At 42.3% G+C, this 144179-nt stretch overlaps 1 protein-coding gene across 4 annotated transcripts; it reads right to left on the bottom strand.

The window, feature by feature from the left end:
• Positions 1–48280: 48280 nt before the first annotated feature.
• Positions 48281–107815, bottom strand: LOC122539753 (uncharacterized). 4 transcript variants are annotated; one of them, XM_087977733.1, is made up of 17 exons: positions 107703–107810; positions 107538–107584; positions 106506–106611; positions 103974–104163; positions 95469–95568; positions 93903–94072; positions 87493–87648; positions 84436–84585; positions 82154–82302; positions 80548–80617; positions 79525–79695; positions 78117–78332; positions 60136–60231; positions 59551–59704; positions 52181–52239; positions 49795–49835; positions 48281–49655 (listed from the first exon to the last, which is right to left on the bottom strand). In XM_087977733.1, the coding sequence occupies exons 4-17, from the start codon at positions 104151–104153 to the stop codon at positions 49481–49483; spliced, it is 1887 nt and encodes a 628-aa protein (XP_087833859.1). In that variant the 5' UTR covers positions 104154–104163; positions 106506–106611; positions 107538–107584; positions 107703–107810; the 3' UTR covers positions 48281–49480. The 4 variants fall into 4 exon arrangements, with proteins under 4 accessions (XP_087833859.1, XP_087833858.1, XP_087833861.1 ...); XM_087977732.1 differs by lacking the exon at positions 106506–106611 and having other exon boundaries at positions 107703–107815; XM_087977735.1 differs by lacking the exons at positions 106506–106611; positions 107703–107810 and adding an exon at positions 107682–107700.
• Between the last annotated feature and the right edge of the window lie 36364 nt (positions 107816–144179).

The following is a 144179-nucleotide window of genomic DNA, read 5'->3' as shown; positions in this document are numbered from 1 at the left end:
CTCTAGTTCTGGACTCCCCTGGCCACTATCACATTGCTGTGTGTGGAAGCTTGATTAATGCTGCCTTTACTACTACTTCTTAGACGTCCCTTCAGACCAAGAATGACTTACTTCAAATGGACTGGTGAGTCATTTTGATGAGGTTGAAGCTGAGGATACTTCTAGTATGGAGTGGCTGTTCCACACTGCCTAGTACACTGTCATGGTGGAACAAGGTCATTGTCCAGCGACAGCAATAACTGAGATTGGAGTCCAGGCTGTGCTGTGCAGACAGGGATAACATGTCCCAACCCAACTGCATTACTGTCTTTACAACAGAAACTACATTTCAGAAGTATTTTCTTGGATGTAAACATTTTGGACATCCTGAGTTCATTTAAAGGAGGCAACAACAAGGCAAGCTATTTTTTCTTCCTTTTCAAGGTGAGGCTGTTAACAGGAAGTTTTGTTCTCTAAAAAAAATGCAAATCACAAGAGGTAGAGGAGAATGAGAATTTCTGGGTTTGTGACTTGTGAGAAATGGTAAAAGAGCTAATTTGATTGATCTCTGGACAATGAGCAATGGACCAGTATGAGACAAAGGCCCACACTTGATTGTCAGCCCCAGTCATCCTAACCCGAGTGCTTGCTCATGCATTTAGATGAAAGAATTGTTAAAGTTGCAGGAAGCAATATACGTACCTAAAGGAGCCTTGATTTCCCAGAATGCAGGAGCAATGCTCAGTCTGAACTCTGCACTGACTTAAAATCACTTCCGGTGTAGTTCCTGACCTAACCAGAAGATGCCATATGTGCTCTGTTCATGTAAAAGCCACTCAGTTAAAATGCAGGTCAGGAAAACCAATAAGGCAAGGTCAGGCATGAGCAATGCTGAGTAAAAAGGAGCTGCACAATTATAGAAATACACTGGGGTGGGAGTAATGTTTCTTTCAGTATTCCCTTTCAATCTGGTCCTTTTGTGCATCTACTAATTATGAAAACGTTGGTGTCGCCCAGGTATCTCAGCACGAATTCCCCAGGAAGCTATCACCAAATCTAATTGTGGCTGATTGCTATGTTCCTGTGCCCCTTGTTATTTCCCAGTCACTCTTCTGCTGTTATACTCTGGGACAACATGAATTATTTCACTTACAGTGAGCAATATTAAGAAACAAAAATAATTTATAAATTGTATTGTATAAATTCTGCTTTTCATAAAGTAGGTTGATGTCCTTCAAGCTCCATGTGAATTCTTCACAAGCCTGTCTCTGATCTTGATTGACCACCACCTTATAGCTCCCTAAGCGAGCAATATAACTGGGTTCCACATTGAATCATCAGAGAGAGCTTTATATTGATAACATTGCTGGAGCTATTTTAACATTACAATGCTCTTACTGTGACTGATTGCAGGAACAATTTGTCCACTGAATACCAAAGCATGGTACACCAAAGGTTATTGTTGGCTTTGTCGTACAACAGGAAGCAGGATTAAAGTCGTGTCATGGAATTAAGCTCAGTACAATGCAATAAAATGACCACTAGAATGAGAGGCTTTCCAGGTTAAATAGACCAAAAAAGTACATTTAATTCCAGCATATGTCTGCTATGATATTAGAAGAATTTGAAAATATGAATAGCCATTTAGTCCCTTGAGCCTATTCCATCATCCAATTGGCTTACAGCCAATCTGTATAATAACTCCATGAACCTCCCTTTTGTATTTCTTAATACCCTTCCTTAATAAAAAAACATTAACATTTCCAGTGAAGTCCTATGGGGAGAAGGTTCCAGATTTTCAATCACCTTATTGTGAAGATGTGCTTCCTGATAACTTGACTCTCATTTTAAAGATATAAGCCCATGTACTGGACTTCCTCCACCAGAGGAAGTATCAAGCTTACAAATAAATGATTCTAACAAATAACCCTTAATGGTCCATTACTCCAGATAAGTTGAGTGTGAAACCTGTCTTCCTTGTTTAATAGTAGTTATCTCACATTCAGACCATCTATAGGACCAGAAGACAGGGAGTTGAGGTTAAAAATCCAGAGGAATTCCATCGGAAAAATTGTTAAATGTCAGCCATTTTGGACTGTGATGAGGGAAATTTTCTCACTCAGAGGGTTGTGACGCTTTGAAATGTTGTATCCCCCAGAAGGTTCTGGATCCTCTGTTGTATCCCCTTAATTTTAATTTCAAGATCTTATTGAATAGCAAAGCAGGCCTTTAGAAGTGATTTGGATACAATTTTAAATTTGTTTTCTTTATTTTTGTTATAATTTTATTTTATAAATATCTTGCTTATGTCTCACAAACCTGCTCTGGACAATCCACATGTGCTTCCTTAGAGTACAGTGAGTATTCTCCCTCGATGTGGGATTGACAATCGGCCAAAGCTTTTTATAGTGGCTGTAACAAGCTCAACCAAGTGGTCCTCTTACAGTATAAATTCCCTGATTGGGGCTGTTAATCTGGTTGTCCTGTGAGCGTAGGGGAATGAAGGTGAGGCCTCTGCTGAGGACTGATCTTTCATCCGCAGAGATAATCTGGTCCAATCAGGGAGCCCTGGCTGACAGACATAAACAAGGATGTCAGAGGTTCTGTTCACTCTCGGAGCTGGCTCTGAGGGAGCTGGATCAGTGTCATGGACTCTCCATGTGTAAATAAAGGGTGACTTGGTGACAGGATGCTGGCCTCTGTGGGGTTATCACTGCAATTGGAGGACCCTATAGGCTACAATCCACTACTGAGCAGCCATCACAATGAGTGAGAAGCTAAGGCATCCCATAATTATGTGACCTTTTCCCCACCTTACCGCATTTGGCTCTGGATTTTAAAATATTTTCTTTTAAAAGTTATGAATCAATTTAATTTCAAACATAGTTAACATCCCATGGGACTGGACTGTTGGACACCGTGGGACCCTCTTTCTGATTGACTATCAGGATGCCTCAGTTCTGTAATCTCCCCAATTTATGTCACATCTGTTTCAAATACATCTCAGTTAAATCTGATGTGGTCTGTTTATCGATTTTACCAAAGCCAGGAGGAACCACGATGGGCTTTCATGGTATTTAACAACTATTTCCTCCCAATGTTATATATGGATTATTAGTGATGAAATGTTGAGGTATACCTTTTAAAACAAAGAAAACATGTTCCTTCAGGAATGCATTTGCCTACATATTTCTCTGTGTATTCTCTGGCATTATTTAATATCGCTTCTTCTGGCAAAAATTAAGCTCATACAGAAACTGCTGGCAGTTATAAAGCTTATGTTAACAAGCATCTGGTTTCCATTGTAACTCCCCGACAATTTAGTTCCAGAATATCTCCATAGTGCAAGACAAAATGTTCACAGAATATACATGGAAATGACACAGAACATTCAGACAGAAACAGATTGTTTCCAACACGTTGGCATCAGCGATTTTGCTCCATGCAAACCTGGTCCTACCCCTTTTTAATAACAGCCTCCCCTCACCATGAAGATGAAGATTTGGTCCTGAGATTCAGTTATAGAGTCATACAGCATGGAAACAGACCCTTCGGTCCAACCAGTCCATGCCAAACATAATCCCAAACTAAACTAATCTCTCCTGCCCCTGCCAGTTGCTCAGATGCTTCTGAACCCTTGCTACAGCTGGTGTAGCTGGTGGCAAGGTGTGTGGCAGAATCAGACAAGAAGTCAGGTGAGGTCTATCTCAACATCAGGAGCATCTTGCTCCATTTTATACACATTTCAAAGCAATGCAGCAGATTCCTCTTGAAGCAAGGACAAGTTACCAATTAAGAGGGATCGGTGTGTGCAATAAAGCTTGTCAAATGCCTTAATAATTGCACGATGCACCGTATTAATATTCTACTTCTTATCTCACCAAATGCCATAAACAAGTTATCTCAAAGTGGAAATTAGAGCAGGCATCTGATGGCTTCAGCTCATTGGTTGGTCCAAACAGCTTCCATTTTTGATATGTATCTAAAGCATGCTCCACAGACAGCAGCCAAATATAACTCCTGCCCGTGAACATTGGCATCCGAACTCTGTCAGCATCCAAGAACCCTCATGGCACATCTCTGATCCATGTATAGGATGCTCCATGTATCACAGGCTGTATTGTTAACTCTCATTGTAATGCTACAGCAAGAACACTGCCTTCAGAGACAGACCCCAGTTCATGAATCGCTCTGGGCTGTACATTCAGACAGATTGTTTGTTATCATGCAACTGTGCCTGGAGGTGCAACAGCCGATCCAAGCTCCTTCAAGACAGATGGAGGAAATGGAAGAGGAGGGAACAAAAGAGGCAGAGGATTGGATTACTGTAAAAAGCAGGAAGAGGAAACCTCACTGGGCCCGCAAAGCCAACCAGCAAAGGGGGAAGCGATACCTACACGACGAGGATACAGGCAGCTCTTCCGATGGTGAGGAAGGGCGCAAGGTGGGTCGTCACCAGAGGAAGAGACAGAGCGCCGTGGGGAAAAAGGAGGGCAGCACCGCCCAAGCAGGAAAAGATGATCCCTCTGAGGGGATGGGCAAAGGCCTTCCCCCACCCGGTGAGAACCAAGAGGTACCCACTGTCCCACAGCTCCAGGTAACTGGGAGCAGCGGTCCTGTGACAGCCCTGCCGTCAGATGGAGAACTGGACTGTGCGGACCCTGGGCCCAACCCGAAAACACCAGAGTGGACAGCTATCTCAGCCCTGGGAGGGTCCAGCAGTTTGCCGTCACCGCGGGGATGCACACAGCTACCCCAGAGAGGCAAGACCAGCAGCAAATGGACACTGGTAACCTCGTAAACTGTTAAAATAGGGATAAGAATTGCCAGCATCAATGTGCGAAGCACCAAATCGGCTACGCGATGTGTTTCTACCATGGCCTTCCTGGCCAACGTTAAAGCCGACGTCCTGTTCCTGCAGGAGTGTGGGATACCGCACCTCAGCAGCTACAGGAGATGGTCGAGCTTGTGGGCCCATGGGCCGTCAGTTTGGTCGGGGGGGCAACAATAGCCGCGCCTCCGGCCTGGGTATCCTGTTGGGAGGAGGCAACTTCACCATCTCTGAGGTTAAGGAGGTGGTGGGCGAGCGCCTCCTCGTCACTGATGTCATGTACAGGAATGCTCCCCTGAGACTAATCAACGTGTTCGCCCCAGTGGGTAAGAGTGAACAGTTGGCCGTCCTGCAGCAGCTTCCACTGTTGCTGGCTACGTCCAGGCCGGTCATTCTGGCCGGAGACTTCAACTGTATCGTTGATGCAGATGGATGATCCGGCGGGGGGACAGTAAACTGGACGCCACATCCAGAGTCCTGATGGACACGGTAAAAGATGCTAAGCTGCATGACGTCTTCAGCACCCCTGCAGACGGAGCACAGCGTAGATACATCTGGTCACGGGCTGACGGGTCTATCCGCTCAAGGATAGATTACCTGTTTGCGTCCCGAACGCTCTCAGTCAGATCCACCGACGTCAAGCCGGTGTTCTTCTCTGACCACTGCCTCCTGCTGGCCGACTGTCACCTACAGGACGAGCAGCGGGCTGGTAAGGGAACGTGGAAGCTGAACACAAAGCTGTTGACCCCAGGAAACATTGAGGAGCTCAAGAGGGACTACGCAGGTTGGAGAACCGTGAGCCCCTCTTTGAGTCCCTAGCGGACTGGTGGGAAACATTAAAAGGGAACATTAAGAGGTTCTTCATCCTCAAAAGTGTTCAGGAGGCGAGAGAGAGGCGGGGAAAACTGTCCCAGCTCCAGGATAGTATGCAGAACCAGCTCCTGCTGCAGACAATGGGGGTGGATGTCATGGAGGACCTCAAGGAGGTGAAGGGCCAGCAAGCCTCGCTCTTTGCCTCGGAGGTCTCCAAGATAATCTTCTGGTCCAGGGTCCGCTCGGTGGAGCAGGACGAGACATACTCACGTTTCTTCTTCCAGAAGGTGCACAAAGAGAGCTCTGTGCTCAGCAGCCTAAAGGAAGAAGATGGCTCGATAACGTCATCTCAGGCTGACGTCATGAGGATCAGTAAATCCTTCTATGCCAGTCTGTATGACGCGAAGCCAACCGACAGCGCGGCCTCCCAGTCGTTCCTGTCCTCTATCACGGAGGTCTTAGACGACAGAACACGGGAGAGGCTGGACCAGCTGCTATCTCTGGACGAGCTGACCAAGGCCCTTGAGTTCTTCGAAAAGAATAAAACTCCCGGAAGCGATGGCTTACCGGTCGAGCTCTATTCTGTGGGACTTGATTGGCCAGGACCTGCTGGAGGTGTATGTCAGTATGCTTCAGGCAGGTACCATGAGTGAATCCATGAGGAAAGGCATCATCACCCTCGTCTACAAGCGGAAGGGGGAGAGGGAGGAACTCAAAAATTGAAGACCAATCTCACTGTTGAATGCGGATTACAAAATTCTGTCAAAGGTTATTGCCAACCGGGTCAGGTCTGCTCTGGGATCGGTGATTCACCCTGACCAAACCTGTGCTGTGCCGGGCAGGAAGATCGCTGAGATCGCACTCCTCAGGGATACGATCGCCTACGTGCAGGACAGGGGGTTGGACACCTGCCTGATCAGCCTGGACCAGGAGAAAGCCTTTGACAGGATATCACACAGGTATATGAGAGATGTTCTCTCCAAAATGAGCTTTGGGGAGGGAATCTGCAATTGGATCAGACTGCTCTACACCAACATTGTCAGTGCAGTCTCAATCAATGGGTGGAATCAGATAGCTTCCCAGTCAGATCTGGAGTCAGGCAGGGCTGCCCTCTTTCTCCTGCCTTGTTTGTGTGCTGGATAGAGCCATTTGCCGAGTCCATCAGGAAGGATGCGAGCCTGAGAGGGGTGACTATTCCTGGCAGCGGGGACCTGCAGGTTAGGGCCTCCCTGTACATGGATGACGTAGCCGTTTTCTGCTCAGATCCGCTGTTCGTGCGCAGACTCATGTGCATATGTGACCAGTTCAAACGGGCCTCGGGGGCCAAGGTAAACCAAGGCAAGAGCGAGGCCATGCTCTTCGGGAACTGGGCCGACCAATCCTCAATCCCCTTCACCGTCAGGACCGACCACTTGAAGGTGCTGGGTATTTGGTTTGGGGGGGCTGGGGCATACGCCAAATCTTGGGGGGAGCGTATCAGCAAAGTGAAGCAGAAACTGGGCAGATGGAAGCTACGGTCGCTCTCCATCGCGGGAAAAAACCTGGTCATCAGGTGTGAGGCACTGTCATTGCTATTATAAGTGGCACAGGTCTGGCCTATTCCCAGAACCTGTGCCACTGCAGTCACCCGGGCCATCTTCCAATTTATATGGAGGTCAAAGATGGACCGGGTCCGAAGGGACTCGCTGTACAAAGATCTGGGCAACGGGGGGAGAAAATACACCCAATGCCACCCTCACCCTGATGACCACCTTTGTGTGTGGCTGCATCAAGCTGTGCGTGGATCCCCGGTACGCAAACACCAAGTGTCACTATGTACTGAGGTTCTACCTGTCCCCGGTGTTGCGAAGGATGGGCCTGGCCTCGCTGCCGCGGAACGCTCCGAGTGGTTGGACCGTTCCGTATCACCTGTCTTTCGAGGAGAAGTTTATGAAGAAAAACACCTTTGACCACAAGTCTATCAGGAAGTGGTCAGCACGTAGTGTCCTTGAGACCCTTCAGGAAAAGGAGAGGGCGGATCCTATCGAGCGGTTCCCCGAGCAGACTGTCAAAGCCATTTGGCAGAATGCCTCATCGCCAGAACTTTCCAACAAGCACCAAGACATGGCTTGCCTGGTGGTGAGAAGAGCTCTGCTTGTGAGATCCTTTATGCATGCCCGGACTCTCAGCCACACCACATGCTGCCCTCGAAGTGGCTGCGGGGGGGAACGAGACTGTCACACACCTCCTTTTGGAATGTGCCTACACAGAAGATGTCGGGAGAGGAATGCAGTGGTGTTTGTCGAGGTTCGTCCCGAGCAGCGCCCGTGACGCGGGACTCCGTGCTCTACGGCCTGTTCCCCGGGACGCACACCGAGATGAACATCAACTGTGCCTGGAGGATCATCAACTCGGTGAAGGACGCTCTCTGGGTGGTCCGAAACCTGTTGATCTTCCAGTTGAAGTAGTTGACCCCGACTGAGTGTTGCAGACTGGCACACTCCAAGGTCCAGGACTACGTGTTGAGGGACCTGCTGAAGCTCGGGGCAGCTGCCGCCAAGGCACGGTGGGAAAAGACCACCGTGTAACATCTGCCTGCCTAAAGAAGAAAAGGGGCCCAGGCAGTCATTTGGGCTCTGCTGACGCCTCAGCTAAATATGTAATCGTACAGACCTGTATATATGAATGATTACTCTGTCTCTGTATTCCAAGAAATGGAATGTTTACAGATGTATGGCATGACCAATTGTACAGATCAAAATATTTTATGAATAAAGTATATTTTTGAAATAAAAAAAATCATAATGCTCACTCGCTCAGAGCCCATCTGCCTTGCAATACATTGCCTTTTTGAGCTTTACATCTCAGTCACCAGACTCATCTCACTATTACACTATTTAACACAGATGCAAATACAGGGAGCTTGTTGTGGTTGTCAGCAGGTCTCAGTCGTCCCCAGAGGCTCCCAGCACAGTAAGTCAAGGACAACCTCTGAAACCAATCCTGGAGTTTGGATATCATCAGGCAGCCACCTTGGTGCAGTCAGTGTCAGGATCCTCTCCGTATAAGGGACGAGGAGCCAGATGTTAAGCAGCCCATCATCCAACTTGATTCTGTATGACTCGGGGGGCAGGAGGGTGCTACTTCCCTCCTGGAGAAGCAAGTATGAAGGCAGATGAAAGTGTGTGGTACAACTGGCATTTATGTAGACAGGATGATGTATCAATCACGGAGTGAGTAGAAGGCACAGAGGGAATAGTGTCAGGAGTTGGAGTGGATGACAGTGAAGGACAATGTTGCAAGCAATAGTGAGGGTGATAGAGCATTAGTCTTAGTGAGAAGTGGATACAATGGCAAAGTTAGACTGAGTGATGCATTGGAGAGAAGATGGTGGCACTTGCTCTGGCGGAGTAGAGACAGTCATTGATCTTCTTCTAACATTGCTGGGCACTCCTGATGACTGAGACTGGGCTCACCTGGGTGGTAAGCTCAGCACAGGCTGATGCTGTGGCCTCCAACTGCTGGTCCCAGTGGAGGAAGGAGTCCCACATTTGCACCACCCCATCCAACAAGACCTCCAGAAATTGTAGGGGGAAATATCAGCAATTATGTAGGGCAGCTCTGGGCTCATTTGGGTGTTCAATGGGCTTTTAAAGATGGCAGGGTGCCAAGGATGCTGGTCTCTCAGCGGATATCTGGTGAGTGGCGAGTTGAGTTGTTTTGGGAATGGTGCATGGTACAATGGGGTAAGAATTGTATGTGAGGGATGCCAGGGGGCAGGGTAGGTTGTTTGGTAAAATACCATGATCAATCTTACTGAGCCTGGCAGCAGGCAACTCTTCACAAAACTGAATGCAATGTGCACATTAGTCAAAAAAGTAAGACTCTGCCTACTGTTAATGTTTCCATCCAATCTGTCTCTTGTTCTAAAATGGTGCTAACCTGAGTTTCTTTTTCATTTACTCTCTCAAAACCCTCATAATTTAGAAGACCTGGTAAACCTCCCCTTCTCAACCTTCCCTGTTGTAAGATGCTACTGTCCTTACCTGGTCTACCTGTGACTCCAGATCCACAGCAATGTGGTTGATTCTTAACTGCCCTCTGGGCAATAAATGCTGACCCAGTCAGTGATGCTCATATCCTGTGAATGATTTTTAAAAAAATATTAACCCAGCCTCTCCATTTAATTTTGTCCTGAAGTTTCAAAAGCATCAAAGTTTAACAAAATTCATTGGCAATTCTCTGTGCCCTACTGTGCAAAATGTTGAACAAAACAATCCAGTAATTCCTCAATGCAAAGAAGGTCTTGAAACACATGGCAGGAATTTGAACAGGGAGTTCAGTGTACGAAGGGAACACAAATCAGGAATCTGGGCAAAGTCTGCACACCCTTCATGAATTTCCTGTTATTCACTCCCTCGCTCCCTCTGTCAATATAGAACCTTGTCGATTAATACATTGCAAGTACTAGCAAAGACCATTTGGTTTAATCAGTCTGTCTCCTTTCGGTCAATCTCAACCCTAACTTCCGGCGCCTCACCAATCCCCTCTCTCTCTGGAAGTGCATGGAGCAGTCTTATGAACCTATTTATAATAATTACCTTAAGTGACCTTCGCTCTTTCCCTGGTAACTTAATCCACATGTTTAGTTGTGCGAACCACTTCCACCTAAGTTCCCCGTTCATTCCTAATTTTAAAAGGATACGTTTTAATGTCCGAATCCCTCACCGATATGTATTTGTCTGGATCACATTTTCAAACACCTTACTAATTTTGAAAGCTTGTTCCACAATTCTCCCTCCCTTTTGCTCAAGTTAACGTTTCTCAGCAATTTCATTTCTGTGTTATTTATTCTTGTGATGTGGACGCAGACAGCAACCACTGCCTGTCTTTAGTTGCCTTGGTTTGATAAAACTGAAAGGTTTGTTGGTGTACCTCATTGGCGTAACACTGGAGTCACGCATAATGAACCAGTTGGGATTTATGGCCATCTGATAGCCTCACTTCTTTTTAACTCATACCAGATTTACTTTTATTAAAACAGAATTCGAGCTCTGTTTCATTCTGCAGAGAGTCTATGATCTCAAACCTCCTGGATTAGTAGCCCTGTCATACAATGACTACATTAGCTTATCAGTTCCTTTATTGAGAGCAGCCTCATGTCACTGTTCTTCATGTTTAAGCATGGGCTTCTTCTGAATTTTTAATTTATTTTTAATCAAGGAGAGCCAATCTGTCATGGATTCTGTTATGGTCAACATCTAGCAGAAGTTGGCCTGGGGGTGGAGGGAGGATGGAGTCTGTCTGACATAGCCCAGGGCTCTGAGGCTATTAATGTGGCATTTTTGTGAATTGCACAGATCAGTGTGACACAGACTGGTATCCGTGAAGTCGTAGGCATTTGTTGATGTTCTGTAGGGAATGAGGTAGGGAATGGGTGATGTTACTGTGTTGGTTTGGATTGGGTCAGTGTTGTGGGGCATCACAGTTACCAATGGTATCAAATGGCAGAAAGGCCATACTCAGTGGGAGGGAGGTGGAAACCTACACATCTGAAACATTATCAGTGTTTTTTTTTATTTCAAAAATATACTTTATTCATAAAATAATTTGATGGTCTGTATAATTGGGCATGCCATACATATGTAAACATGTACATACAGGGATCAAAACTTATCATTTTTATACAGGTCTATACATTTTTTGATCATATACCCATGTAATTAGCTGAGGCGTCAGCAGAGCCCAAAAGACTGCATGGGCCCCCTGTTCTTCGTTAGGCAGGCAGACTTTACACAGTGGTCTTTCCCCACCGCGCCTTGGCAGCAGCTGCCCCAAGCTTCAGCGCGTCCCTCAACACGTAGTCCTGGACCATGGAATGTGCCAGTCTGCAACACTCAGTCGGGGTCAACTCCTTCAGCTGGAAGATCAGCAGGTTTCGGACCACCCAGAGAGCGTCCTTCACCGAGTTGATGATCCTCCAGGCACAGTTGATGTTCGTCTCGGTGTGCGTCCCGGGGAACAGACCGTAAAGCATGGAGTCCCGAGTCACGGCGCTGCTCGGGACGAACCTCGACAAACACCACTGCATTCCTCTCCAGACTTCCTCTGCATAGGCACATTCCAGAAGGAGGTGTGTGACAGTCTCGTCCCCCCCGCAGCCGCTTCGAGGGCAGCGTGCGGTGCGGCTGAGAGTCCGGGCGTGCATAAAGGATCTCACAGGCAGAGCCCTTCTCACCACCAGCCAAGCCATGTCTTGGTGCTTGTTGGAAAGTTCTGGCGATGAGGCATTCTGCCAAATGGCTTTGACAGTCTGCTCAGGGAACCGCTCGATAGGATCCGCCCTCTCCTTTTCCCGAAGGGTCTCAAGGACACTACGTGCTGACCACTTCCTAATGGACTTGTGGTCAAAGGTGTTTTTCTTCATAAATTTCTCCACGAAGGACAGGTGATACGGAACGGTCCAACTACTCGGAGCGTTCCGCGGCAGCGAGGCCAGGCCCATCCTTCGCAACACCGGGGACAAGTAGAACCTCAGTACGTAGTGACACTTGGTGTTTGCGTACCGGGGATCCACGCACAGCTTAATGCAGCCACACACAAAGGTGGCCATCAGGGTGAGGGTGGCATTGGGTGTATTTTTTCCCCCGTTGCCCAGATCTTTATACAGTGAGTCCCTTCGCACCCGGTCCATCTTTGACCTCCATATAAACTGGAAGATGGCCTGGGTGACTGCAGTGGCACAGGTTCTGGGAATAGGCCAGACCTGTGCCACGTATAATAGTAATGACAGTGCCTCACACCTGATGACCAGGTTTTTTCCCGCGATGGAGAGCGACCGTAGCTTCCATCTGCCCAGTTTCTGCTTCACTTTGCTGATACGCTCCTCCCAAGACTTGGTGCACGCCCCAGCCCCTCCGAACCAAATACCCAGCACCTTCAAGTGGTCGGTCCAGACGGTGAAGGGGATCGAGGATTGGTCGGCCCAGTTCCCGAAGAGCATGACCTCGCTCTTGCCTCGGTTTACCTTGGCCCCCGAGGCCCGTTCGAACTGGTCACAAATGCACATGAGTCTGCGTATGGACAGCGGATCCGAGCAGAAAACGGCGACGTCATCCATGTACAGGGAGGCCTTAACCTGCAGGCCCCCGCTGCCAGGAATAGTCACCCCTCTCAGGCTCGCATCCTTCCTGATGGACTCGGCAAATGGCTCTATGCAGCACACAAACAAGGCAGGAGAGAGGGGGCAGCCCTGCCTGACTCCAGATCTGACTGGGAAGCTATCTGATTCCCACCCGTTGATTGAGACTGCACTGACAATGTTGGTGTAGAGCAGTCTGATCCAATTGCAGATTCCCTCCCCAAAGCCCATTTTGGAGAGAACATCTCTCATATACCTGTGTGATATCCTGTCAAAGGCTTTCTCCTGGTCCAGGCTGATCAGGCAGGTGTCCAACCCTCTGTCCTGCACGTAGGCGATCGTATCCCGGAGGAGTGCGAGACTCTCAGCGATCTTCCTGCCCGGCACAGCACAGGTTTGGTCAGTGTGAATCACCGACCCCAGAGCAGAACTGACCCGGTTGGCGATTACCTTTGACAGAATTTTGTAATCCGCATTCAACAGTGAGATTGGTCTCCAATTTCTGAGTTCCTCCCTCTCCCCCTTCCGCTTGTCGATGAGGGTGATGATGCCTTTCCTCATGGATTCACTCATGGTACCTGCCCGAAGCATACTGACATACACCTCCAGCAGGCCCTGGCCAATCAAGTCCCACAGAGCGGAATAGAGCTCGACCGGTAAGCCGTTGCTTCCGGGAGTTTTATTCTTTTCGAAGGACTCGAGGGCCTTGGTCAGCTTGTCCAGAGATAGCGGCTGGTCCAGCCTCTCCCGTGTTCTGTCGTCTAAGACCTCCGTGATAGAGGACATGAATGACTGGGAGGCCGCGCTGTCGGTCGGCTTCGCGTCATACAGACTGGCATAGAAGGATTTACTGATCCTCATGACGTCAGCCTGAGATGACGTTAGCGAGCCATCTTCTTCCTTCAGGCTGCTGAGCACGGAGCTCTCTTTGAGCACCTTCTGGAAGAAGAAACGTGAGCACGTCTCGTCCTGCTCCACCGAGCGGACCCTGGACCGGAAGATTATCTTGGAGGCCTCCGAAGCAAAGAGCGAGGCTTGCTGGCCCTTCACCTCCTTGAGGTCCTCCGTGACGTCCACCCCCATCGTCTGCAGCAGGAGCAGGTTCTGCATACTTTCCTGGAGCTGGGACAGTTTTCCCCACCTCTCTTTCGCCTCCTGAACACCTTTGGGGATGAAGAACCTCTTGATGTTCCCTTTTACTGTTTCCCACCAGTCCACTGGGGACTCAAAGAGGGGCTTCACGGTTCTCCAACCTGCGTAGTCCCTCTTGAGCTCCTCAATGTTTCCCGGGGTCAACAGCTTGGTGTTCAGCTTCCATGTTCCCTTACCAGCCCGCTGCTCGTCCTGTAGGTGACAGTCGGCCAGCAGGAGGCAGTGGTCGTAGAAGAACACCGGCTTGACGTCGGTGGATCTGACCGAGAGCGTTCGGGACGCAAACAGGTAATCTATCCTTGAGCGGATAGACCCGTCTGCCCGTGACCAGGTGTATCTACGCTGCGCTCCGTCTGCAGGGGTGCTGAAGACGTCGTGCAGCTTGGCATCTTTTACCGTATCCATCAGGGCTCTGGACGTGGTGTCCAGTTTACTGTCCCCCCTGCCGGATCGTCCATCTGCATCAATGATACAGTTGAAGTCTCCGGCCAGAATGACCGGCCTGGACGTAGCCAGCAACAGTGTAAGCTGCTGCAGGACGGCCAACCGATCACTCTTACCCACTGGGGCGTACACATTAATCAGTCTCAGGGGAGCATTCCTGTACATTATGTCGGCGACGAGGAGGTGCCTGCCCACCACCTCCTTAACCTCGGAGATGGTGAAGTTGCCTCCTCCCAACAGGATACCCAGGCCGGAGGCGCGGCTATCGTTGCCCCCCGACCAAACTGACGGCCCATGGGCCCATAAGCTCGACCATCTCCTGTAGCTGCTGAGGTGCGGTGTCCCACACTCCTGCAGGAACAGGACGTCGGCTTTAACGTTGGCCAGGAAGGCCATCGTAGAAACACATCGCGTAGCCGATTTGGTGCTACGCACATTGATGCTGGCAACTCAACATTATCAGTGTTGCCTACTGGAGACACTGAGCATGATTCCACCCTGCAAGAGCAGGGAGTTGTCCTGTGGTGAAATCGCTGCCAAGTACATTGCTGAACATTTATGAGCAAGTTACTGTAGATGCTGGAATCTATACTGAAAACAACAAATGCTGGAGATCACAGTCGGTCATAGAGAGAGAGCAAGCTAACATTCTGAATCAAGATTAACTCTTCATCAGAGCTGGTGTGGAGTGTGGAGGGGGCAGCATTTATGCTAAAGTTGGGGGTGAGGGGACCAGAGTGCTGGGAGAGAAAGGATGTTGATGGTTCAGATTATGTGATCGGAATGTGACAATGTGATCAATTGCCTCCTGCCTCAAAGGAATAATCACATCATTGCATTGGACATTCCTTAGACATCAATGATCACGATATTAGACAGTTTTGGACATCAATGGTCATTATACCAGACAGTACTCAGACGTTAATGGTCATTACGTTGCACAGTCCTTGGCAAAATTCCATGCAAATTCCTTTAACATAGCAATGAGAAACTTCACAGTTAGGAATGTAAATGTGCAAGAACTTTACTGCACTATAATTTCAGTGAAGGGTGGAGGGAATTCTGTGATTATTTCATTTGTAAAGAATTTCTCCAAATAGAAAAAACTGAGGACCACAACATAGCTTAGTGACATCATTCATTTCCCACCCAAGCCGATGAGAAGCTAGCAGTTTCTGTCAATCATCTTGAGGACTTTGGGATAATTTGAATTTTGGACAAGAGGGAAAAAGAGGCAACATTCACTCATCTGTCTGCTGTCATTTTGTTAGGGAGAATTCGGCATTAGCCATTTTGCTAACAGCTAAAGTCAAGCAGCTGGAAAACGATAGAATTTACCCAAATGTGGATCACAACAGGTCACTGCGTCAAAAAATACTTTAAAACAATTTGGTAATGGGAAGAACTGAGAGCCGAAATCATCCTATTGTGTAGTGATTGGAACAAGGTTGGCCAGGTAAATCTCATTGAGTATGAGATCCTGGATTGAGCCCTGGCTAACAGATATGAACAGGAATCTCGTGTTGGTCAATTAGCTCCAATGGTTAGAGCATGGTGCTAGTAATGCCCAGATCATGGATTCAATCCCCATACTGATCAAGTCTGCAGGCTTCCAACCGTGGATTTAATGTTGCACAGTATCATTAAATGGCTCTTGTGGTGAAGTGGTAGTGTCCCTGCCTGTGAGCCAGGATGCCCAAGCTTGAGGCCCAGGTTCAAATCCCATCAGCTCTGGATTTGTGTGTGATAACATTTCTGAACAGGTTTATTAGGAGTATCTATAAACAGGACTCTCCGAGGGTTTCCTCGACCTAGTGACTGGCTCTGAGCTAGTTGGTCAGAGCCCATGTATTGTGCTCATGTAAATAAAGAATGAGTTGGTGACAGGATACTGTCCTCTGTGCAGTTAGTTCACATTGGATAAGAAAGTGTCTGTTTGCTTCCTGATTGGGAAGGCAGGGTATTGAGGGGATAGAGATGGTGGACAGCATCGGGGACACTGGCATGAATGGGTCACAAGATGAAACCTTCAGGAAAACACGCAGCCAGAGTTGGCAGCTCGACCTTCAGCAGGAACCTTCTGGATAAGATTCAGAGTAGGAACAGCAGCTGATTTTTCCCAATCACAGTGTGGGAGAACTGAAAACGTTCTGTTTGTCCACTGGATTCCACAGCTGGGATGAGAAAAGTTCATGAATGAAACCTAAACCTTTGCTGGGCACGAAGAATGTTATGTTACGACAGGCCATTCAAACTGAACAACCGAGCCACTGCAGGAGTATATCATTGTGTATTTCTGCAAATTTAGCTCTTTAACAGAGGGGTTCTACTGGCCCATATAACTAATAGAGAACATCTGTGCATTTAAAAAAGAATGCTAGACACTCGCAGTATAAAAATAAATCAAAGAGCTTTTAAAACGGTGAAGGCGCAATGATTTTAGCTTCTTAGTCTGGGAAGCCAATAAAACTAAAAAGCCCTTGGAGGATGAAATGGAGAGTGTTAATTTGGAGGTAATGCTGACGTGAAATATTGATTGGAAGCAGCAGGTACATTCAAAAGAAAGTTGAGTATTACTTCACCACTGGTGGCAGGAGGAATATACACAATAAACAAATCAAATATTCAATAATTGGAAATGGAAAATGACTTTGCTCACTAAATAATAGAAGAGGTTACATTTATATTTCACAATCTCAGCATGTCCCAAAGTGCTAATGAAGTGTTGTCACTGTTGTAATGTTGGAGCAGCCAATTTATACACAGCAAACTCTCTCAAACAGCAGTGTGATAACATCCAGAAATACCCTTTTTCTGTAGTGACTGTGGAATAGATATTGGCCCAGGGCAGGGGAGAAATCACCTATATTTCTTCAGAATAGTGATAAGGGATCTTTTATGTTCACCTGACAGTGCAGCACTTCATCAGTACTGCACAGGTATTGTTAGCCTGGATTTTATGCTGGAGTGACCCTGAAACACAAACCTCCCAACTCTGAGGCAAAGGTGTACCTCACTTCAAAAGTCTACTCAAAAACATTCCTGATCAAGGTTTACTGACAAGGTCCCTTTAAATAATTAAAAGAAAACAGAATTTTATTTCTCAGCATTTTTAATGGTCTTATTCTCTGATCTTTGCCTTTTATATTGTGCTGAAAATGTGTTGCTGGAAAAGCGCAGCAGGTCAGGCAGCATCCACGGAGCAGGAGAATCGACATTTCGGGCATAAGCCCTTCTTCAGGAAATTGCAGGAAACGTCGATGCCCGAAACGTCGATTCTCCTGCTCCTTGGATGCTGCCTGACCTGCTGCGCTTTTCCAGCAACACATTTTCAGCTCTGATCTCCAGCATCTGCAGTCCTCACTTTTTCCTTTTATATTGTGCATTCACAATGCTTGACCCCTGAAGCTGTTGTCACTTATTAGTTCAGTGCTGAGAGGCTAAAACAAAAAACGGAAATGCTAGAACAGCTCAGTAGGTTTGGCAGCATCTCTGGAGAGAAATCAGAGTTAACAGTTCTGAGGAAGGGACACTGGACCCGAAATGATAACTCTGATTTCTCTGCACAGATACTGTTAGACCTGCTGAGCTTTTCCTGCAATTTCTAGTTTTGTTTCTGATTTACATCATCCGCAGTCCTTTTGGTTTTTATTTAGTGTTGAGAGGCTATTCAACTGAGGATATGACAGCAGACCTTTGTCTCAGGTGCTGTGTGTGCTGACCCAGGGAGAGAGAAAGCTTGGAGGAGTTACAGGACAGCATTTGGTACAGGCATATCAATTATTAGAGAAGAGAGGACAGAACTGGAAGACAAAAATTGCTTCCCCTTTTGTCTAATCTGTTGCACTCATCTTCCACTTTCAAACTTTTGCTGCATAATTTAAAACCAATTAAATTTACCCTAAGCATTCATTTGTAAACACTTAATATAACATTGAATCGATAAGTTAATTGATGACAATAATCCTGAGACTGTAAGCACTTATTGGAGACAGACCAGTACAAGAATGCACATAGGTTATCTTTATATGCCAACTTTAACATAACAGCACACTATAAAGCAAAATTTGGCACCAAGCCACATAAGAAGATTTTAGGACAATTGACCAGAAATATTATCAAAGAGATAGGTTTAAAGGAATGTCTTCAGGAGGGAAGAGAGGCAGAGAGGATTAGAAATGGAATTCCCATGGGTTAGGGTCCTGTATCTTAGCAGCCCTATGAAGAAGCCTCACAAAGACTCAGTTCAAGGTGGTCCATAAAAATAGACAATAGGTGCAGGAGTAGGTCATTCTGCCCTTCGAGCCTGCACCACCATCCATTATGATCATGGCTGATCATCCTTGCCACTGACACCCATTTCCCACAAAAGGGCGAAGTTAAAAAAAGCTACTCCTTGTGGTAGTGAGTTCCATATTCCTCCCATTCTCTGTGGAGGATTTCTCTCAAATTCCCTTCTGGACTTATTAGTGACCATCACTAATGAGCCTTGGCTTGGAACTCCTCCCCAAGTGGAAATGTCTCTATATTTAAATTTCTATAATTTCAAAGTTTTCTGTTTGGTCTCCTCTTTTCAAGGGATAGCAGCTCCATCCTGTCCAATATTTCCTGGTTGCTACAACCTCTCAGCTTTGTTTGTCAGCTTGTAAATCATTTGGTGCACTTTGTCAAGTGCGTCTATACTCTTGTGGTAAATGCACATGCTGATAGACGGACACCCAGTTGAACACCTTTGGTCAAATGAAAAATAAAATCAGAAACGACATCCACATATTTGCTCTGTCATTATAATTCAATAGAAGGAAATGGTTTCTGTTTCCTGTCCTGGATGTCAATCAGCACAACATCAACATTAAAAAAACCCAGCCTGACTTTATGGGCTCTAGTGTCGGCTTGGCAGTTTATTGGCCTGTATTTAAAGGGGCATTGCACCCCTATAAAGTTCCCAGGAAAGGCTTGTTCCTCTTGGTGGTTATCACCCTGTCATTTGCAGTGGGAAAATATTACTGTGTTATTGAAGTTGCTTTTCTTCCCAATAACAAATTTACTGGATTTGGAATTATTTCCTAAAATTAAATATTGGAAACAGTTCCTTCATTCTAGCTCACAGGGCTGTTTGACACATCTACTCCATCCTTTCAAAGATCAGCAAGCTTCCTCTCCCCCAGCCTTCGCACCCCACCCCGCAATCAGCTTGAGTGATTTCAGAATTTGGCGACTGTTTGATAAAAATAGCAACAGGAGGAGACCACTTGGCCCATCAAACCTGCTGTGCCACCCAATCAGATCATGACTATACTTATACTTCTTCCACTCTCCAGTCATAGAGATGTACAGCACGGAAACAGATCCTTCAGTCCAACACGTCCATGCCAACCAGATATCCCAACCCAATCTAGTCCCACCTGCCAGCACCTGGCCCATATCTCTCCAAACCCTTCCTATTCATATACTCATCCAGATTCCTTTTAAATGTTGCAATTGTACTAGCCTCCACCACTTCCCCTGGCAGCTCATTCCATTCCTGAAGAAGGCCTTATGCCCGAAATGTCGATTCTTCTGCTCCTTGGATGCTGCCTGACCTGCTGCGCTTTTCCAGCAACATATTTTTCAGCTCTGATCTCCAGCATCTGCAGTCCTCGCTTCCCCCTCACCTCCTTCCAAAGCCCCAAAGGAAACTTCCATATCTGCCACAGATTCACCTGCACCTCCACACACATCATCTATTGCATCCTCTGCACCCGATGTGGCCTCCTCTATATTGGGGAGACAGGCCGGCTACTTGCGGAGTGTTTCAGAGAACACCTCTGGGACACCCGGACCAACCAACCCAACCACCCTGTGGATCAACATTTCAATTCCCCCTCCCACTCCACCAAGGATATGCAGGTCTTTGGACTCCTCCATCGCCAGACCACAACAAAACGACGGTTGGAGGAAGAACGCCTCATCTTCCGCCTAGGAACCCTCCAACCACAAGGGATGAACTCGGATTTCACCAGTTTCCTCATTTCCCCTCCCCCCACCTTGTCTCAGTCTAATCCATCGAATTCAGCACCGCCTTCCTAACCTGCAATCTTCTTCCCGACCTCTCCGCCCCCACCCCAGTCTGACCTATCACCCTCACCTTGTCCTCTTTCCACCTATCACATTTCCGACGCCCCTCCCCCAAGTCCCTCCTCCCTACCTTTTATCTTAGCCTGCTTGGCACACTTTCCTCATTCCTGAAGAAGGGCTTATGCCCGAAACGTCGATTCTCCTGTTCCCTGGATGCTGCCTGACCTGCTGCGCTTTTCCAGCAACACATTTTCAGCTCTGATCTCCAGCATGTGCAGACCTCACTTTCTCCTCGCTTTCTCCTAACCAATGTGCGCCGCACAATTCCTGTACTCAATATTTTGACCAATAAAGGAAAACATACCACCTTCTTCACTACCCTATCTACCTGCGACTGCACTTTCGAGGAGCTATGAACCTGCACTTACCTTTAAGTGGATTAGTGGTGCTGGAAGAGCACAGCAGTTCAGGCAGCATCCGAGGACAGGCCAAATCGACGTTTCAGGCAAAAGACCTTACCTTTAAGTGTATCAGTCCTGCTAAGATTTGCTTTCCCAAAATACAGAACCTCACATTTATCTACATTAAACTCCATCTGCCACTTCTCAGCCCTTTGGCCCATCTGATCAAGATCCCATTGTAATCTGAGGTAACCTTCCTTGCTCTCCATTGCACCTCCAAGTTTGGTGTCATCTGCAAACTTACTCTCAAGTCCATTTCACATTTCCATTAATTCTGTCAATAGCAAAAACCTGTCAATCTCAGTCTCAAAAATGCTCACAACCAAGAATTCACAGCAGTGTCAGAAGGAATTCCAAAGAATCACAACACTGTTGAGTGAAGAAATTTCTCCCCATTTCTGTCTGAAATGACAAACTCTTTATTCTGGGACTGTGAACCCCAATTTATGACTTTCTAGCCAGAGCAAACAACCTCTTCGTGACCAGCTGCCCTATCATAGTCTCAGAGAATCCCTACTGGGTGCAAAGAGACCATTTTGCCCACCAAGTCCACGCTGACCCTCCAAAGAGCATCCCACCCAGGCTGGTCCACGTAGCCTGCACATCCCTGTACACAATGGGGGATTTACCATGATCAATCCCCCCTAATTTACACACCATTGCACTGCTTTCTATTTCTATAATTCCAAGGTCTGCCCTTACTTGGCTCCTTCCAGGGATGAAGAACTCCCCCACCCTTTCTTCATAATTCAATCCCATAACATCACGATTGGGATTTTGGACTTTATATTCAGTCGAAGGCTTGGATTCACCCTCTGTTTCTGGGATTGTTCTCCGAAGTGCCCACATAGCTGCCTGCTTTCAGTACTAGGGCAAAACAGAGAATCCCTCCAGTGTGGAAACAGGCCCTTCAATCCAATAAGTCCACACCAAACCTCCAAAGAGTAACCCACCCAGACCCATTCTCCCACCCTATTATGCTCCATTTACCTCTGACTAATCCACCTAACCTACACATCCCTGAACACTATGGACAGTATAGCATGGCTAATCCACCTAACCTGCACATCTTTGGGTTGTGGGAGGAAACCAGAGCACCCAGAAGAAAGCCACGCAGATAAAACCCATACAGACATAGGGAGAATGTGTAACCTCCACACAGTCAGTTGCCCAAGGCTAGAATTGAACCCGGGTCCCTTGCACTATGAGGCAGCAATGCTAACCTACAAGCAACTGTGCCACCCCAAAGTCATTGAGGGAGCACCCAGATTTGAATCAGGGACCTCATGATCTGTAGTCAAATGCTCTATCACTGAGCTATACTCCCTGAGTTATACTCCCTCTGCTAAGTGCACAGCTCTTCACACATCCACAGGAATGATAACTTAAGAAACAATTTGTACATATATGACAACATGCATTGGTTTGTTGCTATGCATGTTCATAAAGGTATGTGTGTATGATTGAAATTGTGTGTGTACAGTACTGCCATATTTATGTACATATCTGTTGTTTAATATGTTTACGGTACATGGATATTTCTGACAAGACCAGCATTTAGTGCCCATCCCTGATTACTGTTGAGAAAATTATTGCTCTGTGTCTGAGGTCTGTTAAGAAGCCAGACTGGATAAGGATGGCAGATTTTCTAACCTAAGAACAAACAAAGAACAAGGAAATTACAGCACAGGAACAGACACTTCGGCCCTCGAAGCCTGCGTCAATCCAGATCCTCTATCTAAACCTGTCACCCTTTTTCTAAGGATCTGTATCCCTCTGCTCCCTGCCCATTCATGTATCTGTCTAGTACATCTTAAGTGATGCTATTGTGTCCACCTCTACCACCTCTGATGGCAATGTGTTCCAGGCACCCACCACCCTCTGCGTAAAGGACTTTCCACGCATATCTCCCTTAAACTTTTTCCCTTAACTTGAACTTGTGACCCCTAGTAATTGAATCCTCCACTCTGGGAAAAAGCTTCTTGCTATCCACCCTGTCATTAGTGAACTGGATGAGGTTTTACAACAATATGGTCATTTGTGACATTTTATTGAAGATTTATTGAATAAAGTGAATTGTAATTCTGAACTGCTGTACCAGGATTTGAACTCATTGTTTATAAATCATTAGTCCCCTCCCCTGCATTACTAGGCTGGGACTATAATCATTATGATTCTTGTACTCTACAATGTTCCTTTATCTGGATTGATGCCTTATAATTTGTTTCATTTTGATTGTAAGCACCTTACAGAATTTTGCCAAAAGATGCTATTTAAATTAAAGTTGTTTTTTTTTTAATATTCCCCTGACCATGGCTGTCTCAGGTCACACATGAGGAGTTTGTACTGGGTTAAATTATCAAAGATCTGACACAAAGATAGTCACAATTGTCCGGGTTCACATTGTGTCAGTAGATGGAAAATTGCCCTCGCTGGCCTGCGATTTTAATGGATCGAACATCACAAGTAACCAATGTACAATTTCATGATATGCTAAGCTGCGCTGTGTCTGGATAATCGAAAATCTTCCTACATCACTCAGCATGGACAATACCAAGAGGAGATGAGGGCAGTACAGAGCAGAAACCTGCTTCAGAATCTTCAATATTCTCATAATGTAGGGAAATTACAGCAAGTGACAATCCCCCATAGTTACAGGTTGTCGTCTGAATTTATTCCATTGAACGATAAATATAGGAAGACAAAATGGTCAACACAGAAAGAATATTCGAGAAATGTGTTTTATTTTACTTAAAAAACACATTCTGTGTCGTAACTTCTCTTATAGGTCTTCAAAGACTTTTTATCGAAATCTCGACTGGAAATGAGCATCACAATTATCAAAGATTAATGCCAGGAACTTGTTATAAACACAGAGACAAAATGAGCATATTGTTCTGCCACAGAACACACTCTTAGATCACTCTTAGTGTCCCTTCCAGAAACCTCTTCCTCCCTTTCATCTGGTGCCTATACACTGAATAAATGAGCATCACTGATACTTTGTCTCACTATAGGGCAGGAAGTTTGGACTGACAGCAAGTGTGGATGAGACAGGAAAATGAGATAAGGTGAAGCAGACTTCAAATTGTCAAGAATAATAGGCTCAATTCCCTCTCGTTCAGCATTAATGGAGTTGCCCCAAAGCCAGTTCCTTGACGTTGGATGAGAGATAAATCACTGAAGAGAACTCTTTTGCTCTTCTCTGAACAGTGCCATGACATTTTTTTACATCCACCTGAGAGGGCAGACAGACTCTCAGTTTAACATTGCATCCAATAGTCCAGCTAGGCAGTTACCCGAGGATGGAATGCAAATCCAGGACCCTAGGTCTGTGAGACAGCAGTACTAACCACTGAGCCACTGTGTTGTTAGTGATGCCAGCAAATGAACAAACTGACTCTTCAACTGGTCCAGTCCGCTCCATGTCTCATTCTGCATACACAGTGTGCTCCAATCTCTAACTCACAAATCCCTCCCAATAACCGTTTAACAAGGTTCCTTTTTACTTCTTGGATCTATTTGCTCTTTAAATGATCTCACCTCATCCTCAATTTTATGAACAACCCTCTCCAGCCTATTTCCTGATGTCTAGACTGATCGGCTATTCTCTTTGATTTACTCTACATGGTGGGAGAACCAAAGAATACATCCATAACAATCCAACACTGGGCTGAGGCAATTCAGCACCTGAAATGTTTTCCACATTTCAATGTCTAATCTGTATCTTACCTCCCATGTACCTGCTTGGTCTGTAACTCTGCATCGATTGACCTCAATTTTGAAATTTGGCTCAACAGCTTTTTGAGAGGAAGGTTACCATAATATTAAAATAAATCTCTGTCAAATGCCTCAGCTCTGCTCCTCTGACAGTGCCTCACACGCTTGGTACTGACCTTCTGATAATAGAGCACTCTCCACACTATCCTTCCTTTGTGCAGTGCCCCTCCACAATATCACCAGAACCTTCCAACAAGCACCAAGACATCACTTGGCTGGTGCTGAGCAGGTCATTACCTGTGAGATCCTTAACATACGCCCGGGCTCTCTGTGCCACCACATGCTAACCTCAAAGTGACTGTGAGGAAGTTCAGATTGTCACACATCTCCTTCTGGAATGTGCCTTTACAAAGGAAGTCTGGAGGAATAAGTGATGGCTTTTGTCGAGGTTCATCCCAAGCAGCTCTGTGACGTGAGTCTGTACCCTACGGTCTGCTCCTTGGGATGCACACCAAGACAGACACTGACTGTGCCTGGAGGACCATCAACGCAGTGAAAGATGCTCTTTGGTCTGCCGGAAACTTGTTGGTCTTCCAGAACAAGGTGTTGGCCCTTACCAAGTGTTGCAGACTGGCACATTCCAAGGTCTAGGTTTATGTGCTGAGGGATGCGCTAAAGTTTGGGGCAGCTGCTGTCAAGACACAGTAGGGAGAGAGAGCAGTCTGAGGTCTTCCTGCTGAAGGTGGTCCGTTCAGTTATTGGACCATCCTGGTGCCTCAAATGTATATAAAGAAAGCCTGCACAAATAATAAATGCCTTGGGTTTGTTTGCTGGATAGAGTCATACTCCAATGTTTGTTTGTTTCTTCATATGCTACTGCACAGAACCAAACTGCTTCAGTGACTATGTAAACATGTTTTTATGAATATAGTATAAATTTGAAATTTAAAAAGTCTCTCCGAAAGTGTAGTGTTCCCTGATCACATCCTTGTGATAGTGCAGGGATCCCTCAGTATTGATCCCCTGACAGTGCTGCACTCCCTCAGCACTGACCCTCCGACAACGCAGCACTCCCTCAATACTGACTCTCTGATAGTGCAGCGCTCCCTCAGCACTGATCCTCTAATAATGCGGCACTCCCACAGCACTGACCCTCTGACAGTGTGGCACTCCCTCAGCACTGAACCTCCAACAATGCAGCACTCCCACAGCACTGACCCTCCAACAGTGTGGCACTCCCTCAGTACTGACGCTCTGACAGTGTGGCACTCCCTCGACACTGACCCTCCAACAATGCTGCACTCCCACAGTACTAACCATCCGACAATGCAGCCCTCCCTCAGTACTGACCCTCTGACAGTGTGGCACTCCCTCAGCACTGACCCTTTAACAGCAGCATTCCCTCAGTACTGACTCTCTGACAATATGGCACTCCCTCAGCACTGACTGTCTCACAGTGTGACTCTCCCTCAGTACTGACCCTCTGACAGTGCGGCACTCCCTCAGCTATGATCCACTGACAATGCAGCATTCGTATAGTACTGACCCTCCAACAGTGCAGCACAGTGCTGCTTTGGGAGTATCAGTCTACATTTGATGTTAAAACCTGTGGAGAGGGTTGTGAACACCCAATTCTCTGAGCAGAGAGGCTTTCCACTGAGTCCCCACTAGTGCAACATGTCCTCCACATCAATATGAGTAAGACACAGGAGTACTGTACCACCTTGAGATATTTAGTCCATCAGTTAGTTGGGGTTGTGTGCAGTGGGCCATAGGGCTGCCAATACTCCAGGACCATACTGGAGTCTCCATGAAGATTAATGTCTAGGATACTGCAGGTTCTGAGCTGCAGAAAATACCACCGGGCAATTCAGAAAAAATCTTTCAATGTTCTGCTTGTAATGGAAGTATTGAGTGTGGAGAAAATTAAAAATATAAGGCTCTTCAAAGATGATGATGCATCCATTCACTTTCTGTTTGGTCAAGGGAGTCAGAAACTAGAAAGATGGACGCGTTTGGTGAGAATGTGAGGAAAGGGTCGGGGGGACTGGGGGAGTGGTGATGGCATGTCATGTATCTCCAGAAAAATGTGCCAGAGGAGTTGGGAACCAGGGGAGGAGATCTCTCCACTGCTAAATGAAAAAAAAACTACTTTTAAAATAAAAATGTTTGACAAAATCCTAGCTCATCACTTCTAACAGGTTAGCTTTGCAGTCCTGACACGTTCAACGATTATAAATCATGTACCTAGCTGCCATGTGAACAACACATTAGCGGGTAATGCTGAGGAGAGACGGGGGCTGATTTTAATTAAAGTCCCTGCCTCCTGGTTTAATTACCTTTGTGCCCTCTCCAGCACAGGCCACATCAGTCATAACCACCTGAGTTGCTGTCTGCACATCAGCACTCACCCACTAGAACACACTTCCCCTCGTTTATCCGGGCTCGTACATTATCCACCAACATTGATTGAGCTACGGCTGAATGTCAGCCTCTGTCTCCATTGCATCCCAACACTAACATTCTATATTTCATTCTGCAGACAAAGGGGAAAAGAAACAGAAGTAGATATGTTTCTAATTTATTAATTTATTGCGGGGCAGATTCCTGGCCCTAAGCTTCCTCGCCCATTAAGACAAACTGCTGTCTGCCTCTGTTCATTCAGATCTTTTATTATAGCTTTTTACTGCTTTTCCCTGCCACCTCCAGCAGTTATAGTCATCTTTTTTCTGTTGTTAGTAATCAGATTTATAGCTAATAAACTTTTGGCTGTGAAGGATGAGAGCACTGACCTATCAGATGTTGCGGTAGGGTTGGTGATACTCACTGGAAAGCACTCTTCCCTCTAAGTTACAGGTTGCTGGTTCAAGACTCACTCCAGAGACCTGAGTGCAAAAGGCTAGGCCAATATTCCAAAGCAGCCTGAGGATCTGCTGCGTTGTCAGATGTGTCATCATTTGAATGAGACATTAAATGGAAGTTCAGCCTAACTTCTTAAAGACTCCAAGGACCTTTGTCAAAGAAAAGCACTTGCATTCTTCCTAGCGTCTGGCCAAAATCTATTCTCAACCAACATAACCAAAACAAAAAATCCAGATTAACCAATCATGATCACACGGCTGCTTGTGGGACCTTGCTATGCATGCAATGGCTGCAGCATTTTTATGGAGAAAGTGAGGGCTGCAGATGCTGGAGATCAGAGTCGAGAGTGTGATGCCGGAAAAGCACAGCAGGTCAAGCAGCATCCGGGGAGCATGAGAATCGACGTTTTGGGCATAAACCTTTCATCAGGAAGTAGTCAATCCCGATGAAGGGCTTTTGCCTGAAACGTCGACTCTCCTGCTCCTTGGATGGTGCCTGACCTGCTGTGCTTTTCCAGCACCATATTCTAGACTCTGCAGCATTTTTATGTTCTACTAGAATGACAACAAGTTCAAAATTCTTCATGTTTTTATAAGGTGGGCTTTGCTGGCTGCCTATCCCTAGTTGCCCCTTGAGAAGATGGGGGTGAGCTGCTTTCATGAATTGCTGAGGTCCCTTTGCTGTGGGTAGACTCACAATGCCCTTAGGGAGCGAATTCCAGGAGTTTGACCCAGCGACAGTGAAAGAATGGTGATATATTTCCAAGTCAGGACGGCGATGGAGGAAAATTTGCAGGTCACGGTGTTCCTGGATAACTGCTGCTCTTGTCCTTCTGGATAGTAAGTGACTTGGAAGCTGCTGTCTAGGTAGACATTCTATAGAGTACATGATACTGCTATTGAAGATCAGTGGTGGAGAGCATGAACGAATATTTGTGAATGCGGTGCCAGTCACGTGGGCTGATTCTTCCTGGATGGTTTCAAGCTTCTTGAGTGTTGTTGGAGCTGCACTCATCCAGGGCAAGTGAGGAGTAATCCATCACACTCCTGACTCATGCCTTGCAGATGGTGGACAGGCTTTGGAAAGTCAGGAATTGGAGATTGTGGAATTAGGATTCCCAGGACCTAGTTTCTCACCTTCTCTTGTAACCACAGTACTTACATAGCTAACCCAGTTCAGTTTCTAGTCAATGGTAACCTCCAGGATGTTAATTGTGGGGGAATTCAGTGACGACAATGCCATTAAATGTCAGAAGGTAATTGTTACATTGTTAAAATCCCTAGAGTGTGGATGCAGGCCATTTGGTCCATCAAGTCCACACTGACCTTCAGAAGGGCAGCCTACCTAAACCCTCTCCCCTACCTTTTTCCTGTAACCCTGTATTTCCCATGGCTAATCCACCTAGCCAGCACATCCCTGGACACTATGGGCAATTTATCATGGCCAGTTCACCTAACCTGCATATCTGTGGACTGTGGGAGAAAAAAACAGAGCACCCAGAGGAAATCCACGTAGACATGAGAAGCATGTACAAGCTCCACACAGACAGTTGCCTGAGGATGGAATTGAACCCAAGCCCCTGGTGCCTTGAGGCAACAGTGCTAACTGCTGAGCCACTGGTTAGGTTGCTAGCTGGGGGTAGTCATTACTTAATAGTTAGGTCCTAGGGAGTGTTGCTGAACAAAAAGACCTTGGAGTGCAGATTCATAGTTCCTTGAAAGTGGAATCACAGGTAGATAGAATATGAAGGCAGCGTTTGGTATGCTTTCCTTTATTGGTCAGAGCACTGAGTATAGAAGCTGAGAGGTTATATTGTGGCTGTATAGGATGTTGGTTAGACCACTTTTGGAATATTGCATGTAATTCTGGTCTCCTTGCAATATGAAGGATGTTGTAAAACTTAAAAGGGTTCAGAAAAGATTTACTAATCTCTTGCCAGGTTGAAGGGTTTGAGCTATAGGGAGTGGCTCAATAGGCAGGGGCTGTTTCCCCTGGAGTGTTGGACGCTGAGGGGTGACCTTATAGAGGTTTATAAAATTTTGAGGGGCTTGGATAGGATGAATAACCAAGATCTTTTCCCTGTGGTGGGGGGTCCAAAACTAGAGGCATATGTTTAAGGTGGAAGTGGAAAGACTTCAAAGGGATCTAAGGGGCAATATTTTCATGCAGAGGTGCACGTATGGAATGAGCTGCCAAAAGGAAGTGGTAAAGGCTGGTGCAATTACAACATTTAAAAGTCATCTGGATGGGTATATGAATAGGAAAGGTTTAGAGGGATATGGCCACAAGCTGGCAAATGGGGCTAGATTAATTTAGGATATCTGGTTGGCATGGAAGAGTCTGTTTCTATGCTGTACATCTCTATGACTCTATGACTCTATTACCTGGTGATTATGTGGCTCAAATATTACTTGGCACATGCCAGCGCAAGCCTTGATTGAGTGAGGTCTTACTGCACGTGGACACAGATGCTTTAGTATCTGAAGAGTCGTGAACATTGCTGAACATTGTACAGTCATTGGCGAACATCCCCACTTCTGACCTTAGGATGGAGGGAAGGCATTGATGTAGCAGCTGAAGATGGTTGGGCCAAGGACACTCCCCCTGAGGAACTCCTGCAGAGATGTTCTGGAGCTGAGATGATGGTTGTCCAACAACCATCTTCTTTTGTACTAGGTGTCACTCTAACCAGTCAAGAATTTTGTTCCTTAATGCCACACTTGCTCAAATGTTGTCTTGATGACAAGGACAGTCACTCTCATCTCACCTCATTGGCAGCAAAGTGCTTTAATCAAGTGCTTTGAAATCTGCCATACTAACTTGGTCTGCCCTACGTGACTCCAGATCTTCTATAAAATGTGGTTCACTCACAACTGGTCTCTGGACAATTATGGAGGTGATACAAGTCGAGCCAGTGACATCCACATCCTGTGAATGATTAAAAACATCAGTTTACTAACTCACTAAAGGTCTAACCTACTAACGAACTAACAATGGTTAAAAAAAACAACTGAGAGAGAGGCAAAGTTGACACGAATTAAAATGACTAAACCGTGATGGTAGTGAAAGGGTTTAGACCAAGTCTTCACCTTTATGTGGATCCAGGTATTGCCAGGAGAGGGCTCCACCTCCCCACAGTGCCATCCATCCTGCAGCTCCAGCCTGCCATGGGGGATGGGATGGAAAGTACAGTGCAGCCTGGCTTTTATTCCCAGTGTTAAAGGAGCTGTGAAACATATGCTGAATTATGGTTCCGATTTTTTATTCTTGCATTACAAGACCACAAAACAACTTCAGAAGGACTGACAACATATTCAGGCCAGAATCTTGTTTCTGAAATAGACTGCTATTAAATCCTCATAATTAAAAGTATTACAGTTTAAAACCAGCATTTAAAAAGAAGCCCTAGAGATCACTGACTCTGAGTGGAGAGCACACTTCTCTCTCATTTAGAATGTTGTGGGTTCAGTCCCATTCTGGCAACATCACCTCAGGATCTCAGTGGACAGGCCTCCTGGTGGTACTGAGGGAGTGCTGCTCACTCAGATATGCAGCCTTATAAGACCATAAGACATAGGAGAAGAAATTAGGCCATTTAGCCAATTGAGTCTGTTCTACCATTCAATCATGGCTGATAAGTTTCTCAATCCCATTCTCCCGCTTTCTCCCCTTGACACTAGATCTTTGATCCCTTTGATACTCAAAAGCCTATCTCTCTCTGTCTTAAATATACTCAATGACCTGGCCTCCACAGCCTTCTGTGGCCATGAATTCCATAGATTTCCCACTCTCTGGCTGAAGAAGTTTCTCCTTATCTCTGTTCTAAAAGGTCTTCCATTTACTCTAAGGCTATGCCCTCGGGTCCTAGTCTCTCCTACCAATGGAAACATCTTCCCAACATCCACTCTGTCCAGGCCATTCAGTATTTTGGATGGCTGAAGTTTGTTGTAGGCAGAGTGGGAGGGGGGAGTTGAAATATTGGGCCACAGGGCGGTATGGTTGATTGGTGCGGGTGTCACAGAGATGTTCCCTAAAGTGCTCTGCTAGGAGGCGTCCAGTCTCCCCAATGTAGAGGAGACCACATCGGGAGCAACGGATACAATAAATGATATTGGTGGATGTGCAGGTAAAACTTTAATGGATGTGGAAGGCTCCTTTAGGGCCTTGGATGGAGGTGAGGGAGGAGGTGTGGGTGCAGGTTTTGCAATTCCTGCGGTGGCAGGGGAAGGTGCCAGGATGGGAGGGTGGGTTGTAGGGGGGTGTGGACCTGACCAGGTAGTCACAGAGGGAACTGGATTCTGGATGGTTCAATTAGATACCCTCTCATCCTTCTAAACTCCACTGAGTATAGACCCAGAGTCCTCAAAACTCCTCATATGTTAAACCAAACGCCCTGTCTGCTACCTCAAATGATGTAAAATATTTTGAGGAACCACTTCAAAGAAGAACAATTTGCCCTGGTATCCTGGTAAATATTTATCCCTCATCAACATAAACACAGATTTGGGCTTTCTCAAGTTTCTGTTTGTGGGTGCTTACTGTGTGCAAATCGACTGTGACATTTCCTCATTAGAACACTACCTACATTTCTAAAAGTCTATCAGTGGCTGTAAGGCACTGTGGCTGGGATACCCTGAAGCACTAAAGAGCCAAAATAAAGGCCAGTTTTGTTTTCCTTATTTCTACTTTTACTGCCAATGCAATGCTCCTCTTTCTTGTTTTAATCACACTTTCAGCAGAGAAAGCTGAGGTGGGACCTGATTGAGGTGTACAAATTTATGAGGGACATAGATACAGTAGACAGGAAGAAACTGTTTTTCCCTTAGTAGAGGGTCACAAGGGGCATAGATTTAATGCAAGGGGCAGGAGGTTTAGAAGGGATTTGGGAAGAATCCTTTCATCCAGGAGATGATGGGTTTCTGGAATTTACTGCCTCCAGTAGAAGCAGGAACTGTCACAATATTTAAGAAGAATTTAGATGAACACTGAACTCGCCATTGAATATGGGCTGGAAAGTGGAACTAGAGTAAGGTACTTAATGATTGATGTAGACACGATGGGCTGAAGAGCCTCTTCCTGTGCTGTCCTGATTTGTGACTGTAACATTCTAACTTTGGCAGACATGCCTTCAGCTGCTTGTGCCCTGAGCTCTGGAATTCCTCCCTGGAACTCTGTCAGCCTCCACCTTCTTCCCCTTTTTGACTAAACTTTTGTTCACCTGACTTGGTATCTCCCTGTGACGCTCAATGTGAAATGTCAGATGGAAAATCTGCTGTGAATAGCCTCGGGCGATTTTAAAGGTGCTATTGCAATGGAAGTTGTTGTTAATTGAGCCCTTTATCTACCAGTGCCCAGATAGCAGATTGGGCAGAGCTGCCATCAGCAATAGTGATGCTCCTTTGACGTGGGTCAAATGCCTACATCTAAGGAATGAATTAAAAAATCTCTTTATTGCCTTTTTTCTCCAGTCATCAAGTTTCCATTTGAAAGCATCAAATTCTTTGTCTCAGCAACTTCCTTGTTGTAGTAAGTTCTACATTCAACAACCCCTTGAGGAAAGAAATATATCTTGATTCCCTACTGAATGAATAAATACATTTCTATTATTCGTGGCTCTTAGTTTCGCAGAACTTTTGAGAGATTGACTGTCAAAGGCTCTTACTGATGTTCTTGAGGCTACCAGGATGATAAGAGATGCAAGCTCAGTTGATTGGACGGCTAATTTGTGACGCAGTGACACCAACAGTGTGGGTTCAGTTTCCACACCGCCTGAGGTGACCTTGAGAGACTTACCTTCTCAACCTCTCCCCTCACCTGAGGTGTGGCAATCCGCTACCATCCCACTCTGTAATTAGACAGCGGTCCTCGGAAACTATGGTGACTTTACCTTTCAGAAGACGAGCTGAATAGATGTTTGCCTTTTGCTACTTACAATTCCCATAATCCCACAAACCTGTGTCCTACTGTCACCAACCTAGCCATATTACCACACTGATGATCCAGCTGGGGGACACTCATCAGTCAAATTGCAATAATGAGAAGGGAAAAAATTGAATAAGGCTTTCCAAATCCATCTCAAAGTGTAATCACTTTTAATCAATTATTTTGAGATGCTGAGGCACCTTTTATGTCAATAGAAATACATACATTTATATAGCACCTTTCATTAGCACGGACCTCTCAAATTGTTTTGCATACTTTTGAAGTTTGGTCATTTTTCAGATTTAATTTGCACACAGCAAGCTCTCATTAAACTTCAGTGTGAGAATGACCAAACAATCTGCACATGTGATGCTGAAGGATAAATGTTGATTAGGATCTAGGTTTAAAGTCTCATCCAAACGATGGTGCATTCCCTCAGAGCTGCACTGGAGCATCAGCTTTGATTTCTGTGGTCAAGTCTATGGAGTAGGATTTAATTCAAGAGCATTACTGATTCAGAAATGGGAGTGTTACCCAATGAACTGTGACTGATTCCTGATGTACAACCTGACAGGACATGTTTCATATTTTTCATAAAGAGGGGGTGAAGGGTTATGTCAGACAAACATCAGGATTAGCCGTGATCTTACTGAATGATGGAGAAGGTTTGATGGGCTCAATGGCCTACTTTTGCTCCTAAATGCTATATTCCCATAAGTAGGGCACTGCAAGATCCCAATCAATAGCCATGATAGAATTGACAATGGTTTGAGAGAAACGTTGATTAGAAGGTGTTTACTTCCTTTCACAATCACCCTGACCACTACACCAGGCATGGCACACACAAACAGAGGAAGAAAATGTGTAAAGGTATAGTAATCATACAATTGCTCAAACACTGACAATAGCAACAGATTTGCTGCATTGAGAGTTAGCTAAACGTACGTGTTGTTGGCAGTTTTATGAGGCAAAGTTTCAACTGAGTTGATTAAAAGATAGCTACTTTGCACTTGGCAATCTGAATTTATATTTTATTTCAGCTGGGAAACTCCTTTCCCAAACGGGAGGGTCAAGGTCGCAGCTGAAACGGTGCTTGAACAATGTTCACCAACAGGCAGCCCTTGTGGTTTCAAGATTCAAAAAGAAAAGCAACTCTTATGGCCTTCTTAGAAGTTAGATAAGGGGCTGGAGGAGGGGTGAGCGTGCTGGGCCACCTAAAGTTGCTGTTTCTTTTTATGAAGCTAGTCTCTGAAAGCGTCTTTTATTTTCTCATTGGACTTGCTCCTGTTTGTCCTGCAGCGTCCTGTGATTCTGAGGGCAATGTGGATTGGAGTGGGGGGGGGGGGTTGGGGCAAGGTTCCTCCCTTCAGACTTCCACAACTAGTTTCGTATTTCCTCTCCACTTTAGCCCTTAGGACCAGCTCAAATCTTCTGTAAATTGTTGCTGAATTCTATTCCTAACTATGTTTTCACTAGAACGTTCCAGAAGCATAGCGTGTCTCTACTGAAAAGCAAATATACCCAAACAAACAAACAAAGTTTAAAAACGTTAGCAGCCGTGGTTGTGCTTTGCTTGTGAATTAGACTCCCTTGTCTTGTGGCCAGTTAATTTGCACTGACAATCCAGTTGGGTCTTATTCCATTAAAGGCCATGTTGTAACCTGTTGCCATGTTATATCCCAATATCAGTCGGCAAACTCATCTTCAAAGGTGAAAATTAGGACTGCAGATGCTGCAGATCAGAGTCAAGAATAGAATGGTGCTGCAAAAGCACAGCACGTCAGGCAGCATCCAAGAAGCAGGAAAGGTCCTTTGCCCGAAACGTCGATTTTCCTGTTCCTCGGTTTCCTAATGAAGATTCTTTTGCCCAAAACGTCAATTTTTCTGCTCCTTGGATGCTGCCCGGCCTGCCGTGCTTTTCCACTCTAATCTTGACTCATCCTCAAAGGTCACCACTGCACGTGTCAGCCATAGTTCACTGCAGCAAGCAGGCTGTGGATTCAAGTGTCACTTCCAAAACTTGATTTCACGCTTCAGTACAGTACTGAGGGAGTGCCACACTGTCAGAGGATCAGTACTGAGGGAGCGCCACACTGTCGGAGGGTCAGTGCTGACGGAGCACTGCACTGTTGGAGGGTCAATGCTGAGGGAGTGCCGCACTGTTGGAGGGTCAGTGCTGAGGGAGCGCTGCCCTGTCAGAGGGTTAGTACTGAGGGAGTGCTGCACTGTTGCAGAGCCATTACTGAAGGAATGCCGCACTGTTGGTGGGTCAGTACTGAGGGAATGCCGCACTGTCGGAGGGTCAGTGCTGAGGAAGCGCCACACTGTCGGGAGGGTGAGTGCTGAGGGAGTGCTGCAGTCTTAAGACCCCACCTACCTTCTCAGGGGGATTTAATGATCCCATAGCTCTAGTTTGAAGAAGCGTAAGCAAGTTCTTCCTCAGGTCCTGCTATTTATCCCTCAATTGAACTCAGACAAAAAGAAATGCATTCATTATCACATTGTTATTTCAGCAAAATTGATGTGTGCATCCAACTTTAATTACTTATTTGGCTGTAAAATACTTTGAGATGTCCAGAGTTTAAGAAAGATGTTACAGAATTGCAATTCTGACTTTCTTTCAAGTGGTAACATATTTTACATTACTCTAACCCATGAATAACTTTCTCTGGAGAAAAGAGGGAAAATTGCAAGAATAATGTGGGCAATCTGTTGCAGTATGTCCTTCTGCTGGATCTATTGAGCAAATTTCAAAGCGATTCAAGATCCAAACCTTCACAGTTTCAATAGTTGGAAATCCTTAGAGATAAAAGTGTGTAATAAAGTCCTCTTGCTTCCAGCACAAAGCCCTTTCCAGATTTATGGCGTCAATTTTCCAGACCCTTAAAGATGCCATCATTTTCTAAAATTGAACTTGTAGATAAATCCTATCCAGCTTTGGACAATATTCCCTTAATCACTCCACCTTTCATAAATAATTCTTTGGCTTTGAACATTAAGATATTAAAACTTTAAATCCCAATTTATTAAATTAGCTCATGCAGAGTATTGATTTATTAATCTGGTCTCTTTGAATTCAAGCTTTGTACCTCTTAGTTTACATCATCTCCAACATTTCTTTGGCTAAGTCACAGATTTATTAAAAATTTGCTTGGGACATTCTCACTCCTCATTAACCCCTTTAATGAAATTAAAACATTTGCATTTATACAGCTTTTTGTCTCAGCTCTTTGAAATGTCCCAAAACACTATACCCATAGAGGTACTTTGAGATGTTGCAACTCTTTATATGTCAACAAGTACACAGCTGTTTAAAGAGAAAACCTTGCAAATAGCATTGAGATAAACGAGCAGTGCAGAAATGTTTTGGTTAGAATATTGGGCCATGGTATCAAGGTAAGAGGATGGCCATTTAGCACTAAGATTAGGAGAAATTTGCTCACTTAGATTGTTGTGGAACTCTGTAATTCCTGACCTCAGGAGGCTCTGCATGCTAAGTTATTGAAGATAATTAATATTGAGTGTGTTAGATTTGGAGGAATTTTAAGGGACAAAGGGGTATGGAGATGACTACAAAGTTGTGTTGAGATGGAAGATCAACAATGATCATACTGAATGGCTTGAGGGCTGAATGGCCCTTTCCTGCTTCTATTTTTATGACCAATTTATCTGTTCTTGGCTTGGGAAGAAATGTTGAGCAGGGTGCTGAGACCTTCCTGGTGTTGTGCTTTGAATATAGCTACGCGTAGACAGTGAGGCCCCAATTTAACATCTGATTCAAGGAATAGCATCTTTACAAAGGTAGCAATTTTGGAATGAATTCTCTGGGTGCAGATATCCCTGGTATTTATTGCACAATGCTGTTTGCCTTTGAGAAGCTTCTGAAAGGCTCCTTTTCTCCAACATCACAATCCATTTGCAGCTTGGTTAGGAACTCAGGCCCAGCTGCAGGTGTTGCTGATGGTGAAGTAAGAGAGTATTTCCTCATTCTGTTGTTGGTAATGTACTATCATGATTTAAATAGCCAGACAGAAAATCAACCAAACTCAGTGGAAATGGAAAGTGATTTTAAACTATTTACCCAGTTTGTGTTCATCCAAATGATCATCCAAAAATCATGACTGAATGCTTTAATCAGGTGTAGAGCTACATTTTAACAGCCTATTTCAGGTGAAATATCTTAAAGAAATAATCCTCTTGGCCTTGTGAGCCCTATCTCCACCTCGAGTTGTGAACACTGGGTGAGTCAAGTAATGGCCATTCTACCAGGCCCAACATGAGAGGATCATAGGGATTTGGACCATGGCAATCTGACTCAAACAGCTTTATTTCTCACTTACTGTGTTTTAGTGGGGCTCAACAGTTTAACATGGGCTTTGATCATGAAGCTGCTAAATCCCATTATTGGATAAATCCATAATTAGAACTTTAAACCATGATATGTACAGATTAATCCTTTACAGATTCTATAACCTGACCATCCATTTAAAAAGATCCTTCACACAATTCTAAACAATCGTGAAAACAGAAAGATTGTGAATACTCCTGGGGGAAATGGAAACTTTGCTGACACTAGGCAGGAACCCATATGTGCAATCTTCTCAGCTCATTATATTCAGAATGGTTGCCTGAATCACTTAAAACACTTCAGCAAACTCTGCAGTTTCTGAATTAGTTTAATAGATTCACACTTCAGTAGCACAGAGATGAAAATTTGCAAGGGTGTTTTTAAGCATGCATTTTGTGCAAAATAGATTTCTTCACTTTATAGTGTCCAACAGCTAGCCCTGATTGTGTGAAGGTAAGCTCATGGGTTTAAGTTTATCGGTTTAAAACCAACCCCCCACCCCCACCCCCACACACACCTTCAGCACTTGAGCATACCATCGAGCAAAACATGTTTGTATTTGGTGAACATTTTAAGAGATGATAAATCCAGGCCCATCTACCTATTCAGGTCACGGAAAGATTAAAGATCGAGCTCAAGAATATTTCAGAAGTAGTTTGATAGGGTAGATACTGAGAAGTTGCTTCCAGTAGTGGTGAAACCAAAACTAGCATCAATTATAAGGTATTACTAATTACTAATAAACACACTGGGAATTTCTTTATTCAGGCTGTTGTTGGCATGTTGAAGTTGTGACCACAAGCAACAGGTGAGGCAAATGTCATGGATACATTTAAGAGGAAGGTGGCTAAGGACAAGAGAACAACAGGAGGATGTGTTGATTTGGGTGAAATGAATAGGTTTTTGTGAAATTAAAAACACTGGCTTGGGTGGGAATGGCTTAACTGCTTCTGTACCATATGTTCTACTTCATTAATACAGAAAGTCCAATGACAATACTTAAAGATGTGCCATGATGTTAGGCTATCCCTCAACCCGAACTATCCATGATCTGATTTGCTGCTTTGGGATTTTGCTGAGCACAGATTAGCTGCAGTGTTTGGCATGCCCAGAGGATGTGTAAGGTACCACGTAAATGCAAGTTTTTGCTCCTTCTGCATCCTAAGTCCTTTTCACTTGTCCAGTTTTCATCCTGCAATATTTCCTGTGTGCGTACTCTTACTTATATAATTCATCAGCCAACAGTCTCCAGTACTCCTCATCGACTACTAACCAATTTCAGTGTGTAAACTTCTCACCAGTACATGGGCTATTTGTCACATAAGTCTGTAATCTGTCCCGGTCCACTAACCTCCAACAAATCCATGCATCTCTGAACATTCCTGATTTTAATCACTCCACCAGTGGGGGCTTAGGCTCTAAACTCTGGAATTACTTCACTAAACCTCTCTGCCTCTTAAAGAGGCACCTCAAAATCAGCTGTCTTCACCAAAATGGAGCACACAGTGTAGGGGAAACCAGTGAGCTATTCATTGTCCTCAGTATTCATTCCATTCCCAGCAAATAAATTAACTGATCAATGTGGCGATTAGTGTGTCTGGGATCCCTCTGTGTTTGCTGATGTAATGACAGTGAGTACACTTCAAAGCAATTCATTGTTTATGAAGCACTTTCCGTGAGCGATGTTCTTTGAACATACAGTTTGATGTTTTGCACAGTTACCTGCTTTTAAAAAGAAACTGATTTCATTATGGGGTCACTGGAACCTTCAGGTGCTGCTGAATGAATCTTATGTTAAAAATGGCTGCATTTAAAGACAAGGGGATTTACTCCCTTAAAAGGGAAGTGAATCCCCCTATATATTTTCTAATTAAGAGGACTCCTGTGCCTTAAGTGAGGGACAGTCCCAGTGGTGCATCATCCCGACAATAATGGCGAGATAGCCAGACATGATAGGAATTAATGATCCATAGTGTTGTCTGAAGCCTGGAGTGAAAGAAAAAGACTGCAGCTAATGGATAGATGGAGAGTCAAGGTTCTATCCACTTGTTTACCAAGGGATGGGTTATAGCCTGGGCCTCAGCTTTTAGCAAAACTCCAGGCTCTAAATGTCAGGCAGAGAAGAAGCCTTTCACTGTGGATCTACTTACGCAGATATACAAGACAGTTAACCCTTGAAGTATCTGACCTTGAGATTTGTTACATATTCTAAGCAGCGCAATATTGCCTGGAAATATTACTGGAAGAAAAAGTCTTTAGAATTCCAGCAACAAGGAGAATTTTGAAAACTTTGGTGTTGTATTAAAAAAACAGCTGGTACATGATACAGAGAAAAGTGTGGATTTTACTTTTTCTGTAGGCTTCACGTTTTGCCTGGCCAACAGCCTCCTGAATACCACTGCAAATGGGAGGGGACTTTAGCAAGCACATCTGTTTGTGGCTTAGTGGGTAGCACGCTCCGAGTGAAAAAGGTCAATGGCTTCAAGTTCCACTGCAACACGGCAGCATGAAAACCAGTTTGATAATCCCAGTGCAGTACTGAGGGAGTGCTGCACTGTCCCAGGTGCTGTGAGCTAAATTGAGGCCACATCAATCCTCGCAGGTAGAAAAAGATCTAACACATTCAAAGATAATCAGTGATGGTGTCCTGGCCAATATTTACCATTCAGCCAAAAATCACTAAAAATGATTACATGGTGATTATCACATTGTTGTTTGCAGGAGCTCACTGTGCCAAAATTAGCTGTTATATTTTCTACATCATTACACTTCAAATCCTATAATTGGTGATGATGCACTGATGATGGCCTCAATTTGTAAGAGGTGCACTGGAAGCTTAGATTTTTTTTAAATTTACAAATAAATATTGAGATTGAGGAAATTATGAATCAGCATTTTTCTCAAACCGTTTCTTTGTCTGTTCACTGTTTAGAGGTTCATCCACCTGAGGGGACGTTTGGGTTTAAAATGTTCAGAACAGATGACAGGAGACTTCAAAAGCAAGCATGGCTTTTGTTTAAAAGATCCTTCAAGATTAATGATTCCTCAAAGAGCATCAAATGCAAAAAGACACAAAGTGTCCATTCAATAAATCCTTCCTTTACAGTCCAGCCACTTGACAGTAATCTTGATAGAATCAAGGGCTCTTTACCAAATGTTGAAACACTAGAACACTATCTTGGATAAAGTACACTGGGAACAGTGGTGAAATCTGATGACCTGTCTGTCCAGGATGAGCATACAGATATAAGAAGGAGCACCAAATTTGTGAAATAGTCAAAAATAAAATCTGCCTCACCCCACAGAGCAAATTTTGGGTGACAAATCTGCAGATTATTCTACACTGAGGAGGAATGATAACGTTTGACTGAGTATAGGAGTCCTTGAACAGTGCACACAAACCGTATTTTCTCAGTCAAAAGAATGGTTGGAAGTGAGGAGGCAGAAAAGGGTTATGAAAACTTCGGGAGACAGGAGGAGAGAGAGACACACACACACACACAGACAGAAAGGGAGAGAGAGAGAGAATGTGCAGCATTAAGAGAGGATGAGAGAGGATGAGTTAAAAAAACAGAATATAGCAGAAGTTGAAACAGAAATTGAAAATTAACAACAGCATTGGAGAGAAAGAAGAAATTAGTGAGAGTTTGTATTTATATAGCAACCTTCACAACCTCAGGACATTCTAAAGTTCAGCTACTCTTTATAATATGTGAAAACAGGCAATTTGCACATAGCAAGCTCCTAAAAAACATGATGACAACCCAATAATCTGGCTCTGACTTTGACTGAGAGATGATTATTGACAAAGGACATTTTTTGAAATACTATCATGAAATCATTGACATTCATTAGAAAAAAAAGCATAAAAGACTTTGGTTTCATGCCCCATCTAGGAGATGGCACCTTTAGACAGTGTAATAATCTTAGTACCGCACTGTGTGTACTGAACTAGATTTCCTGATCAAGTCTTCCAAGGAACTAGGAAAATAGTTGGAGATAAATTACTGACATGACAGCTCGCAGAATGACCACTGACTCTGTGTCTGTGCAGGCTGAACCCAATGCCACATTCCAGCTCTTAGTCTCCAGCCCTCTTACTTACAGCATTTCAAGTGCATCTCAGTTTTTTTTTGCCATGTAATAAAGATCGGTTTTCAAGCAGTTACAGACCCCTACTGTTTCTGAACTCCCACCAAAACCACCTCCTGGTTACACTAAAACTTTGCCCATTGCTTATTAATCTCTCCACTAAAGGAAATCAGTCCGTCCTATCCACTCCATCTTGGTCACTCATAATTTTATAAAGTGTCAAATATTCTGCAACTTCTTCTATTTCAAAGAGACAGCTCTCTCCAATCTCTCCTCATACAGCAAAACTGGGAGGTGCGGGGGAAGAGAATTGGTGGCAACAGGGTAACTTCACCAGCCTGGTAATCCAGCAGCCCTGCCTAAGCCCTGTGGTGTGGGTTCAAAGCCCAGCATAGTAGGTAGTGGAAGAAAAATTCAAATGAATAAGAAGCTGGAATTGAAAGCTAGTCTCAGTAATACTGAGAACAAATTTATTATCAATTGTCATAAAAATCCATCTAGCTCACCAGTGTCCTTTAGGGAAGGAAATCTGCCATCCTCACCCAGACTGGCTTATATGTAACTCCAGACCCACAAGTGTGGGGTCAACTCTTGACAACCCTCTGAAATGACCTAGCAAGACCTTTCCAGCATCACACTCATCCCAAAAAGTTTTTTTTTAAAAAAACTGAAGCTCCCCAGCCCTAGAAACATCCTGAGAAATCTTATCTGTTCTCTTGCTTGTGTGATCAGTTCAACAGTAAGAGGATAAATGGTGAGAGAGAAAATAATAGCAGAGACGAAGAGGAATGGAGAAAGGAAAGAAAAGATGCATAAATTCATTAAGACATTACATTTTCTCTATTCCAATCCAGGGAGCGTGTTGAATGTTTGGGTTATAAGGATAAGTTGGCATTTCCCATTCGATTATCTTAAGCTGGGTGGGTAATAATTCTCAAAAATGGTGATAACAGTGTCTGTACTTCAGTCTTGTATTAATGCCCCATTAACAAACCCGTGACAATGTGCAGGCACAGGCATTCAGCAGGAATAATGCTCAGCTCACAGGTAAACTTGGGAAAATTCTTTAGACTCCACTTCCCAAATTTGGAATTACAAATTCCCACTTAAAACAAGCACTTCTATGAATTTCTTTCTCTCAGTGTGTGTTATACAGAGTAGTCACGCTAAAACATAAAGCATTTCTATAAACAGCTGTCACAGCCAGCTGTCTTTAACACTCCACAGGCCCCCCAAAGAATGGCCAGGTTAATTCACACACAAAAAGTTGAGGTTTTTAAAAACTTTTTTCTACAGCTTGACAAAAGATTGAGTTTATTGCCTCCTCTTTTCCCTGCAATCCAATTAAAAACTGTGACAGAAAGCTGTCTGGTTCTTATCTGAGGCAGTGGCATCTGCAGATGCACTTAAAGGCCCACCTTTTTACTGGAAGGGATTTAGCCAGAATTTCCAGGCTGTGTTTGAAGTTAGTCTACTTGCATTGCACTGGAAGCTGGGAGAGAAAAAAAACATGAACGCTTAGTGCAACCTTTTCACTTGACAATGAAGCATACAATAAAATAATTAAAAAGGACATATTTGCTACCTGTTGCAAGCAAAACTCATAATTATCCACTCTTGTTCCTTTCTGTCCTTTTTATAACATTAACCAAAGCTGTGCAGTCGAAAATTATATCATTTTCATCTCTACTGAAGTTTTGTTGTGATTAAATTGGCAAATTAGAGGAGCAGGAAAATACCATGAAAAATGCAAATAGACAAAGCGGGATTTGAATACAGCATGATATGTTTAGAGATTTGTACACAGACTATGAAACATATAGTTCAGCTGCCTTTCAGATGACACTTTTAAGAAAGTCCCATCTTCCCTCAGGCACTTTAGAAAAAAAATCCCACTGCACTATACTGAAGAGCTAAACACGCAACCAATACTTAAAGATGAGTTTGTGGAATTCTCCTGTACCGAAATTAGGCATTGAATACTCCTTTGTGGCAGAAAACACACGTTCCAAAAAAATACCTCTGCAGCAGTGAACTACTTTGGGATGTCCTGAGATCATGAAAGGCATTTACAAGTGCAAGTCTTTTTCTCTGGTAGGTTGCATTGCATTGCATTGAATACAGATTATATCGCACTGCAGAATAGATATGGAGCACTGTACACAAATGGGGAAATTGCAAATGGAGTATGCAGGGTGTCCCCACTAGACAAATGTATGTGTTATGAAAGCCTGTACTTATGAACTTGATGTCATACAGAGTTTAAATTTAAAGATCCAACATGTGCATATGCATGTAATGATGACTTTGCATAAATGCAGTGAACAAAACCTGGTTTCCGTGGAGTTAATGATGTGAATGTTACTTCCTTTCTTTACCTGAGACAGCAACACCTATGTTATTCTTCACAGCAGAAAAAAGCAGAGAATGTATTGAAAGACCTTACAGATATATTCCAGCTTACTAAGTAATACCTTCACAGGCACATCAGTGTCTGGGATCACCTCAAACTACCAGGTTATAAAACAACAGTACACCTCCATTAGTGTGTCATACTTTAAGTGATCAGAGTTAAGATGGAGTCTGCAATCTTTACATCCTCAGGTCACATGCTATGATAGTGATATCATGTGCATACCTCTTAAAGGTACATGGACACACTAACGGAGCCATAACCCATAGGAAGATCAGATATGATGTAACTAGTGCTATAATAATATATTAGCTTCTGTGTTCAGCTGTGGAAAAATAGGTGTAAAATATGTGGTGAATGTAGATGTGCAACGGCACTAGTAGTGGCTAAATTGGAAAAGTTTTCACCTTAGAATCTGTAGACTGTGCACTTAAATCCCAGTCCAGAGGCTCAAGAACATCGACTACCAGTACTGAGGGAGTATGACATAGTGAGAAGTGACAGCTCGAGCCAAGCTGGTTTGTTGCCCTCCCAGGCTCAGCATGTCACTGTAATGTTTGAAGAGGAGGAGGGAGGTTCTTCCTGGTGATCGGACTAGTATTTATCACTGAACCAGCATCGCTGGTTGTTCATCACATTGCTGTTTATGATTCCTGGGTGCAAACTGATTATGTATTGAACATTGCAATATTGACTAACATTTCAAAAAAGCAATTGGTTGGTAAATGGTTTGGGATGCATTGACAATGTGAAAGATGCTAAGATATTTTCCAAAATGCATTATAAAACAGACTGATTAACATCACAAGAACATGGTATGTCTGTAGCTCAACAGGTTGGTCAATACTTCATGTGGCAATGTGGAAATTAGAGATAACTTTCACATTTAGTACTCAGTTTGTGCAAGATTAGCAGATTTCTTCTGGAGGACTCTACTGTGGAAAGGTGATGGCAGTGGAGTCTATAATTGGGCTGGCTTCTCAGCTCAGTAGGGTCAAGTAAAGACTGCATTCTGGTTTGGACTATAATCCAACAACTTGTGACTGAGACTGGGTAATGAGCAAGGATACAGTTGAAAGTGATTGTGAAACCTCTTGTTACCAAAATGACTTGAAATTCACTATCTTCACTTACAAGAAAAGAATAAGCATATGGATAAAATGAAACAGCCATCATGTATTCCACTCACTCATGAACTCTTTAATCTGTGAGTCTGAACTCAGTATGGCCATTTGTCCATGGGAGACATCCTGGGTGCTGCTGCCCTACCTTGGATTTTTTAAAAATTCATTCACGGGAGTCACTGGATGGCCAGCATCTATTGCCTGTTGCCTTTGAACGGAGTGGCTTGCTAGACCATTTCAGAGGGCAGTTGAGAGTCAACCACAATGCTGTGTGTCGGGAGTCATATGTAGGCCAGACTAGGTGGGGATAGCAGATTTCCTTCCATGAAGGACATTAGTGAACCAGATGGAATTTTCCAACAGTAGCTTCACAGTCATTAGTAGATTTGGAATTCCAGATTATTATTGAATTCAAACTCAACCATCTACCATGGCAGAATTTGAACCTGGGTCCACAGAACATTAGGAGAAAGTGAGGTCTGCAGATGCTGGAGATCAGAGATGGAAATGTGTTGCTGGAAAAGCGCAGCAGGTCAGGCAGCATCTAGGGAACAGGAGAATCGACGTTTCGGGCATTAGCCCTTCTTCAGGAAGGGCTAATTCATTCCTGAAGAAGGGCTAATGCCCGAAACGTCGATTCTCCTGTTCCCTAGATGCTGCCTGACCTGCTGCGCTTTTCCAGCAACACATTTCCATCTCCACAGAACATTACCCAAGTTTCTGAATTAATAGTCCAGCGATAATACCACGAGGCTATCATCTCCCCCCAATGTGAAGCAATCAATTGTGATGATGGTCTGACTAGCTCAGTAGTGCACTGGCATGTCAATCCAGATGAGGCTTTCAAGCCCTGTTATGAAGGGCTTAAAGCCACAACTGTCTCGCCTCGAGGTGAGGATATTCCATATGTGTTGTGCCTGTGCATTCAGGGGCCTCCTGTCAGGAAGAATTTACTGACTTTTCAAAGGGTTGGAGGCACAAGGTCACCAGAATGTTATCGAGACTAGAAGGTTGAATTGTCAGAACAGTTTGCTTAGTTGAGCATTTAATCTTCTCTCCTCCAAGAAGTACAAAGGATATTCTGAAGGTATAAAGGGCTTTTAAGATCATGTAATATGATGGAGAAACTATTTATGGTTGGTGGGGAGATCAGAACATTAAAAGTTAGAGCCAGGCTGTTTCAGACTGATGTCAGGAAGTACAACTGCACAACAGGGGACAAGCAAATATCTGCCAACCCAAGCAGAAAGCTGCTGAAGCTGAGCATTATATCAACTTTTCAAAGAGGAGGAGGGGTGGTGGAGATTTTCATTAGACAATGGTGTTGGGGATACAAACTAAAAAGTGGTAAAATACTACACGATTCAACCCAGAAGGAAAAACCAGTAAAACCTGTTGATAACATTGACTGGTCCAACTGGTTTTGTATACCACATAACAGTGCTCCAGTATTTTTGTTTTTCTAGTTTTTTTTCAGTCTGGGAAATGACGTGGCAGGCTCAAAGGGCTTCATGATTGCCTCTTGTTCATATGTTCCTAAAAGCAGTTATCATCACAGGAAAACAATTTAGGGGAAAGCCTGTCTCACCAATTATAGGACAAATAGTTAAACATTATGAATGGAAATATTGCTGGGGCCAATCACCTGAAGCTGTTGCTTTGAATGACTGATCAGAGAAGGCATGGCCCAACCGATGTAATTACAACCTCTTTGATGCAACCCTATGTGGAGGAGGGCTGAACCCTGTGGACAGATCTCTATGATGTTACAGCAGAGGGAGCTCTGCACTCAGCCAGGCTTCAAGGAACAGCTCAACACATTAAAGGATCCTGGACAGTTCACAAGAAGAACCAAAAGCAAAATGTACTGCTTGTTCCATTTAAAAATAAAATTCCAATCCATTCCCATGTATAGTGTAGCCACTTTCCTATAACTCAGTTATAGATAGATCTCATTAAAATTTCAATTTTTTCAATTTCTGTCACTGAATCATCAAAAACTTTTCTGTTAAGAGACATCAATGATTAATATCAACAGCCCACAGTCCAGCTGTTTTGATAATTAAGAAGAAATATGCTTGAAAATGGAGGCATTTGATAATGAAGGAACCTCTGAACCAGACTGTCTTTAAAGTTAAATTGAAATTTCAGTCACAATTTTGAAATTAGCTCAATCCTGAGGGACATTATATCAGTTCTCACATCAAGAGAAGTTAATAATTCTTCTGAGTTATCTGCTACCAGACTGCAAAAAATGATGTCAAGGAGGACTCAGCAGATCTCTTTCAAATCATTTTGTTTTGTTGAATGACTTAGGACAATATTCAAGTTTAAAAACAAACATATTCTTGGTAAAATTAATTGTCATTTTCCAAAACAGACATCATTTTCTATGTGTGATCTGTGCTGAGTGAATGTCAACCTCCAGGTAGCAACTGTACACCTGAAGGGCTCCTACTTGAAATGTCGATTTTCCTGCTCCTTGGATGCTGCCTGACCTGCTGTGCTTTTCCAGCACCACTCTAATCTTGATTCTAATCTCCAGCATCTGCAGTCCTCACTTTTGCCACTGTACAGCTACAACTGGGTCCAAAGATCCCTGGGCTGTGAGATGGGGGTGGACCATAACAGGGTCCTTGCTGAGATGTATTAATCTGTGGATCTGAAGGCAGAATCAGACTTGACTGTGGGAATGGAAATGGAGGAGAAAACATCAACATTCCTAAAAGACCCCAATGTAGAATGGCACAAGAGCTGCCAGTGAGTAAGGACAGATCTGAGAGTAGAATGGAGAGGGAAATAATAACTAATTTTAAACAGATCCTTTACACAACTACTCAGCTTGATGTTAGGGAAAGTTTTGATCTAAAGTAGCTCTATGAACAATCAGGATTCACAAAATTAGGCTCATTGTTGAGAAAGAAAAGAACAATCCAATGTCATAATGTGAGCATCTTTAATGTGTAGCAATACAATTCCATCTTTCAATAATTGAAAATACAACATATGTGTTGTACACTCAAATTAAATTTGTAACAGGCACATTTTAATTCCAACTTTCAAACCAAGTATCCATCATTCTCACAATCATTAGGAATAAACTTGTATAGAATGTACGCTACATTTGATATTCTACAAGTATGATGGAAATTCCATAAAGCTTTTAAATAAAACACCAGGAAGAAAGGCCTCTTTGTAGCAACTCCATAAATCTCAAGTTAACCAACTTGATAATTATTTCCGACAATGCACAATTCCAATTTAAATCACATGAAATTCAGAACTATTTTATTTCCTGGAAATGTAATCCATCCAAACGAGGATGGACATGTCAAAAATTATCGAGATATCAACAGACCTCCTCGTATTTTTAAACCATACTTGGATACCAGATTACTTACTGAGGAGGGTATTGCTATGCACATACTATATCATGTTCTGCTAATAAGAGAGATTTGTGTGTGATATTCGGTTTGCAGACTGGCAGCATTTGAGGTGAATTGTGTAGCTATAACTTTGAAGCATAACTCTAGAGATTTATTTATGTATGAAATATATATGCAAAGCAAGTTGTGGAATAGTATGGTTTAGGACAGGATTTTTCCACAACGTACTAATTAGTGTCAAGTTTTATGGTTGTTAGATCAGAGACTTTGCAGATTTGTAAATGGTTGCTAGTTTCAGACTTTGGTTCAAAAACACCCAGTACTTATCATTTTAAAAACAAAATTTGCATCTAGCCATATGTATGTAATTTTTGCAACTGGACCTAAAGAATAAGTGTGTTCTAAGATCTGCAATTAGCTCAAGTGAAAAAGCCTTTCAAAAGGTCACTGTTGGATACCAGTCCATCTTTGGACTGAATCCCAATGCAATCAGTAAGTCACACGTACTCAGGCACTCACTCATGAGGAAAATCACACACACTATTCTCAAGTCACTTGCAGGGCTCATGCAAGAGTAATATTGATAGGATGAGGCAACAAGCTCCCTGTTCATCCCTTCGACTGTGTCATATTTGGGTGAACAGTAATAAGATTTTAATTAATAAAATAAGAGCCAAAATTAAAAAATAAAATTCAGACTGAAAAATGGTACTACCTTTATAAAGCAGAACTCAAACTGGTTTTGTTACTTGCCCCTCAAAAGTCCAAAAAGTGGTCCTGAACATGAGCTTCAAAAGCCTGTTGTTGGTTATCTGCAAAGTGTTCTTGGCAAACAGGGCAACTGAACAAAAAGTGTTTCTGAACGTGTTGCTCGAAGTCAAAATCCTCCATGTGGAGCGGGAATAGAACTTCACATACTGGACACTTTTGGCTGTAAAATTTCACATTGTTTAAATGTAAGAATGGGATTTCATGAACAGACAAAACACAATTACATTTAACTTCATTTAATGTCAGGTAATGTAACTTTCTTTTAAAAAAAGATAAACATCACAACAATGTGCCCTTACCAGTCAGCAGGAATAGAGTCTTCCCTGATCGGAGTGTCCTCCTGTGTATAGAAATGAACAGTTAGTCCACTCCACAAGTAGGCCTTGTAATACGAGTTCCCTCAGCACAAATCGCCATTGATAGTACCTATGCTCAGACTGACACTGTGCTCCAGGATTTGATCTTGGGTTGATCCAAATTTTGAAAATTTGAATACACCAGGAGGAGTCCTTCTCTCTCTCTGCACCCTATCTCAAAATATTGCATGTCCAAAATACTTTGTTCAATGAGAAAGAAAAAAGCATCACTGAAACAATTTCTAAGATTGTGCTGTCAAATTAAAGTGATTTGTTTATCCTCTTAAAGAATTACTAAACTGCAATGGCTATGCACAAATCATGCAACTACTGAACCACTATTACACAGGAGGGGTGCAAATACAAACCTGGTACTTGTTTGCAGATTTTAAAAAAGAAATGGTGGGAATGAACCAAGGACCCTGCTCCTGACTGCCAATGATCTAAGGCAAGGCAGAGCCAGGATTGGCAGCAATAGTCCTCCATGGTCACTAAAACAGCCATTGTAATTCGTATAGACTTGCATATTCAGAGTGGATTAGTGGTGCTGGAAGAGCACAGCAGTTCAGGCAGCATCCGAGGAGCAGTAAAATCGATGTTTCGGGCAAAAGCCCGTGGGCCACAGTAGCCTTGTGATTACATTATTGGCTAGCAATCCAGAGGCTTGTACTAATGAACACAACACAGAACATAGAAAAGTACAGCACAGAAACGGGCCCTTGGGCCCACAATGTTGTGCCGAACATGTCAACAAATTAAACTAATCCTTCTACTTGGCCTTGGTCCACATCTCTCCATGCCTTGCATATTCATGTGCTTACCTAAAAGTCCTTTAAATGCCCCTAATGTAACTGCCTCCACCACCACTCTTGGCGATTACCAAACAAGATACTCAGTTTTACCAAACTGATTCCAAAATCTCAAGAACTGAAGTGTTTCAGGAAGGCAATTCCCTTCCACCTCCTGAAGGACAAAGAGGGATGGAAAATGAATGTTGTCCTTACCAGTGTGCTCTATATCTTGTGAATAATGCATAAGATGTCCCTGTACATATTTCAGGACTGCTGTCATTCAGAATAACTCACCTGCTTCAGCACAGAGATGGATTTGCATTGAGATTTCTCAAGACAGATTAATTAACTATTTTGCTTCTGTCTTCACTATAGTGGAAACAAAAAAACTTTTCAGTAATAGTTGTAAATTAGGAGGTTGACAAGGAAGAGGTCCTCAATGAAACTCCAATTTTGAGGAAAATAGCTTAGTAAACTGATGGAGCTGTGAGGTGACAAGTCTGCTGGTCCTGACAGACATCATCCTAGAGTCTTAAGAGAGGTTGTTATGAGTACATGCGTCAGTATTCATTTTCCAAAACTCCCGAAAGGATGTATTGAACTTAAAGTAGAAAACGTTCAAAAAGGGAGAAAGTCAGAAAACAGGAAACAGGAGGCTAGTTTGCTTGATGTCTGTCAATGGGAAGATGTTACAACTGATTATTGAAGAGACTAGGGCTGCACATTTAGAAAAAGTCAAGGTAGTTGGGAGAAATCAGGATTGTTTTGTCAAAAGACACATCATGCTTAATCAATGCACTGGAGTTAACTGAAGGCGACTCACCACCACCTTCTCAAGGGCAACTAACTCGGTCAGCAAATGCTGGCCGGGTCAGCAATACACACGTCCCACGATTGAGTATTAAAAAAAGTAACATGCACTGCAGATAAAGTGAGCCTGCAGACAATTTCCAGAGATATTTGATAACGTGTCACATCAAAAACTATTGTGTAAGGTAAAAGCACATGGTGTAGGGGGGAGCAAATGGTCATGGATTGAAAATTGGCTGACTGGTAGAAAACAAAGGCTTAATATAATTGGGTCTTTGACTTGACAGAAGAAGTGACAAGCGAAGGGCCACAGGAGTCTGTACAATTTGAATCAATGATTTAGTCAAGACAAGTGAAGGTGATCAACATTCTCACACTTTCATCTTCATCTTCCAAGTTTTGCACTTGAACAGAAATTGCTGGCTGAAGCTTGGGGGAAAGTGCAGGGAATTGGATACATGAAGAACAAAGTCAAGCTTCAGTTTGTCCTCATGTATTCCTATCTGATTTGTTCCAAGTGCCTGTCTCAATTGAATTTGTACAACTGCATAGTCTAGCTGAGATTAATAGCACCTCATGCATGTCCAATAAGTTTCCACTTTGCTCAACAGTGAAAGTTTGAGAGGGATCAAATCCCATTTCACATCAAGCAGTTGCCATGAGATCAAGTGCTTCTCCAGAACAGGAAATAAGTTTTAAAGAGTTAGTTTGAAAGTGGAATGATTTACCGTGTCATCCAGGTTTTGTACAGTGTCAAGGCTTCCACCAGTCTGTGAATCATTGGCATCTGGAGCATTAGAAAATAAAGACAAATCAAAAGCAAAAAATACAGGCTAGACAAATTGGATCTTTATAATTGAGGGACTGTTGAAGGATTAACCAGTTCAGAAAGATTAGATTAGATTAGAATAGATTCCCCACAGTGTGAAAACAGGCCCTTCGGCCCAACAAGTCCACACCGACCCTCCGAAGAGCAACCCACCCAGACCCATTTCCCTCTGACTAATGCACCCAACACTACGGGCAATTTAGCAGGGCCAATTCACCTGTCCCGCACATCCCCAGACTGTGGGAGAAAGCTGAATTACAGCAATTGGTTTTTGACTAAACACAGGTGGCTGCAGTTTGGTCTTCATGTTAGTCACATGGTATGACGTACAGAAATGAAATTAAAATAACATATCAAAACACTGACCCATCAACACCAAAACATTAAATCGGAGATACTGGATACAAAAGAGCACCTCTCCAAGCTTAGTTACAGAAACATGCAGGATCCAAAGAGATCCTGGCTTCACGCTGGGCAATATGCCGAACTCTGGAGTGTAAACAGCTGATCATATGTACAGCAATGCTGAAGGAGGCTCTCCCCTCTGTGCAAATAAAATTTAAACACTTTTGCTCTATTGCATAGTTTTTGCACAATGAGGGCACATCATTCCCACATAACCTTACATTTCAAACAGCAAAACTTCAACTCTCCAAAGAGACATTGTTATGTGGCCTTTTGGGATTCACCCAACAGAGTTTCTGGACACTTGGAATTGTTCCTTCAAATTATAGGGTAACTCAGTCCCAATCTCCAATAATTATACTGGAGTTTTAAACAGAATGTCAGATGGGTTTAACTCAGTGATTTACTTGGAAACCGTCAGAACATACTCATTCATCATGATATTCAAAAAAATAGCTTTTGAATAAAGACCAAAATTTTGAAGTTAAAAATCACACAACACCAGGTTATAGTCCAACAGGTTTAATTGGAAGCACACTGTTGGACTATAACCTGGTGTTGTGTGATTTTTAACTTTGTACACCCCAGTCCAACACCCAGACCCATTTCCCTCTGACTAATGCACCCAACACTCCAAATCAAAATTTTGAAGACCTTTGAAAGAATGGTCCCAAGCAAATTACAAACTCTAGAGACACGGTAAGTGATGGTGTCGCTAATCAGATGGTGTTTCCATGGGTTGGGGATGTGTAGGGGTACATGCGTTTAAGAGGGAGTTCCACTTTGTAAAGTTGTTCCCAGTTTACAAATACAGAAGCAGGGAAGAAGGCAAAACACAAAAGGGAAGGTCCATTATTGTGTGGGTGGGCACAAAACAGCAGAGAGTAAATGACAATCAGATTAGATCAGATTACATTACAGCGTGGAAACAGGCTCTTCGGCCCAACAAGTCCACACTGACCCGCCGAAGCGCAACCTACCCATGCCCCTACATTTACCCCTTACCTAACACTACGGGCAATTTAGCATGGCCAATTCACCTGACCTGCACATCTTTGGACTGTGGGAGGAAACCGGAGCACCCGGAGAAAACCCACGCAGACACGGGGAGAACGTGCAAACTCCACACAGTCGCCTGAGGCGGGAATTGAACCCAGGTCTCAGGCGCTGTGAGGCAGCAGTGCTAACCGCTATGCCACTGTGCCGCCCACAAGATGCTGTCCCCTTTATCTGGTGGATCCCTTCTCCCATCCTTAAAGTTTTTGTTCTGTTTAGATCTGTGCCTCTGGTGTCTTACCCTCTCTAAACTGTTTAATTGAGAACTCCCATGAATATTTATTATCTCAATTTCCCTCAATCCTCTCTTAACCTATCTGAACTTGCAGCGCATTCAGTTCCAAGGAAGAGTAAAACACACTTGAAACATCAATTGTTTCTCTCTCCACAGATGCTGTCAGACCTGCTGAGTTTCTCCAACACTGTTTGTATTTCAGCAATCCATTCTCTCCGGTTCAACTCGAAAATCATCAAACCTCCCATCAGCATCTCCAAACACACCCAACAAGTGAAACAGCAATTTCCTTGCACTTTTTTAAATCTACAACACTGAAGTTGCTGCTCATGTTGCAGTCTCTTCCAATTGGAAAAACCAATCGGAGATTGACTAATTGTTTGGTGAACACCTCCATTCAATCTATAGGTGTGACCCTGAACTTCTGACTCTGTCATTTTAATTCTCCTCCCAGTACCACTCCAGCTTCACTGTCCTCAGCCTCCTACAAAGTTACAAAGAAACTCAAAGTAAGTTTGATTAAGCACATGAACAAAAACAAATTGCTGGAGGCAAAAAGCCTCAGTAGGTCTGGCAATATCTGGGGAAAGAAAGCAGAATTAATTGGACTCAAAATGTTAACTCCCCTTTTCCCCCAGCAATTTCTGTTTCTGATTTCCAGCATCTGCAATTCTTTTGTTTTTGATTACAGCCTTCCAGATTTATTGACTTCAAAAATTTCACATCATATAATCTCTGCCCTCATTGTTCTTTTGAGTGGCAGTTGTGAACGGTTCTGCTATTTCCATTCACAATTCCTCCAGTCCTATTTTTGTTTCTTTCTGTGCTCCATCACTGTTGCCTGTTTCTGGCTTTGCGCCACCATGTCTTTTGTTTTTTTTCCCTTCTCCCTCCCTTCACATTTCTTAAATCCAGTTCCATTCCAAAATGTTCCAATGCTGAAACATCAACTCTTTTTCACAGATACTACCTGACCTGATATTTTTGACAACTTTCTGGTTTTGGTTCAGAGTTCCACCATCCAAAGTGTTTAAACTTTGCCCATTATTTTATTAGCTTTTAGCGATAACGTTCTAGGTCACATAGCTTTCAAAATAAACAGGAAATCCTGTCACTTGGAAAATGGCGACTTTGGTGAAAGTAGAAACATGAAGAACACAACAGTGCAGAGACAGATATGTCAAAGTTTGGAGTCTTTATTGAAATAATCACACAGCGAGCTGTCTCCCCTCTCCTCACTGGTCACGTTTATAACAGGATGAACAGTTCCTTGTTGTCTTGCTGCCTCTGCATGCGACTCCACCATTACTCCAGCCTTTCCTTCCCCCACCCTCTATCTTGCAGGAGAGCCCCATCTCCCTAACCCTGCATGAAGGAGGAAAAGAAAAAAAAACGCACACATACATACATATCACTCATTAAATTCAAATCACTAAGATTCAAAATCAGGTACGACAGACAGATTATCTTTTTTCTGTGTTTTGGAACTTTAGCACTAGGCCATTCTGCCTCTGCTTTGTTGTTCACTGACAGCACATTTGATCTACACCTCAGCTATTTGGGTTTCTCAAAACAATGGCTTTAGTTCCACATGGTACATGAAGCCCAGGGAACTGTTCCACTAGTCTGGTTTGTTCTGTCTGAATTTCATGGGCGTGGAACTTTGCAAAGGCTGCTCTTAGTTCAGTACCCTCACTGGTTTTAAATCAAAGTCCCAAGACCTGTCAGTATGAACAAAGTGAGATTTAGTTTGGTAGAATGTGAGTGTTGCAGTACTCAACAGGACAATTTGTACAATATTAATTTAACATGAGAACCAACATTTATATTTGCACGGAAGAAGAATACTGATCGGTTGACAAGTGGACTTTGATTAGGAAAGATATTACCATAGAGAATACACCAATTAATTATGATTGACAGTTAACTGCAGGCTTCTTAATAAGGCCAACCAAGTGACTGATTTCTTGGGGCAATGCACTGACCAATTAGCAAATAGCTGTCACATATCTGTTGAGTTAAAACAGGTGTAGTGTGTACACCTGTTCTTTCTGTCTGTCAGCACAGGGCCCTGTGTGTTAATCCAAGTAGCTTCCAATACATGCAAGGGTGCCACACAAATCCCAATGAGCAATCATAAATTGGTTGTCAGCATAATTCTTCACACATTTGGGATTATGCAGCAAATGTTGTCCAATTGATGCTTCGACAGTCCTTATCAAAAGCAAGCTTGAAAAAATTGCTGAACCCACATAACAATGAGCTGCTGGGTGATAGAAACAACAGAGTCTGTCCTCATGGCTCATAGCATTCATAGACATGAAGACTGCCCAATGCACACAGTGATATGCTGTCCTGCTCCTCTTATGCACAACATCTTCTCTATGACGTGAACTGACCAAACAGTTGAGTAAGTTGGTATAACCTGCTGTGAGCAGGATTTCCACTTATAAGGTGAAGATCATGAAGGACTATATCAATAACAATGCAGTGTCCATGTGCAATTTGACATCGTTAATCTATTTATCAATGTGCATCTCAAGGAAGCTACAGACATCTGCAGTGCAGCACTGTATCCAGGCAATCCAGCCCCAACAGTGTGTGAAACAGTATCCATTGAACATATGAACTCAGGAGTTCTTGTGGTTGAGTTCAGTTTTAACAATACCACAAATGGATGATGTTGTCATGAAAGCCCCATTAGGCCCAGCCCTTGTTAGATTCCATAAAAAATGTATCTTTTATGGAATGAAAAGTAATTTATACCTTTCAGATATGTAGATGATACATGAGTTGTATTTGAATTTTCGGCCACACATAGGAATTTCCTTAAATATCTTAATGAACTGTCTTGTGTGCTGAAATTGACATTTGAAATGGAACAGTCAAATAAGTTCCCTTTCCTTGATGTTTGAGTTAAGAAATCAGCCAGGGAGATCTCTACTACTTGTCTACTGCAAACTGGTTAATAGATGATTGGCATTAATCAGAAACCTCATAAATAATGGCCAACTCTTTGTTTATCATGCAAATCGGATGCTGAAATAGTTATCAAAGCCAACCTGTGTGGTAACAGCTATCCTGATCAATTTATTTCCTTCTTGTACAAACTCCTAACACCTCCTAAACTGATTCTGAAAAGCATCTAATCTACGTCAAATTACACTGGAAGGGTAAGATATCTCAAAAGTTTGAGCAATAGGTGCATCGATATGTTTCATGTTGCTACGATGCAGGAGGAACACAAAGTGATAGTTGTCACCCTCAGGATGCTGTCATCAAGCCAAAAAGATGTTCTGTCTATTACACAAATAAGCCATGTGAATATCAATGCCAAACATGACGTCAGAATTGTAGGTCATTCAGTTCAAGGGCTGACAATCATATTAAACAACATAGACCTTCCGCTGTTCACAACAAACAAGATACCGACCATATCCAATCAGCCCACACTTGCAAAACGCGTATTACCATCTCCAATATTAGATGTAATTCTGCAATTGAACATTTAGTGGTTGATCCAGAGAGTGTAAAGAATCACGGTGGCAACGTGCCTGCTTTAAAATGTAAACAAAGTCTGGCAGTTCACGGACAATCATTATTAACTGGTGCAGCCTTCATGGCATCATTTTTACCAATCAGTATTATTCTGCAGTGTAAATATTGGGTTTCCCCTTGACTTGGTGATTCTTTGAATTGTCCTAATGACTGCAAGATGGTAAACTTAGATAAAATGTCTTCTTCTGGCAATACTCGAATTGAAATGCACAGAATTAATCCGGATAAAGATTTAAACATAGAGAAGTCACTGAATAATTTGATCCAGGGTACATGTCTATATCTTCCATGAAAATGAAAACTTTAGGCACTTCCATTCCGTGTAGAAATTTCATTTACCATTTTTATATACTGTATTCCATTGAAAAGTTACACTCACTTGCAGGGAATACTCATCAGACACTTAAATGATGGCTTTCCTGAAACATATTAACTATTTTGATTATCAAATCCTGAAGGCAGTATTTCAAGACAATAATTTCAAAGAAGATTAAGGTCGCTTTGCCTGGTGTCCAGGCCAGGCCAATATTTACCCTCTATCCACCAGTTACATCAGATTATTGCTAGTCATATATTTGTGTTTTGAAGGATCTTGCTCTGTTACTTGGGCCACTGGTTTTCTAATATTACAACAATGATTACACTTCAAAAATACTTTGTTAGCTGTGAAACACTTTGGGATGTCCTGAAGCTGTGAAAGGTGATTTGTAAATGGAAGATTTTTTCTTTATTTCTTCTCCTTGAACAGAAATGCTAATCTAACCATGGTGTTGCTATTAGATTAGATTACTTACAGTGTGGAAACAGGCCCTTCGGTCCAACAAGTCCACAACAACCCTCCAAAGAGCAACCCACCCAGACCCATTCCCCTACAGTTACCCCTTCACCGAACACTACAGTCAATTTAGCATGGCCAATTCACCTAACCTGCACATTTTTGGATTGTGGGAGGAAACCGGAGCACCCAGAGGAAACCCACGCAGACATGGGGAGAATGTGCAAACTCCACACAGACTGAGGCGGGAATTGAACCCGGGTCTCTGGCGCTGTGAGGAAGCAATGCCGCCCTTAAATTTCCTAATTTAAATTTCCTCTATTTCCGAATAAAAATTTCAAGTGAAGGGTCACATTCCATATTACAGAGCATTAACTGTTGAAAAGAGGAGATTAGAGACAAGGAAATATCAAATTGTGAATGCCTTCTCTGAAAACTTCCATCTTTTAAGAACGTCAAAATTATTGTTATTAATCAAGACTTCCATCTCAATTCTTAAATCTCCCACTCCAAAGTTCGGCACTGACCTAGGTATCTATTTTCACACCTATAACTGCTCTTCCTCACACCACCAGCTGCGAAAACCCTCGTACTTTTGTAACCTGTAGATTCAACCATCCCAAAACCTCCTGACTGATCTTCCTTGCTCACCCTTCATAAACTTGTGCTCATTCAAATCTCTGCTTCCCATACCCTTACTCACAGCAAGTCTTGCTCACCCAAGTCTTGTGTGTTTGACAACCTACATGGCTTTTAAAAGTTCTCACTCTTACATTCAGATCCCCCCATAGCTTCATCCCTGACTATCTTTAATCTCTTCCAAGCTAACTCCTCCCTGGGAATACCATATTGCTCGAACCAAAGCCTATGCGTAATCCCTCCACCCCATTCCCGGCTATTTTCAGTTGCGTCTCGAGCTCCCAATGTCCTAAGCTTTGGAGTTCCCTTCTTAAACCTCAATGTCTCTCTATTCTCCTATAAGACGCTCCTTAAAATCTTCCTCTTTAATCAAGCTTGTGGTTCCCACTTCCAAGATCCTTCTTTAAACTTAGAGTCCTTATTTTGTTTGATAATGCTGTGAAGCTTATTGAATGTTTTCTCATGTTAAAAACGTCCTCATGAAAATCATGTTTTTGAAAGACACAAAAAGTTTGAACCAAAACCCAGATCAGACTGAGGTACAAGCAGGAGCATGAGGAAGAACAAAGGGACATGGAGCATGAAATTCGATATCACCTACCACATTCGGAGTATGGGTTGCCAAACAGGAGTCCAGAATGTCCAGAATGGACTTTTGGAACAGTCAAGCTGTAGGGGTTAGGATGCTCCAGCTGAAACGTTCCATTTCGGTGGTTTGAACCCACCCTCAAATTGTCAATCTTCCTATTCAGCTTCTGTGAACGCAAGTCAAATTGTTGTAACCATCTCACAGGAAAAGACCCAAACAACAAAATGTCTGCGCTAAGAATTTATCAGGATCATACTTTTCAAATCTGGATTAATTCATATAAGTAAACTAAGGGAGGCCGTTCTTTCCATCATCCCTGTGCTGGCTTTTAAAAGCAGAGATCCAGTTGGTCCCACTGTCCTGCTCCTGTCCTGTAGTCTTAGAAACCTTCTCCCCAAAGTATCTGATAGCACAACAGCTGCCAAATGCAGTGATGATACATACTGCTTATGTCCTAATAGCTCCTTATACAACTCTGTGTCTAGATTGTTTGACAACATTCCTATGAATCCTTTGGGAAGTTTTACTGTATTAAAATGTCTATATATAAATGCAAGGCCTTGGTGTTAACACAAATACAGCACTGAATCCACACACCTTGATCTCTTCTTGCAAATCAGACACTTCCATGGTGCGAAGGTCCACAAGATGGGTCTTATTATCAAGTTCATGCTCGATTTCTTTAAACCTAATCTAAAAGAAGCAGAGTAACATTCGATTATTTACACAGAAAAGGGCTGCCTGATAAAATACATTAACAAACAATGCACATTTACAAAGGAAAGTCTAATAAGCTTTTAAAAATTAATTTGCAGGATGCTTGGTGTCACTGGCTGGGTCAGCAAGTTTTCCCTATCCCGATCTGTCCTCCAGAAGATGGTGGTTAGTTGCCATTTGGAATCGCTGCTATCCATTTGTTGGAGACACAGAGTTCGAGGTTTTTGACACAGCGACACTGAAGGAATGATTGGGATGAGGGGGGCTTTGGGGAGGAATGTACAGCTGTTGGTGTTCCCATGTATTGCTACCCTTGTCCTTCTAGATGGTGATGTTTGTGGGTTTGGATGGTGCTGTTGAAGGAACTTTGGAGAATTTCTGCAGTACATCTTGTAGATAGTGCGCACTGCTGCTATTGAGCATCAATGGTAGAGGGAATGAATGTTTGTGGATGTGATGCCAATAAGTGGGCTGCTTCATCCTGCTTTGTCAAGTTTCTCAAGTGTTGCAATCGTAACAACTTATTGTTTATCAAGATGAGGAATACCTTGTTCAACCAATGATCACAGATGTGTAGACACTGTGCTCTAGACTTCACAGTTTAACCCTCTCTTCCACTTTGCTTCTCTCTTTCTTCCTATAATTTGCTCTTTAAAGCTCACAGCTTTGAATAAGCTTTCAGTCACCTGTTGTAATGTGTCTTTATATAGTTCAATGCTAAGTTTTTGTCTGATTATGTTGTGAAATATTGTTACATAAATACAAGTTACTATAGAGATATCTCAGTAAAATTTTCAAAAGACCATAATACAAACAAATAACCATAAAACAAAATCAAGTGAAATACAACAAACATCTGAATTAAATATAAACACAAATAATCCTGATTTGGAGGTGCTGATGTTGGATTGGGGTGTACAAAGTTAAAAATCACAACACCAGGTTATAGTCCAACAGGTTTATTTGGAAGCACTAGCTTTCTGTGCGCTGCTCCTTCATCAGGTGGTTGTGGAGTATAAGATTGCAAGATACAGAATTTATAGCAAAAGTTTACAGTGTGATGCAACCAAAATTATATATTGAAAAAGACCTGGATTGTTTGTTAAGTCTCTCATCTTTTAGAATGACCATGTTGGTTTCTGTTCTTTCACATATAAATGCCAGATCTTTTTCTTAAATATACATTCTCAAATGAACTTTAACAATAGGTGCTATGTCTGCCCAGATAATGCAAGTGTTCTCCGACTGGCAGGTAACACTGTCCTGAGTCACGATTCATTTACGAGACTGAGCAAAAGCTACAGCAACGGATGAATGGACACTGCAAAACAATCCACAGACAGGAGTGTCCAATCCCAGTCAGAGACCACTTCAGCGGTCCAGGACATTTGACCTCGGACCTTCGGGTGACCATCCTCCAAGGTGGACTTCAGGACAGGCAACAATGCAAAGTGTCCGAGCAGAGACTGATAGCCAAGTTCAGTACACATGGGGATGGCCTCAACTGGGACCTTTCGGTTCATGTCACACTACAGGTGACCCCGCTGCATTACACATTCTCACATATACACACACTCCTACAGACTTATACCTATTACACTCACACACACTCTCTCACAGACAGACAGACAGACAGACACTCATACTACCCCTCCACATCACCAAGCACATACACACCCACATATATGGTTGTGAGGTGACTTTGTACTTGCACAATTACATTTTATTTTGCTCAAAAACTGCATGAATCCATGTAAGATTCTTTAAATCCCTTTTTGAGAAATAGAATCAGTCTGAACACTAGGGCACAGACAGCCTCACACAGGGCACCTCACACCTTCAATGCATTATCTGGGCCAACATTGTTAAAGTTTACTTGAGAATGTAACTTTAACAAAAGGTCTGGAATTTACATATGAAAGAACTGAAACTAACATGGTCAATCTAAAAGATGAGAGACTTCAGAAACAATCCAGGTCTTTCTTAATATATAATTTTGGTTGCATCACACTGTAAACTTTTGCTATCAATTCTGTGTCTTACAATCTTATACTCCACAACCACCTGATGAAGGATCAGCGCTCTGAAAGCTAGTGCTTCCAAATAAACCTGTTGGACTATAACCTGGTGTTGTGTGATTTTTAACAAATTATCCTCAACTTCAGGAATTCTCTCTGTAACAGCACTGTCGGTGTATCTACACCACATGACTGCAGTGGTTCAGAAGGCAGCTCAGTAACACCACCCCTCCACGGTAATTAGGGCTGGGCATGGATATGATGCAGTGATAGTGTCACTGGAGCAGGAATCCGGAACTCCATGCTAATGTTTTGGTGACACGGGTTTAAATATTACTATTAGAAAGTGAGGACTGCAGGTGCTGGAGATCACAGTCAAGAGTGGGGTGCTGGAAAAGCACAGCAGGTCATGCAGCATCCGAGGAGTAGGAGAATCGATGTTTCAGGAATTCCTGATGAAGGGCTCTTGCCCGAAACATCAATTCTCTTGTTCTTTGGATGCTGCCTGACCTGTGTGCTTTTCCAGCACCCTACTCTTGAATATTATTATGTCAGCTGATGAAATTTGTACTCAAGTGAAAAAAAGTCTGGAATAAAAGGCTGGCCTAATGGTAACCATGTAACTGCTATTGATTGTGGTAAAGATTCATCTGGTACATTGATCCCCTGCAGGGAAGGGAATCTGCCATCCTTACTCATTCGACTCTAGACAGACACAGCTAAATGGTTAACCACAATTGCCCTCTAAGCAATTAGGAATGGGCAATACTGGCTTACTGAGTGGCACTTAGATCCCATGAACAAGAAAAAGTGTTACATTGTGATCTGTTACAACCGGTCAAGCAGAGACAGTAATGTTCAAAAGGGATTTAGATAAATTGTTGAAAAGGAGAAATTTGCAATGCTATGAGGAAACAGCTGATATTGGGGGATGGGATGGGATAGTGAGAGAGAACAGCGGTAAATTAGATAGCTCTTTCATAGGGCAGGCAGAGATACCTCCTTCTGTGCTGTGAGATTATATTTGCCGCTGCAAAAATAAAGAGTCCAAACACACCAACCTGAAAACCAATGTAAATATCTTCATAAACTCAGCAGCGTGTAAGCCACTCACCAGTGCTTTCTCTGCTCTGTCCCCAAGCTTTGACTTTATTTCTGCTAATTCAGTCCCAGGCTGCTGCACAGACACCCCCCCTGAACTGGCTGCTTTTCATAAAGTGAAAAAAAACACAGGTAAGGAAACAGAGACAAGAAAACAGTTTGCAAAGCAGGACTCTACTGTAGTCTTAAACTTTTAGTGACAGCATCTGCTGTTCTCCAAATATACAGTGAAACTAAAACTAATCCAATTCAAATCTGCCACCAATCACTGGAAACATACAGAGGCTAACTCAAATTTGGAAAGGGAGAGATGATAGATAATTCTCTGCATTTAGGCTCCCAGGAGAACTGGTCCAGTTCCAGACGTGCTTCTCCAATACTTTGAAAATTCCAGAATTCCTTTCGTGAAAAAAATTATTTGAAATTCAGGTAATGCACTTGTTTGGAAAGAAGAGGATAGGTCAATGCACCTTAAGACTAAAAAAAATCATTTGAGGACGGCGAGGAGAAAATAGGGAAGAGGGGAGCTGGCAGTCAATTTCAGAGCCTCTGCTGTGCACACATCCTAGTCTTTCAGTAAAACAGTGATCATGTGTTAAGTAAATTTCTCAATGAAATTTCCCTGCAATGTTTGTTGCCGTGCTTTCATTCAAATGTGGAAGCATTTTGTTTTACTAAAGTAAACACTTGGAAATTTAAAACTTTAAATCTTAATCACTGTTTCTTATCCACTGTAAGGATCAAACAGTTCTTTTAAACCTTTGGGACAAAGTCTTCAACTGACCATACGCCATCACTTGCATCTCAGTGTCAGAAAGTTGTGTGTTCCATCCAAGGTGCATAAGTTAGGCTGCTGAAGTGAGGGAGTGCTGCATTTTTGCTGGTTTCTCAAAACAAAACAGCCTAAAGCACTTTCTTTGGACAGCAGCAAATTCGTCCGAATACATTTGCCAATACTTTTCCCTCAGCCAACAGCTTTAAAACAAAAATCAACAAATTTGTTTGAGGGCATGCTGTGCAGAAATTGTTCAATGTTTTTCCTACAATAGAACAGTGTCTATGCTTCAAAACTACTTTATTGCTTGCCAAATGCCTTGGGACGTCCTGAACTTATGAAAAGCACTCTGTAAATATCTTTTTTTTTAAAAAGAATCAGGATCAGTGATGAAACTAGACTTCATCTGCGCTACACTGCCTCTACACAACAGTCCAATTTTGAAAGTAATTTTACAATTTAACTTTGTAGGCAGGACAGAGTTGTAACAGAATCATGTTCAATAGAGTGCAGGGTCCATTTTCTTTTGCACTACTCCAGTACCAGGTTTTTGCCATCAGGGGTACTCAGTGAGCTAAACAAATACTGCAGTGTTAAAAAGAAACAGAAGTCTTTACAGTATTTCAACTTGGTCAATAGTCCAACCACCCATGGTCAGAACTTCACAAATAGATCCAATATTTAAAAAAAACTGGGAATCTTGTTAAATCTAAGCCAAGGAAATTTATGTTTGAGATTACTGTGGAACAGGACTGATTGTGGCAGATATATTACCATATGAGTGTGGAAGGTATTTGAAATAATTAAAAGCTAAGAGAGGTTTGACTTATGCAGTGGTGCAAAGTGGCTGATATTGGATTCCCCACTTGTTCCACCAGCATGTGATGTTTAATTCCTTTGATTGCAATGAAATGGACCATCGGATGCTGTGCTGAACAGATGCTTGATCCAATACCATCTGCTTTGCAGCACTCTTCCTAGACACATTTGGAATTCCAGCTGTTCTGCTTTAATTTCCAGTTCTTTTTCTCCAACTATTCCATTCCTCTACCTGTCTCTGCACTTTCTGTGATCTCAACTATCTCCTTGATTGGAGAGTGGCATTTATTCTTGTCTTCCTGTTGCACAGAGAACAGTTATTGGTTTATAACTTTTACAACTGCAAAGAGTTCTTCTAATGAAAGATATTCACATATTCAAATACACATCACTATAGTCAGGAGGAAGGGCAGGTTTGCTGCTGAATCATTCCATCTGGTTGCAGGACCCAAGATCAAAAATGGTCTTATCACACCTGGTAAGACAGCCACCCAAAAAAGCTTAAAACTGAAATTGTGAGCAAATCATGGTACAACAGCATAAGGCTTTTGCATCAGCTGAACATTTCAATAATTTTATCCCTGTCTTGTCAGCCAAGTGGAGGGAAGCAAACTGAATCATGAACTAATTTGAACACTGAACCAGGAGCAACACTGATGGACTCTGTAAAGACTTTCTAACAGAGCTGCCCTTCCTGCCTAGTTCACTTGCACATATTCCTGACATTAGGAATCCTTAGAACAATATTATATGGAAAGCAAAAGGGTCAGTCAACTTTCAGATTTTCATACAACTAAGAGAAAGCTTTGAATCAAAAGCTTCAGAGTACAATTTAATCAAAACTAACTCACAGTTCATCTTATTAAAAAGCAGTGGTGGGGAGGATAATTATGTTAGCACAAGGAAAAGGAACATTTTGCAGCTTTGACTCTATCCACAAGAAGTTCACTTTTCAAAGCATGATCCTTCCATCCCAATCTGATAATTTGGAAGATAAGTGCTTTTGTACTCATGCCCTTTGCTGCCCTCTGGACTCAGGTATACAAATATGAGGCCCAAACATCTTTGGGACCATCAGACCAGAGACTCTGGGTGGGAGAGAATAGTGCCAGAAGGCTTTGTTCTTCAGACTTCTCACAACAGGAAATTTCTGCTGATGCAAGAATATCTCCTGTGAAGGATAAGCTCCCCTCTAGCAATGCCGATCCCAAGAGTGGAAACAACACCGGCCTTTCCCTCTTCCAAATTGTTACCAAATATATAGATATACATCAGCATTTGTTCATTGAACCTAATGCCAAGCCAGCCTTAGCCCTGTTCCTAATAGATATGGACTCAGTCCACTTATCACCCCTTAAGTCAGTGATGAACATAAAATCAATTGCCTGTTGAGTAATGGAAATCATCACAATGGCACAGGAGAAACTGGTCTATTCTGGCTGTGGCTCAAAAGGGAGGGTAAAGTGGAAATATTTTATGATTATGCCTAATTTTGCCACACCAGATCTCAAAATTACCAACTGATGTCAGGAGCCTGAAATGGAAAGTGTTCCAATTCCTTATGATAAATAACAGATTGAACTTAAGTCAGGAATTTCCATGAATTTGGAGACAATAATACAGTGAACATTCCACAACAGGGTATTGTGCTGAACAATTTATGTCAAGTATATCACCACAGCTTTGTTGTTGAGTTTTTGTTTTACATGTACCAGAAGCATGCGCAGCTTTTGTTTTTAATTAAAATATGGTGCCTTCATCCTATAACTCCCACTTAAACTACTTATTCCCAAGACAGAGAGATCCTACTAACGTACCAATAATGCTTTCAACTTGTCGATCTGCTTGTGCAGCCTCTGGCACTCCTTGTACTTTTGTACATAGCAAGACTTTCCTGTCAGTAGCTTAGCCTTTAAACTTGCAATCTCCTTCTGGAGTGGATGGTCTCCAGTGCTGCCCCCCTCAGTACAACCCTATAATGCATAGTAGACACAAATGGATATATTTCTACAGCTTTAACCAGGGTTTTTATCTAGCTCCTATTCAACATATTGTCATAAGTACACAATGTGACAATAGACACTCCAATGGCTCAGCCAATAGGTACACTGTATTTTGCAGACTCCAGTTAAAAAAGGAACTAGATAGATCCAGCTGATTGAGAGGGTCTGACTCTCTCTGTTGTCTTCAAGAGGGAGATGAACCAGTTCTTGACTGGGGCGGAGACTACATTGGTCATTAAAAATAACACTTGGCCCATGGGATCTCATGGATTAGTTTCAGTCATTGTGGTGTGTGTGTGTGTGTGTGTGTGTATGTGTGTGGTAGAGTTAATCACACTGTGCCAGCAATCATGGTTTAGACCTGGCTATTCTTATCCATCATTTTTTATATGAGCATATCTCTATTGCATTCTGTTCAGCCAAACTTGCAGGACGTCAAACTAGTTAACTTCATTGTGGAAGAAAAATAATATAAAAATAAGTTGTTATTGATCATTATGTAGACATTGCCTGCCTTCATACCCTTGCATTTCAATAGGCTATTGGGTTACAGTCTTAGATCATGCAAGAATGAGGGCTTCTCAAAGCAGCAGATAAAGTTGGGAATATCATCCTAATATGTCTCAGGGCAGTAGGATAGGAAAGAATTCTTGTAACTTATTTTTATACTGTGAATCAGCACTGGAGTTTGAATATAGCCCTATAATATAAAGGTTAAAAACATTCATGTGAAAGAATTGGAAATATTCAAAGGCAACAAGCAAAGAGCAAGAGAACAAGGCGAATTGAAATCTTCTTTCAAACAGCAAGCATCAGCATGGTGTGCAAATGGCTGTTTGCTTCTCGAACAGCACGTGGCAACATGACTCAGAAATACAGGTTACAGGTACAAAGGCAAGGTTCTGTGCTAATTATAATCACATAGGCACCACCATAACATTCTGCATCCAGTTAAGTCACCAGGCAGTCACAAATTGCAAATATTCTTAAACAGGATAAAAAATTCAAACAACATTAATTCAGAAAAAAGTGTCGAAATGACCAAGATAATGGTCAATGATTTCTTTTGTAATTATCCTATTTGAAATCAGTCTTACCAAATTAGAATTCTTAAAAATGATGCCAAAGATACGGAATCGCATACAATGTAATATAAAATAATAACATGTCAAACGAACTCATAACTGTAAAGTTATCTAATGAAATATTATTCCTAAAATGTAATAAAGGCAATTGACCCAACACAAAGCAGATTTTGATATGTTAATGAGAGATTAGGTAATACCCTACAAATAAAGGGAGAAGTTATTACACAGCAAGACAAAGGCCTACTCTGGAGACAATGCTGCTGTGTACAAGATGATTCACACAGAGAGAAAAAAATAATGATTCCATCATATGATTTAAATCAGCACATGGATCATTCAGCAGACATTGTCATCCTGTAAAACCAGCCACGCTTGTTGCTACTTCAGTTATGCAGAAATATATACTGCAAGTGTAATTTGAACTGATGAAGCAGACATCTCTAAATTGTACATTTTTTTATTATTAATAAAAAGCCTGTTAGTTCTAGTTCAGTGATGGCATTATCCACAGTGATGCTGCAATGATTCTCAGCACATGCATTGTCACAAGGTTATAGCAGGACAATTAATTTGCTAAACAGGGTCAGCTGATTGCGGGTGGTTTATATTTCTGGAATGACATGACATCAAGGACCTGATATCAACACAGTGGACCCTTCTCTTCTCACTGCTCCCCTGAGCTTTACTTTCTCATGATAAAACCTCGACTGTCATGCAGACGGAGGGTCTGCTGCACTGCTGGTGATGACATCGTTCAGACAAGACAGTAAACCCAGGTATCATCGCCTTCTCATTTCCAATAAGAGCACAGGAGTTCATAGGATTACAGAATCCCTACACTGTGGAAACAGGCCATCGAGTCCACATCGACCCTCCGAAGAGCATCCCACCCTACCCTATCCCTGTAACCCTGCATTTCTCATGGCTAATTCACGTAACCTCCACATCCCTAGACATGATGGGTAATTTAGCATGGCCATTCCACCTAACCTGCACATCTTTGGACTGTGGGAGAAAACTGGAACACTTTGAGGAAACCCATGCAGACGCTGAGAGAATGTGCAAAATCCACACAGACAGTTGTCCAAGGCTGGATTTGAACCTGCATCTCTAGTGCAGTGAGGCAGCAGTGCTAACCACGGAATCACCATGATGCCTATTATGGAGTTGCGGGAGAAAAAGGAAAGTTGAAACTTTATTGCTGGAACAGCACAGCAGGTCAGGCAGCATCCAGGAACAGGAGATTCGACGTTTCGGGCACAGGCCCTTCTTCAGGAAGGGCACAGGCCCTTCTTTCATTCCTGAAGAAGGGCCTGTGCCCGAAACGTCGAATCTCCTGTTCCCTGGATGCTGCCTGACCTGCTGTGCTGTTCCAGCAATAAAGTTTCAACTTTGATCTCCAGCATCTGCAGACCTCACTTTCTCCTCGGAGAAAAAGGAAAGAAAACATATTCCCAATGTCTTCACCAATATACACCCTGCATTCAAAAGCACCAACAAATTGATTGTTCATTATCATACTGCTGTTTGTGAGAACTTGCAGTACACAAATTGCATAATGTCTTTTCTGTATTACAAAACAATGAGTACATTTCAAATGTATTTAATTGGATGTGTAGTACTGTGGCAGAAGGTGTGGTATATATTAAAGTCTCACTTTTTAAAGATATATTTGTTGACAAGATGTGGACATTGTTAGCTAAACCAGAAGAATGTATTGTCCATCAATAAATGTCCTGGAAGGTGGAGGTGAGCTGCCTTAAAATCAGAATAGTGGAAAGGCCCTTTGACCCATTGAGTCTGCACCAGCAATAGAACCACTCTAAAACCTACACAAGACCCAGTTTCCAGCACTTGGCTCAATGCACTGAATGTTGTGATATTTAGTTTTTGAGGTTGTGAGGTTTCTACTGTCCTCCCAGACAGCGCATTCCAGATTACCATCAAGCTCTGGGTGAAAATATTTTTATTCAAATTCCCTCTAAACCTCCTGCCGTTCACCTTAAAATGATGCTGTTTGTTGTTGATCCTTCACCCAAGGGCAACAGCTGCTTTCTCACCACCCTGCCTATGCCCCTCTTGATCTTGTACATCTCTATCAGTCTCCTCTCAGCCTTCTTTGCTCTAAAGAAAACAACTCAAACATATCCAGCCTTTCTTCATAGCTAAACTGCTATGAAGCCATTCCTGAAGGGCTTATGTCCAAAACATCGACTTTCCTGCTCCTTGGAGGCTGCCTGACCTGCTGTGCTTTTCCAGCACCACACTTTTCGACTGCCTTATCATCTACCCTATTAACTTGCCCTTCTGCACTTAGGGACATGTAGACAAGCATTCGAAGATTGTTCCTCCGAGCTTCCCAGTGTTCTGCCATTCATTGATATTCCCTCGTCTTGTTACCTCACACATCTCAGAGTTAAGTTCTATCTGCCACTGATCTGCCCATGTAACTAATCCCTCGATATCCTACTGACCCAGCACTGATCCCTGTGATATACCATTGGACACAGGTCTCAGTCACACAAAAAGCCTTCTACCACTACCGCGTTGCCTGTCACTAAGCCAATAATTGCCAAGTTAGCCCGGATCTCATGTGCTTTACTTTAAAAAAAAATCAGTATCCCATATCAAGTCTTGTCAAAGGCTGAAATCTATATTATCTACATCGACTGTACTATCCTCATCTACAGAGCTGGTCATGTCCTCAAAAGATTCAATCAAATTTGTTAGGCATTACCTCCTTCTGACTAAACCGTGCCTCTCAAAATGAAAAGTGGGCCCACGTTAGCTATCCTCCCATCCTCTGGCACCTCCCCAGTGTCCAGACATGAATTGAAAATTTGGGTCAGAATCCCTGTATTTTCCTCCTTTGTCTTCCATAGAAGCCTGAGATCCAATTCATTCAGACTTGAGGATCTGTCCACCTTTAAGCCAGACTTTTTGAACCAATGCAGTCCATGTGGTGTCAGTACATCCACAATGCTGTCAGGGAGGGAGTTCCAGGATTGTAACCCAGCAACACTGAAGGAACAGCAATGTAGCTCCAAGTCAGGATGGAGTCATGCTCAGAGGAGAACATGCAAGGTGGTGCCCTTGTTCCTAGAGCTAGTAGCAGTCATGCATTTATAAAGATGATGTGCTGAAGGGAGTAATTATTGAAGGGGGTGGATAAGATGCCAATGAAGTAGGATACTTTGTGCTGGATGCTGTCAACCTTCTTGGTGTTGCTTGAGCTGCACATCCAGATAAGTTGGGAACATTCCATTACACTCCTGAATTATGTCTTGTAGGTGGTGGTAGAGGCTTTGGGGATTCAGGGAATGAGTTGTCCACTGCACAATTCCTAACCTCTGGCCTGCCTTTGGGGCCAAAGCATGCATACAGCTGGTCCAATTCAGTTTGTGGACAAAGATAACCCCCCACCCCACCATATTATTGATAGCAGAGGGAGGTGGGAGGGATATTCAGTAATGGTTGCATCATCAAATTTCAAAGAAAGATGGTTGCATTCTTTCTCATGGGAGATAGTCATTTTATGTCATTTGAGTGACACAGATGTTACAGGCACTTTTCAGCCCGAACCTGGATATTGTCCAAGTCTTGCTTGCAAATGGTCACAGACTTCTTCAGTATCTGAGGAGTCACAAATGGTGCTGAATATTGTGCAGTCAGCGAATATCTCTACTTCTGATTTTATGTAGAAAGACAGTCATTGATGGAGCAGCTGAAAATGATTGGGCTAAGCACATTATCCTGAGGAACTCCTGCAAATATCCTAGAGCGGAGATGATTAACCTCGACAACTATTTTCCTTTATGCAAAGTATGACTCCAACCAGCTGAGTGTTCTCCTTGATTCCTATTGACTCCAGTTCCACTAGGGTTCTCTACGTCCCAATTGGTTTAATGCAGCCTTGATGTGAAGGGCAACCACTTGCACCACCCTCTAGAGTTCAGATCTTTTGTCCATCTTTCGACTAAGACCATAATGAGGTCACAAGATTAGAGGGTCCAATGGAACCCCATCCTGGCATCACTAAGCAGATTACTGTTGAGCAAGTGCTGCTTAATAGTGTTGTTGACCATCACTTTGCCAATGATTGGGACTCATGTGGCAGTGATGGCTGGATTGTAATTCTCCCATCATTTTATGTTTAAGACATACCTGTTCATTTTCCACATTGGCATCTGCCAACCATTGTTATAATTGTAGAAATGCATGGCTTCTCACAAGTAGTGGCAGCAGCAGTAAGGTGGGGGTGGGGGAACAGGAGTGGAACATAGGTTATTGAAAAAGCAGGTATTCCTTTTTTTCCTGTAGTAAGTTTATGTTTGGCAGCTTTAGGCATTGCAAAGAAATCCAATAGGCCTCCTCCCACCAAAAAGAGCAAGTATTTAAAAAGGGGTTTTGTTGCTGGCACAACTCCAAGTCATAGCTGCCTCTGAACAGGGTCCCGGGTTTAAAAGTCAAAACATGGGTAGATCTAAAACCACTTTACAATTGTTAACTTAAATCAAATCCTCCCAGAAACTGCAGTGTTTACAACACAGCAAGAGCCACTTAGCCCCTCTGGTCCATACTGGCTGCTTTAGGATGCATTTGGGCCTCCTCCCATCCATTTCTAACCCTTACAGATTATCCTTTCCCATCCCGTACCTGTCTAGCTTCCCCTTAATATGCCTCTCCACCATCTTCTTCAAATACTCTGAAGATAGTGATTAGTAAAGCCAAAAGGGAATTCAGGAAAAAAAATCTTTTAACCAGTGAGTGGCAAGAGTGTGAAATATGCTACCACAAGGAACAAGTGCAATGAATATCACAGATCCGCTTCGGGGGAAGCTGGACAAATACATGAGGGAGAAACAAGGAGAAAGAAATAGAAGAATAAATGGGTGGGATTAGTTGGAGAGGGGTGAAAAGAGACTCCTGTGGAGTGTAACACAAGTTGATGGACCAACTGGCAGATCATTTGTAAACCTTTCTGAAACAGGGCTACAAGATAGGATCCCAAGACATGCGATCATAAGAAACAGGAGCACAAGTAGGCCATCTGGCCCATCAAGCCTGCTACGCCATTCAATAAGATCGTGGTTGGTCTTTTTGTAGACTCAGTGCCACTTACCCACCCACTCACCATCACTCTAAATTCCTTTATTATTCAAAAATCTATCTTTCTTTGCCCTAAAACATTCAACAGGGTAGCCTCAACTGCTTCACTGAGCAGGGAATTCCACAGATTCACAAAGCTTTCCACAACATGGAAGATCGTTCTTCTTTCCAATCACTGAATTTAGAAATTTTTACCAATTCTATCAAAAGATCACCAACAGATCAAGGCAGCTGTGAAGCACAAAGCCACGCAATACAAACAAAAACAAAGAGAACTTGTTTTTCCCTAATGAGAAGAAAGCAAACCAGCCTTTAATTTAGCAAACCGGGAAGAACAAAGTGGGAAGAAAATTGAAGTCAACAGATGTGGCTAAGATAGAAGGCTTGGAGATAAATGCTTTATATTCATACAGCTCTTTCTAATTAATAACATTTCCATGTCAATAGTCACTTTATGGAGTCAGAATCCTGTCCACTTAATAGACCTCCTACTTAGGATTTGATCATGAAATGATCCAGCACAGAAGGAGCTATTTGCCTGTTCTGCTGGTGTTGACCAACAATTACAAATTTGGAATAAAAATGAGATTGGTTGTTGGTGAGCTCACAGGATCTCCTAGAGCAATCAAAAGGAAAGTTACACAAACACAACTTACTCCTTCCATTCGAAGATGGAATGAATTTAATCTTGTTGTGGTTCTGTTCGCCGAGCTGGGAATTTGTGTTGCAGACGTTTCGTCCCCTGTCTAGGTGACATCCTCATTGCTTGGGAGCCTCCTGTGAAGCGCTTCTGTGATCTTTCCTCCGGCATTTGTAGTGATTTGAATCTGCCGCTTCCGGTTGTCAGTTCCAGCTGTCCGCTGCAGTGGTCGGTATATTGGGTCCAGGTCATGTGCTCATTGATTGAATCTGTGGATGAGTGCCATGCCTCTAGGAATACCCTGGCTGTTCTCTGTTTGGCTAGTCCTATAATAGTAGTGTTGTCCCAGTCGAATTCATGTTGCTTGTCATCTGCGTGTGTGGCTACTAAGGATAGCTGGTCGTGTCGTTTCATGGCTAGTTGGTGTTGATGGATGCGGATCGTTAGCTGTCTTTCTGTTTGGCCTATGTAATGTTTTGTGCAGTCCTTGCATGGGATTTTGTACACTACAATGGTTTTGCTCATGCTGGGTATTGGGTCCTTCGTTCTGGTGAGTTGTTGTTTGAGAGTGGCTGTTGGTTTGTGTTGTTATGAGTCCTAGTAGTCGCAGTAGTCTGGCTGTCTGTTCGGAAATGCTCTTGATGTATGGTAGTGTGGCTAGTCCTTTGGGTTGCGGCATGTCTCCATTTCCGTTGTCTTTCCCTTAGGCATCTGTTGGTGAAATTGCGTGGGTATCAGTTTTTGGCGAATACATTGTATAAGTGTTCTTCTTCCTCTTTTTGCAGTTCTGGTGTACTGCAGTGTGTTGTGGCCCTTTTGAATAGTGTCTTGATGCAACTTCTTTTGTGTGTGTTGGGGTGGTTGCTTTCGTAGTTCAGGACTTGGTCTGTGTGTGTGGCTTTCCTGTATACCTTTGTGGTGAATTCTCCGTTCGGTGTTCTCTGTACCATCACGCATGGGAGTTGGTTGTCCTTTTCTTCCTCTCTAGTGAATCGGATTCCTGTGAGTGTGGCGTTGATGATCCGGTGTGTGTTCTCTATTTCTGTGTTTTTAATGATTACAAAGGTGTCATCCACATATCTGACCCAGAGTTTGGGTTGAATTTGCGGTAAGACTGTTTGTTCTAATCTTTGCATTACCGCTTCTGCTAGGAGTCCAGAGATGGGTGAGCCCATGGGTGTGCCGTTGATTTGTTCATATATTTGGTTGTTGAATGTGAAGTGTGTTGTGAGGCACAGGTCCAGTAGTTTGAGTATGCCGTCTTTGTTGACAGGTTCAACATCCTGTTGTCTGTTCTGTATGTCCAGCAGGTTGGCTATTGTTTCTCTGGCTAGGGTTTCGTCGATAGAGGTGAACAGTGCTGTTACTTCGAATGAGACCATGGTTTCTTCCTTGTCTATGTGTATATTTCTGATAATGTCCAAGAATTCCTCTGTTGATTGTATAGAGTGTCTGGATCTGCTGATCAGGTGTTTCAGTTTCTGCTGTAGTTCTTTAGTCAGTTTGTGTGATGGTGTCCCTGGTACTGATACTATTGGTCTGAGTGGGATGTCCGGTTTGTGCACTTTAGGTAGCCCATAGAATCTGGGAGTGTTGTTGCTTTCAGGTTTCATTCTTTGCAGGTCAAACCTGGTTATCTGTCCGTTTTTTTTGTAGGTTCCTCAGTGTGTTGTTTAACCTATTGGTGAGCTGTGGGGTGGGGTCAAACTCCCTCTTTTGATAGATGTTAGTATCTGCAAGTAGTTGTTGCGCCTTTTTGGATGTACTCTGCTTTGTCCAGGATGACCGTCATTCTGCCTTTGTCTGCTGGTAGTATGATTATGGTCTTATCGTTTCTTAGTGATTTTAGTGCTTCCCTCTCCTTGGTGTTGAGGTTATGTGTTTGTCTTTTCCTTGTTATCAGAGGTACGATACTTTGTCTCACTGTTTGTTGTGTCTCTTCTGTCAGTCCATTGTTCCTGAGTGTGCATTCTAGTGCTGCTAGGAAGTCTGCTGTCTTGGCGTCCCTGTGGTTGTAGTTGAGTCCCTTGGCCAGTATTGTTCTTTCCGTGTCTGTGAGCTGTCTGTGGGAGAGGTTTCTAACCCAGGTGTGTATTGTGGTGTCCTCTCTGTTGTGTGTTAGTTTGGCCATTTTTTCTTTTAGTGCCGTTTTTTTGCGGTGTGCGGTCCTGTTCTGTCCTATGGTGACGGCCTGTTCTATGGTCCAGGTCCATTTCTGATTGGTGGTTTTTGAAATTAACGATTTTTGGCGCGCAATTTCTTGTCTGTATTTGTGAAGTCTGTTGTGTTAAAAACACAGAAATAGAGAGCACACACTGGATCATCAACACCACACTCACAGGAATCCGATTCACTAGAGAGGAAGAAAAGAACAACCAACTCCCATTCCTAGACGTGATGGTACAGAGAACACCCAATGGAGAATTCACCACAAAGGTATACAGAAAAGCCACACACACAGACCAAGTCCTAAAATACAAAAGCAACCACCCCAACACACACAAAAGAAGTTGCATCAAGACACTATTCAAAAGGGCCACCACACACTGCAGTATACCAGAATTGCAAAAAGAGGAAGAAGAACACTTATACAATGTATTCGCCAAAAACGAATACCCGCGCAATTTCATCAACAGATGCCCAAGGGAAATGAGGACATGCCACAATGAGGACTAGCCACACTACCATACATCAAGAGCATTTCCGAACAGACAGCCAGACTACTGCGACCACTAGGTCTCATAACAGCACACAAACCAACAGCCACTCTCAAACAACAACTCACCAGAATGAAGGACCCAGTACCCAGCATGAGCAAAACCAATGTAGTGTACAAAATCCCATGCAAGGACTGCACAAAACACTACATAGGACAAACAGAAAGACAGCTAACGATCCGCATCCATGAACACCAACTAGCCACGAAACGACACGACCAGCTATCCTTAGTAGCCACACACACAGATGACAAGCAACATGAATTCGACTGGGACAACACTACTATTATAGGACTAGCCAAACAGAGAACAGCCAGGGAATTCCTAGAGGCATGGCACTCATCCACAGATTCAATCAATGAGCACATCGACCTGGACCCAATATACCGACCACTACAGCGGACAGCTGGAACTGACAACCGGAAGCGGCAGATTCAAACCACTACAAATGCCGGAGGAAAGATCACAGAAACGCTTCACAGGAGGCTCCCAAGCACTGAGGATGTCACCTAGACAGGGGACGAAACGTCTGCAACACAAATTCCCAGCTCGGCGAACAGAACCACAACAACGAGCACCCAAGCTACAAAGCTTCTCACAAATTTTGAATTTAATCTTATTTAAGAAAAACAGACTCCCTATAAAAATGGTGACTATTTCTGCAACTCAATTTCTCATTGCTATTTGATTAAAGAAAACTTGATATGCAATTGGTTTACAAATCAAGCATAAAAACTCATGAATTTTATCATTACTTTGGAGGAACAGATTTCAATTATTGTCTATGTTTTCCTGATACTTTGGTCATGCATTATTAAAAGGGTTTCAACTTACAACATTCATTCCCCTTAATTTCAACATTTAAAAAAAATCATTGGACTCATATATTCTTTTGGAAATGACTTTGGAACTCTGTACCTCAGGAGGCAGTTCAGGTGGGGGCACATTGAATATTTTTAAGGTGGAAAGAAATAGATTCCTCTTAGGCAAGGGAGTTAAAGGTTATCAGTGCAGCTTGGAACGTGGAACTAAAACCACAAACAGATGAGCCATGATCTTAGCGAATGGCAGAGCAGACTTGAGAGGACAAGTATAAATCTAGGCAGAAATTGTGCTATGGGCAGCAGTTCATCACAATTTTTAGTGGAACAATTAATGCGTGTGAACTAAATAGTTGACACACAAATTAAAATTTCAAATGCTTTAAAATACAAAGTGCTTTATGAATCATCCTACCCACTTTCCAGTGAACTCTCCAGTGAAAGGACCAAAGGTACACAATCAACAAGGAAGCAAAATTGAAACATGAATTGAAAATCCAACAGTCTAAATTTGGAATTACAAATATTGCTTTCAAACAGATTGGAACTCTAAGCTCTGAATTCATTACCTAGATCCCCTTGCCTTTCTATTGCTGTCTCATCTTTTACAACACGCCTTAAAACTTCTCTCTTTGACCAAGCTTTTCGTTATCCACCCGAACAGTTCCTTATGTGGCTCAATGTCAAACATGAGCTATGTAATTACATTGAGAAAGGTGCAAGTTGTCATTGTTGTGGCTGTTTAACAATGATTTTCAGGTCACGCTTACCTCATTCTTAGAAACAATTTGGTCCAACTTTTCAAATTTGCTTTTCCAGTGCTGAATTTCTTCATGTGCATCTCGGAGATCGGTGTTACTCTTCTCGTAGTCAGCCTTAGCTGTTCTCAGCTCCACAACGGTTTGAACCTGCTGCTCTTTAGCCTGCTGCAACTGTTCTTCCATGGCCGTCAGACGTTGTTGGAGATTCACTACTTGCTCTTGCAGCTATCAGTACAAATGAGAACCAGACCAATGACAACATCATTTTGTTTAAAAGTATGACTACGCTAAGTCCTGTACATATGAAACAGAGTCATAGAGATATACAGCACAGAAACAGGCCCTTCGGTCCAACTCAGCCATGCTGACCAGGTTTCTTAAACTGAACTAGTCCCACTTTCCTGCATTTGACCCATATTCCTCTAAACTTTTCCTATGTACCTGTCCAAATGTCTTTTAATGATGGAATTGTACCCACATCTACCACTTTCTCTGGCAGCTCTTTCAATACACACACCATCCTTTGTGTGAAAAATTACCACTCAGGTCTCCTTTAAATTTTTTCCCTCTCAGCTTAACCTATGCCCTCTAGTTTTGGACTCCCCTACCCAGGGGAAAAGACCTTGGCTATTCATCTTATCCACACCCCTCATGATTTTATAAACCTCTAAGTTCACCTGTCAGCCTCCTACACTTCAGAGAATGTAGGCCCAGCGTATCCAAGACGTGAAGGTTTGAGTTATAAAAAGAGTGGTACTTACAAAGAATGTCACAAGCTAGAATCCTACATTACAGAATGAAGCCATTTGTATCTTTGAAAGAGTTGTTCAATTAATCCCACTTTCCCTGTTTTATCCCCATACAGAGATTTTCTTTTTAAGTATTTCTTTCAATTCCTCTTTTGAAAAGGTACTATTGAACTCTCTTCTGCGGCCTTTCTTGTTGTGAATTCCTGATTAGAACAATTTGATTTGTTAAACAAAAATTATTTCTTCTCATTTCCTTCCAATTTTTTTTGTCAACTATCTTAATCCTAAGCATTGTGGTTACTAGTGGAAACATATTTGGCCACTCTTGTCTTTGCAGAGTTAAGCTACTGCAGCCAGACTGCTACCGTTAGAGCCTTTAGACTTAAAGCAAAAGAAAAGAAATTCATCTCAGGTTCATATTCTAATTCACTGTTCAGCCCACACCAAGGTTATGCACAAATACAATGCAGTCAACAGTAAAATATCCAACTCTTGCTTTAGCTTCCGAGTGAAGAATAATTGAGATGGTCGAGTGGACACACAGAACTTGTGGACTCTCGTCCCTAATAAACACAGCACTTTTTAAAAAAATCAAAGACAGGGAAGAATGAATGTGAAGAACATGGAGATTGTAGTCTGGGACTAGGCTGAGTTGGAGGTGATGGTACCTGTCTTTCAGTAGTTAGACTGGCTGTCTTCAGTTTCTCACAGTCGGATAAGGCTTGTTGCAAGTGCAGAACCTCGGCTGTTTGCTTCTGCAGTTCTATTTCCATTCCAGACGTCTTCTTCAGACCCTCTGCTAACTTCCCATTTTCTTTTTTCTGGTAATCGAGTTCAGACTAGGAAACAGAAAATAAGAATAGATTACGATCTTTTAGCAAAGAATACCAATTGCATAATGAAGGTCCTTAATTTGTTCCACCTCCTCTCATTTGTCGACTCTATGCTGGATAACATTGTGCAGGCATTCCAGGTGAGGAAGGTTCAAGATTCAATTTCTCGGCTAGGATGGCTAACTGATCTCAGCTGCGGGTGGTGTTTCCTATTACAGTTTAGCTTCGTTCAGCAACAATGAGAAAATTTACAAAGTTGGCCACGTCAGAATTGCAGGTGGAGACCTTACCAACCTCAGAAAAGGTGCTCAGTCAAGGATTGGGCGAAAAGGGGGAATCAGGGTCATCTGCCATCCTCACAATCTTTACTTGCTTAATACTTGCTGTGAGGAATCACATGTATGAAATGGCCATTTGTCAAGCTGCCCAAGAAGACACAAACTTGTGGAATTCTACCTTAAACAAGGGGCTAATGGTTTCTACTGGGTGGGTGAGGGGTAGTGAAGGCAGGAAACCTAGCACAGAAGAGAAAAGGTACCTCAGTTGTTTAATACCATCTTAAGACAGGACAATTATCACCAAAAAAAAACTCATCAGGAATAGCACTGCTAATATTTTACTTGAGTTTACTCTTTGCGAATCTTCTAAGGTGGTTCAAAGGTACCTATTTTTCCTGGAGCTAATGTATGGAAACCGATTTGGACTGAGCATGAGAAGTTGGAGATCCCATTTTTGTGGATGAAATGTGTTTGAGTGGAGATCTGAGCTGAAGAGACTGCTACCGTTCCAGAATCTACAATCTCAAGGTGTTCCCTCAGGAATCAGCAAAAGCCCTTAACTCAGTGGAAACTGCCTTACCCGAAGGTGTTTGATGTTGTCCAGTGAAACTTCCAACTCTTTGGCAATCTGATTCTTGGTTTCTGCCAGGCTGCAAGTCCAAGTACAGTGAGGAGTCAGAAAGAAACACTTTCCCTTTTATGTTCTTTTGAAAAATAAACTATTCATGAAGTTTGAGTATATCCATTTAGAATATTCATTCAGAAAAGGACGATGAAATGAATAGCACTTGTATAAAATGTGAGGATCCACATTTTATATTGCCTGAAATATTTTTATCAGCATAAATCTATCTTTCCATACCCATAAGACACTGGAACAAATGCAGGTCACTCCACCCAGAGTCTACGCTGCCATTTAATGACATCGTAGCCGATCTGATAATCATTAGCTCTACTTTCCTGCATTACCCCCAGATACCCTGCTGATTAAAAATTTACTTATCTCAGCCTTAAAAGCTCAAAAGTTAGGGATTTAGTCACATGGTCCACAGCATTTTCTAGGCTGTGCAAATTGCATTGGATCTGTAGGAGTTCAATATTTTAGCACCGAGACAAATCTCTTTACTAGGCTAACACTTCTCAAAAAGTGTGCCCTATCTCTCCTATAATCCCTCTGTCCAGCTAGAAGATATTAACCATCATACTGGTTGCTTAATTAATTTCCCTCCTTCTGAATGGGTACAATAACTATTGCTTGCTGCAACACAAATCAGGAACTCGACAGTTTAGATCAGATTAGATTAGATTACAGTGTGGAAACAGGCCCTTCGGCCCAACAAGTCCACACCGACCCGCCGAAGCGAAACCAACCCATACCCCTACACTTACCCCTTACCTAACACTACGGGCAATTTAGTATGGCCAATTCACCTGACCCTGCACATCTTTGGACTGTGGGAGGAAACCGGAGCACCCGAAGGAAACCCACGCAGACACGGGGAGAACGTGCAAACTCCACACAGTCAGTCGCCTGAGGCGGGAATTGAACCCGGGTCTCTGGCGCTGTGAGGCAGCAGTGCTAACCACTGTGCCACCGTGCCGCCCACTAATGGACTTAGTTGAACTGATGTTAAAAAATCCAGTCTAGATTAAGTCAATGTTCACAAAGATTCTTGTCGATTAGCGAAGAGAGGCACAGAACTCCTTATCCTGATATTTGTCCTTTAAACACAACACTGCTGGGCACAAGGTTTACATCATTGCATGACCGTACCATAGATATTAACCACAGTTTAGTGTTGGCATTCTTACTGCTACAGCAGAAGATTTAGAATCTAAATCCCTTTCCAGAACCCAGAGCACAAAATTCAGACTGACACTCCTAGTGCAAGACTGAGGGAATGTTAAACAGATGTTAAACTGGAGAGCCAGCTGCCCTCTGAGATGAATGTGAACAGCAAGAAAAAATGTTTCCACTACTCTAGGGTGCCAGTCAGTATATAGCCTCCAACCAAAGTCCCTGAAAACAGGTCGTGTGGTATTTCACTTCATTGCTGTTTGTGGGATTTTCCAGAGTGCAAATTGGCTGTCAACTTTCCCTACTAGCACAATTACACTTAAAAATATTTAAATTGCTGTAGACTCCAAAAGATACTACATAAATACAAGTTTCTTTTTCCCATTACTTTGTTAGCTCAGTCTCCTTTGTGCTGATCTCCATTCTCAGTGTCTTGGCTTCTTGCTGGATATGTTTTGTTTTATCTGCAGCTTTGTCATTGTTCTGTTTTAACTGCTCAACAGAGACTTGTGCCGACTCCAACTTTGCCTGCAACTCCTTAAACAAAGAAAAATTAAACAGATGTAGCAAACCAAATGTCAAAATTCAGCCTACTAGAGGTAACTCTGCTGTGACACACAGTCGTGAATTTTACAAAAAATAATGACAATATTTACAGGACAAGGAAGAGTTAGGGATGTTTGATGAGGCTAAAGGCATGGTAACAGGAATGCAGTGGAAAAGTAGCTTTAATAAAGAGTGGGGTTAGTAAGCAAAGCAAAGATCACTTTGGATGAGAAATTCAGGGAGAAGCCGAGCAGTGGCAGCAAGCCAGTGTCTGATGGCAAAACTGGCAGAATGCAGTCATAAAGATATATAGCATGGAAATCGTCTCTTCGGTCCAGTCCAAGAGTCATCCAAAGTTGAAGAATTTGAGGGCTAATTGCGCAGTCTACAAGGAGCAGAATTGTTAAACAAATAGAACCAGACATTCAAGAACGAAAGAAGGAAATACTTTGTCACATTAATATTTGGAACTCTCTTTGCAAGGAACAATTGGTAGATTAATAATCAATTTTTAAAAATGGGATTGATAGATTTTTGTTAGTCAAAGATACCAGGGGATTCAGGATAAAGTTAGGTACCCAGGATTATGTTGCAGATTGGCCGTGACCTTTTCGAATGGCAGAACTTGCTAAAGGGGCTGAATGCCTTCCTCCTATTCCTCTGGCCAAGTGGTTTAGGCTATAGCAGTTTGCTCAAGTCAGGAGAAACAAGGATTTAGACAGGTTTGAAAATTAGATCAGAGACTTTGAAACCAACTGCAAGTGATAGACTGTGCAGAAACAGACTCTGGCATCAGCATTTCTGGTTTAGCTGTGGTTTGTAAATGTTAGAGAAATGAAGGAGTGTGAGAAGACCAACAAATGTGTGGATTCTGTCTGTAATGAAGGAATTGACTGAGGTGGCAGGGACAGAGCTAAGTGTGCAATGCATGGAGTTGGAAGGATGTCGTCTTAATAGGAAGCGATGCAAACAGCATGAGATCATAAGATGTCGGAGCCGAAGTACACCATTCGGCCAGTGTCTGCTGCATTATTCAACAAGATTGTGACTGATCTAATAATTCTCAACTCCACTTTCCTGCTTTTTCCATATCCTTCAAGTCCCACACGGATTAAAAACCTGCCTGTCTCAGGTTTTTAAAAGGCCCAACCACATTAAAGACTTCCACAGAGTCACTACCCTCTGAAAGATGATGGCCTTGTGTGTACCATCCTTTATTCTGAGAATATGCCCTCTGGGTCTAGACTCCTGTACAGGGAGAAATAATCTTTCTGCAGCTACCCTATCAAGTCTCCTAAGATCACTTTTCATTCTTCTGAACTCAGAAGAAAACAGGTCCAACCTAGTCAACCCTCTCCTTATAAGAAAATCCCTCCATAGACTTGATCAACCAACAGCTCATTCTCTGGATTGTCCCCAATGCTAGAACATTTTTCATAGACAAAAGGCCCAAAACTGACACAATATTCCAGCTTTGGTCTAACTAAAGGCTGGGACAGGTTCAGCAAGACTTCACTATTTTTATACTCCATCCTTCTCTTTGGAATAAGGCCATATTTCTGTTGGCCTTCCCTATTACCTGCTGAATATGTAGGCTCGTGTTTTGTTATTCAGGCATGAGGATTCCCAAAGTTTTCCAGACACCTACAAAATAGAGTTCTGGGATACAGACTGCAACCATAACATGTCAGTGATTAAAAAATCTCAAATACAGTCCTGTGAGAAACACTTACGTTTTACTTCAAGCAGCACATCCACGAGTTAACAGGTAGAAAACTCATCTTTGAGCTCGACTCTAAGTCCAGAGCTTGGGAACACAAAGTGCAACTGACACTCTTGTGGTACCTGCAGGCAGCAGTATTGTCAGAGGTGCCACCTCTTGAATGAGACATTGATTCAAGGTCCCGTCTACTCTCTCAGCTCAACATAAAAGAACCCACTGCCCTATTTGAAGAGGAACTGGGAGATTGCTTTTCACGCACCATGATGTGATCTTGATGTTTTACTAAAAAGCTTTCAGCAGTTTTATACCAAGCTTTAAGAATACTTTGTAGCCAGCGACTGAGTGGTTTTAGAGTCAAAAATCTCAAATCACATTTAAAAATAGCATCACACCATAATTACCTGATTTTCCTTTTGTACTTTTAAGAACGTTGTGTCTCTCTCAGCTAATTCCCTTCTAAGTTGCTCAGTCTTTTCACTCTGTGCCTTTAATTCCACCTCATTATCCACCTTCTGTTCCAACATTTGTTTCTCTAATGCCAACATGTGCTTCTGTTGAATAAAAATAACAATAGGGAAGGAATAATTATTCTAGCATGGAATTACATCCATTGCATATTGAGCCCATAATGGGGTAGGACAGGCAACAACAAAATACGCTGGAAATACTGTACAGCACACAGTCAAGTGAGAAGACAGATTTACATCTGGGGTCTACAGACTATTTGCTAGATTTACACTTATGGAAGATCCAACCCCAAGATGTTTTTTTGGATTTTTCTCAGAATCTGGTTTTGTGAACAGATTTCATTTTTATTTCTGATTTCCACTTGTGAAAGAGTATTTTAAATTGTGAAAAGATTACACTAGAGTATCTGTCTGCTTACTAGATGGTACAGAGCCATCATTACAAAAGAACTATAGGTATCTCTCTCGATTAGAGAAAGACAATTGTTATTTATAGCTCAAACAGCATCAGTCCACAAAGTGGAGCAGGGGAGGGAAGGCAAGGCCTCCCTAAAATATCACATCTGGCATGGGGATGGATCAGACTCTACTGGTTTTATTCTGCACCACACTCTCATTATCTAACCAACTGAGCTAACCACCTCCGCACAGAGAGCTCTGTAAAACATTCTGGCTTAACACCAATTATTCATTTTACAATGAGAAACATGACTTGGTTCACAAAGACCAGCTGAAACGTTTTACAAGTATCCAGATCTCAAGTTCGAATTAGAATTAGAATTCCTACAGTGTGGAAATAGGCCCTTTGGCTGAACAAGTTCTCATCGTCGCTCAAAAGAGTATCCCACCCAGGCCCATTACCCTACATTTCCCCTGAACACTATGAGCAATTTAGCACGGCCAATTCATCTAACCTGCATATCTTTGAACTGTGGGAGGAAACTAGAGCACCCTGAGAAAACCCATGCAGACATTGGGAGAATGTACAAACTCCACACGGACAGTTGCCTGAAGCTAGAATCGAACCTGGGTTCCTGACGCTTTGAGGCAGTAGTGCTAACCACTGAGCCACCATGCCACCCCAGAGTTTCTGCTCTTTAGGGCAATATGGTGAGGTCTTACAAAACTTCACAAAAGATAATCTATGTACGTTTCATTTATTTGAAGAACCTTTCCTCAACAAGGTCAGTTAATTTTCACAGTGCTCTCAGGTTAGTTTTGGTGGGGGTTAAATGTGGAGTATAGTCTTCACAATATTTAATTCAAGGAACTCTGCTGTAGTCATAAGTAACAATAAATGGAGGGGGAGCGGGGAATCTTGAGGTTTTGTTGTACTTTGATGTAGCACCTTATTAAGTGCCTTTTAGAAATCCAAGTTTATTACACAAAGTACAAGTTCATGGTATCGGTGGCAACACGATTAAAGGATTGGTTAGCTAACAGGAAGCATAAAGTAGGAATTCATGAATCTTTTTCAGGTTTGCAAATTGAAACCACTGCAGTGCTTCAGGGAGTATGGCTGGGTCTTCAACTAATTGCAATCTCAGTCAAAACTGGACTGTGGGGACTGAATGTACTGCAGCTAAATTTGCTGGTGGCATCAAGATTGCTAAGAAATTGAGTCAAAAGGATGTAGACAACAGTTAAACAACTAGGCCAAAATTCAGCAGATGAAATATAATGTGGGTAAATGTAACCTTGCCTACTTTCACAGGAAGAATGCAAAAGCATTATCCTACTTAAATGGCAAGAGGCTGTAGAATTCAAAAGTTTCAGAGGAATCTGGGTGCCCTGGTATAGAACTCACAAAAACTTAGTTTGCATATAATTCGGAATATTGATGGAATGGATTGAAATATTGGTGTTTATTTCAAGAGGAAAAGAACATAGGAATGGGAAGTTTAACTGCATAATGTGAAGCTTTGATGAGATAACATGTGGAGAACTGCAGCATTTTAGTCTCCTTATTTCAAAAGAATATTGCACTAGTAGCCATTCTGAGAGTTTGTCTCTTCTTAGGACTTGTCTTATGAAGAAATTTGAACAGACTGAGTCTTTATCAATGTAACTTTAGAGACTAAAGTTTGATGAGAGATTATACAAAATAGATCTGTTTTCAATAGAATTTGGGAAGGTTAAGGGGTGATCTGATCAAAGTCTTCAATACAACAACAGAAAAGGGAGGATAGATAAACTATTTCCACAGGTTAGGAACTCTAGAACTAGGGGGGGACAGTCTAGGAATTAGGGTCAGATCACTCAAGACAGATGTTAAGAAGCACTTCTATACACAGAGCGCGGTAGATGTTTGGAACTCTCTTCCACACATAGCAGTGGATGCTGGATTAGTTGTTAATTTTAAATCTGAGATAAATAGTTTTATATTAAGCAAATGTATTAAGAGATGTGAACCAAAGGCACAAAAATGAAGTTAGGGCACAGATGGCTGTGACCTCATTGAATGATGGAACAGACTCAAAGGGTTGAATGGCCTACTACTGTTCCAATGTTATGTCAGTTTAGGAATCAATCACATTCAGGACAACCTGGACCCCAGGAGGATCACTAGCAGACAGCAAGAGCCAGTTAAAAACAAAAAGCTCTTCCTGGCTACTGTTCTAGAAACATCCAGCAAGTTTCATCTGCAGCTGCCATTAGCTACAAACAAGCCTGCATTAGCCAGTAGCCAAAGGCATAATAATATAGAAATAACTAGAACTGTTTGGTAATGCTGTATGAGGGACCAGGATCTAGTAAGAACAGGACAACTCAATATTTACAAGCCTCGGTAAATGGGGTTCTGATTCATCTCATGGATATACAAAACTTTGCAGAATTATTTTAAGAGAAGAAAAGCTTTTAAATTCACATGTGTAATGTTTCAAATTTAACTGCTGGTCTCTATTTCACAGGAATAATTCTGATGCATGAGATCCAATGACTATGCCCAAGGTCATTACCTCCGCAGTGATTAAGAGAGTTTTAATGTACCTTATTTATCTCCAATGCTCTAAAATATTCTTCCTTGTCTTGTGCCTGTGTTTCAAACTCTTTGATCTTTTCTTTCAGGGCTGTGTTTTCCTCCACTAGTTTCACATTGCTGGCCTTCAAATCATCTTTCTCTCTTTCTGTTTCTTCAAGTTTGTCCTATTGCAGACGTATTTCAGAAAAAAAAAGGAAAAGCATGAGACATATTTGGGAATGTTGGAATCATTGCAAAGTTTTCAAGAATATCATCCCCATCCCCCTTTGAATTGCACTGTGAAAACCTTAGGTATTAAAAGCTAAATAAAAACCCTGGTGACTCTCGACTGGTTCTGCATTAAATATTTGAGTAATCGGAATCTGGAGAGGTTTTTATCACGAAACAAGTTTTTATATTGTCATAAAACCAAGGTCCAAGCAATGCCATATGCAGCTCCTGAAATTGTACTCCGATTTCACACCACCTCTTCTGAAGGAGCTGACAATTGATTTATGGTTTAAAGGATACCAGCAGCCAACAAGTGCTTCATGCCTCACCCGGGTAACTTTGGTCAGTTGCTAGAGGCCAAAAGTATAAAACAAGGAGTATTACTCGAAACTGTGTGCAAAAGCAGAGAGATCTGGGTATTATGTACATAAGTTAAAGGTGGTAAGACAGGTAGAGGGAGCTGTTAATAAAGCATATAGTATTCCAGACCTCATAATTGGGGCAATAAGTACACGAGCAGGGAGATTCTAATGACTTTATCAAAGTCATTGGTTTGACCTCAGGTGGAATATTGTGTACAGTTCTGCATGTCACTTTGTAGGAAGGATGTGAATGCATTAGAGAAAGTGCAGAACAGGTTTATGAGAATGGTTCCAGTGATGGCAAACTTCAATTATGAAGGTAATTAAGCAAGTTGGGACTGTTCTCCTTGGAGATGAGAAAGCTAAATTGAGATTTGGTTGAAATTTTCAAAATCATAAGGGGTCTGGGTACAGTGGATAGGGAGAAATGAATGCAGAATCAGAGGGCACTGATTTAAAAGAAGAACAGAAACTGCTGAAGAAGCTCAGTAGGTCTGGCAGAATCTGTGGGGAGAAAGCAAAGTTAACCTTTCGAGTCCAGTTGCTGCCAGATGTGCTGAGTTTGGCCAACAATTTGTCTTTGATTCAGATCTACAGCATCCACAGTTCTTTGTTTTATTGAAGATTTTTATAGATGGTTCATGCAGTTATTTCAAACCCACACTCCAGTAGTAATGATATAATCACTGAATGATAAAGTACAGACAATAACTAGGAAACAGGTTATTCCAGGTTTGAGAGACTATAATATCCCCTGTGCACAAAGGCAACAGTGAATTCCCAGCATATAATAGTGTTGTGACTTGCTGTTGTGCCACACTCCCATCCAATGTCTGGAAAGCTGCTCTCAGGAATACAGCATGGGACTCCTGCCTAATTAGGAACCACCCACATGGTAACCAACCAAATTCCATCATTCCACAAAGACCAAAATGCCAAACAATGCCCAGCTGCTTCCTCACAGCAAACATGGAATGCACAAGAGCAACCATTCCATTTTAATAGGACCTTTCTGCCTGCTCTATGGTAATGGAAGTCTCCTAACAACATTTCAGCATTCCTTGGATTTGTTTTACTGGAGAGAAAAAGTGAGGGAGTACCACCATGAACATTCCACAGCAAGATCTACGAATGGAGTCTGAGAAACATATGGGAGTAGCCATCATGCTGAGAGTCATAGATAAAGGAAATGCGGGCTGCAAGGCTCTTTTATGAGCATCACTGATTCAAAACATTTGCACCTTTGACTCCCGACAGATAAAAGTGCAGTCTTAACAGTCACACCAAGAAGCCCTGCAGTCTAATCTAACTTCCAGCAAACGTCAAAAAGTAATCCCCCAGCTCTTAAAACAACCAGTCTACAAAATGTCAGCAATGTGACTGGAAGGGTTTCGAAGGGATGCATTGTACAAATTCCGACTTGAGGACCCAGGTGACTTTAATTACTGCAATAAATTTAAATGCTCAAACGCTAGCATGTCACAGTTCATGGACACTGAAATTATTCAGTGCTACCACAGCTAACTCCTGATCCTAATTAGTTTAATAAGCCACACCCTGTTAAAATCAGAAGTCCCCAACAGTACTAAACAAAGCAAAGCCTGCTCAGGTTTTTTAAAAACAATGTCTTGTCTCTGCCCTGGATGGCCATTCCAGTACCAGAGCCATTGCTCTTCGGAACGTCAACTACTCCCCGTTACAACATCAAAGCAAATTATTGCAGATGCTGGGAATCAGAAATGACAACATAAAACACTGGAAAACTCAGCAGGTTTTGCAGCATCTGTGGGGAGTGAAAAGGTTGAGGTTTCAGTTTGATGTTGTTTCACAGAATTGGAAAAAACGTTAGTGAGAGAAGTCATCAAGCTAGGACATAGGATTAGGGAAAAGGCAGTGGGAGAAGAAGAAATAAATGGAAGGTCTGTGATACAGTGAAATGAGAGTGAAAAAAAATAAGAGGGTTGATAAAAACAAAGGAGACTGTCAATGGTGGCAGCTGCAACTCAATTAGTAGAACTATTGCCTGAGAGTTGAAAAACTGAGATCAAGTTCCATTCCACACTTAAGTGCAAAAAGCAACTGAGTTTTTTGAAACTCAGGAAGGGAGATGCTGTCTGTCAGACAAGATCCCTTTGGAGTCCTCAGAGATGGACGTAAAGAACCCATTGCAATGCTTGGAAGAAGAGCAGAACAGTTCTCCTCATTGTCCTGCTTCCCTCACTCAACCAATATCATCAAAACAGATGATCAGGTTATCATCACACTGCACATTTGTGGGAGTTTACCAAGTGCAAAGTGGCTGCCATTTTGCGCACGTTAAAAAAAAGGGGCAAAAGTATTTCAGTAACTGCAAAGTGTTTTGAGAAGTTTGGTGTCCTTGAAAGATGCTATAAAAAAGTTTAATTTATTAAATAAAACGAAGAAATAAAGAAAATTAAAAATGCTACTAGAAGCAACATAATTGAGCATAACAGAACTACCACAAGATGTGTGCTTATTGAGTCATAGAGATGTACAGCACAGAAACAGACCCTTCAGTCCAACCCGTCCATGCCGACCAGATATCCCAACCCAATCTAGTCCCAACTGCCAGCACCCGGCTCATATCCCTCCAAGCCCTTCCTATTCATATACCCATCCAAATGTCTCTTAAATGTTGCAATTGTACCAGCCTCCATCACTTCCTCTGGCAGCTCATTCCATAAACGTACCACTCTCTAAGTGAAAAAGTTGCCCCTTAGGTCTCTTTTATATCTTTCCCCTCTCACCCTAAACCTACTCCCTCTAGTTCTGGACTCCCCCACCCTAGGGAAAAGACTTTGCTTATTTATCCTATCTGTGCCCCTTATAATTTTGTAAACATTTATAAGGTCACCCCTCAGCCTCCGACGCTCCAGGGAAAACAGTCCCAGTCTGTTCAGCTTCTCCCTATTGCTCAAATCCTCCAACCCGAGCAACATCCTTGTAAATCTTTTCTGAACCCTTTCAAGTTTCACAACATCTTTCCAATAGGAAGGAGACCAGAATTGCATGCAATATTCCAACAGTGGCCTAACCAATGTCCTGTACAGCTGCAACATGACCTCCCAATTCCTGCACTCTTCTGTCTCTTAAGGATAGTGGAATCAAGGGTTATGGAGATAAGGCAGAAACACGATACTGATTGAGGATGATCAGCCATGATCATAATGAATGGTGGTGTTGGCTCGAAGGGCAGAATGGCCTACTCCTGCACCTATTGTCTATTGCCCTTCAGCCTACATTAAATTTCATTGTAACAGTGTAGGAAGTCAAGGACAGGTTAAGGTTGGCGTGAGATGGAGAACTAAATCCATTACCACAAGCTCTTCATGAGTTGAACAGATCATGGACTGACTTTCAAAAGTGATGGGCAACTGTAGACTAACCATCAGCTGCAGGAAGACAGAAACCCCAACAACCCCACCACCAGGTTCTGTAACTACTAACGGGACAATCCTGAAAGCTGTTGATAAATGAAATTATCCCAGATGCAATCTGCATAAATGTCATAATTGGCAGCGAGATGGAAAATAGAATTTCCACAGCAAGATCTGTATTTGCTCATTTATGCAAGAGATGGTGAATGAAAAGAGGTATCAGTCTTGCTATGTACAGTTACAGTAATGTCTATCCTCCTCCATGCATAGACACATTATATCAACTTCAGCTATCTTCAGCAGATATACAGGAAATGCGCTGGAACAGCATTGGTATTCAATATGAACTCAAAGTGGTCAAGACTAAGGTACTTTGAAGAGCAGGAATGTCTGAAACTGAAGCACACAATCATAGTCCAGCTCAGATGGAAAGTGTTTTTCTAGCTTGTACAGCTGAGGAAATCATAAATGTGGACACCTTTTGTCAGGTTGGACAAGATGAACATTCATGGTTTCTTGAAGGTGAGCCTCCAGCAATGTAGATTTCCACCACAGATTAGGAGAAAAATACAGGTTGGAACTTACCTGGGCACCAATATCAACTAACTATACTGTTTCCTTTGAAGGATACAAGTAGCTAAGGACAGAAAACCCCATTCTCAAATTCACTTGGTCCATCTCAAACAACTCCCTCCCCTTTCTTGACCTCTCCATTTCCAGCGTCAGTCTCCATACGGATGTTTACTACAAACCCACAGACTGCCATAACTACCTGGACTACACCTCCTCCCACCCAGCATCCTGCAACAACTCTATCCCATTCTCCCAAATCGTCTGCCCCTGCCGCATCTGCTCAGACAATGAGTCATTCCACTTCTAAGCATCTTGGCTGTCCACCTATTTCAAACAACGTGCTTTTCCCCCTTGGTCATCCAAACAGTCCTCCACTGCACCACCTCCATTCCCCATTCCATTGCTCTAAACCAAGCCCCCTTCAAACACAATAAAGACAGGGTCCCCTTGTCCTCACCTACCACCCCACCAGTCTCCGCATCCAACGCAACATCCTTAAAACTTCCACCAACTCCAATTAGACCCCACCACCAAGAATATCTTCCCCTCCCCACCCCTGTCTGCCTTCTGCAAGGACCGTTCCCTTCCACAGTCCTTGATTTGCACTACTCTCCCTACCAACCCTCCTGAACCCCCAGGTACCTTTCCCTGCAACTGGAAAAGATGCAAAACCTGCCAGCACACCACAATCCATGGGCCCAAATAGTCCTTTTAGGTGTGAAAGAGGTTCACCTTCTCTAACCTAGTTTACTGCATCACGTGCTCCCACTGTGGTCTTCTCTACTTTGGGAGACCAAACATAAACTCAGGGAACGGTTCACCAAGCATCTCAGCCGGGACCAACCTCCCAGTCACTGCCCATTTCAATTCCCCTTCCCACTCCTTTTCTGACATGACCATCCTTGGCGTCCTCCATTGCCATAATGTACCAAACTGCAAATTGGAGGAACAACACCTCATCTTCCACCTGGCAGACTACAGCATGAGGACTCAACACAGAGTTCCCCAATTTCAAATAACCTCCCCTCCCTTCCTCTGACTTCCTTCCCAGCCCCTCCCTCTCCCTTCCATGCTCCCAGCCACCAACTGGATTCATTCCTCTCACTGATCAACCAGGTCGTACCTTCTGCCTGTCTTCACCTATCCCCACTTCACCACCCTGCCCCCACCACCCCCTTTATCTGCAGCTCCCCTTACACCCATCTCCAGTCCTGAAGAAGGATTACACACAAAACATCACCTTCTCCACATCCTGATGCTGCCTGGCTTGCTGTGTTCTTCCAGCCTCCTGCCTGTCTAACAAGGACAGAAAGCAAGCTGAAAAGACCAGGCAGTCCCAACAAAACTAATCAATCCATCCTTGCCCACACTGCAAAAAGCAATTTTCATCTGCAATCGAACTCCAAACACACATTAGAATGCACATATTAGATAATCATACACCTCCAAGATTCAGTGAAAACAAAGGAAATCAAGATCTGACACTGATCCAGAGGAGAAAATACTAGAAGAGATGACTGAAAGAGATAGGTATGAAAGAGTGAAGTAGTCAGATATTGGTATATAAGGTTAAGACTTGCAGTGTTTAGAGCCTTGGCATTTGTAGGCAGAATCAATGGCAGACCAACATAAATTGGGAATGCACAAGGAAACAAAAGTGGAGAGGTATAGAGCTCTTGGAGGGTTCTCAGCCTGGATCGCAAAATTTGATCTCAAAAATAATAATTCTCTTGAATATAATTAACAATTTGGTGATTTTATCCTTTAAGAGATCAAATCATTTGTACCACGTGGAGCTCTCCTCATAATAACACTACTTACATGTAAAAAGCTTCAAAACTAGATGAAGTGCGTACTATCGTAAAGGCGACTCACTTGGGTAGTGATGATGAGCATTTCCTGACTGAAATCATTGTCCAGATGGTCAGACAAGTTAGAATGAGCCTGTTTGAATCCAAAAGGTGTACTGGCTCCACGAATTTCCCCCTTCTGAGTAACATAGCAAAACTGGTAAAAGTCATTATAGTCCTTCGGAAGGTAGTAAGCTAGAACAGATGGAAAATATTGTCAGGCTTGTGCATTTCTGTTTAAGCACATAAGAACTAAGAGCTAAAGTAGGCAATTCAGCCCTTCAAGCCTGCTCCATCATTTGACACAATTAAGAAATATAGTTTATGTTAATCATTTACTTTAAATTAAAATCTTTTTCAAAAGCCAAGAATCCAAACACCATCTCTTCTCAATTCTTCCAACTAGCATCAACACCCTTTTTTTTCTTTCAACTCCTTTCCAATTTTACAATCAAATAAGACCATGGAGTGTCGCAGTTGAAAGCAGCCAATCAACTCTTATTCAAACTGGTTACGTTTTTGATCAGTTTATCGACAATAAGTGGAGGTGGCTGCAAAGAAATTCCTATCAGAACTAGAAGCAGGAATAGGCAATTCAGCCCCCGAAGAAGCATTCCTGATGAAGGATTTTTGCTCAAAACATCGATTTTTCCTCCTCCTCGGATGCTGCCTGACCTGCTGTGCTTTTCCAGCACCATTCTAATCTTGACTCTGATCTCCAGCATCTGCAGTACCCACTTCTGCCTATTTCAACCCCTGAAGCCCGTTCTTCCAGATAATGTGGTCAGGGCTGATCTCATCGAAGCCTCAATTCTACTTTGTTGCCTGCTTCCCATAATCTTTTAGCCCATTACTAATTAAAAGTCTGTCTATTTACTCCTTAAATTTATTCAACATCCCACTGTCCATTGCATTCTGGGCTAGTGAGTTCCACAGATTCACAACTCTTTGAAATAAATTATGCTTCACCTCTGTTTTAAATCTGCCATCCCTCAGCCTGTAATTCTGACCTCTCATTCTAGATTTTCCCACATGGGAAAACATTCACTTCATGTCTATTTTGTTAATCCTCTTTAATCATCTTATATACCTCAATGAGACCTCCTCTCATTACCTTTTCAATGCATCTTTTGGTAACTGATCCTCCTGCAGGGAAACTATTTTTCACTGCCTCCATGTAGGAGCCATACCCATTAGTCCTCCTATAGGGTGGTGGTGTGAGAGCAGCATCTTTCAAGTTTTAAACATTTGTGTTTCAGAGATTCCACCAGTTAGTTGGTTGGTTCAACTTGCAGTCCAATCCTATGATCAAAGAGTCTTAGGCAGCAGCCTTCCATTGTGAGCAGGAGGATGAGAAATCTTGTGAGAGAACACATTTGCTTTCTTTTCCCCCATAGGTCTCGACATAAATTTCTCCAGAGACCATGACACTAATTTATTATCAAGTATGAGCTTAAATCCCATCGCAGGCAGTTTGGAAACGTTAACTTGTTTTAAAAGAATCTGGAACTCTGATTTCATAATACTGGAAGACTGCACGATTCGGTAAATGCACACATTTGTTCCAGTTTTTTTATAAAAAGAAAGTTACCTTCAAATGTCACTTGCTGCTGTCGCTCCACTTGATTGTCTTCCTTTGGGAGGGGAGCCCAAACAAAAGTGTGGTAATCACGAGCTGTACTCCAACCAACCTTGATTAAAAGAACCACATTGCAAAAATAGTCTCACTGCAAACAGCTGTCAAAATGTATCCAGGACACAAAAATAGGAATGCCAAAGGCAATTTGTTTCCTTAAAGTTTATTACCTTCTCAGAAAACTCAACAGTTGAAGAGGTAAGGAGAATGAGACAGTAGTTGAAGAAGGGCTAGTCCCAATTCACTAAAACGAATTATCTGGTGATTACCACATTGTGGCACCTTACTGTGTGCAAATTGACTGCTGTGTTTCCCATTTTGTAATTACAATGACATTTCAAAACTAATTACTAGTAATTAGATATTCAGGGCCACAGTTTAAAATCTCATAAAAAGAACAGCACCTCTGGTCATACAGCATCATCTTAATATAACTTGAATTGCACCCAGGATAAATTCATAATGGGTACAAGACAGATAATGGATAGCTGCATTATGAGAAAGACAGGTAGATATAGCTGATAGATATAAATGAAATCTCTAAACCCACCATAGAAGTTAAAGAATTTCTGTCAAATTAGTCACGTAATAGAATCTAACCAAGATTAAGTTGAGCTTACTTTAGAGTAGATAACTAAGGTTTTTAGAGTCATAGAGATGTACAGCATGGAAACAGACCCTTCGGTCCAACCCGTCCATGCCATCCAGATATCCCAACCCAATCTAGTCCCACCTGCCAGCACCCAGCCCATATCCCTCCAAACTCTTCCTATTCATATACCCATCCAAATGTCGCTTAAATGTTGCAATTGTACCAGCCTCCACCACATCCTCTGGCAGCTCATTCCATACACGTACCACCCTCTGCGTGAAAAAGTTGCCCCTTAAGTCTCTTTTATATCTTTCCTCTCTCAGTCTAAACCTATGCCCTCTAGTTCTGGACTCCCCAACCCCAGGGAAAAGACTTTGTCTATTTATCCTCTCCATGCCTCTCATAATTTTTAAACCTCTATAAGGTCACCCCTCAGCCTCCGACACTCCAGGGAATTTTGTAAGACTTTCTTTCCAATCTGTATTCAACATGCCCAAAAATAGCAACAAAAGCATATTAATAAAGATTGTTTCAAAGAGAATCATTTGGACTCAAAACGTTAATTGTTTCTGTCTCCACAAATACTGCCAGATTGTTGAATTTCTTCAGCATTTTCTGATTTCACCTCAAATTTCCTGATCCTGCAGAAATTTGTTTTTACCTTGTGAAAACATTGAGTTGGAAAAAAAATCCAAAGTCTGGGAAGTGTAATAAGCAGGGGGGTATCATTATTTCATTCAAAATTCCCCCAACCCTCCTTTCTTAAAATTAGCCTTCTTGATCAATATAGTGTTTCTTAACAAATTAACTTTGAGGTTCAAGATTTGCTGCGAGCAGTGGGAATTCAGACAGCTTTTCATTATTGCCGACAATCGTTGAGATTGTGGGTCAAAAGATTCAACTATTGGAATATCCTTGTATTCATTAAAATTAAGAAGAATGGGGGGGGATCTTAGAGAAACATGTAAAATTATGAAGGGAATAGATAAGCTAGAAGCAGGGAGGGTGAAACTAGAACTAAGGGGCATAGCCTCAAACTAAAGGGGAGCAAATTTAGGACTGCATTGAGGAGGAACTTCTTCACCTAAAGGGTTGTGAATCTATGGAATTCCCTGCCCAGAGAAACAGTTGAGGCTATCTCACTGAATGTTTCTAAGGCTAAGATAGATTTTTGAAATGTGTGGAATTAAAGCTTATGGCGAGCAGCTGGGTAAGTGGAGCTGAGTCCACAAAAGGAGACTTTGGGCATTTATGCAGTGGCAATGGCAGTCAGTACTGGGCACTGAGAGCATGGTTTCTACGTGTGTGTGGTGTGTGGAGAGTGTGTGTGTGTGGGGGGAGTGTGTGTGTGTGTGTGTGTGTGGGGGGAGTGTGTGTGGGGTTCGAAGGATCCTTTACTTGATATGAGCCAAAAAACTGGAGGCAAATAATTATGAAATGCCTAGAGTGGGGAAACAGGCCCTTCAGTCCAACAGGTCCACAGCGACCCTCTGAAGAATATCCCACCCAAACCCATTCCCCATTACTCTATATTTACCCTCTCACTAATGCACCTAACCTACACATCACTGAACAATATGGGCAATTTTTAGCATAGCCAATTCACTTAACCTGCACATCTTTTGACTGTGGGAGGAAACCAGAGTACCTAGAAGAAACCCATGCAGACAAACGCCACAAAAACAGTTGCCAGAGGCTGGAATTGAACCCGGGTCTCTGGTGCTGTGAGGGAGCAGTGCTAACCACTGAGCCACCATGCCACCCTATTTTGCCTGTTCTGCACTAGAATTGGAGATTCTGACCCATATTAGAAGGTTTGGGCCATTTATCCCCCAATGACAGCACTGAAAATTCAGAATCAACTGACTCGTTGCAAAGTTCAGAATCAAGTTAAGCTGAAGAAGAACGAAAACTCCCTAGCAGAGATTGTTCAACTGAGGTGAAAGAAATAGCTGGATTTGCATCTTCAATCATTTGGACAATGACTCCTCTTGGGAAGTGCACAATTTACAGGACAGAGGATAGTCATCAAGACCCCATAGGTAACAGAGCCTGTTAACATACCCTGAACCTCAAGCAAACATGAACACTGGCTAGGTGAAAGTGAGGACTGCAGATGCTGGAGATCAGAGCTGAAAAATGTGTTGCTAGAAAAGCGCAGCAGGTCAGGCAGCATCCTAGGAGCAGGAGAATCGACGTTTCGGGCATAAGCCCTTCTTCAGGACCTGAAGAAGGGCTTATGCCCGAAATGTCGATTCTCCTGCTCCTTGGATGCTGCCTGACCTGCTGCGCTTTTCCATGAACACTGGCTACTCTAGTGAAATGCTGGGGAGTCAGACAGTGCCTATACTTCAAAATGAATCAAGACTATTAGAGATGCTTTAATTGTAGTAAAGCAGTCATTAACTCAATGAGAATCTAGAGGTAACTCAAATCAGATTCTGTTACTCTAGAAGGGCAGTGAAAATATAGTCAGGCTAAGGAACAAGGGGGTATGGCAAGGCTGGATGGCATTTATTTTAAAGCAAGGAATCTTGCAAGTAAAGCAGATAAGTGTATACAAGACAATTTTCTGATTCAGTGTGTGGATGTACCTACTAGAGAAGGTGCAAAACTTAACCTACTCTTGGGAAATAAGGCAGGTGTCAGTGGGGGAGCACTTTGGGGACAGCAACCATAATTCTATTCGTTTTAAAATAGTGATGGAAAAGGATAGACCAGATCTAAAAGCTGAAGTTCTAAACTGGAGAAAGGCCAATTTTGACGGTATTAGGCAAGAACTTTCGGAGCTGATTGGAGGCAGATGTTCGCAGGTAAAGGGACAGCTGGAAAATGGGAAGCCTTCAGAAATGAGATAACAAGAATCCAGAGAAAGTATATTCCTGTCAGGGTGAAAGGGAAGGCTGGTAGATATAGGGAATGCTGGATGACTAAAGAAATTGAGGGTTTGGTTAAGAAAAAGAAGGAAGCATATGTCAGGTATAGACAGGACAGATCGAGTGGATCTTTAGAAGAGTATAAAGAAAGTAGGAGTATACTTAAGAGGGAAATCAGGAGGGCAAAACAGGGACATGAGATAGCCTTGGCAAATAGAATTAAGGAGAATCCAAAAGGGTTTTTACAAATATATTAAGGACAAAAGGGTAACTAGGGACAGAATAGGACCCCTCAAAGATCAGCAAGGCGGCCTTTGTGTGGAGCCACAGAAAATGGGGGAGATACTAAATGAATATTTTGCATCAGTATTTACTGTGGAAGAGGATATGGAAGATATAGACAGTAGGAAAATTGATGGTGACACCTTGCAAAATGTCCAGATTACAGAGGAGGAAGTGCTGGATGTCTTGAAACGGTTAAAAGTTGATAAATCCCCAGGACCTGATCAGGTGTACCCGAGAACTCTGTGGGAAGCTAGAGAAGTGATTGCTGGGCTTCTTGCTGAGATATTTGTATCATCGATAGTCACAGGTGAGGTGCCGGATGACTGGAGGTTGGCAAACGTGGTGCCACTGTTTAAGAAGGGTGATAAAGTCAAGCCAGGGAACTATAGACCAGTGAGCCTGACCTCGGTGGTGGGCAAGTTGTTGGAGGGAATCCTGAGGGACAGGATGTACATGTTTTTGGAAAGGCAAGGACTGATTTGGGATAGTCAACAAGGCTTTGTGCGTGGGAAATCATATCTCACAAACTTGATTGAGTTTTTTGAAGTAACAAAGAAGATTGATGAGGGCAGAGCAGTAGATGTGATCTATAAAGACTTCAGTAAGGCGTTCGACAAGGTTCCCCATGGGAGACTGATTAGTAAGGTTAGATCTCATGGAATACAGGGAGAACTAGCCATTTGGATACAGAATTCGATCAAAGGCAAAAGACAGAGAGTAGTGGTGGAGGGTTGTTTTTCAGACAGGAGGCCTATGACCAGTGGAGTGCCTCAAGGATCGGTGCTGGGCCCTCTACCTTTTGTCATTTACATAAATGATTTGGATGCGAACATAAGAGGTATAGTTAGTAAGTTTGCAGATGACACCAAAATTGGAGGTGTAGTGGACAGTGAAGAGGGTTACCTCAGATTACAACAGGTTCTGGACCAGGTGGGCCAATGGGCTGAGAAGTGGCAGATGGAGTTTAATTCAGATAAGTGCGAGGTGCTGCATTTTGGGAAAGCAAATCTTAGCACGACTTAATACACTTAATGGTAAGGTCCTAGGGTGTGTTGCTGAACAAAGAGACCTTGGAGTGCAGGTTCATAGCTCCTTGAAAGTGGAGTCACAGGTAGATAGGATAGTGAAGAAGGCGTTTGGTATGCTTTCTTTTATTGGTCGGAGTACTGAGTACATGAGTTGGGAGGTCATGTTGCGGCTGTACAGGACATTGGTTAAGCCACTGTTGGAATATTGCATGCAATTGTGGTCTCCTTCCTATCGGAAAGATGTTGTGAAACTTGAAAGGGTTCAGAAAAAGATGTTGCCAAGGTTGGAGGATCTGAGCTACAGGGAGAGGCTGAACAGGCTGGGGCTGTTTTCCCTGGAACGTAGGAGGCTGAGGGGTGACCTTATAGAGGTTTACAAAATTATGAGGGGCATGGATAGAATAAATAGACAAAGTCTTTTCCCTGGGGTCGGGGAGTCCAGAACTAGAGGACATAGATTTAGGGTGAGAGGGGAAGATCTAAAAGAGACCTAAGGGGCAACTTTTTCACGCAGAGGGTGGTACATGTATGGAATGAGCTGCCAGAGGATGTGGTGGAGGCTGGTACAATTGCAACATTTATTGGCTTTTGGATGGGTATATGAATAAGAAGGGTTTGGAGGGATATGGGCCGGGTGCTGGCAGGTGGGACTAGATTGGGTTGGGATATCTGGTCGGCATGGAATGGTTGGACCGAAGGATCTGTTTCCATGCTGTACATCTCTATGACTCTAATAGATGCCCTAGAAGAACATGGGTTTCCTCCGGGTGCTCCGGTTTCCTCCCACAGTCCAAAAATGTGCAGGTTAGGTGAATTGGCCATGCTAAATTGCCCGTAGTGTGAGATAAGGGGTAAATGTAGGGGTATGGGTGGGTTGCGCTTTGGCGGGTCGGTGTGGACTTGTTGGGCCGAAGGGCCTGTTTCCACACTGTAAGTAATCTAATCTAATCTAATTTAAGCAAGCTTGTGCATTTTAGATAAAAGTAGAAGAGTGAGAAAGGAACAAGAAGAAAACTGGTGGATAACATTAAGGAAAATCCAAAAGCATTCTAAGTATATTAGGGGCAAGAGAATAACCAGGGAAAGAGTAGGGCACATCAGGAACCTTAGTGACAATCTGTGTGTGGAGACAGAAAACATAGCTGAGGTTTTAAATTAGTACTTTGCATCTGTATTCTCTATACAGAAGGACTATGTAGATCTAGAAATAAGGAGGAAGAACTGTGATACAGTTAAACAAATTAGAATTGACAGGGAGGATATATTAACGGTTTTAGCAGCCTTGAAAGTAGATAAATTCCCAGGCCAAGATGAAATGTATGCAAGGCTGCTGTGGGAGGCAAGGGCAGAGATTGTTTGTGGTCTGAAATTAATTTCAAATTCCCCTCTGAACACAGGAGGGGTGTCAGAGGATTGGAGTGCAGCTAACATGGTCCTAAAAAGCTACTGGACAGTGAGTCTAACATCCGTAGTAGGAAACTATTGGAAAAAATTTTGAATTAATTAAGGATAGTCAGCAGTGCTTTGTAAAGGGAAGATCATCTCTTACAGTGCAGTTGATGTAGTATACTTGAACTTCAGTAAGGCTCTGACAAGGTCTCAAACTGCACATTGGTTAAGAAAGGAAGAGGCCATGGATTCAGGGCAATTTGTCAAATTGGTTCCAAAACTGGCTTAGTGGAAAAAATTGGAGTTAAAAGGTCAAAGAATATTTTTGTCACTGATGCCTGTGTCCAATGGTCTGCCGTAAGTTTTGGTACTAATGATATAGGAGCAAACGCAGCAGGTATGGTCAATACATTGGAGTATGGGAACGGCAAACATGAGGGGACACAACTTTAAAATGAGGGGAGATAGGTATAAGACAGATGTCAGAGGTAGTTTCTTTACTCAGAGAGTAGTAAGGGTATGGAATGCTTTGCATGCAACGGTAGTAGATTCGCCAAGTTTAAGTGTATTTAAGTCGTCATTGAACAGGCATATGGACGTATATGGAATAATGTAGGTGGGATGGGCTTCAGATTAGTATGATAGGGCGGCGCAACATCGAGGGCCGAAAGGCCTGTACTGCGCTGTAATATTCTATGTTCTATGTCTCCTGCCATATATGAACATTGGTAATGTGGTAACTAGCAAGGAGGAAAGCATCAGACTGTAGGACAATATAGACAGACTAGTCAGATGGGCTGAACAGTGTCATATGGAATTCAATACTGAAAATTAAGAGGTGCTGTATTTTGGTAGGACTAAAAAGGCAAGGGAGTCGACAATGAATGGCAGGACTGAAGGATGTACAGAAGATCAGAGACAATTTCTTGGTGTGAATGTCCTTAGATCCTTAAAGGCAGCAAAATAGGTAGATAAGGTGATCAAGATGGCAGTTGGGATACTTGCCTTTATTAGTGAAGATATTTTAGTGAATTTTATATTAGTGAATATAAAAGCTAGGAAGTTATGGTGTATGGCATTAGTTAGGTTACAGCTGGAGTCGTGTGCAGTTCTGAATACCACACTATAGGAAGAATGTGACTGAACTGCAGAGTGTGCGGAAGGCATTCACCAGAACACTCCTTAGACTGGAGCAATTCAGTTATGAAGAGGGATTGGAGTTATTTTCCTTAGAGCAGAGAGAATGAAGGTGCATCTGACTGTGATGTATAAGCTTCTGAGGAGCATAGACAGGTAATTAAGGAAAAACATTTTCTCTTAATACAGGGAGCCCAATTTTAAGGTAAGGAGCAGGATGCTTAGAAGGGATTTAGAGTCAAAGAGAGTTATAGAGGTGAACAGCATGGTCCAATGGCGAAAGAATCTTTCTGCCAGAGGATTGTTGGTATCTGGAACTCACAGCATGAAAAGGGTGGTAGAGGCAGGTCCTCTCATACATTTAAAAACTATTTGATGAGCACTGGAATCATCATAGCATACAAGGCTAAGGTCCAGGTGCTGGAAAATGTGATATGTAGATAGATGTTTGATGACTGGCACACATACAGTGGGAGTCAAAAAGTGTTGTGCTGGAAAAGGATAGCTGGTCAGGCAGCATTCAAGGAGCAGGAGAATCGACATTTTGAGTGTAAGGTCTTCATCAGGAATGTGACTTTCTTCCAGACATTGTGGCCCAAAGAGTCTCTTTCCATTCTATAAAAACACACTGAATTATTGGTAATGATTGGAACATCTAAAGAGTGTGGGGTGGATAAATAAACAATTACAGAGTCAGAGAGATGTACAGCATGGAAACAGACCCTTCGGTCCAACCCGTTCATGCCGACAAAATATCCCAAACCCCATCTAGTCCCACCTGCCAGCACCCAGCCCATATCCCTCCAAACTCTTCCTATTCATATACCCATCCAAATGTCTCTTAAATGTTGCAATTGTACCAGCCTCCACCACATCCTCTGGCAGCTCATTCCATACACGTACCACCCTCTGCGTGAAAAAGTTGCCCCTTAGGTCTCTTTTATATCTTTCCCCTCTCAGCCTCAACCTATGCCCTCTAGTTCTGGACTCCCCAACCCCAGGGAAAAGACTTTGTCTATTTATCCTATCCATGCCCCTTGGATCAGATGGTTATGGGTTCAAGTGGACTTAACTCCAAAACCTGGCTGCCACTCTAAGATAGCACTAAAGTTTGCACTGTCAGAATCCAGCTCTAATAAGATATTAGACATACCTTGAAAATTCCAATCCAGTCTTTCTTATGGGCAATGATCCTGGGTGTCAGTGTGTAGTTGCATTTCACAGGAACATCTGTCATGTACACCTTTTCCACATTGACAAAGATAACCTGGGCAAAGGTGCTGGAATACAACGATGAAATGTCGGTCTGTTGATTTTCTTGATTTTCATTCATGGTAGCCAGCCTGAAAGAATACAGACAATGTGTCTATCACAGGATGTGTCTATTGTGTCAGAGCAGTGGCAAGTTTCTGTAGTAAAGAGATGGACACAATACAATAAGTTGATGCGGTTCTGTTTGTCGAGCTGGGAATTTGTGTTGCAGACGTCTCATCCCCTGTCTAGGTGACATCCTCAGTGCTTGGGAGCCTCCTGTGAAGCGCTTCTGTGATGTTTCCTCCGGCATTTATAGTGGTTTGTCTCTGCCGCTTCCGGTTGTCTGTTCCAGCTGTCCGCTGTAGTGGCTGGTATATTGGGTCCAGGTCGATGTGATTGTTGATAGAATCTGTGGATGAGCGCCATGCCTCTAGGAATTCCCTGGCTGTTCTCTGTTTGGCTTGTTTTATAATAGTAGTGTTGTTCTACTATTATAGGACAAGCCAAACAGAGAACAGCCAGGGAATTCCTAGAGGCATGGCGCTCATCCACAGATTCAATCAATGAGCACATGACCTGGACCCAATATACCGACCACTGCAGCGGACAGCTGGAACTGACAACCGGAAGCGGCAGATTCAAATCACTACAAATGCCGGAGGAAAGATCACAGAAGCGCTTCACAGGAGGCTCCCAAGCAATGAGGATGTCACCTAGACAGGGGACGAAACGTCTGCAACACAAATTCCCAGCTCGGCGAACAGAACCACAACAACGAGCACCCGAGCTACAAATCTTCTCACAAACTTTGAACAATAAGTTGAGGAAAATTCTTAAAGCTGGTTGCATACAATATTCTGACATAACACAGATATTTTCTAATCAACCTGTTCAGGTGGTACTTGAACCCAGGACGCTACACTGCACCTCAAGAACCTTCTGACATAATACACTTGAAACCAGTCAATGCCTACCACCTGGGCCTTGGGGTTTCTACTCCGTTTTTCCACAGGCTTGAGGCTAATTGTGAACTACTGTGATCCACAATTGAAGAAAAAAAAACAGTTTGAGGGATTACAGCAACCTGATTGAGGGTTTGGCATGGAATCAAAGTTGGTTCGAGAGAAAAAAACAAATCCATTAAATCAACAGAAATGTTCTTATTCTGGTATAAAAATGATACTGCACACAGCAGTACTGGTTAATGGTTTCTGAACAAAGTTCATAAGAGTATCCCTAACATATGTATTAATTATAGTGTATTATACTAATAAGCATCTCCAAATTTATGTAGAAATTTTTGATTCAACAATAACTTGCATTTTTATAGCATCACTGGTATAGTAAAACATTCCAAGATGCTTCAGAAGAAGCTGTTATTGAAAATTTAACATCAAGCTATAGAAAAAAAAATGGCAGGTTATCAAAGAAGTAGGATGTAAGGACCATCTTAAAAGGAGAGAATTCTAAAGCTTAGACAATAAGCAATGAAGGGACCTTGCCATTGGCAGTGCAATATAAACTGAGGAATTGCAGCAGCGCAGTAGTGGACAAATGAAAGAATTATAGAGGTTATTGGGAGAAGTTAACAGAGACACGGAGAGGGCCATGGAGGGGCTTAAAACAAGGATGATGGTTTTAATGTCAATACATTGTCAGACTGGGAACCAGAGTGTATTAACATTCAAAGCAGAATTACATACAGAAACACAAAACAGTTGGGGATAAAGAAATTCAGTTTGCACAGAAGTGAAAGGAAAGGAAGCCCAAAATCTAATTCCAGATCACCAGTGATCCTTGCCTGGAAGTACACCTAGATGAGGAGAAGATAGAGTAAGACGAATACATGTTGAACACTGCTGTCACAAAGGATCATGGTAACCAGGAATTTATTCACCCAGAAAACCAGTGGTCAATTAAAATTTTCAGGTCCAAGAATGACAGGAATTTGTTGGGTAAGGTATCAAAGAGATTGGAACCAAGGCAGGTCAGTACAGTTGAAGCACAAGTCAGCCTAATCTAATAAAATAACGAAGCAGGATAAATAGCTTAATACTGACACACAACGGATGGGAAAGTTAAAAATCACACAACACCAGGTTATAGTCCAACAAGTTTAATTGGAAGCACCAGCTTTCGAAGCGCTGCTCCTTCATCAGGTGGCGCTCAGAAACTAGTACTTCCAACTAAACCTGTTGGACCATAACCTAATGTTGTGTGATTTTTAACTTTGTACACCCCAGTCCAATACCGGCATCTCCAAACAATGGATGGGATTTCATCACGATAAATTCATCCAGTTGGCCCTTCCAATCTACTTCACCATTCAACTTGATCAGGGATTATTTTCCTGCCTCATTCCACCCTATAATCTAACCCTATATCTCTTAGTACTCAAAACTCTGTGATGCTTTGTCTTAAACATACTCACCACCAACATCAAAGGCAACAGCCAGCGATGTACACATCCATCAGTGGAAAATAAAAAAAAAGCATCCACAGCTCTCTAGCCTTCAGAGTTCAAAAGATTTGCAAACCTGTGAATAAAAGGCATTTTTCTCCATCACAGTCCTAAATGGTCAACACCTTCTTCTGCAGCTTCAAACCCATAATCTTGATTCTTAGTCATGGAAGCATCCTGCAGTATAGTCAAGTTTCTTAGAATGCTGATTCAGTAATATCACTGCTCATTCTCTAAACCCCTGGAAATCAGATCAATCCACTCAATCTCTCCCCACAGTCCAATTCTAACATCCCAGTAACAAAGTAAAAAACAGATACTGTAAATCAGAAACTAAAATAGAAAATGCTGGAAGTGCAGCAGGTCTGGTAGGTCTTGTGGACAGAAATTAAAAATTCACATTTCGGGTTGAGTAACGTTTCTGGCAATTTCTGTTTTTTGATCCCAGTAACCACTCTAGTGAGATATAGCAACCAATAGACAGGAAAGATTTAGAGAGATGTAGGCCAAACACAGGCAAATGGGACTAGTTTGGTTTAGGAAAACTGGTTGGCATGGTCAATGTGGGCCGAAGGGCCTGTTTCCATGCTATACAACTCTATAACTCTAATATTGATACAATGTTCCCTGACTCACTAAGTGCCCTGATTGATTCTTGATATACTCTTGTATACACAGATCCTTTCCACCATAAGCACTGAGCAAGGCAATTGGCTAGGAAACTAAAGACTACTAAGCCATGGAACTGTATACCAATTAACTGACAACGCTTTCAAATGATGAGAATTAAATAAAAATAGCATATTTTCAAGACGATCAGTCTTTAATAGCAACCTGGAGCTCATCACAAGCCAGTCTTCCGTTTAAAATAAAACCAGAATTGTTTCTGGACGCGAACAGACTCAAACTTATCTTAACCTGCTTCCCAACATCATGATATACAAAGTTATCGTCAGTAACCATATAATACCGAGAATAAAATCTGTCTGAAGCAAAACTTACCGAAGTAAAGACTTCGAAACAGAGCTGACTGACACCAGGTTTAAAAACTGAAAGCAAAAGGGAGAATCTTTAACAAACAACTACGCACTTACACATCACAAAGTTTAACTAAAATTTGAAAAGGAAGGGGGAACCATTTTTTACTTTAAAAAAAAACACACAAACTTTTCTGCCGCCGGCCCAGGTTTTTTTCCTGAAAAAAAACCTGAAAATGTTGTATTTTATGAGACGCCGATTCCGTCACAAACCAGCAGCTAGGGCGAAGTGACAGCCGCTGCCTCCCAGGTGCACGCTGGGGGCTGTGGTTTTTCCCACCACCATGACCCCCTTGTCACTGCGCACACTCGGAGCCGGTGGACTACAACTCCCGAGAGCCTCCGCTTTGTTGCTTCCTTTTCTTGTTCTCTCGGTCTGAGTCAGAAAAGAATCCTCGGGGGATGAGTTTGCACCGAAACTGAATGCAAATGAGAAGCCTAACTCTAAATGGTTAACTCTAACCCTTTCCTAAATGATTTTATACAAAATCAGTTGAAACTTTTAAAAAACAAGAATCTCCAATAAAAAAGTTGTGAGCTGTTCTTTAAACTAAAAAGAATTTTGGAACGTGAAAAATCAGAACATCAGTTCCCCATAATGCCTTGATTCACTAAAAAGCTCAGTCTCACATATTTTTAACAATGGAGCATCCACAACATTTTTTTATGATAGAGAATTTCAAACCTTCACAACTCTGAGTTTAAAAAAAACACTTCTTCCCGTTACAGTGCTAAATGATTGACCTTTTATTCTGAGATTGCATCCTAGTGTTCTAGATTTCCCAACTGGAGAAATGATCCTGGTTGTTTGCTAGGTTTGGAGGGTTTGAGCTTTAGGGAGAGGCTGAAAGGCTGGGGCTTTTTTCCCTGGAGTGTCAGAGGCTGCGGGGTGAGGAGTTTATGAAATCATGAGAGGCATGAATACGGTGAATATGCAAGGTCTTTTACCCAGCATAGCAGAGTTCAAAACTAGAGAGGGCAAAGGTTTAAGGTGAGAGAGGAAAGATTTAAAAGGGATCTAAGGGGCAACTTTTTCACATGGGGTGGTGTATGTATGGAATGAGCTGCCAGAGGAAGTGGTGGAGGCTGGTACAATTACAACATTTAAAAGGCACCTGGATGGGTATATGAAAAGGAAAGGTTTAGAGGGATTTAGACCAAATGGGACTAGATTAATTTAGGATATCTGGTCGACATGGATGAGTTGGGCCGAAGGGTCTGTTTCCATGCTGTACATCTCTATGACTCCATAACTTGAAATAAACATTCGCTGTATCACTTCCCTATGCAAGTACATCTGTAAATATGGAGATAAAACTGAGCGCAGTGCTCTAAAATGTAGTCTTACCAAAGCTCTGTACAGTTGTAGCTGAAAATGTATTGCTGGAAAAGCGCAGCAGGTCAGGCAGCATCCAAGGAATAGGAGAATCGACGTTTCGGGCATAAGCCCTTCTTCAGGAATCCCGAAACGTCGATTCTCCTGCTCCTTGGATGCTGCCTGACCTGCTGCGCATTTTCAGCAACACATTTTCAGCTCTGATCTCCAGCATCTGCAGTCCTCACTTTCTCCTCTGTACAGTTGTAACCTCATTCTTAATCTGCAATCCCCCATTCAAATAAAGACCAATGTTCCAAATGCCTTGTTAGAAAAGTATGTTGTGCTGACGGTGTAAGGAGTTTTCAAAAGGATGGGTTGAGTGTGAGTGGACATAAATCCAACGAAGGAGTATAATTGAGAAAATGTAAAGTTGTTTGCTTTGGCAGGAAGAATAAAAATTGAATACTTTTTAGCCTTAAACAGAGAAAACTGCAGACTTCTGAGATTGATTTAGATTGAGTCACAAATAGTTTGTATGTAGGTACAGCACATTATCAAGACGGCTAAAGGGATGCTATCCTTCATTAGAAGAGGATTTAAACATAAAGTTGAGGATATTATACTTTAGTTATACAAGGCATTGTTGAGACATCAAAACTAATGTTTTGTATGCATGAGAGGGATACCACTTTTCAGCAGTGGTATAGAGGCATAGTGGTAGAATCCCTACCTTTGAGTCAGAAGGCCTGATTTCAAATTCCACCTGCTTCAGAGGTGTGAATTGTAACACATCTGAACAGGTTGATTAAAATATCTACAATTTCTCAGTATCTATCCTGGCATACCTTCTAAGAATGTTATATATTTCAGTTATATTACCTCTCATTCCTCTAAACTGGAGAATTTATGGGCCCAATTTACTTGTTGCATACAACAGAATAGACAGCAACCTGAAATGTTTAACAGTTTCACTTTCCACAGATGCTGTGGGACCTACTAAGTGCTTTTAGCATTTTATATCTTAATTTCAGATTTCCAGCCTACAAAGTATTTTGTTTTTGCACTGGTCTTTGAAATAGTGCCATGTCTTCTTTTACGTTTATTTCAGAGGGCATCTTATGTGAAAAAAAAGAAGTATCTACAGTAAGGAGACCCTCTCTCAGTGCAGTCCTAAGAATATGAGCTTAGATATTTTTGCTTGAATCTCTAAGATGATGTTTGAACAACCAAGCTTCTGACTCATGGGTACAAGTACCCTGGTGAGACTGATTACAAAGATGTGGAATTTAAAATCAACATGTCTCCAGTTTGAGAAGGAGCACGAGTCAGTGAGAACAGTGTTGATGTGTGAATAGTATTTGGTGCAAACTTGGACAGGAAAGCTTTTAATAATTTCGTGTATATGGTGAAGAATATATTTGGCACGCTTGCCTTCATCAGTCAGAACATTGAGTATAGGACTTGGGACATCATATTACAGCTGTAACAGACATTAGTAAGGCTATATTTGGAGTACTGTGTACATTTCCGGTCGTCCTCTATAGAAAGAATGTGATTAAACTGGTAAGGGTGCGAAAGAAATTTACAAGGATGTTAATGAGACTGGAAGGTTTGAGTTATAAGGAGTGGCTGGATAGGCTAGGACTTTATTCCCTGGAGCATAAGTGGCTGACAGATGACATTATAGAGGTTTATAAAATCATGAGGGACATAGATAAGGTGAATAGCCAAGGTACTTTCCCCAGTGTAGGGAAATCCAGAAGTAGAGGTCATACGCTTAAGCTGAGAAGGGAAAGATTTAAAAGGGATCTGAGAGGCAACATTTTCACAGACAGGGTGGTGCATGTATGAAATGAGCTGCCAGAGAAAGTGATAGAGGTGTGTACAATTACAACACTTAAAATATATTTTGATAGGTACATGAATAGGAAAGGTTTAAAGTGAAATGGACCAAATACAGGCAAATAGAATTAGTTTAGTTTAGGAAACCTGGTTGGCATGGATGAGTTGGACCAACGGGTCTGTTTCCATGCTGTATGACTCAATGACTCTAAATGGTTGGTCAGTCAGGAGAATACTTGAAAGTGGTGGGAAATAATTTTTCTGAACAATGTATTGAGGTGAGGATGAGACTCCTGTCTTAGAGGTTGGCAAATGCAGGACAGAAGGCGGTGGAGACGGAGTTATTGAATGTTTTTTAAGATAAAGTTGGACAAATTCTTGTTAGGCAGTCATATCAAGGTTATCTGGGGTAGATGTGAATGTGAGTTTCAAAATACAAACAGATCAGCCATGGCCTAATTGGAAAAGATTCTGGATCAGTGGTGCTGGAAGAGCACAGCAATTCAGGTAGCATCCGAAGACAGGCAAAATCGACGTTTCGGGCAAAAGCCCTTCCTGTCTTCGGATGCTGCCTGAATTGCTGTGCTCTTCCAGCACCACTGATCCAGAATCTGGTTTCCAGCATCTGCAGTCATTGTTTTTACCTAATTGGAAAAGAGCCAAGAGGCTGAATGGTCTATTTCTGCTCCCATTTTATATGTTCATACAAGGCTGTGGAGGTTCATAGACAAGGTAGAGGTTGATAGGGTCCTAGATATTAGAGATATCAAGGGGTATGTGGATAATTGGGAAAATGTCATAGAAGATCAGCTATGATCTTTTGAATGGAGAAGTGGTGCTAATGGGCTGAATGACTTCCTCTTGCATCTATTTCCTATGATCCTATCTTGGGCATATAATATATTAATGCTAATATATATATATATATGAGTTTTTATAGCTGCAGAATCTTGCTACTAAAAACCAGTGTATGGATTGTAGCCAAGATCTACCCATCTCTCTGTGATACTGGCGAAGGGAAGACAGCAGCTTGTCTCTGTTGTTAACCAGATTTACATAACAAATGTAATTATGTGGATGGAATAAGGGACCAGTATGAGGGAGAAATGCACATGATTGAGTCTTAAACAGGTGGATAGCATGTTCTGTGACTGCGACTGCCATCAGGAGTGTGTCAGCTGTTTGTAATAACCCTGTCAACCAGCAGCTACGACAGCCAAAGACCGTCTCAGAGTGCACAGCCAAGAAAAAAGGAGACTGCCAGAGGTCAAGGAACTGTCAGATGAATGATTTACAAAGAAAAAAAATTGAGAAGGCGATTTACATATCAGTATTTTAACCACCAGAGATTCCTCCATCTGTAGTCCATGGTGTCATTGTGCCCTCCAACCCCCACCACCTGTATTGCTCTATTCAACCCCCATGTGTATTGTCCAACAGATGTTGGAAATGGCTTATTTGAGAGGATTGGGAAATATCCAAAGTGTGGGACCACCATCAAATACAAGTATATTTCCAATGATACAATTTGCAACAGAAGAGGATTTTTCAGCCCAAAAGATTAAGTCTGATGTTTAAGTTCCACACCAGTCTCCTCCCATCTTACTCTACCACATGGTTTGCATTTTTCCTGATTCCTTTCTCCTTCACGTGTTTTATACTTTCCCTTACTATTCATCTGAACCACTCATGGAATAGGATAATTACAGTTCAGAAGGAAATCTTTTGGCCCTTTGAGTGCTTGCTTTCTGATTGAATTGAATTGCTAATTAGCTTTATTGTCACATGTACTCAGATGAGTACAGTGAAAAGTTTATAAGTCGCCACTTACAGCATCATCTTAGGTAAAAGGTACCTAGGTACAGCTTCTTGAGTTACAAGATTGGACTCATGTGCATTTGTGACCAGTTTGAACGGGCCTCGGGGGCCAAGGTAAACCGAGGCAAGAGCGAGGCCATGCTCTTCGGGAACTGGGCCGACCAATCCTCGATCCCCTTCACCGTCAGGACCGACCACCTGAAGGTGCTGGGTATTTGGTTCGGAGGGGCTGGGGCGTGCGCCAAGTCTTGGGAGGAGCGTATCAGCAAAGTGAGGCAGAAACTGGGCAGATGGAAGCTACCGTCGCTCTCCATCGCGGGAAGAAACCTGGTCATCAGGTGTGAGGCACTGTCATTGCTGTTATACGTGGCACAGGTCTGGCCTATTCCCAGAACCTGTGCCGCTGCAGTCACCCGGGCCATCTTCCAGTTTATATGGAGGTCAAAGATGGACCGGGTCCGAAGGGACTCACTGTATAAAGATCTGGGCAACGGGGGAAAAAATACACCCAATGCCACCCTCACCCTGATGGCCACCTTTGTGTGGCTGCATCAAGCTGTGCGTGGATCCCCGGTACGCAAACACCAAGTGTCACTACGTACTGAGGTTCTACCTGTCCCCGGTGTTGCAAAGGATGGGCCTGGCCTCGCTGCCGCGGAACGCTCCGAGTAGTTGGACCGTTCCGTACCACCTGTCCTTCGTGGAGAAATTTATGAAGAAAAACACCTTTGACCACAAGTCCATCAGGAAGTGGTCAACACGTAGTGTCCTTGAGACCCTTTGGGAAAAGGAGAGGGCGGATCCTATCGAGCGGTTCCCTGAGCAGACTGTCAAAGCCATTTGGCAGAATGCCTCATCGCCAGAACTTTCCAACAAGCACCAAGACATGGCTTGGCTGGTGGTGAGAAGGGCTCTGCCTGTGAGATCCTTTATGCATGCCCGGACTCTCAGCCGCACCGCACGCTGCCCTCGAAGCGGCTGCGGGGGGGGACGAGACTGTCACACACCTCCTTCTGGAATGTGCCTATCCAGAGGAAGTCTGGAGAGGAATGCAGTGGTGTTTGTCGAGGTTCGTCCCGAGCAGCGCCGTGACACGGGACTCCATGCTCCCCGGGACACACACCGAGACGAACATCAACTGTGCCTGGAGGATCATCAACTCGGTGAAGGACGCTCTCTGGGTGGTCCGAAACCTGCTGATCTTCCAGCTGAAGGAGCTGACCCCGACTGAGCGTTGCAGACTGGCACATTCCATGGTCCAGGACTACGTGTTGAGGGACGCGCTGAAGCTTGGGGCAGCTGCCGCCAAGGCGCGGTGGGGAAAGACCACCGTGTAAAGTCTGCCTGCCTAACAAAGAACAGGGGGCCCATGCAGTCATTTGGGCTCTGCTGACGCCTCAGCTAATTACCTGGGCATATGATCAAAAAATGTACAGACCTGTATAAAATGATAAGTTTTGATCTCTGTATGTAAATGTTTACATATGTATGGCATGACCAATTGTATAGACCATCAAATTATTTATGAATAAAATATATTTTTGAAAAAAAAAGATTGGTTGAGTTGATCCTAACCAAGTGTTGTAGACTGGCACATTCCAAGGTCCAGGGCTATGTGCTGAGGGACGTAGTAAAGCTTGGGGCAGCTTCAGTCAAGCTGCAGTGGGGAAGGACCACTGTCTAAGGTCTTTCTGCCAAAGCATCCCCGGGGTCCATTCAGTAATCGGACTCTCCTGATGCCTCAGCTAAATACTAAGAGTTTATTTGTAAATATAGAGAAAGCCGGATCCCATTGTTTGTTTTCTTCTCTGTAAATGAAGACAGTATAGATCTGAATGGCTTCATTAACTGTGTATGTACATAAAGATTTTCTTCTATGAAAAAAGTATATTTTTGCATTAAAAAATTTAGTTAAAGTGTAACAATATCACCAACGCATGCGCCATCTTATGTACAAGGGTCTGATGTACATCCTTAATTACAGAATAGAGAAATGAAGAAAAAAATTACACAGAGGTAAAGAAAAACAAGAAGCAAAGTTAAAAGACAGACATTATAGTTTCTCACCAAGGGCTGTCCGCAACAGACCAACACAGGGGCTTCCTCATGGCCTGACCACTTCTATTAGTCCTTCCCCAATACATGTGTCACATTCAAATCACTTTCTGAGTAAAGAACTTTCTGCTGAATTCCTTATTGGATTTATTGGAGACTATGTCACAGTTAAGGTGCTAAGGAACGTTACACACAAAAGAAACAATTATTTTGAAACATTAAAGAATCAGCCAATAGGTTCTGAGACAGCCAGTTTTAATGTTGGCGATTTTGGTCCTTTCATCGGTCATTTCCTCTTTAAGCAGAATTGTATCTGCTAAGTGCTGGGGTTCCCAGTGCCATGGAATCGACCTTGTTAGTAATGTGTATAATTTGGAATGTCCATCACGAGCAATGCTGTTAAACCGGGATAACTCTGATTCACATCCTGCCATTGAACCTTCCACACTGATTCAGGCAGGTCTGGAAAGGATAAATATAGAAGCATAAGAACGGAAGGTGACCATTCAACACCTCAAGCATGTCCTGCCATTCACTGTTATCATGGCTGATCTGTAGATGAACTCCACTCTCTTTCCTTAGTTCTGTCTTCTTTAATGCACTTGGCTCGCAAAAACCTACCAATCCTGGAATTAAACAATTGATTAACTTAACACTGACCACTGTTTGTGGGAGGAAATTCCACATTTCTGTCACCATTTACATAAACAAGTGTTTTCTATCATCTCTCTGAAATGGGCTCGATCTGTTGTAGAAAGAAACAACACAAGTCAGTGAACATAGTGCTGATGGTTGAGTAGCATTTAGTGTGAGCAAGGATCAAGGCAGTAAGTTTTCAATTAGTTCATGTTGATGGTGATAAGTGGGTGGACAGTCAGGAGAGTAGTTGAAAGTGTTTGGGAATTACTTTTCTGAACAGCATGTTGAGATAACGATGAGATTCCTCTCTTAGAGGGCGATAAAAGCAGGATGGAGATGAGAAGAATTCCAGAGGGTTATGTGAATTTGTGCAGAAATTGTTCCAAGAATCCTTTGACAGCACTTAAAGACAAGGGCAGTGGATGCATCGGAACACCACTATTTGCAACTTTCCTTCAAAGCCACTTACACTCCTGACTTGGAAATATATTGCTGTTCCTTCAGTGTCATTGGGTCAAGATCCTGGCATACCCTGTCTACCTAAATGAAATGGACTGCAGGGGTTTTATAAAGCAATTCATTACTACTTTCTCAAGGGTGACTAAGATTGGGGAATAAAGGTGGATGCCTACATCCCGAGGGTGAATTAAATAAAGTTTTATACAGGACATGTGGTGGACACATCTCAAATACTGCATGCAGTTTTATTCTTATTATCTGAGGAAGGAAGGAAGTACGTTGGAGGTGGTTCAGGGGAGAGTTACTGGATTGAAACCTAGATTAATGTGCTGTCTTAAGAGGAAAGATTGGACAGACTGGGCTTATTTCCACTGATATTTAGAAAATGAAAGTGATTTGATTGAAATGTAAAAAATCCTGAACATCTTGACAAGATGAACATGGACAGGATACTTCTTCATTTACATGAGTCCAGAAGTAGGGGGCATGCTTTAAAAGGAAAGAGCCATCCTTTCCAGACAGAGATGAGAATTTTCTTTTCTCTCTGGAGGTTGCGTGATTTTAGAACACTGCTGCAGAAATCGGTGAAGGGAGGGTCAGTGAATATTTTTAAGATGGAAATAAGTAGATTCTTGATAGGCAAGCGCATCAAAAGTTATCGGGTAGGTGGGAATGTGCAATTTGAAACATAAGCCGGTCAGCCGTGCATAGCAGAGCAGGTTCAAGTGGCTGAATGCCCTACTGCTGCACCTAAATCTTATGTTCACACATAGGCTCAACAAAATCACTCCTCAATCCTTCATATTCCAGGGAAAACGAGCCTAGTTTATGCACTCTTGCCAAATAATGTGACCCTTGAAACCAAAGTCAGAGACTTGAGCAGAGAATCAAGAAAAGGCTACATTAGAGTTCATGAATTAAAAATTAATTCCTAGGACACCTGCGTATGCAAAATTAAGAGAAAAATCTAGAAGCAATAAAAATGTTGTGCTTTATTCCTTTTAACATTTCTGCTGAGTAATTGTAAAAATAAAGGGGATGAGAAAGTTAAAGGCTGCTTAATAGTCAAGGATTTCTGATTAGTAAGTGAAGAGTTTTATTCACTTAATTATTATTCTGTACAGTTTATTATTTTATAACTTCTCTTCACACTGATAGACTTTGTGCTTCTCTCATGGCTCCTTTTTTTAGTGGAAGAAAGAGAACAACTTGAATTTTTAGTAACAGCTTTTATGACCTCTAGATGTCCCAAAGTGCTTTGTACTTCATTTTGATATTTTGGACAGAAGCTTATCAGGTTCTGAACGATTTGGGTGATGGTAATAAATTTGGGAGGATTGCGTGAGAAGAACAGTGAGGCCTTTCTCAACTTCAGGAGCAACTAATTGCATTTCCAAACAGAGTTCTGGATGCTGAGATGTGATTCTCAATCATGAGCACTGAGAGACCTATTCACAGGGATTATCACTTGTTATCACCCTAATTAATTGGAAATGTCGGCTGATTAATATGCAGCTTCCTTCATACCATGGGACGAATAGAAAGTAGAAAGTTCCTGAAATGGATGACTGCATGGGTACCTGGCGACTTCTGCTCACTTTTTGCTTTTGTGGTCTGCTATTTTGGACATCGGACACCAAAGTCTCAGAACACACTCCCAGACAGCAGCTGCATGCACCCCACATCTACAGACACTGTCAGTTAACATGCACCAGCACCTCCAAGCCATCAGTGCTCATGTACTTGCAGATCACTGCTGCACTTCAATGCTGCACTATGGAGTGTGCTGGCAACTATCATTGAAATGCTCTTGCAAAGACTCAACTCTAACAGAGCTTGCATCTCAGGGTTGCTCATCTGCTTTCTTACTGCTCACTCACTTTGCGCCTACATTGATTCTCACACATTTTGCTTTGCTTTTTAGTGCTAGGCCCCTTCAGGAAGAACTTAAAGGCTCTCGATGCTGCTGTTTGACCTTGCTATTCAGTGCTGACATGAATTTAGACAGCTTAGGTGTTAGCAGTCAGCAGTCAAGGGGGTGGACATGTAGCTGGACAGCACTGTGTTATATTAATTACAAGCTTGCACCATGTGCCAGCTGCATACATGGCAAACATGTGCTGTAAACAAATGACCATGTCTCAAAGTCCTCACTAATGTCCAGGGTGGCATGTGTCAGTTAGGGGTCAGGGGATTCCCCCCCTTCAGTATGTCAAAAGAAGCGAGTGACATCATAGAACAGTACAGCACAGTGCAACCTCTTTGGCCCACGATGTTGTGCCAAGCATTTATCTTAATCTAAAATCAACTTAACCTACACACCTCTCCATGTACTTGTCCAGCAGTTGCTAAAACGTCGCTGATGTATCTGACTCCACTACCACCGCTGGCAGTGCATTCTACACACCCACCACACTCTGTGTAAAGAACCTACCTCTAACATCTCCCCTATACCTTCCTCCAATCACCTTAAAATTATGACCCCTCATGACAGCCATTTCTGCCCTGGAGAAAAGTCTCTGTTTAACTACTCTATCTATGCCTCTCACTACCTGTACATCTCTATCAAGTCACCTCTCGTCCTTCTTCTCTCCAATTGAAAAGCCCAAGCTCACTCAACCTCTCTTCATAATTCAAGCCCTCCAATCCAGGCAGCATCCTGGTAAATCTCCTTTACACCCTCTCTAAAGCATCTACATCCTTCCTATAACGAGGCGACCAGAACTGGATACAATATTCCAAGTGTGGACTAACCAGGTTTAGTAGAGCTTCAGCAAAACCTTGCGGATCTTAAACTCAATCCCCCTGTTAATGAAAACTAAAACACCAAACGCCTTCTTAACAACCCTATCAACTTGGGGGGCAACTTTGAGGGATCTATGTACATGGACCCCAAGATCTTGCTGTTCCTCCACACTGCCAAGAACCCTGTCTTTAACCCTGTATTCAGCATTCAAATTTGACCTTCCAAAATGAATACTTCGCATTTATTCAAGTTGAACTCCATCTGCCACTTCTCAGCCCAGCTCTGCATCCTGTCAATGTCATGTTGAAGCCTGCAAAAGCCCTTGACACTGTCTGCAACACCACCGACCTTTTGTGTCATCGGCAAACTTACTAACCCACCCTTCCATGCCTTCATCCGAGTCATTTATAAAAACTACAAATAGCAGTGACCCAAGAACAGATCCCTGCTGGACACCACTGGTCGGTAACCTCCAGGTAAAATACTTTCCATCCAATACCACGTAGTGTCTTCTTTTGGCCAGCCAATTATGTATCCAGATAGCCAAATTTCCCTGTATCCCATACCTTCTAACTTTCTGGATGAACCTACAGTAGGGAACCTTATCAAATGCCTTACTGAAATCCATATATACAACATCCACTGCTCAACCTTCGTCAACTTGTCTCATCACATCCTCAAAGAACTCAATAAGGCTTGTGAGGCATGACCTGCCCCTCAGAGAGCCATGCTGACCATCTTTAATCAAAGTATGTTTTTCCAAATAGTCATAAATTCTATCTCTCAGAATCCTTTCCAGTACCTTGCTTACCACAGACGTAAGACTGACTGGTCTGTAATTCCCAGGGATTTCCTTATTCCCTTTCTTGATCAGAGGAACAATATTCGCCTCCCTCCGATCAGCCGCTACTACTCCCATGGAGAGTAAGGATGCAAAGATCATTGCCAAAGGCTCAGCGATCTCATTCTTTGCTTCCCATAGTAACCTTGGATATATCTGGTCCAACTCTGGTGACTTATCTATTTTAATGCTTCCCAGAATTTCCAGCACATCCACCTCTTTAATTTCAATCTGTTCAAGCCTATTAACCTGGTCCAAGGTGGTTCTCATTATCAACAAGGTCTCTCTGTCTAGTGAATACTGAAACAAAAATCTCATTTAGGGCCTCCCCTACCTCTTCAGACTCCAGACACAAGTTCCCTCCACTACCCTTGATCGGCCCTACCCTCTCTCTGATCATTCTTTTGTTCCTCACGTGCATGTAGAATGTCTTTGGGTTTTCCTTAATCCTTCCTGCCAAGGCTTTTTCGTGCCCCCCCACAGCTCTCCTCGGTCCATTTTTGAGTTCCTTCCTAGCTACCCTGTAATCCTCTAACGCTGTGCCAGATCCTTGCTTCCTTAACCTTAAATAAGCTTCCTTTTTCCTTTTGACGAGAAGCTCCTTTGCTCTTGTCATCCAAGGCTCCTTCACCTTACCATTCCTTGCCTGTCTCAGTGGGACAAAGGTATCCAACTCTCGCAACAAGTGCTCCTTAAATAGCCTGCACATTCTGTTTTCCATCTGCCTTTCTAGTAGAACAATTATTCCCAATTTATACTCCACAGCTCCAGTTTAATAGCGGTATAGTTTCCCCTCCCCTAGTTAAATACCTTCCCATACTGTCTGCTCCTATCCCTCTCCATGGCTATGGTAAAGGTGAGGTAGCTGTGGTCACTGTCATCGAAATGCTCTCCCACTGAAAGATCTGGCACCTGGCCTGGCTCATTGCCTAGCACCAAATCAAATATGGTCTCCCACCCCTAGCTGGCCTATCTACATATTGGTCCAAGTTATCAGAGCAGAGGCTTGAGCATGATCATGTGTTGACTGAGGTGCTCTTCCTTACCTCTTCAAGTGAGGAAGTGGTTCTCAGTCAGCTCTGTATGTCCAGCACAATTAGTCTGGACAGTTGTGGGAATATAGTTGGGGAGATATCAAGATATCAGTCAGGGGGCTGACTACTCAGCATCAGACTGTCTGTCTGACAAAGTTACTGAAGGAGGTAGGCCATGGTCAATCTTGAGGAGGAGAGGGGGAGTTTTTGGGTCTGTCCACTAAAATATCAAGGGTGAGGGGATTATCTTGGGGTGATAGAGAGACTGGACAACTTAATGATAGGGAGTGGAGGCAAAATGATATGATGCAGAGAGCATTTCAACAGCTGAAGGGACCAACTTCTTCCTGCATTCCACCAGACAGTTGAGACTGCATTGACTCGGGTAGCCACCTTGATCCAAGTTGGCAGGACCGGGTGTCATGGCCACCTCCTGGGGGAGGAGGACAGGCTTCCTCAGCACCACCTTGTCCACCAAGACAGCGAGGTCCCCGTCGGCAAATTGCAGTGCCAATTTCCCTTCATCTGGGAGTTTGCTTTGTCATGCAGAATTTTAAAGACGGCACCAGTGCCACAAATGCTAGTGCATTCTGGGATATCTGGCCATCGGCAAGTCCCTCCGGCTACAGCAAGTAGGAGAATCCAGCTAGTGGGGTAGGTAGAGTGGGTAGCAAGTTAATGATGTTCTGGATCAATGGTGCTGGAAGAGCACAGCAGTTCAGGCAGCAACCGAGGAGCTTCAGCAAAATCAACAAGGTAAAAAGAATGACTGCAGATGCTGGAAACCAGATTCTGGATTTGGGAAGATATTATGAGAAAACCTGCAAGGCCTCTTGGAGAGAAACTTGCAAGGCATCATGGAGAGAAACCCTCAATGAAACTCAACTAAACATTGTTGACATTCTGCCCTTTATCTTTGAGGTGCAGTCATTGTGGTAATGTAATAAACCAAGGCTCCCTCCTACCTAATATCAAATGTGCAATCAATGAACTGCTCTTGAATATCTGAACCTAAGAAATAAGAACTGGAGTAATCCACATAGCCCCTCAAGCCTATCCCACTATTCAATAAGATCTTGACTGAACTTCCACTTCTGCTCACTCCACCCCAAAGATCACTATATTCCTTGATTCCCTCAAAATCCAATTATCTGTTGATTTATATCTTGAATAAAGACAAAGTGTAAATATGAACAAATCTTCGGGTTAGAGAATTCTAAATACTCACAACCCTAGAATGAACACATTTGTCCTAATTTTAGTGCTAAATATTCTGGAACCATAACCCCCAGCTGTGGACTCTCCAGCCAGGAAAAAGCAACCATTCAGCATCTACCCTGTTGTTGCTGAAATGTAGGAAATCCAGCAGCCAGTTTGATGATAGCAAGATATCACAAATTGCAAAAACTTAATAACACTTAATCTGTTGGAATTGGAGTTGGAGGTGTCACAAAATAACCCTTGCTCAGTGTAAGCACATCCCTACTGTCCAGGATAAGCACAATCCAACACAAGTTCACAATTACCATGGTCTTGTTTACAAGTGACTCAGCAAAGAGTTTTAAAACTTTCTTAGAAAATCTATTATTGTCAGCATTGAACTCTGAAGAAATCAAATTGCAGCTCTTCGCACCATGAGCTTCTGAACCTGTTTCTTTCTAAATATGTCTGAGATGAGAACAATCAAGTACTTATTCTGTTCATCAGATTTAAGGCTATTTGTGACAAAACATTAAGCAGATTTCTACATCAGTATCAACAATGTTTGGGATTATTCCATCAGAATATACACAGAATAATGTATTTTCAAAACAGAAATATTTGAAGGGATATGAGCCAAAAGCAGGTAAGTTTCGTTTGGAATTATGGTCAGCATAGACTGGGTGGACCAAAGGGTCTGTTTCAATGTTGTATGACTCAATGACTGTATGAGCTGTGCCAAATGTCAGGTCCTTGGCTTGTTGTCAGCTGACAGTTTATCGTGAGCTATTTCCATGCCAGTTTCTTTCACATTCTGTTTTAGCATTACTTTCCACTCTTAGCAGCAGGCTGAGGAGTGAGGGCCCAAGTTTCCTTCAACCAGAATGGAAAATGAACTCATGATGTTGGTGTTATTCTGAATCACATGCTAACACATTATACATCCTCCAAAATGTAACAGAGCCAGTAAGCATCATCTGGGATATCGAATAACTGACTTGTATACACAAATCAATTAGACTTGAAAGTGGAAATTTGCACATAATATGAAAACTGGTGGGGTGGAAAAGAGTGAGGAGAATAGCCTTAGATTACAGGAGAACCAAGATGGGCTGGTCAGATGAGCTGATCAAGGCAAATGGAATTCAATCTGGATAAATGTGCGGTGATGCACTTGGGCAGAACAAACAAGGCATGGGAAATGCAAGATAGGCATTAGGACCCTGGGGTACACTGAAAATCAGAGGGACCTTGATGTTCATGTTCACCATTCCCTTAAGGTTTTGGGACAAGTTATTAAAGCGGTTAAGAAGACATATTGGATATTTGCCTTTATTATCTGAGGCATAGAGTTTAGGAGAAGGGGGGTGATGCTGGAACTGTATAAAACCTTGGTTAGGCAAGCCACCACTAAATGATCGTGTGTAGTTCAGGAACATATATTATAGAAGGGATGTGATTGCACTGGAGAGAGTGTAGGGGAAGGAAATTTACCAGGATGTTGCCTGGTTTGGAGAGTTTTAGTTACAAAGAGAGATTGGATAGACTGGGGTCGTTTTCCTTAAAAAAAGGGGAGATTGAGGGGGGCATGATTGAGATGTATAAAATTATGGGGACCATAGACTGGGTAAATAGGAAGAGACTTTTTCCCTTAATGGAGGGATCAATGACCAGAGGATATAGATTTAAGGCAAGGGGCAGGAGGTTTAGAGGGAATGTGAGGAAAAATGTTTGCACCAAGAAGGTGGTGGGAATCTGGAACTCATTGCCTGAAAGGCTGATCGAGGCAGAAACCTTCATTAGAGCAGTTTTTGTCAGTGCAGATTTGATGGTGTGAAGGAACTTTTCAGTACTGTATGATTTACACCCACAAGAGTGGCAGATGGACAGTGAAGGGGTGAGGCAAATCAGGCTACTTATTTCCTGGACTGGATTGTTAATTTGATGCAGAGTTAACTCATTCCTTTTCTGGCTGAAATCAGCAAAATCAGCAATAGAATGTTAATTGCTGTTTTAATTGGTATTAAATCTTTCTGGCTTAACAAATCAAATAATAAACCATCGATCTCAGATAGCGCATAAGAGGTTTAATAAAAAGCACTTGCTTGACCTCACACCTCCTTACCTGCGGAAGTCTTGTTTTCTTTCTCACAATCAGCTACAGACTTTTAAAACCCAAGGTTAGTCCATTGCTTGCTGATGTGCTTTATCCTACTCTTTTCAATCTGGTTTCTGCCTTCCATCCGTGACCTTTCACCCAGGACTCTGAACTTTGAACAAAAGGGCAAAGACTTCGCTTTAATCAGGATCTCCGAAAATAGCAATTGGTTTCCCAACATTTTCTACAGGAATGTCATCTTGCTTGGATTATGAAGTGTTCACAGTGAAGTTTTCCCAGTACTTTCTTGTTCCAAGTATTCTGAGAGATTGCATCAGGTGACCATAAGAAATAGGAACCCTTAAACCTGCTGTGGTATTCAATGAGATCATGACTGATCTGACTTTCCTCAAGTCCACTTTCCTGCCTATTCTCCAAAATCTTTGATTCCCTTATTGATCAAGAATTTATCTATCTCAGTCTGAAACTATACAAAGACTGGCTGTCTGTGACAAGGAGTTCCAAAGACTCACAACCATCTGAGCGAAGAAATTCTTCCACATCTCAAGTCTTAAATTGGTGCCCTTTGGGCAGCACAGTGGCACCATGGTTAGCACTACTGCCTCACAGTGCCAGAGACCCGGGTTCAATTCCCGCCTCAGGCAACTGTCTGTGTGGATTTTGCACATTCTCCCTGTGTCTGCGTGGGTTTCCTCCGGGTGCACTGGTTTCCTCCCACAGCCAAAAAAGTGCAGGTTAGGTGAATTGGCCATGCTAAATTGCCCGTAGTGTTAGGTGTAGGGGAATGGGTCTGGGTGGGTTGCTCTTTGGAGGGTCGGTGTGGACTTGTTGGGCCGAGGGGCCTGTTTCCACACTAAGTAATCTAATCTTTATTCTGATACTATGCCTTCTGTCCTAGACATCCTTCTTCCAACAGCCCTGCTCTTACCTTCTGGTCATTGGTCACCCAACATGACTATCCTGCAGAATCCCACTTCCCTAGGACCAATCAAACTGGAAACAAACTTTAATAATACTTCCATGGATTGTTTCATTTAACCTCCAATATATTTCAATAAACATGAAAAAAATGAAAAAAGATCCCAATTTTTAAAAACTTTTTCCCGTGACTTTATCCCCTTTCCTCAAAAGTTGTTTGTGGCACTGTTGCTAGAGAATAAATTCTATTTTATAGACACTCCAGGGCAAGACTGGGAAGCTGGCAACCCTAATTCAGCTTGATGTTAAGACTGGATTTTTTTTTAGCACTGATATAATAGAGTGAATTGTGATCTTTACACACTTGAGCAGTAAGATATGGAATTTCCTGTCCAGCTCTTCAACTCTGCATGGTTTCCATCATCTGACATCTGCAAAATAGATGTAGTTATAACTGAATTTTCTATTTTCTAAAATATATTATTTTGATTCCTTCCTTAGACCTCCCTCAGTGATTTGAAAGTTTCATGTGCCTTGTCTTAACGGAGTTGTAATTGTATGAGAGAATAAGCACACATTCAATGAAATTATTCTCATTCTTCTTTGGTCTTTCTCTTTGCTGTGGAAATAACTGGCTTATCTTTGATACCCTGACTGTCCACAGGGCTCTGAGTGTGACTGGAAAATTATAGTTTTAAACTGAAGGAGGGAGGATGGGCTTCACCACTGGGGCATCTGAACAGTCTTGTGAAGATGACCCTTTACAGTTACACAGGCAATTGAAGAGATAATTCGTATGCCAGTTTTTGGAAAATGGGAGTGTTTTAAACTTGATCAAAGTAATTATAATTAATAGCAATATTCTCTTGCATTCCATCTAACTTTGTTAACTTTTGAAAACCTGTTATTTAGAAAGAGTATTTATATTTGTATGTATGTATGTGTGACATGTATATAGTGCCCCTCTAGTTCATGTATGCATGTCTGTTTCTGTAATATGAGTATATGAATGTGTGTGTCCCTGTATTTTCCTGTGGTGTATATTCCTATTGTGTCTATATGTCTCTGCTTCTTGGTATGTGTGAGATTCTGTAGAGGGTTGGGAATGGCAAAACCATTTACTTGACAAAAAATATACATTGTAGACATGAAGAGTATTGACAATGTATTGAAGCAATTCAGAACATGGTGTATTAAAAGTTTATTTTTATTGCACTCTAATTTCAAATTGAAAAGTTATGCCCTTGGGTTGTATACCTGATGTGGAATCTATATAGTACATATTGAAAGAATTACAATTATATTTAAGCACGTAAAAGTAAAACATTCTACATGGAGACACACTGAATTTTACTGCCATTTCTGCAATTTTCAAGTCAATTATTTTGGAATATATTCTTAGAAATGTTATCACCAAAATATAAGTTTTATATTTTTGGGAAGAAGAGTTATTCGATCCTGTAGTGTGAGCATGTGTCTGTAAATCTGCCTCCATCTCAGGTAAGCACTATTGTGCATTCTGCTATGCGTGTCTTTGGCTTTGAGTATGTATTTATCGGTCTCTGTTTCTGAAGAATGTGCATGTGTGTTTGTTCCAAAATATGGGTGTATTGGAAATGTGCAGTTAAGGCGTGTAGTGTTGCTGACTTGGAAAGACTGCAGGGTTGAATCAGTCAATGGATCACAATTAACAGAGTTGTTATTCAGTCATCCCAGAGTTTCCAGCATACTTTGCTGCCTACGGCTATATTAGTCTAAAAATGTCTGATGTAATCTGCTTTTGATAGCTAAACAGAGAAGAGCCTGGTTAGTGGTTGGATGGGAGTCTGCCTGAGAATGCCAAGAGCAGTAGACTTTCAGATTCTTGTGGTAATGTCCCTACCTTTGGATTAAGAAGCCTGGGTGCAAGTCCCATCCGCTCCAGAGATGTTTGATTAGAAAATATCTGTACCAAGCTTTGCTAATGGTATTTCTGGCACCATGAATATTTAAATCCAATATTACCATTCACATATACTGAATTAGTTAAACTATATTTAAATGATTTAAAGGATGTTAATCAGTATTATGTTATGATTGATTTCCTTAAACACTGTTGGGAGCCTGTCTGCATTGCCTGCACACTCTACATTTTAGTCAATCTTCTTTCTATTGCTATGAACAGTGAGCACAACACCAAGATCAGGAAATTCTAATCAGTGAAAATGATTCTTTAACAGGGCCCTGACAGTGACTCATTTGTAATATAATCATTTTATTTCGATTCCAACTCTCCAGGTAGGGTGTAACTTTACAAACATTTTCTCAGCCGTTAACAGGAGTGGATTTCAAAATTGTGAGTTAATTAGTTCTCCAGGGTCTTTCTCAATAAGGCAAGGTTACATTAGCAGGCTGGGTATTAGTGAGACTCTTGTTCCCAATTGAGAGAAAAATGTTCTCCTGTTTTCCCTGCACTTTGCTTCTTCCTGACTGCTCAGAATGGGAAGAAAACATTAGACCACAAAAAGACCAATGAGTGCCTCAACGATTCATGTACTGCCTAGTTTAACTTCTTTCTCAGTATCCTCACTCCATGGGCAGTTGGCTATTAACATTACTTTGATGCTGCTGCTTTCTCCATAGAGCAGTCTCATAAAGTATGGGGCATGGATTGATGTCTTGCCTAAAATGCCATCGTTGTGATTTAACAAGTTATTACATTAGAAATTCAGAGAATCATATCAGCAATGTACATCAATAGCTGGTCGATTCCCTCCACACACTAAAGACTCTGAAGTCAAGATACAAGACTTCGAATTTGCTTGAATTGGGCGTCTTGCGGCATCTTCCATTTGTTCAATTTTGCTCATCACCCTTCAGCTCTGTCAACAAACTTGCACTAAAAGTTGTTGAAAGAGTCAGCATTCTAACTCTTTATCCAATTAGGTATAAGGAAAGAGAAAGAATTAGCAGAACAGAGAAGGAATAAAGATGAATTAGAGTGAAATTAAGTACAAATGTCAAACCTTCTGCCATGAGATGGTAATAATGCAACCTCTGTGACATACATCATCCTGTCTTGGGAATGTATTATATCTTTGACTGTAACTGGCATACAACCCTGGACCTCCCTCCCTAGCAGCACAATGAGACCACATGGATTGCAGCAGTTCAAGGAGCCAGTTCTTCACAACCTTAATGTCAATAATGGAAGGTAATAAGTGCTTAATGACCACAATGTGTGCATGAATTTTACACAAGTTGTTTTAATAGAGCAAGTTGTTGAAAATCAGGGGGACATAGAGGGTGATGTGCCTTATTTGTGGAACTGGTGGAGGGGGTGGAGCAGCAAACATTATCCAGCAATTTGTGGCGATTGACAACATGTGACATATTTCTTCCCTGTCATTAGCTGCTCCATGTTCAAAGCAATAACTGTGATGACCGATAAACTTGCCATTATTCTGCCGGCAGGTTCTCACTCCCAATTTCAGTCCAGGGTTTCTGCTGAGCTAACTAACTGGGGCAGGTTGGTGGTGGGAGTGGGGTGGTTGGTGGTGGGAGTGGGGTGGTTGCTTGGGGGTTAGGTAGGGTTCACCACAATACAAGAGGGGTCCAAATGGGGAATATGGAACTGAATCCTGACTCCTGACTACTCTCCATGTCTCGCTAGCTGATAGTGGGCTTGTGAACATTGAATGAGACAGGATTGAATTTAACCCTCAGCCTCCCTCTGGCCAAATAATCTGCTAATGCAGACTGCTGGGTGAATAAAGGTCGCTTACAGCAGACTTTGGAGACTGAACAGTATAAACACCGATACAATGAACAAGGCAAAAAGGAAGAAAATGATAGAGGAATAGAGAAAAATGAAATTTAAAAAATGGATGTATATTCCAACTAAACCTAAATCCTTGAACACTGGTGCTGATGATGAAGGTTCTTGATATGGTGACTATTCAGCTCTATAAGGTTTATCAATAAAACACTATGCTTGCCTTTACCCCTGCCATCTGTACCTGAAGTAATATTTACAGATAAAGAAATCTTACTCCTTTTTTAATCCCATTTCTTTACCTATTTTTACATTCACTGCTGATTAACAGACTCTCCTGTGTCTTCGTAGAAAGGAAATGTGGAGTAATAAAGACTGACATTAACCATGATATATTGCAACATAATTTCCTTTTTTACCAAAACTGCTCTATAAATCACCTTAATTAGATGCATGTGCACCATGCGTATAGAGTTTGGAATCAAGGAATTTAGGAAACCGTGGGAGTCTTGATTTCAAACATTTTTGAAAATTTATTTCATAGTTTAACTGAAAAGCCAGATTAAAGGAAACTAGGCCCCAAATTCTATTCAATACACAGAGCTCTAACATCTAGTTACCAAATTCTGTTGTCTACCTTTCCTCTCCATCCCACCCAGCCCCACACCCACTAACACATCTATCTTCCCACCTTCTCTCCTTTATATTTAGATTAGATTTAGATTACATTACAGTGTGGAAACAGGCCCTTCGGCCCAACAAGTCCACACCGACCCACCGAAGCGCAACCCACCCATACCCCTACATTTACCCCTTATCTCACACTACGGGCAATTTAGCATGGCCAATTCACCTGACCTGCACATCTTTGGACTGTGGGAGGAAACCGGAGCACCCGGAGGAAACCCACACAGACACGGGGAGAACATGCAAACTCCACACAGTCAGTCGCCTGAGGCGGGAATTGAACCCGGGTCTCTGGCGCTGTGAGGCAGCAGTGCTAACCACTGTGCCACCGTGCCGCCCATGTGTTGGTTGATGCTGAGCTCCAGTTTGTCAATTTCTTGCAGCCATTGCTAGAGAAGCAAGTGGTCTTTCACTGCATTTGAGGCTTGCATTGGACATCAATAAGTTGTTTGACCAGATAGGTGCACAGCCAAAGCCCATTCTTTTGCTTCTCAATTCAATCACAATTTTAGAGTCACTGCTTAGCTCTTGTCAGTGGCTTTAACTGTCTTAATTGTTATGAGATCATAACCTTTTGACACCATTCATTGCTTATTCAGTAAATGCACAGCTGCATTTAGTGTTAAGGCACAGATAGATGGAGGCTACCAAGCCTCATTGTAGTGATAGAAACATAGAAGGTCTTATGAAACTAACAGGCGGTTTGCCATATGGATTGGTACTGAGCCCACTGCTTTTTGTCATTTATATAAATGATTTGGATATGAATATAAGAGGTACAGTTAGTAAGTTTGCAGATGACACCAAAATTGGAGGTGTAGTGGACAGTGAAGAAGGTAATCTCAGAGTACAATGGGACCTTGATTAGATGGGCCAAGGAGTGGCAGGTGGAGTTTAATTTAGATAAATATGAGTGCTACATTTTGGTAGGGCAAGTCAAGGCAGGATTTATACACTTAGTGGTAAGGTTGTGAAGGGAGTTGCCAAATAAAGGGATCTTGTGGTGCAGGTTCATAGTTCCTGGAAGGTGGAGTCACAGGTAGACAGAATAGTAAAGAAAGCATTTGGTATCCTTGCCCTTATTGATTAGTGCATCAAGTATAGGAGTTGGGAGGTCATGCTGCAGCTGTATAGGACATTGGTTACACCACTTTTGGAATACTGTGTTCAATTCTGGTCTTCCTGCTATAGGATTTTGCTGGGATTGGAGGGTTTGAGCTATAGGGAGCAGCTGAATAGGCTGGGGCTGTTTTCCCGGGAGCATTGGAGGCTGAGGGGTGACCTTATAGAGGTTTATAAAATCATAAGGGGCATGGATGGGGTGAATAGCAAAGTTGTTTTTTCCTGGGGTGAGGGAGTCCAAACCTAGAGACCATAGGTTCAAAGTGAGCAGAGGAAGTTTTAAATAGGACCTAAGAAGCAACTTTTTCACGCAGAGGGTGGTGCGTGTATGGAATGCGCTGCCAGAGGAAGTGGTGGAGGCTGGTACAATTACAACATTTAAAAGGCATCTTGATAATATATGAATAGGAAGGGTTTCCAGGGGTATGGGCCAAGTGTTGGAAAACGGGACTAGATGAGGTTAGGATATCTGGTTGGCACAGATGAGTTGGACTGAAGAAACTGTTTCAATGCTGTACAACTCTCTGACATTTTGAATCTTATCAATCTTTTTACTACTTATCCATAACCACACATTAATGTACATCTCCATTATCAATACTCTGTAATATTTTTAAAAGCCTGGATCAAATGTTCTCATAGTGTCCAGTCCATTTCTATTCAATAATAAGAACATAAGAAACCTGGGCAAGAGGAGGCTGTTCAGCCCTTCAAGCCTGTTTCACTTGTCATTCAATAAGATCATGTTTGATTTGACCGTAATTTTGACTCCTCTTTCCAACTTGCCCACTATAACTTTCATTATATTCTGTAAAATAGTGGCAATGGAGCAGCAGCATGTAGTGCAGGTTCCTCAGGCCAAGAGCTCATTGCTTATCTGCTCCGTTTGACTTTACTATTTTCTTTTCTTTTTATTTCTATTTTTAAGGTTTCTCAATTAGTGTATATAGAATAGATAGCTTCAAGTTCATCTTACCTTCATTTTAAACACTTCTGCCGTGAGCTTCTCCTGAGCGGCGGTTGCTTCCGGCGGTCTGAAGTGACAGTCTTTCCTGGTGTTGTTGGTCTTGGTCTCTGTTGGAATGGTTTGTGATCTCTACAATGATCTGGCTCAATCTTAATCTTCAGTGAGTGCTCCCGGTTTGGCGTTGCGATATCTCAGCATGTTGTGTTATCCATGTAGCAGTCCAGTGATCCAATGGTCCAGCGATGTTTTTAAAGTGGTGTTCTTGTAGGCGGTTATTTTTCGGTCCAATGGAGTGGGGTTTGGGTTTTCATCCCATCTTGTCATTCTTATTGTGGACTGGCTTTCTTCCAGACCAGGAGGCTTTAAATGGCCTCTGATAAATTTGTCTTATATTCAGAGCTGAAAATGTGTTGCTGGAAAAGCGCAGCAGGTCAGGCAGCATCCAAGGAGCAAGAGAATCGACGTTTCGGGCATGAGCCCTTCTTCAGGAATGAGGAAAGTGTGCCAAGCAGGCTAAGATAAAAGGTAGGGAGGAGGGACTTGGGGAGGGGTGTTGGAAATGCGATAGGTGAAAGGAGGTTAAGGTGAGGGTGATAAGGTGAGGGTGATAGGCCGGAGTGGGGTGGGGGCGGAGAGGTCAGGAAGAAGATTGCAGGTTAGGAAGGTGGTGCTGAGTTTGAGGGTTGGGACTGAGACAAGGTGGGGGGAGAGGAAATGAGGAAACTGGAGAAATCTGAGTTCATCCCTTGTGGTCCCTCATCTTCCGCCTAGGAACCCTCCAACCACAAGGGATGAACTCAGATTTCTCCAGTTTCTTCATTTCCCCTCCCCCCACCTTGTCTCAGTCCCAACCCTCAAACTCAGCACCACCTTCCTAACCTGCAATCTTCTTCCTGACCTCTCCGCCCCCACCCCCACTCCGGCCTATCACCCTCACCTTATCACCCTCACCTTATCACCCTCACCTTAACCTCCTTTCACCTATCGCAATTCCAACACCCCTCCCCCAAGTCCCTCCTCCCTACCTTTTATCTTAGCCTGCTTGGCACACTTTCCTCATTCCTGAAGAAGGGCTCATGCCCGAAACGTCGATTCTCCTGCTCCTTGGATGCTGCCTGACCTGCTGCGCTTTTCCAGCAACACATTTTCAGCTCTGATCTCCAGCATCTACAGTCCTCACTTTCTCCTTGTCTTATATTCACTTAATTTTGTAAGTTATGATTTTACCATGACTTCTGTCATTACAGGTGCCATGATAGGGTGACTTAGTACAATTTTCATTGTATTTTTATTGTAAAAATACATAAGATAATAAATTCTAAATTCTAATTCAGCCTTTAATATCTTCAATAATTATTCATAAATCTATTTAACATGTCAGTTACCTTTTTCATAAAGAATTGTCAGGTTTCTGTAGTAAATTTATTATAATTTGAATCTACTTCAGCTTGTCCCACACTCTCAAATGAACGTAAGGAATATTCCAGATCTACCATTCCCATAACCATAATCATAATCAAGAGGTCAGATGCTCCTGTGTGTGGCCTCATGCACATCCCTGATTTCTATCACAGACAAAACAGAAATTGCTGGAAATACTCAGCAGGTCTGGCTGCATCTGTGGAGAGAAAGCAGAGGGTCAAGGTATTCTGAAGAAGAAACAGCGGACCCACAATGTTAACTCTGATTTCTCTCCACAGATACTGCCAGACCTGTTGAAATTTTCCAGCAATTTATATCTTTGTTTCTGATTCCCAGTATCCTCAGTTCTTTTTTTGTTTCCTGACTTCTATCACTGTACCAGTGGGGACTGTAACTTCAATAACACAGCCCCTAAACGTTGAAGTATCTCTCTAAACCTCTCCATCTCCCTCCCTCTCACTTCTGTCAGGATGCTCCTTAAAAGTTTCATCTTTGGTCAACTGTCCTAACATCTAGGAGAAAGTGAGGACTGCAGATGCTCGAGAGCAGAGTCGAGAGTGTGGCGCTGGAAAAGCACAGCCCGTCAGACAGCATCTGGGGAGCAGGAGAGTCGACGTTTCGAGCATAAATCCTTCATTAGGAATGTCCTAACATCTCCTTACTTGATTTGTGATGTGCCTTAGCGCATATTTTACCATGTTAAAAGTAAATTTACACATAAGTTGTCTTATCTTTAGTGCCTTGAGACCAAGTTGTTACAATATCCTCACATTGGTTGGATATTTCAATGAATGATTAATAATTTTTCCTTTCCTTTTCTATCTTTACTAATGGACAAATGCACATTGTGTACTCTGTTAGTACTTCCTGTACAGATATGCTTAACCTCACATTTATCCACATTAAAACACATTTAACATTCTCCAGCTCATTTATCTCACTTAGAAAAATAAAAATTTGCAAGAAGCTAAGGTCCAAAGCATCCAATTCTTTTTCATAGATCAACCTCATTACTTTTACAATATAACCACACAATCCATTTTCTTTCCAAATATTCATCTAATTTTAGCTTGAATCCATTTTTATGGTTTACATATAAAGCATTTCCTGATAACCCATTCAACAGCTTTTATTTCTCTATATAAAGTTGTCAACTTTACTTGGTGGTTTTATCACATGCATTTTGTTTCCAATGACCACCATCTGCATGCTCCCATCATTAATCATATCGCCCCTTCATCCTCCTCTCTGCAGTTAATCGAAAAGCTAATGGATTGTTCAATGCTTGGTTGGTTGATTCTTGAGTGGCTAATATTTTTTGCAGCCTCCAACAATACTTCAAACTGATTAACAAAAGTAAGAGGATTTGTTGCACAGTGAGTCATATCCCTGCCTCTGAGCCAGAGGTCCTGGGTTTGAGTCCTGCTCTGAGACTTGATGGCCAAGGAAAGGGTGTCATAACACGACAATACAGGTTCAGTGTCAGCTTGTAACATATGCCAGCAGCAGGTGGCAATAGTGGAAGAGATTCCTGGTCAGCAATTGGTGCCTGTACAATCACTGCTCAGACTCCATGATGCATGTGAAAGTGTATTGTATCAAAGCAACTTGAATTTCTTTATGAAGGGGGATCATTTGAGTGGGCAGTCATTGTTGATCATATTGCTGAGAACAGCCCAGGGTTTGATTCTTTGTTTGGTGAGGATGGATTTGGATCGTGCCTCCTTGACATACCCATGTTAGAGATTGTGATGCTACGGGTCGCTGTGCTTTTCGCATTTTCCTTATGAAACAGCATAAGAAACAAAAATGTTGAAATGAAAAACACAATGAATTTATTTAGAGCTAGCATGATTTTTGTTTGTAACAAACTCAGAAATTGCTGGAAAATCTCAGCAGGTCAGGTGACATCTATGGAGAGAAAGCAGAGTTGGGGCTGGTTGGTATAGTTGGGAGGTGCTGTTGAAGGGCATTGGCTACAGTATATCTTTGCAGGTGGTACACAATATCACCATTGTGCACTAGCAGTGAAAGAAGAGAATGGGGTTTCCATTGGTAGAAAGGTTGGTGAACAAATGCACTTTTACAATTAGTTGCAGTATTCTTGGCTGACAATGGGAAAAATCAGCCAGAGTTCCTGCTCTACATACATTATTGAGTTTGCCTAAGGCTTGGATAATCAGATTTTTGATCTCAAGAAATTAATGGGATATGCAGAGAAGATGGAAATGTGGAATTGAAATATAAGGTTACTCATATTTCCAATGAATGGGGGAGCTGGTGCAAAGAGTTTTCTGGTCAAAGCCAGTTCCTGATTCGTTCGTTCTTATTATGACATACAGAATGACAAAGAACTATAGAAACAAATAAATCATTCATCCCAAATGGTTCATGGCTGTCATTATGCTCCATCCACATGATTTTACCTTACCCAATCAGCACATCCTCCTAATCCTATCTTGCTTTTGGATTTGCAGTCCACCCTAACAGTATCTCTGAAGTCCTCCTTAGTCACTCCTTCAGATAGCAACTTCCACATTCTAATCCTTCTGTGAGCAAAAACAAATCTCCCGAGTACCTAATTATGGGATCATCTTGCCCACAAAGTTCGCGTGCATGAACACTAGTGCAGAACAGAATTAGGCTTGACTGTGATGCTAGTCAGGTTAGAATGGCAGAAAGAGAAAACTGAAGGGAAAATACTTTTCCGTTAATTCACTCACTTTCTTCTAAATAAAATCTCAGATGTAAAATTCTATCAAATACTATTTAAAATCTCAAAACTCAGACTTCCCCCATGCACAGCTTCAGCTTACCTCCTCAAAGAATTCCAGTAGATTCATGAGGCATGACCTATCGTGCCTAAATCCACGAGACCATCGCTTCTGCTTTTTAGATTAATATTGATGGCCTCCTATAAAATGCTCTCGAGCATTTCCTTCACAATTGATGTTAGACTAACTGGTCTGTAATTCGTTGATTCATGTCTCACCATTTTTGAATATGTACTTATCAGTCAGATAAAACTTGGTGACTAATGTAAGTGTGAGTGTAATGCTCAGAATGTTGTCCTTCATGTTCAAGTTTTCTCATTCCAGGTGTTCTATAAGCATTTCTTTTTTTCCCCCCAATGTTCTTACCCCGCTTTAGCTGAAAGTATTAACTCTTAGTGGGACACAGGGTCTCTCATGGTGCATAAATTCAGCTGCTCTGGGGTGTTTAGCCCAATTTGGTCATTCTTCATGGGAAGGTGTTGAAGAATAACATTGGACAAGCTACGTGACTATAAAGGGCACACATTCATCAGTGCAATCGGGAGCAATGATCCAGTGTGTTGGGTTGTTATTAAATCCCTTTAGATCCAACCTAATGCCTGAGTCATGATCAGCTCACTGAACTCAAACAGGCCCCTGGGCTAAATTCCACAAGAGACCAAAAACACCCACTGAACTCCTGAGGAAACCTCAAGGGATCATGGTCAGACAAACCAACCTTGCCATTTGAGTGGGAAGGCTGGCTTGGGTCCCATGTCCCTGTAATCATGGTCAGGGCGATGTCACAAGCAGCTACTTTGTTGCTGGTGATAACACATCCTGCCCCTATATAAAACAGGGCCAAGAGAGATAGCTGCCAGAAGGATGAAAATGTTTTAAGATAGAACGAAGGCAACGCAAGAACTTTTAGAGGTAATTTTATTTTAGCTTCACCCCTTGAGGTGGAATCCGTAGCCTGCAATTTTATTTATTTTATTTGATTTCAATGGAGTTGCAAATGCTGTGGTTTTGATAATGGGCTGCTGGTTTCTGCCCTAGTTCATCATACACAAGAGGTGAAGGCCAAGACTGCCCTTATTGCCTTTGTTTCCAGTAAGTGGTTTCTCTCAGGCTGACTTTTACTTAGAAAACTAAAGGTTATAATTAGAGAACGGTTGACAGTGATCGATGTAAAGTTCCAAATGAACACAGGCAATTCCTCCTCAAAGTTCCGTCCAGTTTGATAATTTAAAAAAAATGTAAATCCCTCCAATGGGCCGTGAGGTTTACCTCTCCCGGGAGATTACGTTAGCTGCTGCTAGGTGGAGGGATGTCATGAATGACAGACTTCATTCATCACAACTGTCTGCCGCAAGCCCTTCAGTCTACACCAGCTGCTCTTTTCCTGCCTGCCATTCTCCTTTCTTTAATATAAACTACCTGGATTTTGGAATGAGGAGGGAGGGGTGGGGAAGCAGTGAAACAGATCAGATCAGTTGAGGGGGAAAAAAAAGCAAGTGTGCAGAAAAAAAAAATTCCATCACAATTTCCCTGTCAGCTTAGGGCGGCGCTGATGCAAACTGAGATGTGGCTTCCTACTAGGATCTCCCTGTTCCCTCACCAGTGGTCAGCATCGATTGGATTTGTGTTTGGAAGTGGGGTGGGGAAGTCACCGGCCCTGACTCTGTCCTCATATTCTGTGCACAGCTCCCATACGTACACGAATACAGGTCACTTACAAGCACGTGCACACATGAACCCTTATACATGCACATACATACATAATCATGAGTACAGATACAAACATGACACAAATGGGCACGCACTCAAACAGAAATACAAATGCGTGTTCAGACATGCACAAACTCACTCACCCATCCAAGCACGCATATACCGGAATACATGCACACGCATTCGCATTAAGGCCCACAGCCGAGCAAATACAAATGGACTTTCAGCAGGAGTGCGGAAAGACTATTGGTAATTTCCATCTTGCTGTGCAGCAGTGATCTGTCAGGCTTAATTTTGCACAAGTTATGATGACTTGTAGACATAACAGGTAGAGGAAGTAATTGAACTCTGTTGCTTTTAAAATAAATTAAGTTGCTTGTCGCATTTACAAATGTGCTTAATATACCTTGAATTAGACAAATGCATTGTTCAATAATTTCTGCCCACCAGAGGGCAGTCTACAGTTACATTTGTAAGTTTTGAAGGAATTCTGCAGTTCTTTGTGAACGCACACCAGAAACAAGAACGTTGCATCAGATACGCCCAGAATACCAACATTTACAATCATATTTGGACTTAAAAGTTATTTTGACACTGTGGAGTAGAGGAGGAGGGAGAGAGAAGGGACTGTCAGATAGTGGAGGAAAAGAATGGGGAAAGTGGAGCATGGGGGAGAGAATGGGATGGGTTACCGGAAAGTGTCTGGGAAGGGGGACAAACATGATGGAACGTGACACAAAAGAGAAAGGTAAAAGGGGTGGGGGTGATGGGGTTGTTTCACAACATCACGATTTAACTGCACATTCTGTTTTTAATGAGCAGCCGAAAATTCTGTAACAAGTTAAATGCAGCATCAAAATGTGTTTTAAAAATTATTGATATTTAAAATTACAGTATTTGATTTAATTAAGAATTAAGATTATAAAGCACATTCATCCTGCAAACTGAAGATCCTGGTCAGAATGTACAGAGATAAGGGACTTCATTTATAATAAAATGTATATATACCACCTTACATATAATGAAAGCTATGTGATGGAAGGTATACAGTTTCCTCTCCCTCTCTCTCTCACAGGAGCTTTCCAGAGCAGTTAAGAGAATGTGTACCTCAGTAGAAAAATATAAACTTAGTTTTGTGGATATTCACATAGAAACTGGGGAGAATCAGTTAAGTCAAACTCAATTATTTGATGCAAGGCCGTAATTTCCCTGGATTTGAATTGCTGTGAAGTGATGATATTGGGAAATAGGTTGAAACTTTGTTTTGCTGCTATTTTGAGATTTTTCTATATCTAGATTTTTTTGCATTTTTGTCTTTTGAACAGTAACCTCTGTTGTTTAAAAATCTCTGCTGCCACATGTGACTGTTTCAGAGAATGAACCCAAGTATTTGAAGTTATTGAATTTAAGAGGGATCTGTGGTTCTTTTAAACAAATGGTATATGGAGATTCTGAATGTAACAGTGTTGTGAAGTTTCATTGCATGATTGGATTTTCGAGATGTTTTTGATAGTTGCTAATTGTTTCCTCAGAATTAAAGGGTATAACAGTGAATTATTTGAAATCCTTGATAAAAAGCCAAACAGAGTCAGCAGATAAAGTCAAAACAGAAACTGAAGCAGAATCTTTTAAGGTGGAGATGCTGAAAGTGATTATCCCACATTCAGGATTAGAAGGATTGAAACCTGAACTTGAAATGTCACATCTAGATTTTGATTTTATTGTCATGTGTACTAAAGTACAGGAGTACAGTGAAAAGTGTATAACATCACCACACAAGTTGCCACGTCAGGTAGCAACAAGAACAAGATAGAAAGAAAGAACAAAGTTAAACAGTGCAGTATTATAGTGTCGCGTAAAACATATAAAATACAGTTCAAAGTTACACATTTCAGACATTCTTAGTTTTAAGTAGAAAGTAAAGAAATAAAGCTGAAAGTTTAAACATTACAGTCTTTCTGAAGTGCTTAGTCACTTCGAGGATTAGCTAAGATACAGTTAGAAATGGAACCAAAACTTGACTTAAGGAAATTAAAAACTTACATTGAAGAGAAAAAAAGAAAGAAAATGAAATGAAAAGACGTGAATTGGAAGAAAAAGAAGAAAAGTGAAATGGAAAGGGAATAAAATGGAAAAGTAGGAGAAACGAAAATAGATTCCAAAAAATAGTTTGGGCTTGAAAGAGAAGATAAAGAAAAAGAGTAATAGAAAGGGAGGTGGAATTTTTAAAAAATGCTTGAATTCCAAAGAACTAAAGAAATGAGATAACAGGATTTGGTCAGGAAAATATTAGAGTAAAGCAGGAAAGGACAGGTAGTACGTTGGAGGATGTATTTGATTCCAATGAAGGGTTTGACAACTAAAATCTACAATTCATGATTAAATTAACTGAGGGTGGAGTTGAAAGGTTTTTCACCTTACTTGACAGGTTGACTGAGTAGAGGATATAGCTGAAAGCTATTCGATCCTAACCTTATTGTGTTTTGACAGCTACAGCTATGACTGTATCTGTAAGTTTGTCAGAAGACAGAAATCAGATTATGCAACAAATGAAAAAAAAAGCAATATTCAATGCTTAAGAGTTTGTCTCTGAAGCATATCAATTACAGTTTAGAGAAGCATAAAGAAATCTGATCAGACAGTTGTAGAATTTTTAAGAGAAAAAGAAATGCTATGGGATAAATGGATTAGATCACTAAAATTAGAAAAATTCTGAATGTGAGGAAATAATTCAGAAATAGTATTCTTGCAAACTTATTGAGATGAGTGTTAATATTAGATTCGCTGCAGTGTGGAAACAGGCCCTTCAGCCCAGCCAGTCCACACCGACCCTCCGAAGAGTAACCCACCCAGACCCATTTCCCTCTGACTAATGCACCTAACACTATGGACAATTTAGCGTGGCCAATTCACCTGACCTGCACATCTTTGGACTGTGAGAGGAAACCGGAGCAAACCCATACAGACATGGGGAGAATGTGCAAACTCCACACAGACAGTCACCCGATGCTGGAATTGAACCTGATGCTGTGAAGTGGCAGTGCTAACCACTGAGCCACCATGCCTTAGAGAAGGGGTAGTTCTGGCAGATATTTGTGATATCTCATGTAGAGTTACAGGTAGTGATTTGGTCAAACAGAAATGTGAACCTAGATTTAGAGCAGAAATTGTAGGACACCAAATTAAGAAAGGAGCAAGGCTAGAACCAAAAACGTTTTATGTAAAGAAAAGTAAGTGCTTCCGTTATAATAAGAGAAAAAGCCAATTGATAGAAGTTAAATGAGAGACTGGTTGTAGTAGTAGGAATATCTAAGGAATCTGCAAAAGAGAGTATTAGGAAAAGAAATGGCTTTTAAAGCTGTAGCAATCATTTCTTAGAATATACTAAGAAGTGAGAGTCAAGAAACTGAAGTTCTGAATATTTAATCTGAAAAGGATAAAATAAGTCAATAAAGATGTTGAGGGACAGTGGAGTAAGTCAGCCTCTGATGCTGGCTCATGATACCATTTGTTTTCCAAGGTGTTCATGAATGATACTATATACATAGTAGACATAGAGGCTATAAACCAAGAGTTGGATTCAAGAATAATTTAGTAAATGGAGATATTGTAGGTGAAAACAACCACATAGAATGCTGGGGAAATGGTGCAGGTCTGGAAACAAAATTAACGTTTCAAGTCCAGTATAATTCTTCTTCAGAACACTCTAGTTCTAAAGAGTCATACTGGACTCAAAACATTACTCTGTTTCTCTCTTCACAGCAAAGTATGAATGCCATTTACAAAAACAATGGGGAAAGAGTTGCATGAATTAACCGTACTGTTTTTCAGAACAACCCATGCAGATTTGTGATGAGCACAAAGTAGTAGCTTTCTGATTCAGCACCAAGTTGCAAGTTAACATGGTGAGCACTCAGTGAGAGAGTTGCATGGTGCTGTCAGATGACCGTGTGAAATGGGAAAATGGGAAATGCAGCAAATGAGAGGTTGGGGATTGTCAACAAATACTGGTGACTCGTTGAAATATAGCAAGTTCTTAGTGGGGCTGACAGAGCAGAAACTGAGAGTCTGTATTCCCTTTACTAAATGGCTAGATTTAGGGTGACATTCTTAGGATAAGGGATCACACATTTAGGAGTAAGATGAGGAAATATTTCTTCACGCAATAGGTTGTGAATGTTTGGAATTCTCTAGCCCAGAAAAATGACAGTCACTAAATAAATTCAAGAATTGAAACAATAGAATGTTGGGCACCACAGCAATGACCATGTGAATGGGTGGAGAAGTGTAGTTGAATTTGCACATTACACATGATATAATCGATGCTCTAGCAGTTGATGGCCTCCTTCTGTCTTATGTCTTAGTCCAATTGCAGTTGATTGGTTTTGATAAGAGATTTTATTTTGATGTCTCTGGTGAGTTGATTTCTGGATCTGGGGAGGTCAGGAGACCAGGAAATGTCTATCATCAACGTTTGACATAATGAAGATGTGAAAATCAATGGAGCCTCTTTGCAGGTTCCCTCTGTCTCTCTTTGTCTGCTCATTAGCTGTCCATACCTCTGTGATTCTATAGTCCGGGAGAGCTATGAAAATAAAAAGTGGCAAGAAAAATCAGTTAAAACGAAGAGCTATCAAAGTAATCTGTGGTTAGTTAAACGGTTTAGGAGTGACTATTAATTAAATCTGCTCTATTATCTAGTGAGAATGTCTTGGCCTCCTCATGAGGTCCCCAGCATCAAGAGCAGTCTTCAACCAATTCAATTCATCCCAATGACATCAAGAAGTGGCCAAACACACTGGATACTGCAAAGTCTCTGGGCCCTGCAAGCATTCTGCAATACTATTGAAGGCTTATGCTCAAGAACCAGCTACGTCCTTAGCCAAGTTGATCTACTACAGCTATTTTGCAGGCAATGTGTTAAATTGCTGCACGCGGTTTGTGCATAAAAATCAGCACAAATCCAACTCAGCCAATTACTGCCCTATCAGTCTACTTGCAGGCATTAGCAAGGTGATGGGTTTGTTGACAGTGTTATCAGGTGACACTTGCTCATTAATAACCTATTCACTGATGTTCAGTTCGACTTCCCCTAGGGCAAATCATCTATTGATCTACAGCCTTGGACTAAGCATGGACAAATGAATCGACCTCTAGGGTTCCCTGCACTTGACATCAAGACAGCATTTGGCCAAATGTAGCATCAAGGAGCTGAAAAAACTAGAGTTGATTGGGATTAGGGGGAGTCCTCTGCTGAATGGAATTATACCTCACACAAAGAAAGACATTTGTAGTTGAAAGTCATTTCCAGGACATCACTGCAGAAATCCCTCGAGGTATTTACTAGGCATAGCTAGCTTCAGTTGCTTCATCAATAATCTTCCCTCTATCTTAAGGTCAGAAGTGGGGATGTCCACTGGCACAATGTTCAGCACTATTTGTGACTTCTCAAATACTGAAGCAGCCTATGTCCTTATGCAGCAAGATTTAGATGCTTGGATCGATAAGTGGCAAGTAACATTCATGCCAGCAATGATCATCTCCAGAAAGAATCTAACCATTTTCTCTTGATCTTCAATGGCATTACTATCACTGAATCCTCTCTATCAACATTCTGGGGTTGCCATTGTACAGAAATGGAACCAGGCTTGCTGTATAAATGCAGTGGATACAAAAAGTGGTCAGAATCTTCCTGTGAGTAAATCTCACCTCTTGCCCACCTTCTACAAGGTGTGATGGTGTAACTCTCCACTTGCCTGGATGAGTAAAGCTCCATCAACATTCTAGAAGCTCAACGTCATTCAGGACTAAGCAGCCCACTTAACTGGCACCCCATACTTCACATTTTGCATTCGCTTCGCCACTGATGCACAATGGTAGTGGTAGTACCAACTACAGTTTGCATTGCAGCAACTCACCAAGGATTTTTTCCAACAGTAGCTTCCAAACCTTAGACCTCTTGCACTTAGAAGGATAAGGGCTGCAGATGCATTGGAACACCATCGCTTTCAAGTTTCCCACCAAGACACACACCATCCTGACTTGTAACTTTATTGCTATTTTTCACTGTTACCAAATCAAAATCCTGGTACTGCCTCCATAAAAGCAATGTACATGTCCCTACACCCCAAAGACTATGACAGTTCAAGAAAGCATCTCACCACTACCTTCCCCAGACTGTTAGGGATGGGAAATAAATGCTGGCATAGCCCACAACAACATAAATTAATCGAAAAACTTAATGTTTGCCATTTTCCATGTTATTGTTATTTTGATGAGTTTGGACCAAAAACAACAGAAACTGCGCAAATAGCCAAAGTAGTCAAGCCAAGCCTGTTATTTCCCAGTCAGGCCAGGCCTGTTATTTTTCAGTCCTTGGTGTCTGAAAGGTCACTGGAACTCGAAGTAATTCCTGTATCCCACACCAGCACTGGGGTGTAAGTGCCAGCATAATGGTGTAACCAATGCTTTCATTTTTTGGAAACGCAATAGGCAATTGGTCCCAAAGACAATCAAGAGAAAATGACCATCCCATCCATTTAGAGTCATAGAGTCACATGTCATGGAAACAGACCCTTCACTCCAACTCACCCATGCTGACCAGATTTCCCAAACTAAACTAGCCCCACTTGTTGGCATTTGGCCCATATCCCTCCAAACCATGTATCTGTCCAAATGTCTTTTAAATGTTCTAACTGTACCTGCATCTGCCACTCCCTGGCAGTCCATTCCACATACAAATCACCCTCTGGGTGAAAAGGTTGCGCCCAGGTTCCCTTTTAAATCCTTCTCCTATCACCTTAAACCTAGGCCCTCTAGTTTTGAGCTCCCCTATCCTAGAGAAAAGACCTTTTGCTATTCATCTTGTCTATGTCCCTCGTGATCTTATAAACTCTATAAAGTCACGCCTCACCTCCTACACTGTAAAAAGTCCTAGCCTATCCATGTTCGCCTTATAACTCAAATCCTCTAGGCCCAGTAACAATTTAATGAATATCCTTTCTATAGCAGGGTGACCTGAACTGGACACAACACACCAAAAGTAGCCTAATCAATTTCCTATATAGCTGCAACATGATGTCCAACTCATTCACTCATTGGTCTGAACAGTGAAGGCATGCGTGCTAAAGGCCTTCTTGACCACTTTATCTATCTATGCTGCAACTTTCCAGGAACTATACA

This window comes from Chiloscyllium plagiosum, unplaced genomic scaffold, assembly GCF_037043375.1.
Source record: "Chiloscyllium plagiosum isolate Xiang-an unplaced genomic scaffold, Cpla_swu_hap1 HiC_scaffold_32, whole genome shotgun sequence".
In the NCBI taxonomy this organism is placed as follows: Eukaryota; Metazoa; Chordata; class Chondrichthyes; order Orectolobiformes; family Hemiscylliidae; genus Chiloscyllium; species Chiloscyllium plagiosum.
This window is presented reverse-complemented; position numbering and strand designations above follow the sequence as displayed.

Bases quoted from the DNA above. Each gene is read 5' to 3' on its own strand.
- LOC122539753 (XM_087977732.1), bottom strand. From the start codon at position 104,153: ATGAATGAAAATCAAGAAAATCAACAGACCGACATTTCATCGTTGTAT. The intron at 94,073-95,468 runs GTAACTTTCTTT...CATCTGTTCTAG, and splicing joins GCAGCAAGTGACATTTGAAG to CTTACTACCTTCCGAAGGAC. The intron at 87,649-93,902 runs GTGAGTCGCCTT...CGTCTGCAATAG, and splicing joins TGCTCATCATCACTACCCAA to GACAAACTTGAAGAAACAGA.